At 45.6% G+C, this 103269-nt stretch overlaps 16 protein-coding genes and 1 long non-coding RNA gene across 23 annotated transcripts; 6 read left to right on the forward strand and 11 right to left on the reverse strand.

The window, feature by feature from the left end:
- Nucleotides 1–15944: 15944 nt before the first annotated feature.
- On the reverse strand, nucleotides 15945–18611 carry LOC9649303 (EH domain-containing protein 1). Its single transcript, XM_024659164.1, has 16 exons — nucleotides 18478–18611; nucleotides 18340–18419; nucleotides 18221–18289; nucleotides 18096–18153; nucleotides 17985–18037; nucleotides 17871–17913; nucleotides 17755–17816; nucleotides 17586–17699; nucleotides 17428–17530; nucleotides 17324–17373; nucleotides 17146–17274; nucleotides 16844–17095; nucleotides 16719–16798; nucleotides 16516–16642; nucleotides 16324–16467; nucleotides 15945–16269 (listed from the first exon to the last, which is right to left on the reverse strand). The coding sequence occupies exons 1-16, from the start codon at nucleotides 18560–18562 to the stop codon at nucleotides 16084–16086; spliced, it is 1635 nt and encodes a 544-aa protein (XP_024514932.1). The 5' UTR covers nucleotides 18563–18611; the 3' UTR covers nucleotides 15945–16083.
- A 19-nt stretch (nucleotides 18612–18630) lies between these two features.
- On the reverse strand, nucleotides 18631–20916 carry LOC9649662 (probable nucleolar protein 5-2). The gene is made up of 9 exons (XM_002985238.2): nucleotides 20769–20916; nucleotides 20667–20708; nucleotides 20435–20614; nucleotides 20212–20376; nucleotides 19955–20155; nucleotides 19607–19903; nucleotides 19355–19555; nucleotides 19165–19299; nucleotides 18631–19115 (listed from the first exon to the last, which is right to left on the reverse strand). Exons 1-9 carry the CDS (start codon nucleotides 20844–20846, stop codon nucleotides 18684–18686), a joined length of 1731 nt encoding a protein of 576 aa, XP_002985284.1. The 5' UTR covers nucleotides 20847–20916; the 3' UTR covers nucleotides 18631–18683.
- Nucleotides 20916–23406, reverse strand: LOC9649663 (asparagine--tRNA ligase, cytoplasmic 1). The gene is made up of 8 exons (XM_024659163.1): nucleotides 23145–23406; nucleotides 22487–22726; nucleotides 21841–22434; nucleotides 21590–21775; nucleotides 21468–21532; nucleotides 21290–21419; nucleotides 21177–21235; nucleotides 20916–21121 (listed from the first exon to the last, which is right to left on the reverse strand). The coding sequence occupies exons 1-8, from the start codon at nucleotides 23388–23390 to the stop codon at nucleotides 20938–20940; spliced, it is 1704 nt and encodes a 567-aa protein (XP_024514931.1). The 5' UTR covers nucleotides 23391–23406; the 3' UTR covers nucleotides 20916–20937.
- A 36-nt stretch (nucleotides 23407–23442) lies between these two features.
- LOC9649664 (transcription initiation factor TFIID subunit 6) lies at nucleotides 23443–25615 on the forward strand. The gene is made up of 11 exons (XM_002985130.2): nucleotides 23443–23582; nucleotides 23658–23744; nucleotides 23793–23894; nucleotides 23955–24063; nucleotides 24114–24226; nucleotides 24288–24425; nucleotides 24489–24584; nucleotides 24647–24771; nucleotides 24833–24965; nucleotides 25019–25144; nucleotides 25199–25615. Exons 1-11 carry the CDS (start codon nucleotides 23457–23459, stop codon nucleotides 25496–25498), a joined length of 1455 nt encoding a protein of 484 aa, XP_002985176.1. The 5' UTR covers nucleotides 23443–23456; the 3' UTR covers nucleotides 25499–25615.
- On the reverse strand, nucleotides 25112–27638 carry LOC9649304 (golgin candidate 2). The gene is made up of 9 exons (XM_024659112.1): nucleotides 27547–27638; nucleotides 26781–27500; nucleotides 26617–26727; nucleotides 26505–26564; nucleotides 26402–26459; nucleotides 26214–26347; nucleotides 26035–26160; nucleotides 25927–25974; nucleotides 25112–25870 (listed from the first exon to the last, which is right to left on the reverse strand). Exons 1-9 carry the CDS (start codon nucleotides 27598–27600, stop codon nucleotides 25616–25618), a joined length of 1566 nt encoding a protein of 521 aa, XP_024514880.1. The 5' UTR covers nucleotides 27601–27638; the 3' UTR covers nucleotides 25112–25615.
- On the forward strand, nucleotides 27630–29486 carry LOC112340550 (F-box/kelch-repeat protein At1g67480-like). Its single transcript, XM_024659165.1, has 2 exons — nucleotides 27630–29172; nucleotides 29236–29486. Exon 1 carries the CDS (start codon nucleotides 27675–27677, stop codon nucleotides 29019–29021), a length of 1347 nt encoding a protein of 448 aa, XP_024514933.1. The 5' UTR covers nucleotides 27630–27674; the 3' UTR covers nucleotides 29022–29172; nucleotides 29236–29486.
- LOC9649665 (mitotic checkpoint protein BUB3.1) lies at nucleotides 28888–30651 on the reverse strand. Its single transcript, XM_002985241.2, has 9 exons — nucleotides 30504–30651; nucleotides 30301–30431; nucleotides 30161–30243; nucleotides 29828–30088; nucleotides 29659–29734; nucleotides 29513–29593; nucleotides 29366–29444; nucleotides 29215–29315; nucleotides 28888–29150 (listed from the first exon to the last, which is right to left on the reverse strand). Exons 1-9 carry the CDS (start codon nucleotides 30621–30623, stop codon nucleotides 29063–29065), a joined length of 1020 nt encoding a protein of 339 aa, XP_002985287.1. The 5' UTR covers nucleotides 30624–30651; the 3' UTR covers nucleotides 28888–29062.
- A 114-nt stretch (nucleotides 30652–30765) lies between these two features.
- Nucleotides 30766–31942, reverse strand: LOC9649666 (ribosomal protein S12, mitochondrial). 2 transcript variants are annotated; one of them, XM_002985242.2, is made up of 6 exons: nucleotides 31794–31942; nucleotides 31691–31743; nucleotides 31573–31630; nucleotides 31471–31517; nucleotides 30967–31415; nucleotides 30766–30921 (listed from the first exon to the last, which is right to left on the reverse strand). In XM_002985242.2, exons 1-5 carry the CDS (start codon nucleotides 31939–31941, stop codon nucleotides 30993–30995), a joined length of 729 nt encoding a protein of 242 aa, XP_002985288.2. In that variant the 5' UTR covers nucleotide 31942; the 3' UTR covers nucleotides 30766–30921; nucleotides 30967–30992. The 2 variants fall into 2 exon arrangements, with proteins under 2 accessions (XP_002985288.2, XP_024514935.1); XM_024659167.1 differs by having other exon boundaries at nucleotides 30810–31415.
- A 21-nt stretch (nucleotides 31943–31963) lies between these two features.
- Nucleotides 31964–36652, forward strand: LOC9649667 (phospholipid-transporting ATPase 2). 2 transcript variants are annotated; one of them, XM_024659162.1, is made up of 24 exons: nucleotides 31964–32239; nucleotides 32292–32505; nucleotides 32558–32674; nucleotides 32740–32832; nucleotides 32885–33059; nucleotides 33104–33270; nucleotides 33319–33423; nucleotides 33470–33567; nucleotides 33630–33772; nucleotides 33820–33916; nucleotides 33966–34075; nucleotides 34136–34300; nucleotides 34358–34512; nucleotides 34567–34647; nucleotides 34696–34816; nucleotides 34866–34972; nucleotides 35018–35155; nucleotides 35209–35362; nucleotides 35412–35529; nucleotides 35600–35773; nucleotides 35821–35872; nucleotides 35925–36052; nucleotides 36106–36256; nucleotides 36324–36652. In XM_024659162.1, exons 1-24 carry the CDS (start codon nucleotides 32013–32015, stop codon nucleotides 36576–36578), a joined length of 3345 nt encoding a protein of 1114 aa, XP_024514930.1. In that variant the 5' UTR covers nucleotides 31964–32012; the 3' UTR covers nucleotides 36579–36652. The 2 variants fall into 2 exon arrangements, with proteins under 2 accessions (XP_024514930.1, XP_002985177.2); XM_002985131.2 differs by having other exon boundaries at nucleotides 35024–35155.
- Nucleotides 36653–36702: 50 nt separating this feature from the next.
- On the reverse strand, nucleotides 36703–37876 carry LOC9649305. The gene is made up of 2 exons (XM_024659168.1): nucleotides 37031–37876; nucleotides 36703–36968 (listed from the first exon to the last, which is right to left on the reverse strand). Exon 1 carries the CDS (start codon nucleotides 37734–37736, stop codon nucleotides 37221–37223), a length of 516 nt encoding a protein of 171 aa, XP_024514936.1. The 5' UTR covers nucleotides 37737–37876; the 3' UTR covers nucleotides 36703–36968; nucleotides 37031–37220.
- An 869-nt stretch (nucleotides 37877–38745) lies between these two features.
- Nucleotides 38746–40670, forward strand: LOC9649668 (serine/threonine-protein kinase SRK2A). 2 transcript variants are annotated; one of them, XM_002985132.2, is made up of 9 exons: nucleotides 38756–39109; nucleotides 39165–39239; nucleotides 39311–39412; nucleotides 39471–39524; nucleotides 39582–39674; nucleotides 39729–39821; nucleotides 39942–40046; nucleotides 40112–40210; nucleotides 40277–40670. In XM_002985132.2, exons 1-9 carry the CDS (start codon nucleotides 38912–38914, stop codon nucleotides 40538–40540), a joined length of 1083 nt encoding a protein of 360 aa, XP_002985178.1. In that variant the 5' UTR covers nucleotides 38756–38911; the 3' UTR covers nucleotides 40541–40670. The 2 variants fall into 2 exon arrangements, with proteins under 2 accessions (XP_024514820.1, XP_002985178.1); XM_024659052.1 differs by having other exon boundaries at nucleotides 38746–39109; nucleotides 39582–39821.
- On the reverse strand, nucleotides 40564–43833 carry LOC9649306 (SNARE-interacting protein KEULE). Its single transcript, XM_024659051.1, has 21 exons — nucleotides 43684–43833; nucleotides 43569–43627; nucleotides 43441–43522; nucleotides 43294–43372; nucleotides 43188–43238; nucleotides 43034–43130; nucleotides 42954–42986; nucleotides 42783–42899; nucleotides 42532–42729; nucleotides 42396–42479; nucleotides 42244–42339; nucleotides 42110–42186; nucleotides 41962–42055; nucleotides 41785–41910; nucleotides 41621–41716; nucleotides 41460–41567; nucleotides 41323–41400; nucleotides 41064–41266; nucleotides 40916–41009; nucleotides 40769–40858; nucleotides 40564–40692 (listed from the first exon to the last, which is right to left on the reverse strand). Exons 1-21 carry the CDS (start codon nucleotides 43733–43735, stop codon nucleotides 40651–40653), a joined length of 1956 nt encoding a protein of 651 aa, XP_024514819.1. The 5' UTR covers nucleotides 43736–43833; the 3' UTR covers nucleotides 40564–40650.
- A 58-nt stretch (nucleotides 43834–43891) lies between these two features.
- Nucleotides 43892–44909, forward strand: LOC9649669. The gene is made up of 4 exons (XM_002985133.2): nucleotides 43892–44203; nucleotides 44272–44330; nucleotides 44402–44522; nucleotides 44574–44909. The coding sequence occupies exons 1-4, from the start codon at nucleotides 43983–43985 to the stop codon at nucleotides 44650–44652; spliced, it is 480 nt and encodes a 159-aa protein (XP_002985179.2). The 5' UTR covers nucleotides 43892–43982; the 3' UTR covers nucleotides 44653–44909.
- LOC112340522 lies at nucleotides 44110–44451 on the reverse strand. The gene is made up of 3 exons (XR_002990146.1): nucleotides 44382–44451; nucleotides 44243–44322; nucleotides 44110–44188 (listed from the first exon to the last, which is right to left on the reverse strand). It is a non-coding gene; the product is annotated as an uncharacterized LOC112340522 (long non-coding RNA).
- Nucleotides 44782–45903, reverse strand: LOC9649307 (glycolipid transfer protein 1). The gene is made up of 6 exons (XM_002985245.2): nucleotides 45697–45903; nucleotides 45576–45631; nucleotides 45393–45523; nucleotides 45181–45316; nucleotides 44968–45099; nucleotides 44782–44908 (listed from the first exon to the last, which is right to left on the reverse strand). Exons 1-6 carry the CDS (start codon nucleotides 45836–45838, stop codon nucleotides 44873–44875), a joined length of 633 nt encoding a protein of 210 aa, XP_002985291.1. The 5' UTR covers nucleotides 45839–45903; the 3' UTR covers nucleotides 44782–44872.
- Nucleotides 45904–49305: 3402 nt separating this feature from the next.
- On the forward strand, nucleotides 49306–53127 carry LOC112340533. The gene is made up of 4 exons (XM_024659113.1): nucleotides 49306–49466; nucleotides 49642–52294; nucleotides 52481–52565; nucleotides 52922–53127. Exons 1-4 carry the CDS (start codon nucleotides 49306–49308, stop codon nucleotides 53125–53127), a joined length of 3105 nt encoding a protein of 1034 aa, XP_024514881.1.
- Nucleotides 52752–54646, reverse strand: LOC9649308 (tRNA (guanosine(18)-2'-O)-methyltransferase). 4 transcript variants are annotated; one of them, XM_024659053.1, is made up of 7 exons: nucleotides 54535–54646; nucleotides 54172–54490; nucleotides 53966–54104; nucleotides 53841–53902; nucleotides 53624–53762; nucleotides 53362–53561; nucleotides 52752–53314 (listed from the first exon to the last, which is right to left on the reverse strand). In XM_024659053.1, the coding sequence occupies exons 1-6, from the start codon at nucleotides 54623–54625 to the stop codon at nucleotides 53424–53426; spliced, it is 888 nt and encodes a 295-aa protein (XP_024514821.1). In that variant the 5' UTR covers nucleotides 54626–54646; the 3' UTR covers nucleotides 52752–53314; nucleotides 53362–53423. The 4 variants fall into 4 exon arrangements, with proteins under 4 accessions (XP_024514821.1, XP_024514823.1, XP_024514822.1 ...); XM_024659055.1 differs by lacking the exon at nucleotides 52752–53314 and having other exon boundaries at nucleotides 53449–53561; nucleotides 53624–53636; nucleotides 53704–53762; XM_024659056.1 differs by lacking the exon at nucleotides 52752–53314 and having other exon boundaries at nucleotides 53478–53561; nucleotides 53624–53636; nucleotides 53704–53776.
- Nucleotides 54647–103269: the final 48623 nt, after the last annotated feature.

Genomic DNA, 103269 nt, shown 5'->3' on the forward strand with positions numbered 1-103269 from the left:
AGGATGCGGAAGGCACGACAGAGCCTCCAAGGACGGGAAGTAAAGTGTCATGGTTATTGCGTGGGTCCTCATGCCATTTCTTGCAGATCAAGCTCAAACTGACAGTGGTCATAAAAAGCGAAAGCATGTTGGACAGTCGTCGGGATCAGAGGCGTTTGATTCGAAAAGGAAGAAGGGTAACGAAAAGATGATAGGTAATGCCTCGCGGTTATGGCGTGTGTGCTCATGCCATTCATTGCAGATCAAGGGCTGAGTGAAAGCAGCTAGTCACCACCTCCTGACTCAGATTCCTATGGCGGACTCCCCTTCCCCAATCTCAATGAGGAGGTACAATGGATGAGGGATGCTTTTCAAGTCAGGGCCATGTTTTTCTCATCTCGTCGTCTTCGAAGGGTGCAAAAACGTGCAGAAACCATGTTAAGACAGTCGGGTGAGGATATGGTCCTAGGTCACGCACTAAAACAGGCTATGGATGTCTTGTATTTTGAGATGGAGACTCGGCCAGATGATTTTCCCAAGATGGTCCTGGAAGAACAAGCCATCCAGCCTGAGCAGCCTATGGAAGAAATGCAGGAGGGGGATGAGGAGCCAGAGAAAGATAATGAGCAGGAAGAGCAGAAGGACGAAGAGGAGGACAAAGAAGAGGAGGACGAAGAAGAGGAGGACGAAGAGGACTTGGATGGTCCTCATAATGGTGACGATCACAATAACGACGACGACGATGATGACGACGATGGCTAGCCTGAGGTGGCCAAAGAGCAGCGGAGGAAGGTCATACAAGACAAACCATCAGGTAAATAATAGTACATCCATTTCTAACCTTTTACCATTTCTAACATTGTCCATGTAGGTCGCAGAGCAAATGGTAAGTAGAGATTATTCAGTTGAATTAAGATACAAACTCTAGCCTTTAGTGTCGAGGAAGGATAGTGCCAAGCAAGGGTCGAAACGTATGTCCAATCCTTCAGAATCAACAGTGCGCCCAAGTGATATCGGTCCTAGTTCCTCAATAGCAGTTGATGGTAAATACAGTATAGTCGATTCAATGTGCTAATGAGTTTGTTTTTAGTAGCACGGGAGGATACCATCTCAATCGAAGGGAGATATTTGGACATGCATATGGATCTGCCAGTGGACTCTACTTGCCTGCAAGAGTCATCAGAGCTGGTGGAGGCTACTATCCATATCAATGCCAAGCAAGCTGACCACGCTCCACTTGATGCTGCCCATACCACTGAGTCAATCTTGTCCACGTATCCAACTAACGGTGACCAGGCGCCATTGGACCCGCATGAGGCCGCCCCAGCCGCCGAGCCGGTCGAATCCTCATTTCCAACGGACTCAACGTGTGCCCAATCGTCTGACTACGCGCCGTTGGAACCTCCCTACACCGCCCCTGCTGCCTGTTCAGTCATGTCCACTTTGCCAACAGAGGCACCAGCTGAAATGGCGTGTGATCACACGCCATCGGAACCACCCCATGCCACTGTTGAGCCAGTTGTACCAGAGTCTACAGCTGAAATGGCATGTGCCCACACACCATCGGATGCGATTGACCCCACATTGCAGAGGAGAGTATTTCCGCCCTTCACGTTTCCTTGACCAAAACCCTCTCAACGACCATCGGGAGCACCATTCGCTAATATTGTAGATGGTAAAATTGACTTGTACCATTTTTTTTGCTGACGCATTTCATTTCAGAGTCACGGCGAAGGTACTGTATCGTTTTTGATCTGAACGGTGTCCTTTTCTCCCATGAGCGTGGCTCGTCCTCGAATGTCACTGCACCCTCCAAAGCCTGCGGTCGCAAGTTGGTCAAAAGAGACAGATTCACATTAATCACACGGGAGAAACTGCGGGATTTAATAATGACCATGCGACACTTAAAACAGAGGGCCGGGTTCAATTTGCAATTGGGAGTTTGGACATCCATGATGCGCCACAATGCATTAACGTTGCTACAGATGATGCACGATCAGACGCGAGTAATATTACCATTTGACTTTCTTCTAACGCAGGAGGATTGCTTGACTATGGTCCATATGAGGGGTAGCAAGCCCATCTTCATCAAGCCAGAGGCTGTAGTGATGAACCGGACTGCTAGGTCAAGTGAAATCCTCATCATCGATGACTCGCCGATTAAAACTGCAGCGAACACGCACACATATGCAGTGCACCCCATCTCTTGCAGTATGGAAACTAGGGAGAAGAAACCGTATGTTCTGGGGGACCTTGCAAAACGGCTTGGAGCGATGGTGATAGAGAACCGGCCAGTCCAGGAGGTGGCTGCAGAAATCAACCAAATGGCATATGGAACAGTATATCAGAAGCCATTTGATCGGACAGACACCAGTCATCATTTATGGCATGTATATTGTCTAGCCAAGCACTATCCGCATCTCCATAATCTGCTCAACCGGATGGGTCCTTCGACCACTGAACATGAGCGTGGACGTATTAGAGAAGAGATGGCATTACTATTGGGTTTAAATCCTGATAGTGTGGAGAGTGATGAAATTCCAAGATTATTGTATAGGCGTTGGAGGCAAAAAATAACAGTCTGAGATGGCATGTATTTATTTAAAAATGTAACTTATTATGGCATGGGGTTCCATGCCATTGTATTAATATTAAAAGACAATTCTTTGAGAGGATTTGCATTATACTAGAAGTGTTACGGCATGTTATTGGAAGTCTACGAAGTTGTTTTATTAATAAGGGGAAAGTAAAGATTGAATGGGGACTTGGGCTCCACCTAGACTCGAAGCAACTGAGCCAATATTAAAAGGATGGAAAGAAATTGGACGACGATGACAAGGAGAAGAGAGAGGTGAAGCAGTGGCAGGGGGAGGAGAAGTGATTGAGTAGACATTTCCTTGTTTAAAATAAAATGGCATGTGCCTCAATGCAGTTGAATTTTGTTATATTTATATACTATATAAAGGTTTGGAAACTTTATTTTACAAGTGGGATAATGACAATTCCCACTTTAATGAAATAGAGCTTTAAGGGACTTAACCTACCCTAGGGCTCACAGTGGAGCGGCGGCGCAGTGGAGCTTTTGAGGTAGCTCGGGGGTGGTTGGGTGGTGAGGAACCTCAAGAGGTGGCGTAGCATAGTCTAGGGCAACTAGATCTTTGTCTTTTTGCGCCGGATCATAACATTGGTATCAGAGCATTGATTGCGATGGCCGACCAAGCTGAACGCTGGAATCCTATTGTCGATGGTGGTGTCAATGATGGTGCCGACGAAGCTGCGGAGATTTGGACTATTCAAGATGTGGTTCATGAGCTGCGAGCCCTTAATCGAAATCAGCAAGAGATGCAAGACGAGATGCATGGCATGATGGATACCATGCGTGGGCGTGTTGAGGCACTCGAGGCTGGATGGGGTAATGCTCCAAGTAAGCCTTCTTTGGTAGATCGACTCAAGATTCCAACCTTTTCCGGTGATGGTGGTATGGACGAGTGTCTCGCTTGGTTAGCCAATGTGAAGAAGTTCTTGGCTGCTAGAGGAACTCCAGATGCAGAAGCTTTAGTGGCTATTCCGATGGTTTTGCATGATGCGGGTCTTCGATGGTGGAATTGGCTTGAGGAGTCCCGTGTTGCAGATAAGAAACCACCAGTGTCTGAGTTGAAAGAAGCCGAGTGTTGCCGTGTGAGAAGTCAAATGGAGTTGAGTTGAGTGATGTCTGAGGAAAGTGTAGCAAAGTTGGGTTTGAGCCAGTCAAGAAGTCAGTGGTTAATGGCAGTCAGCGTGCCAAGGGTGGCACAAGTATCAGGGTGGTATGGTGTCAATTGTATATACGGTCATATTTTCACACTTGAGGTTGCTTTTGTGAGTACTAATGTATTTCTGAGCTAGAAAAAGGTGAAAAATGAAGAAGCTCACTGAAGAAGCTTCCTGGGAATATTCTGTCTAGAGAGAGGAAAAGTGACAGATTTCATAATTGAGAATTTGAAGAAGTTGTTTTTTATGAAGTTGAAGATCTTATCAAGGGAAGTTCTTTGGTGGTGAAATCAAGTCGATCAAAGCTGTGGATGAAGGGTTATTAGCTGGAAAAGTCTTAGCCATTGGTTGGTGTTTAAATTTTTAGTAGTTTGAAAATTAGGTATAGCCATTCAGTTATTTTAGAGTTCTTGTTTTCTCTCTCTGGTTCTTGAGTTCTTTCTACTTGAAGATGGTGGGACCTCCTATAGGCCGTTGAGATCCCGTCACCGATCGCATCACCAACAACATACAGATAAGGCGTGCAATTGAGGAGTTGAGAGTTCGAGAGGAGCAGAAAATTCCAACTACCTATCCAACCTGTGGTCAAGTGTGGTATCGTTACCTACGTGTGATCATAGAGGAGTTACTGTAGGCCCAACACACTCAGTATGAGTGATTTGTAGTTATTGCTGAAATACAAGCCCTAGGGGAGTTTTTTCAGTCTTTCTTTGTTGTCGTGTATTTTTCCTAACAAGGCTGCAGGGGGTTCCAAAAGTATAGTAGGGATTAGTGAGGTCTAAGAACCAGTCTTAAAGGAACTTTTCAGTGGTGCTTCCAAATTGGCTTGAGGTTAAAATTGGGGTTGAGGGGCATTAAGTGGGAGTGAGCATGAACTTGGGTGGTGTTGGAGGGGCCACCCAAGGAAGTGCTCAAGAGCAACTCCCACTCCCGAAAAGGAAACCGACTGCAATGCTCCTGGCTCATGTGGAGTGGTGCCCCATTTGAGCACCTTGTGGCTCATTGATCTTCGCCTTTCCTAGAGGCTTGGGCCTTCCCTTTGGGATAGAAGTGGGGGAGTAGGGGTACCTATATTGGGCCATTAGGCCATAATGTTTCCCCCGGGTGTCCCGAAGTAAGTGTTGCACCCAAGGCTTGGGATTTAGAGGGTCCTATGATCAAGTCTTGTTATACCAAAGAAAGTTAGAAACCTGGTGGCTTGGTGTGCTTGGCTACTTGTGCTTACAGGGAGTGTAGCCGAACTTTAAGTCTAGTCTAACCCAAAGAGGGGGATTGGGAGAAATTTAGGAATCTGTGGATGGATGGCTAATGCTCCATTGCTCATGCAGTGAGTAGTTAAAACCAAGTGAGACTAAGTAGAAGCTGGTACAATAAGCAGGAACCTTGGCAAGAGAACTTAACTAAAGCCAACGCAATATTGGTCAGATAGACAAGGTAAGTTGGCAAATTAGAAAGGAAAAATTTATGGCTTACACAAATATCCATAGTCTTCAATGAAATCTACAAACAATCATTAGTTACAAAGAAACTAACAATCACTTTTTCAACTTACCTTCACAAGACTCAAACACTAAACTCATACTATTAAGTTATATACTTATCCAATATGAATGTAATACTTTAGGTACGAGATATAGGAACATGAACACACTCGAACTAAATGACCATTCGAATCCAACTCAACCGCAATAAGTTCACTAATGCATTTAGCCAATATAGCTATTTCTTTTTCTACACTAAATCTACCAATTCTTCTATTGTATAGATCAATTATTCCATGTGAGGCAACTAATCATCCACCCATACCATAGTCCCACGGTGGATACCTTCATCTGTGGATGCTCCACCAAAAGGAAAAACATATGCATGGATGCCTAATATGTACAATTTCAAATTTAGGGGTAGAAATATATCTTGTTCAAGGGTATATTATATTTTTAAGTAGCCACAAATTAATGGGAATCAAAGCTGTGCCATTTCCTCTGATACCAAATGTAGTGCACATGGTTTTCACTTTTTATCCTATGGTGATTTACCATAGGATAACCATAAAGTAGAACCTAAACCCTTGACGTGCCACATGTTACATATTATGTGCCATATGCCATGTGTCCCAAGAACAGTAGTATGAAGCCTGAGTTTTAGGGCTTTGAGCCACTAAATAAAGGAACAGAGCTAAACTCCTAAGTATGGAGATAAGGAGTGAAGGAACTAGAGCATGGAGTGACTCTCGAAGGTTCAGCCCAAAGAGCGAAGAGACAAAAACACAGAGTGACTTAGAACAGTCCTAGAGCATTTAGCATCCTAATGCCAAGACTAGCACGCAAAATGGAGCTAAATTAAGTCTGGCACTATTTCAACATACTAATGGCTTAACGCAAGGATATAAGTACTCCACCAACTAGCATGGTATGAAACTTGGGCTTAGACTCAAACCAAATATAGGACAAGGATAGACATGTAAATGGAAGCTAGACTATGCCCTAGGTTGGTTGGCCATACCTAACATACCCATTATCCTTACTATACATTTGGAACCCTCTATATCCCCCACCCTTTTGAGGAACACACGCATTGGGCTTTCACCCCAAGCCTCCCTTAGTATCAGAAGTTAGTCTTTGGGATAAGCTCAAAACTTACTTAATATGGAATGTCCCTAGATTGCAAAATTGGACATGGGATGAAAACCATTATCTTTAGGATAATCTCTACATTCTATAGATATGCCAAATGAGCAAATTTAAACACTTTCTATAAATAGCATTTGGGATCAGAATGAGATTAACACAAAGATGTTTGGTAAATATAGTAAGTTATCATTTGGCAAATATTGAGGGACCAAGCTCAATATCATAGGGGTTTTCAACACTAGCAAGTGCAAGTCAACAAATGAATTTTTCTAACTTTGTCAAGTATGTTTGATTAATGGCACTTAAGGATTTTGTCCTTATGCTCATTTGGTCAAATACACATGCAAAGATCAATTTCTCAATTAGCTTAGGTGGAGACTAATAAAAAGACCAGCAATACCGACCTTTTGCCATCATGGCAGTAAGGAAAGAATATCCAAAAGGAGTAACTGACAAATAACTTTTGATACCCGAAGTCACATTTGCGACTAGGTTTTAGTCCCAACTCACTAGGGCGTGGTGATGGTTTAGAATATTATGACACTCATTTTTCAATAGTTATGGACTCTCAGTAAGGAGGCTAGCTTTAGCGCACCGCCAAACGAGGGATGTATGATGTAAAGTTAAATTGCTTAGTGTGAAAGTTTGGTATATCTAACTTGAATACTTTGGTGCAAGTGGCACCAAAGACATGGTGAATGAACAAGGACACCTAATTTTAATAGCTATAGATCTTTGGTTGGAAGGGTTGACTTGGGCACACCACCAAGTGTGGGGGAAACCCCCAGAGTTGTAATTAACAACTTAGAGATTTGGTGGACTTAGTGTTTATTGGTAAACCCATTAAGCTATCTATGTGGGATTACTAAGTGATTCCATAGCTAATAATCAAGGACAAGCTCCTTGGTGAGTTAAATTCAAAGTAATGATTTGAACAAATAATATGGTATAACTTGGTTAATTTGACCAAGTGGGAAAGACATTTAAGAGAAATGGGCTATGAAATACAATGGTATTAAAAGTCCAAGAAAAATAGTTTTTAAAGAAAGACCTATAGGAGAGTCACAAGGTTGGGTTAAGGATAGAGCCCACAGCAAAAAATGTTTAAAAAACTTACTAGGGATAAACACCCTATAAACTTAGCAAAACAAAACATTTGTTATAGAACTGAAAGGATATTTTAAGGATGGAAGTAGTGATTCTATACTGATTGGTGCAACACTCAAAGAATAAAAGTGAAAGACTAGTGGTTGAGAAAAGGCCTTGGAAATCTAGATTATAAGTTAGACAAGGAACTATTATGTGGTAGATGCTAATGGATTATGGGAAAGGAAATATGTTTCTAAGGATGGATTTCTCAAATGCTCCAATATGGCAAAGATGAAAGCTCCAAAAGATAAAGCAGCGAAATAGCCAAATAATAGAGCCATAGACAGCCCTATTATAATTCATGAATAAGTGGAATTTAATGCCTAGGGTGGCATGGAATAAAAGAAAGGACGATGGTGCCCTCAAGTGAAAAACTTTTAGGATGGGGAAATAAAGTTTGCACAACATATGCAATGCAAGGTGTTGGAGATATTGAGAAAAGTGCCTTGAGAAATCAATATCAAAGTTCCAAAGTATGATAATTATATTGAAAGAGGCTAAGACTACTCCAGAATGAGTAATAAAATTGAGATAGAGAAGGTGTCTTTAATGGGTTTAATTAGAGCTAAACAAACAAAGGAGGAGAAGCGACACAAATGATATTATGAGTCTCTAAGATGGAGAGACTATAGGCAAGGTATAGTGAGCCTTTAAATGTGAACCATCGATGAATATGGGCTTGGTGCTAAAGATGAAAAATAGTATCCCATATGGGGTTATATTATAAAAGGTTTATCATTGATGAAGATATGAACTTCATCTATGGGGGGTGGAGTTGTAAAACAAAAATCCCTAAGCCCAAAAGTGGAGTCGAAAGTATGCTATATGGCAGTGGTCGAAATAAAAGTCTAACAAGTGTAACACGTTGGGACTAAAAGCTTTAATTTGGAAAGTTAGGAGCAGGAGTGGAACTCCAAACAAAAGGCTCGAGGAATGAATATGAAATGATTGATGAATGAGTCTCTAGAAAGGGAGACAAAAAAGATTGATATATAGTAGGTGTCGTGATATGTGGAAGTGTTAGAGTTTGAGAGACTGATTCTGAGTCCAAGTCTGAGTCCAAGTCTGTGTTCAAGTCTGAGTCCAAGTTCATGTCCGAGTCCAAGTCTGAGTCTGAGTCTTAGTCTAAGTCCAAGTCCGAGTTCGAGTCTAAGTCTTTGGTGTAAATAACCAAAGAGAATGATTTAAGAGACAATCCATGGGGTTCAAATATAGAGGGAAAGGGCCCATGAATAAACCTTTTTCCAATCGGTTAAGGGTTTTGGGATACTTAAAGTTAAGTGTTCTTGGGTTTAAATAATCCAAATTTAGAATTAAAGGAGGGATATTGAGGAAGGGTGTTTCCATGTCTCTAAGCTGTAAGTGATTAATTTTTCCATTCTACTTTAGTCACTTAACTACACCTCTAACCACTTGGAGGAGTTTCACTCACAAACCTCCATAAGTTCTATTCCGGACTTGGGCTTGCTAGCCCCAAGAATGGCATCCCCGCCACTCAACCTTTGCACTTGGCCCAAGTGCTTCACGTGTTCAATCCCATGACCGACACCCCAAGGTACCATCGACATATCAGCCTGTTATGCTAAAGCCATGCCCCTTTACCTTGGTCACACCAGTGTTCTAACACCACCTGCATCACAGTCCCGTCTCTCAAAGATTGGGCCATCCATCCATGAGTGATCATCCCAGATCCACTCCTTAGCATCCTTAGGGTGCCTGCAGGCATGGGAAATAGCCTTCCCCAACATCCTTTTTCTAGTCCCCACCAAGTCCCTTCTGTCCATGGCCGTGTTCGCCAACACTACCACTGGATTAAGGCCCATAGGCCTAACCACTAAGTCCCATGGTTCTCTGGGACTTCTTCCTCACATGACCATATCCTTGGTCTTTACACCAGAAGACTGCTCTTCTTCCTTTCCATAGTCTGGGACTTTGGGATAACATTTCAGAACACTGTGGCCCTACGCAGGCTTTATGGGTACTCTCCCTGCCTTCTGCCTTTGGGTGCTCTAGCCATGGGCTTAAAGCAAGGTTTCGTTGAGCCATGCCAGGTATCCAAGTAGGTAGTGCCACCCATGCTTGGACTGAGAGCATCGACCATTTGATCTCCTGGGGGAACTAGAGCTGGCTCTTGAACACTTCACCAAATTACTTCACTTGTCGGTTTGTATTCACTCTAGCCTTAGACTTCCCAGTGGTCAGCTCATCACCCAACACTTGAGTACTCAGCCTTCTTGGGCCAAATTGGCCTGTCTTAGCCAAATTAACTCCACTGGGCTCCAACCCCCATTCTCCCTACTATACTTTTGAAACCCCTACAGTCCCCCCCCCCCCTTTGGGGGATGATCACTTTGGGCTTTTGGGCTTTCACCCAATTGCCTGTATTAGTATTCGGACTCGAACTCGGACTCGAACTCAGACTCAGACTCGGACTCGGTCTCGGTCTTGATCTCAGTCCCAGTTCCATCTCAGACTCCATCTCGAACTCCATCTTGGACTTCATTTCAGGTCCATCTCAGGTCCATTTAAGGCTCCATCTTGAACTCCATCTCGAGTCCATCTCGAGTCCATCTCGAGTCCATCTCGGACTCCATCTCGGGTCCATCTCGTACTCCATCTTGGGTCCATCTCGGACTCCATCTCGGGTCCCTTTTCTAGAGACTCACTTATTGCGTGCTTCATGCTCGTTTCTCAAGCACTTCATTGGGAGTTCCACTCTTGCTCTTGACTTTTCAAGTCGGAGCTTTTGGTCCAAATATATTACTTTCGTTTGGCCTTCGCTTCGGCCACTACCACGTGGCACCCTTTTGGCTCCACTTTGGGGCTTAGGGATTTGTGTCTCACACAAGCATTCTAAGGATGTTAAGGTGTGGTCATAGGATAACCACTCATAAATGGATGGCCCAATCTTTGAGAAACAAGACTATAGTATGGGTGGTTTTAGACTATCTATAAGACAAATGTGAATGGACATAGTCTTAGCATAATGAGCTAATATGTCAGTAGTACCTTTGGGTGTTTATTGGAGGATCGGATATATGGAGCATTTGGACCAAGTGTAAAGGTTGAGGAGTATAGATGCCATTCACATAAGCAGCATATCCCCAAGTCGGAAATAAGACTTATGAAGGTTGTGTGTGAGACTCCTCTAAGTGGTCAAAAGTGTGGTTAAGTGACTAAGTAGAATGGAGAATTTAGTTCGTTACACTTGTATCAACCAATATGAAACAAATAATAGGAGACTTCTTATTATAAAAATGAATTTGGAAAGTAAATACTAGATAAACTAGTGCTGAGTGAACCCCTTGATAATACTCCCAAAAAAAAGATAAAAGGGCTACTAACTTATTTGCACAAGGACCCTTTATTACTCACGTGACTCCTCATTTCCCAAAAACAATTTAGTGTCTAAACCTTCTACTATAGCAACATTAACAGGATATTGTTGATGCCAAGGTCTCCACCCAAAAAATAAAAGTCATTAATATGGAAAACATCAATAATATCGATAAGTGTAATTAACTTCATCACATACCTAGCAGTAGATATCACAACCACAACCACATTCTCACTTTTGTCCTTGAACTCAAATAACAATAACCTTAACCTCTATTGGAACAAGACTATTTCTCACAAGAACTAGAGTTAAAGGACGTGTAGTGAGAAGTGGAAGAAGCGACATCTCATAATATTATACCAAAAAAAGAGCATTGTCAAGGGTGGTTGGAGCAAGTGCATGCACAAGTCTTACAAAATTTTGATGAAGTGTTGCATAACATTCTAAACTTCATCTGCTTTGACATATTTGGCTTTGCAAGAAGCAAGAGGCTTTGGAAATAAATGCCAAATTGCATCACTAACTCAAATGACCATTGACAAATACAATGCAATTATTAGAAGGCATCATCATAATCATCAACATGTCTAAATGTGCATTTGAAAATGTATAAAAGAATGCTTTAATAAGTATGAGTGGCTACTCTCAAACCATTATGCCACTATAACGCTATCCCTTAGAGACATATGGGAAACTCATGCAAATGTCGAGTATCATCCCAAGAATGATATGTGGCAATTATATAAAGTGATCAAATTAATAGTATATATCATCCCTAAGATTCCCACAAAAGAACTTTGGCTGGGAATGCAACTATCAATTGAGTCTAATTGTTCAATTATAACTACATAGCATCAAGCAATTGTACCAACTGCTACTCTAAAGTCAAAGAAGAAAGACATTGCTGCTATACCATGAAGATGAATGAAAAGAAAAAAGCAAAAAAGAAGAAATTAAAAAAGCTATAAGGAAAATAAGATCAAATAGAGCATAATATTTTATTTTGATTATTAGTTGATCCCATCACTTCTGTGAGTTTGTGACTAAAAAGTTATATTGATGTTATAGTAAATAAGCATGCCATTAAATCCTTACCATTTAATGCATCAATTACTTTCTAGAGAATCATCAAAAGTTAAATTTAAACCAAAATCCCAAATCAAAGCACTCCTTAGGGACAATTAAAGCTACCCCTCATCTCACCAATATGAGTGCAAATACATAAATGTTCATATCAATTAATCCAAAAACCTTAGTTTATCTACAAAAGCAAGTGGTCTAGATTGAAACCAATTCAATGGCTATCATATTAGTATACGGCATTATAGCCATATACTTAGACTCACACACACACACACACACATAGATATATATAAACCACTGGTATATTGAAATAGCGCCAAACTCCATTTAACTTCATTTTTACTTGTTAGTCTTGGCATTGGGATGTGCAAAGTTCTAGGATTGTTCCAAATTGCTTTATCAGTGTCCCAAGGCCCTGAAATTTAGATTCTACTCCACTGTCCTTAGACATATGGCATATGGATGGTTTAAGTTGCACTTTTTGGTTATTCTATAGTAAATCACTATAGGATAAAGAGTGAAAACCACGTATACTATATTTGGTATTGGAGGCATAGGTTCAATTCTCATTGATTAGTGACTACTTAAAATATAATATACTCAAAATTTGTAGAGCATCCACAGACGAAAGTATCAACTATGGGACTGCAGTATGGGTGGATGACTAGTTGCTTCACATAAAATAGTTAATTTACATAATAGAAGGATTAGTACATTCAGTGCAGAAATTGAGGTGTTGGTTCCGCTTAGCTCAATAGGGGTTGTTAATTAATAGTCAATGAGCAATGAGGATATTGACATATTTAGGGGGTAAGTGTAGTGCATGTGATCATGGGATGAGATTTGGATATATTATCATTGTAGATCCTTGGAACTTTAGGGGAAAAATGAGGATAAAATAGTCACTAAAAGCTCTCTTATTAAGCAATTGCCCTTTTTTTAGTTAAATTAAGGGGAGAGAGATAAGGTCTGCTACATGTTCTCATTTTCCAAAATTGCAAGTGCTACATCCAATATATGAGCATGAGGGTGAGCACAAAGATGAGGACATTAACCATAAGTGGTATGCATCACCACAATATTGCTCCAAGATTAGAGCTGTTGAATGAGGAATAAGGTTTGATAATGATGCTCTATTTATCGTTCTTGTAGTCAATTATCACAACAAATAGTAAAATCAATGGCAATTGTGAGAGATGTTAGATTTAGATAAGAAAGTATGAAATCTGTAACATTGCTATAAAGGCTAAGGTGGAAATGTTCCTTGAGGGTTATATTGTCCTATGAAATATCAATTGCAATTATCTAAAATTTATAATCAACCAAAAAAAACGATTTGAAAGATGAGTTCCATAGGAATAATGAGGCTAAGGACTTAATCTTAAAGGAATTCTCAAAGAGGCTTCCAAATTATAGGTTGGGGTTGGGGGTTAGTAGTCTTGGGTGGGAATAAGCATAGATATAAAGGATGTCAGGGAAGCCTTTCAAGGAAGTGCTTTAAGTGTAACTTTTACTTTTGAAAAAAACATTAATTATAATGTTTCTGACTCAGATGGAGTGGTGCTTTACTTGAGTACCATACAGCTTATTAATTTTTACTCCTTCCTAAGGGGTTTGAGTCTTCCCTTTAGGGTAGAGGTGGGGGGTTAAAGTACCCATATTGACAATATTTCCCCTTGAGGTCCATTATGGTTAGCATATAGACAGAAAGGGATCAATATCAAAGTGTTCAAACTATTAAGAGCTTGTCATTAAGAGAAGGGGAGATGATGAAACTACTAAAATATTAAATAATGGAAAAGAAAGGATTTATGTTGAACACTCTAAGTCATCAAAACCTTACTTTTATAAGGCTTTAGAAATTAATCTAATTCAACCCTCAGCTAATTCAAAAACCTAGGTCCATAGATGCCCAAGCAGATTTTGAGTTCAAATCCCATAAGTAGAGGTTTTGGGGTTTGATTAATATAATATTTAATGAATACATAGAGATGACAAATATGTGATAGCTAAAGCATTTATCATGTGGTGAGACAACATGGAAAAGGAAAGATAGCCAGAGATGAGTTATTGCAATGATGCAAGTTCATTGTTCCTCTTTATTTAATTTATTGATAATAATTAATAAAGATACCACTAGAGTATATGAGTGTTATATATTTATATATATATCTATGTGTGTGTGTGTGAGAGAGAGAGATTCTGGAATACCATTTAGAAACTCTTGTAAACACATTTAGCATTCCATCATTGTGAAAAGATCAAACCAATAAATAATTCAGATGTAAAAACATCTGGTATAAGGAATTTTTTTATGACTTATAAATATCTTTTTATAGATGTGTGTTGCTATAATAATAAAGATGCAAAACAATTACTGTTGATAACAGACAAAAACACAGAAGTAAAAACAAGAAGCTCAATCCATAAAACAAATATAAAAAATCTTAAACTATTCTGCACAAAATTGACACTAATTTAAGTGAGTGGTTTAGATTGAATTTAATCTGATGGCTTCTTGAATTAATTTATTTTTTAATTTGTTTTACTGGAATTATATATAAAAAGAAATTTAATGCCTAGTATCAATTTTTAATTCATATGCTGTCTGCATTATAAATAATAATATTTTAAAAAAATTAAAATATAAAAATTAGTATATTATTTTTTAATTGATAAAGTATTAAATTTAATACTTTCTAATAACTTATTTTAATTTTAATAGAATTCAATATTTATTATTCATAAATATTTTCCTTAATAGAATAAAAATGAGGATTAAAGTCTTTATAGTTTTAGTTTTAATTTTGATTTACTTAGCTTCATATACTACATGTGTTAAAAAGATTTATGAAGGATATAGAGAAGCAATTACAAAAGAATATAGACAAAATGTTATAATACCAATAATGAAAGAGCTTATTCAAGAAATTGGAAAAAGAAAAGAAATTTTTCTAGGATTTTCATTTTCAAAAGTTATACATGATGAACATCAAAGTCTAATTGTTACAGTAACTGCTTTTGATATACAGCAAAATCATAAATATTATTTGATGCTTTGTAGTGTTATCCCAATTTTTTATATACCTAATTCAGGAAAATTTTTAGAAGATAATTTTAATTTTATACTGATAAATTATATTATAAATGATTTTACAACTTATAGCTCTGTTGAATACACTATCATGCGATATTCGTTATCATATACTTTAGATTATAATTCTGATACTGATAAAAATATTTTACATTACCATATATTTCCTAATTATAAATATTTTGGTTTAGCAGATTGTAATATTTACAAAACTTGCATTAAAAGTGGACCACATTATTCTTTTTTTTCAAGCCTTCAATCTGGTGAATTTCTCCAATCTCCAAATATGGTTTATAGTTTGATTATGCAACTTGATTGCAATTTGGTACTATATTTTAAAAAAAATAAAATTTGGGATACTAAAACTAATGGGAAAGGTATTAATTGTTTTCTTAGGATGCAAAAAGATGGAAATTTAGTTTTATATGATAAGAATTATATGGTTATATGGTCTTATAACTTATATTGGAAAAATATTTGGGTGACATTTTCATTGTGTGTAGTAAATGAGGGTTATATAATTGTTTATGATACAAAAACACAAAAATCTATATGGAAATCTAAGAGGAACTAAATTTTTACCTTTAAATGCTAAAAGTATTGGACAAATGGTTTAACAAACAATTGAGTTCTCTCTTTTCTCATAACTTTTATTTTAAAAAACTTAGTACTTTATATGTTTCCATATATTAAAAAAATTTGAAATCCTGATTGAAATAATTAGATTCCTGGGAAGAAAATACATTTGATCTTTCTCCCATTAAACCGACTAAACAAGAAACGAAAGATCCATCTTGTAATGTAAGAGATTGTTGTATTAAAGAGTCAAGCTCGATGCCACCAGACAAAAGAAAAACATGTTATGAATAAATGAATAATGAACCCTCAATATGTGAAGATTTTAATAATCTTGTAAATGATATGTTAATCTAAAGTTCATATTATCCTTATTGCCTTGGGAATTATTCCATGGTACCTTTTAATCACTCCCTCTTTGCTGTAGGAGTCAAAGTGCAGTTTTGACTTGGTTATGCAGTTATTTTATTAAACAAAAGCCCGGATTAGTCGTACGGATTTCTGAATTTCTTGAGAAGGTTGGGAATGTCGTGGCCCAGCATGTCATCCACCGATTGAATCATCCTTGGCTTGAGCTTCTCAAATTTATCGAAGTTGTAGCCACTCAGCCTCTCTCTAAAGGCATCCACGTCCGGGAAGTCACCCGGAGGCAAGCGCTGTTCTCTTTGTACCTGGATAGAACACAAGTCACATACGTATTCCCAAACGAGACTAAAAACTCGAACCTTTCTAAACTCTTCTTCCAAGTTATCCACCAGCCGCTGCTGAGCTTTAGTTTTTCCCATCATCGCCGGCATTTCCTTCTTCAGGTGGCCTACAATGTACGAGTGTATCTTGACTGCTCTCGCGCGTTTTACAAACTCGTTGATCTGACAATGAAAAGTAAGCATCCGGCCGGATCAATTTGTGTTGTTTACCTTGCGGTCACAGGCTTTCCTTGGAATGTCTTTGAGGTCTGCCAGTAAGTCGTTTTGCTCCTTCTCAAACAGTTCTTTGCCAATAGGACCCAGTGCACGGTCGTTGATGGGCTTATCGTTGAAGGACCTGCAAAGAATCCCTCGTTACATCACAAGAGAAAGGAAGAGGAAAAACAAAAGAAGAAAAAGAAGATCTTGCGTACCCGATATAGACACGCATCACTTCGGGTGTGTTCAGTACTTTCCCGAGCGACCACATCAATGCTCCATACACCCTCATAAGCTGCAAGATGTGAAGTCAATCAAGGGATGAGAACAAATGCCTTACTTGTTGAGTATCGACTTGATCGGCTTTGTTAAGAACAACACGGATCTTATCGTCGTGTCCACGCAGGGATCCAATCACTCGTTTAAACTCGTCACTGATATCAAGCTTGTGGGGGTCGAAGAGCAGTAGTATCAGGTCGCATTTGGCAGCAAACCATTCCGTAACGCCTGTAAAATCGTAGCTGCGTTGTGTTCTTTGCTTTTCTCCCGATAACACTCCGGGAGTATCAACAAAGCTAACGTGCTCCAGTAGCTGACAAGAGAAACCATTTTGACAATTGCAAGACTGATAATTAGACTTACCGGATGTGGCATCTGAGAACACTCAAACTTGGAGAGAAAAGCAGTTCCAAATTTCGTAAGGCCGCTAAATGGCATGTCCGCCTGCACAGCAATCGTGTTTCCTGGAACACTCCGTTCATCTGTTCCATCCTGGAAACATCCACAGTCAATTACGGATGTGGATGTTTTTATTACTCACCATAACAACGACGAAACGATCCGTCGTAGGCTCAGGTCCAATGTGAGCGCCTATTTAAGAGTAAACGTAAGCATCTCCAAAGTGAATACATCAATACCACCGACCTGGATAGCTTGTTCTTAATAGATGCTTAATAAACGTTGTTTTCCCGGTGGAATATTGTCCAAGAAGCATCACCATGGGCTTGCAATCAAAGTCGCTTTCAGTCTGTAGAACGCAGACACTGTCAATCCTTTCATTGATTGAAAAACGTGCCACTTACCAATGTAGGAGACACAAAATCATGGAAGCGATACGTAACCTCCAAAGGTTTCAGCTTTTCCAGGTAAAGTTTCTTTAGACCATCAACCACTGATGTTACTGACGTCGAAGGAATCTAAATTACACACTGGTTAAGTATGTAAAAAGCCTCGTCTTTGAAGAAAAAACACCTTTCTTGGTTGTTTTGTCGCAAACCACTGGGCCGTCTCTGCTTGTAGTTGTGGAGATGTGCCTGCGCAGCGAAGCTGTTATAATAGACAAGATAAAGGCGAAACGAAATATTTACCGTTGGTGAAGACGTCCCCAGTCGGAGGCGCTCTCTTTCTTGCCTACAAACAGTAAAATTCATGTCAGAGAAGGAAAAATCATAAACGAAGATGGAAGAAGATAGAAAACACACCAGTATCATTTGTTCCAAGCCTTCCATGTTGGGCGGACTAATCTCATCGACATCTGTCAAGCTAAAACAAAGATGATTCTGCCAGCGTGCAGGAAGAACAGCAGAAATTACCTCTATCTCTCAGCATGTCCGCGGATATTTCATTCCCGAGCTGTGCTAGTGCTATGATCTGTCCAGTGACACAACAGCGCATAAAACCACCGACCATGACGTACAACTTAAAATTCTCCACTCACTTGCATCGCAGCAACGAATTCCTTGAATCCAAGAAAGCCTTGCCGCTTAGAATCCGCCACTGCCCAGACCTGGAAATAAGAACAAGAGTTTCGACCCAAATCCATGCCGCATTCCATACCTGCTTGAGATGCGACCGCGGCAGCTGCGAGAGCGAAAAGAATTTCACCGCATCGGCGCCGGTGATACGCCCATCCCCATCTGTGGCGAAAATTCCACCAAAATATCGATTACCGTGGGAGGTATCGAGCGAGCTCACCTTCGTCCGCAAAATCAAACCACTGCTTGTACATTTGCTCGTCCTGCTTGGCATAGTGCACTGATCGCACAGACAGAATGTCCATCGCGAGAAAGAGAGAAATAAGAGCCCTAAAGAGCTGAGCTTCTGGTAAACCCTAGATCATATAGCGCGTAAGTTTAAAGCCTTGTCACAGTTAAAATCACAGTTACACCAAAATGAGGTTTTTACTCTTTACGTTGCTTCTTCTTCCTTGAGTCCGGGGCTGGAGCTTCTACTTCTTCGATCATCATCTTTTTCTTCTTCTTCTTTTTTTTCTCGGGCTCTTCTTCCAGAGCTGGATCTTCCTCTTGAGCTTTCCCCTTGGATTTCTTCTCCTTCTTGGAGCTCTTTTTCTCCTTGGCCGGCGCTTCTACTTCTTCTACTAGTGGTGTCGATGCTCCAGCTTCTTCCGATTTATCCTTCTTCGATTTCTTCTTCTTCGGAGTCAGGGTCTCCGGCTCGGCTGAAGCTCCAGCGTCTTGCTCTGCGGTTTGAGTCCTCTTCTTCTTCTTCTTTGGAGGCTCCTCGGTCGCTGGAGCTTCTTCTTCCTGATCTTTTTTCTTTCTCTTTTCTCGTTTGCCCCCGCCAAGTGTTATATCTGCTTGAGTCTCGTACGCCTGCAACAATCCAACACTCGTTAGATGAAGAGCAAAAAGTTCTTCGTACCTTAGCGGCAGTGAGCAAGCCTGGAGTAGCGCCCTTCCGGTCTTTGTCGTACGCCTCGATCTTAGCTTTGCCTTTAGCTGCACCGCTAGCTTTTCCGAGAGCCCTGCCTTCCAATTGTCGCAATCTTGCTTCAACCTGGTTAATAGACCACATCTCAGTAACGTATAACAGAAAGATGACAATTTGAGACCTTTGCGCGGTTCTCAATGCCGATGTTGGCGTCCTGACCCTCCCCAAGAGCATCGTACCGAATAGATAGTGCAGTCTTTGCAGCTAACACCCGAGCGATCTTCCCCTTGAACTTAGCTGGTGCTTGTCCCACCAAAGAGGCATGATAGATCAACCCGTACTTCGGTGTGTTTTGCTTGGTCTTTAAAGCCCTGAAGAGCGCCTGAAAAGCCAGAAGAAGTGTTACTTCACGGCAAACTAAAAAAAATCCCACCTTCTCTGCGCCAAGGATTTGTACCGTGCTTGAAGGCTGCTTGGATAAGTTTATAAGGCTTCCAGCATGAGCTATCAACCGAGCACCAACTAGCTCTCCCACAAGCACCGTCAAGTTAGGAGCGATTGCCTTCATCCTGCTGCGCAAGTAATCATAGAGCTGTGTCCGGTATTCTGCCAAAGAGATGACCTGATCACAAAACTCTTGGATCGTGTCCATGTCTTCTTCAGTTATATCTGTCCCCATGGATATTGGCACAGCTTCCTTGAGTTGAACTTCGATCTCTTCTTCCAAAATCTATGCAAGAAAAAACGTAAATACTAGCATGAAATCACTAAGACAGCATACCTCGGAGAAATCGAGGTCCGGTGCATTGACCCGTTTCTTCATAAGCTTAACGGATTTCGCGTACTGAATGTTGTCCGTGACTATCTTTGCCAGCTCTGGAAAATGCCAGCCATACCACTCCCGAACTCTCATAGCATAAGTGTTCAGCTCTTTATCGAGATCATCCAAGAGACCGATAGCTTGAACGATCATGGTATCAACCTGGAGTAAGAACACATAAGATACCAATGAAAAAAAACCGTTTTTCAAAGCCACACCTTATCAGGACTGAACTTGAGAGTGTATCTGCACAAACTGTGAGAAAGCCCAAGACTCATCGAGGCCAAGTCCTGGTTTGACAGTCCTTCGACAAGATCTGCAAGTTGGGACCTCACGCCCCTCAACAGTTCCATCACTCCATTGCTGTGGATGCAGCTGATTTCCTGGCAACTCTCTCAGTTAGCCCCTACAAAAAAACCAAGTTCGAAACAAAGAACCCACGAGCTTCTCGGTGATGATCCTTCCTAGCTTGGAGTCGGCAATGGCCAAAATCTGGCCTTGGCATTCTGCTTTGAGAAACTTCTTCAGTCCCTTACTAAGCTTGCTCTCGACAATGGCGGTCGCGGCACCGAGCGCTTCGGCAGTGTTCTCAAACTTGTGAAAAGATTTGAGCTTGACAATCTATACCAAAGAAATATCACAGCAATGACAACAGAATGCCAGAGATCCAAACCTGCCTGGCCGCCGCTGGCGTCTCGAATTCCTTCCAGATATCCTGCCAAAGATCAAGAAGAACGGCCGTGAGCAAGATAAATCCAAGCGCGAGCTAGCTCACATCCACTTGGTTGAGCTTCGCTTCGTCCAGGAGCTTGAAGAGCGCGAAGCCCGCCGGCGTCTCGACGAGCACCAGCATCGTCTTCCCTCCCTGGCGGCCTAAAACCCTAAATCCTAAAACCCTATTCCTGTTTAGGGTACTTGCTGGGATAAAACGGGTTTAAATGTTTTTAAAACTCGGCTTTCCCGGGGTAGCGCGGGAAAGGTATTACATCTCTGATGTTCTCGAGGCCAGTGGCAAAAAGAACCATTCTCTCAAAGCCAAGGCCAAAGCCCGAGTGCTTCACGGTGCCATAGCGTCGTAGATCCAAGTACCATTCGTATGGTTCCGTTGGAAGATTGAGCTCTTGGAGCCTGGAGAAAAAAGTTTCACAGTAATTTGACAAGACTCGGATAGAAAAATTCATACCTTTGCACCAGAACTTCGTATCGTTCTTCTCTCTGGCTTCCACCAACGAGTTCTCCAACCTGGAATGGTACAAAGACGATCATATACGTCTTTTAAATCGAAGGGGATTTTACCTTTGGGACGAGGATATCCATGGCTGCCACAGTTTTGCCATCATCGTTCATTCTCATGTAGAACGCTTTGATGTCTTTTGGATAGTTGTACACTATCACTGGCTTCTGGAAGAGCTCCTCAGCAAGATATCTGTCATAGAATGCCCTGTGAGGCAAATTCACGTTAAATGGTTGCTACCTTTCGTGCTCGGAGGCCAGATCGACTCCCCATGAAACAGGGTTCTCGAAGGTTCTATCCTTCACCTGAGTATCTGCAAGTGTAAGTTTCCTTCCAACAAAGAACAAAAAAAACTAACAAACCTCCAATAACTTCTCGATGGCCTGTGTGTACGTGATCCTCGCAAACGGCGTAGAAGCAACTAGTTTCAGTCGATCCAAGGCCGTGTTGTCCCACATCTTGGTCATAAACTCCATGTCGTCGTAGCAGTTGTCCAGAAGCCACTGGCATAGAAACTTCACATAGTCTTCCGCACAGTTCATATCATCCTGGTAAAAGGATATGACCACATATGTCAGAACAGATACAAATTTCTCTGGAGATTTTCAATCACCTGGAGATCCGCGAAAGCAAGTTCCGGCTCGATCATCCAAAACTCCGCCAAATGCCTCGTTGTGTGAGAGTTTTCAGCACGAAACGTCGGGCCAAAGGTGTAAACGTTGCTTAGGCTGCATGCGTACGTTTCCACCTGGAGCTGGCCGGAGACAGTCAGGAAGGCCTGACGTCCAAAAAAATCACCAGTGTAATCAAATCCTCCTTTGTCCTTCTTAGGAATTCCACCTGTAAGCTTCATCCGCTCGACCACCTTCGCAAGCTCGTCTTTAGCGGTCTGAAGCTTCAACACTGCCGCAGCAATTTCATCTTTGCTCTTCTTCTCGGCTTTCAGCGCTTTCACTGTTTCTCCGCATTTCGTAACCTCTGCCTTTGCCTGCTCAAGGTCCGCTTCAGTCGGAGCCGGGGTACTTGCGAGCTCCTTCTCTCGCTTCTCAGCTTCCGAGAACATTGTTGTAACTTGGAACATCTCGCCAGCACCTTCGCAATCGCTGGTGGTGATGATCGGAGTGTGGACGTACACGAATCGATTCTGTTGGAAAAATGTGTGGGTGGCGAATGCAAGAGCGTTGCGAATCCTTGCAACCGAAGAAATCTGGAGTTCCAACATTACGTCAAAACGAGCAACAAAAAGAAATAAAACTCACCGTATTTGTTCGAGACCTGAGATGCATCAAGTTCCTCAAAAACTCCAGAGTATGCCGGCCCTTGGCGATCGGATACTTGGAAGCATCGACAGGTCCAACTTCCAGCACCTTCTGAGCTCTCAGCTCCACCTTTTGTTTCTTTGCAGTCTCAGGAGGCTGCGTCAATTCCCCCTCGACCACGAGGCATGTTCCAGTGTAGATAAGTTGCGCATCCGGCGTCACTGTATCCTCGACAATCACCTGAAGGCAAACAGAAAAAAGGAAATTATCTTTCAATCGTACTGCAAAGAAAGAAGAGAAAAAAGTCACACACTAACGCACACATCATGGCTTTCCACTCACAAACTAGCAATCTTTCCCACAACTTAAACGAAGACAAGCAAGACAAAAAAAAGATTACAAGCTTTACACAGAACAGGCTCTCCGAAAACACAAATCGCAAGAAAATCTTTCGGATCGAGCTCCAAGCGACAAAGACTGCAAATGGCTTTCCACTCACGATAAGGAAAACTGACAACCTTTCTCACAATTTAAAACGAAGAACAAGCAACAGTAGAAAAGAAACCAGCTTTTCACAGAACAAGCTCTCAACACTAACAAATCGCGGACGAACAGTAAATCTCTCGGATCGAGCTCCAAGCGACAAAGAGAAGATTACCTGCAAATTCGCGGGGCAGGAGCCATCGTTGAGCTCCAGAAATGTGAGCCGCCCCTTCTCGTGGCTCCGCCCGGTCTTGACCCATCCCCCAACCCTTACATTGTGGCCCAGGAGTCCCGCGCCTCCATCCGGGCGACCTAGGATGCTCTTGATGAAGACGCGATGGGAGTACTTCGCCCACTCGATGCCGCTCTTGGTGGCCAGCGTGAGCGCCTCCATTTGGGCCTGGACGGCTCCTTCACCCATTCCCAATCGCCTGTGGTTTTAGGGTTTATGTGATTTTAGGGCTTTAGCTCTCGACGAGCGCGCGCGATGAGCATCGTCCCTAAGGAGACGATTCACGTCATCGCGCAGAGCATTGGCATCAGCAATCTCCACGATGATGTCGCCGCGGCGCTTGCGCCGGATGTCGAGTATCGGATGCGCGAGATCATGCAGGTTTGGCCTCTTTCTCCCTCGATCTACCGATTTCGCCGATTTTGAGCTGAGATCGTCGGTAATTTGCGCTGCCAGGAGGCGATCAAGTGCATGCGCCACTCGAAGAGGAGCGTTCTCACCACCGACGATGTCAATACGGCCTTGAGCTTGAGAAATGTAGAGGTGAGTTGCGAATTTCTCGTGAGTTCGTTGCTTAGCATTTTTATGTAGCCACTCTATGGATTTGCCTCTGGAGATCCATTGCGCTTCCGGAGAGCTGTTGGTCACTCTGATCTGTTCTTCATAGATGATAGGGAGCTCGACTGTAAAGAGGTACTTTTTCGTTTTCGTTTTCGTTTTCCTTTTCTTCTGATCTAACAAACTTTTCTCTAGATCACCGAGGCTCCTTTGACGAAAGCACCTCTAGACACGGCCGTCATGGCTCACTGGCTAGCAATAGAGGGAATACAACCCGCCATCCCCGAGAACGTTCCCATTGATCGTGAGTGGTTTGCTTTCCTCGTGAATGCAATTTGATAACTCCTGTTGCAGCTCTTTCAGCTCCGCCGGAAGTGAAGAAATCCGACATTCCTGGATTGAAGCCTGATCAGATGACAGTGGACCTAAAGCTTCCTGTCAAACATGTTCTTTCTAGAGAACTTCAGGTACGATGGAAATTGCACCGGTCGTTCTTTTGCTAAATTTTTCATTTTTTCCTCTGGGCAGCTATACTTTGAGAAAATCACGGAGCTTATTGTCACTGGCGCCGACGATGTGCTACTAAAAGACGTCTTTGCAAGTTTGGCGACTGATTCCGGTTTACACCCTTTGGTACCATACTTCACGCAATTTATTGCAGACGAGGTATTCACATGATCACGAAAGTGCTGAATTTTCAGTTCTATTTTTCGTTTTTGTCCAATGTAGGTAACACGGGGGCTTAATGACTTGCCGCTCCTTTTCTCTCTGATGCGCGTTGCTCGCAGCCTGCTACTGAATCCACACATCCATATCGAGCCTTATGTAAGCACTTGTTTTGCTCTGATGATGGTGCGAGTGATAAGTCTAGGCTTGCTGAATGGCAGCTCCATCAGTTGATGCCATCTGTGGTGACGTGCCTCGTTGCAAAGCGCCTGGGTGGTAAGAATTTCGTCAACCATTGGGAGCTCCGGGACTTCACAGCCACACTTATTGCCTTCATATGCAAACGGTTTGTAAACTCATCTCTTTTTGTTTTTCTCTGGAGTGGCTGAAACTTTTGTTACTTGCAGCTTCGGTCATGCGTATTATAACTTGCAAACGCGCGTGACCAAAACTTTACTCCACGCCTTCTTGGATCCGAAACGGGCAATGACACAACATTATGGTGCTGTGAAAGGAATCGCAGCTCTTGGCTCAAAACTGGTGTGCTTTTATGCGACAATGAAACGGTGACTGAACTAATAGTCTTCTTACAGGTGCGGCTATTGATTCTTCCCAACCTGGAAGTATACATCAACTTGCTCTTGCCAGAAATGTCTTCCCAAGATCAAGCAAACGAGCTAAAAAGATACGAAGCCATCAGAGTCTACGGAGCTCTTCAGGTAGATTTATTTTTCCAAGCCTGAACTGGAAACTCACTTTCACGTATGGCACAGGCGGCGGCTGGAAACTGTATATATGAAATGCTCCAGTCCGCTCCTCCCTCAAAGAAGAAACCAGCTAACAACAAGTCTCAATCAACAACACGCAAAGATGTCGACGGGGACGCATCAATGCACGAGGAAGACGGGGCCGACGACAAGGACGAAGGCGTGAAGAGGCGGAGGAGAGCTTTGTCGGAGGCGTGGAAGGAGGATGTGGAGGTGGGCGATCTCATTAACTCACTGGTTGATCTGTTTGGCGAAGGAATGCTACCGTTCATACCGATGCGAGAGATGAGTAAATGCATCTTGTGACAGTACGAGAGGTAAAGGAGGAGGATTGACTAGGAAGGAAATTCTTTCGTAGCGTTGGTTTTAACTCTTGTCAGGGAAAGAAGTTGATGGTAGCAAGAAAGAGAATTCTTTTCCTTCTCATCTGTGCAAGAATCGAGCATGCTTGACAATGATGAACACGACCCAGAGATGCAGCAGGAAGAAGTATGCTGCGGCTAGAGATCTCACAGTTCTGTTCATGCCCAACACTCTGGTACCTTGAATGAAGAGGGAGTCGAGATTACTGGAAATCTCGCTCCAGCTTATAAGCTCGTCACCGCTTGCAGTTGGTCCAAACTCGATGTCGGAGCTCTCGTTTCTCGTTTTCGAGGCCCTCTCCTGAGACGAGTATGCCTGTGAAAGAGAAAGAAAAGCTGTAAGAATTTGGTGTGCTTTTAGTGCTGCTCTACCTCGAGACGAAAGATCAGCGTGGCTTTCTCAGTTGATAGCGCTTCAACCTGGAAAGCGTACCACCGCGTTTTGTAATCAATGAAGTGGAATCACAAGCCTTGTCTTACTTGAGTTTGCGTGTGAATGAGATGATCGGTCCGTGCTATCAAACGGGACTCTAGTTCTCTTTCCTTGTCACTCTGCATTTGCCGGGACATTCTTGACGCATGTATTTCTGCCTGGAGGTTTTCTACCTGAAATCTGGAAAATGAGTGCCTACAGCATGAAGTTATACAAGAATGAAAACCTGAGCTTTATAGTAATCGATGTCGTCAGCAACCTTTTGCTTCTCTTTAAAGACGTCACTGCTGATTTGAGGAAGAAAAGAACTAGAAGGATTTGCCAAGGTCGACCGAAGTCGTGAAGCCTTCCTCTCAAGCTCTGAAAGTGAGACCTTTAGTGCGAAGTTCTCAAGAGGCAATATCTCCTACTCACCAAACACGGAAACTCTCTTGAGCTCCAGCTTAGTACGAGCATCCGTAAGTCCTGCAAGCTGAGGCTAAAATTTATATGAGCTACTCTTGAAGGAAAACCAAACCTCTGCGTCAAATTTTCTCTGTGCGGCAGCCAGGCATTTAGCAAGCTCAACACTCTCGTTCTGCACAAAACGGATTCACGAGAGTGACAAAGCTCGAGTTAAAGCATCACACCTGAAGTAGGGACTCTCTCTCCAGCGCTTCCATCCTCGTATGACTATGGCGTCGCTTTTCCAAATCCGCTGCTTGGATCAGCTCCACCATGCTCGTCCTCAGCTCTGCAGCCTGGTAATGACTTACTCATTCTCAAAGAAAAGAAAAACAAAGAAAAGCCATACCTCCTTCTTTTGCTGTTCTTCTCGCTCGTCCAGCAAAGCTTCCAAAGCTTGCTTCTCTGCCTCGAGCTTCTCGACAAACAATGCACGCTCATCGATTGCAGCCTTGCAAGCCGAGAGTTCTTCCTCGGTTTGCTCCAGTGACGTCGGCGGATCAATCGCATCCTCGTCCTCTTTCGTGCTGGTATCGTTAACAGTCCCAACTAAATCTTCTTTAGTGTCCACCACCTCCTTCGTCACGCTTTCCCCTTCTTTGTTTTCTTCTTTCCTCTCGAGTTTATCGCCTGACACTAACTCCAGGCCATTAGAGTTAGGCTCCTGTGTTGCCACCGCCTTTTTGGAGGCATTGATTCTCTTCGCTGGCGCTGCGAGGAGCTTTCTCGGCCTTCTACTGTTACTCTCACTCCTTTGAATCTTCTCTCTCGATGCCGGCCTCTTCCAATCCCCGGAATTCCCAGCCGCGGACAGTATCTCCGTCCAATCGTCCTTCTCCGGATGAGTAGAGCTCCCTTGGATCGAGGATGAGGAGCGAGCAGCGCCAGAGGGAGCGAAATCTGGAGAGCGATATGTGATCTTGTTGCTCGGGACGAGAGGATCGCCAAATATTTTCGGATGCGGTGCGCTGCCGAGGATTTCGTGCTGGATCGGGGCCTGGAAGAGAGGATCTGGCTCCTGTGAATCCCTGTCTGGCTTCTTGAGCGAGTCCGCGGCTTGCTGATCGATCTGAGAGAAGGAAGAAGTGAATTTCTACACGGGATCTAGATCTAACCTGGTTGAGGAGCTGCTCGGCGGCCTTGAGCTTGGATGATAACCACGACGCCATCGCTGGAGATCAGGAGAAGAATCGTCCTCGCATTTCTAGGGCTTTTGTGAGGTTAGGGTTCTTGAGGGGGAGATATGGGATGTAGAGCGAGCAGGCCGATCAGGAGTGGCAGCCACAGGGAAAGGAAGGAGGATCTTGCTCCATGCAACACCAAATGGATCGGCTACGTCTCCAACAGCCCGAATTTCTCCTGCGCGGAGCAAGAACGAAGGCTGCGGCGAGCAAATCTCGAGCCAGTGAGAGATGAGGAAGACGAGGAAGATTGCGATGGATTCCAGTTTGCGATTGCCGGAGGAGAATCTCCTTGCTCCTCCTCGTCACTCATTCCAGGATTGCCCGACGACGTTGCCCGCCTCTGCCTCATGCGCTTGCCGTGCGTGAAATATTCCTTCTCCTACAGGCTCGTGAGCAAATCCTGGCGATCACTCCTCTCCTCGCCAGATTTCTACTCGGAGCGCCAGCATTTGCCAAGAATCCAGCACCAAGCCAGCGTCTGCGTCGTGATCCACGGCAATCGCGTCAGGGTTTTCGACACCGTCACTTGCCAGTGGTTCTCCCTCCCACCGCTGCCTCACAGCATCGACGACGAAGATCCAGACCTTGGAATCCGCATCGATCCATACGACTGGTGGCGGATCGACACGGTCGCCGTGGCCGATGGAAATCTCTTCGTCATCGGCGGGGAGGAGAGCCGGATCCCATCCAGCCGCGTCCACAGGTATGATTTCTGCCACTGCCGCTGGGAGGAGATGGCGCCCATGGGAATCGCTCGATCCCACTCCGCTGCGGTGACAGTAGGGGGCCGCGTCTACGTCGCTGGCGGCACGTCCGCCGAGGTGTTCGTCCCCAGCGAGAACTCCTGGACAACCATCTCTGGGCTCAAGCGCGCCATGAGATCATGCGTGGGGATCGAGCACCAAGGCAAGGTGTTCGTCAAGGGAGAGAATTGCCAAGGAGCTGGATCGCCCATCGAGGCACAGGTCTATGATCCCAGCGGCGACGAGTGGAACCGGATGGTGCCAAAGCTCAAGGCCGGATTGACGCGAGGCCCGGTTGCTTCGTCCGGGGCGGCGATCTTCGTGGCGGACTGGAAGGATCTCCAGCTCAAGGCTTTCAATCCGGAGCTCGAGAGCTGGGACGTGGTCGGGCAGCTCCCGGCAAGGCTTAGCCGGCTCGTCGGCCATGGAGCACAGCTCTATGGATTCACTGGGAAGATCAAGGTAGACTCTGTGAATCACCGCGTTATCTCTGGAGCTCCCACCGAGGTCTGGAAGCTCGACATTGGAAGAAGAGGGATTAGAAACCATCACCCACTGGTGCTCCAGTGGGAATGCATTTGGCGAGGCGCCAAAAACAGCACGAAAGTTGGCGGTCTTACTTGGGCGCCTTCCAGTGCTCACTGTGCTCTTCTCGAGGACTAAGACGAAGCAAGGAAAAAAGAATCACTCTGGTGGTGGTGCTACTATGACGCCGCTGGGTTGATCACTTTGGGCTTGGGCTTCACCTCAGCTTCGTTGATACTGCGCACAAAGATTGCATCTGGTTCGTGCCTGCGAGGGGAGATTCACGATTGTAAGTACCAGAGGTTAGACTGGACGAACGTAAGTTTCTTACGGTTTTTCTCCCTCTTCAAAGGTGTAGCTCGACGCAATCGCCAAGAGCCTTCCATCGCGGCTAAACGAGAGCGCGGCTATGCTTGTTGGGTATCGCGAGTACTACAAAGACGGATTTTTATCAAAGGACGACTGGAAAGGAAGAGACGAACCTGATAAAGCCTCTTCTTATTGTTCCCGTCCCATACGTTTACGTATCCATCGCAGCCTCCAGTTGCAAAGGTCCCATATCTAGCAATTCAATGGAAGAACGAACGAGCTTAGAAAACAAAACAAACCAAAGCTCTAGACTCACGCACATTGGATGGAAAGCGATGGCATTAACGGGATAGACTGTGTCACGGCCAGCCTCGGAATTTCTGTGGCACTTGAAAGCATACCTGACAGTACAATTGTCAATGAAAACTGCGTGATAGAAGTTCGAAGAAAAAAAAAAAGAACTTACTTTTTAGCTTGCCCAGCCTCAGACATGTCAAAAAACTCCATAGCAACTCGGCCTTCAACGGAGCTTAGCGCATAGCCTGCAGTGAAAAGTTAGTCCAGAAACGTTTGGTACGTCTGGTAAGAATCTCCAAGACTCTCGGATTTTTTTTTTTTTCCTCGGCTCTTCTTACCCGTTCCATTGGGATAGCAACGAACACATCGCGTTTGATACTTGAGAGACGACTCTCGTTCTTGCTCGGGGCGAGACATGTTTCTCAAATCGTAAACGTTGATGTGCCTGCCCGCGGTGGCCACCACCAGGTGCGGGAACACGAGAGACATGGAGTAGACGCGCTCTGGCTGCTGGTATGTTCCAACTGGTGGCTTGTTTCCCAAAACTCTGGCGTCCCAACATCTGAGAGTTTTATCCCAGCTACCTGTGATAACTTGGCCTGGAAAGATAAAGAACCAAAACAAAGAAACACTTTTGAGACAATGGAAACGACTAGCAAGATCTAGAGTACCTGTGTGATGGGAGTATTCTACACAGCGAACAGACGCCTCGTGAGAACCCAAGATGTCCTCTCTGCCTGTGTTGAAATCGTACCTGTGAGCCAAGTATCAGAATACGAGATAGCTAGCTACTCAAGAAAGATATCTTTACCTTCGTACAGTGTAGTCGGCACTGGCACTAAAACCCGAGGCATCGTCGTGAAAGCAGCAATCTAGAACTGGTCCCCTATGCTCAAACTGGCCCTTCAAGGTATTGGCGCTGGCATCGTAGAGCCTGACTTTCTGCCCAAGAGAAAGATCCACATTGTAGCAAAAAGAAAGAGAAAAGAATGTAGGGAGAGAGGAAGAACTTACGGAATCCCAGGAAGAAACAAGGAGATGATCGCTGTGATTGGAGAAGCGCAAGTTGGAAATGCCGTCGGGCGGAGGCGATGTGAGCTCCCGACCAGCGCCAGCGCCAACAGCTCCCATCATCGCTCTCCACCAAAACCCTAAATAACCCCTGATCTAGGGCTCCTACGCTCTTCCTCGAGGGAATTTCAAAATTCCAAGCTTTCCCGCCAGATCAGTTAAACCCATCTAGAAGAAGGCCTTGAAACTCCTGTGATCGATCGAGTTCCAAAACGATCCCTTGAGGATCCAAGTTTATAGTGGACATGGAGCTCTAAACACCAGCAGTCTTGGATAAATAGAAAGAACACCTGAGAGTGAATCGAAAGAACACCTGGGTAGCAGTCTTAGAAACACATGAGAGGAGTCTTGGGTAGAACACCTGTGATTTGATAAGTTCTTAAAGAGAAGAGAAGAAACTACGAACCTCCTCGTCCATCTCTTGCTAAGTTACTAGCTCTTGTCCACGGGCTTGGGCTTCTTGGTTCCATACTTCGATCGCCCTTTCCTCCGGTTTGCGACGCCCTGGAGATCTTTCGCGCCCCTGATGCAGTGGTACTTGACACCGGGAAGATCTTTCACTCGGCCTCCCCGGACGAGCACCACCGAGTGCTCTTGGAGGTTGTGGCCCTCGCCTGGGATGTAGGCGATGACAACGTTGCGATTGGAGAGACGAACCTTGGCGACTTTCCGAAGAGCCGAGTTGGGCTTCTTTGGAGTCCTGGTGGAGACGCGGAGGCACACTCCCTGCTTCTGTGGTGCTCCTCCCAGAGCTGGGGATTTGGAGAGCTTCTTCTTTTTCTTTCGTGCGCCTCTGACGAGCTGGTTCAGAGTCGGCTTGAGTTCCAGAGTTTTGTTCGTTTCAGCTTGCGGAATCTAAAGGAAAACTGTGAATTCGAGCTTTCTGAGCAAACAGAAGATAGACTTTTACTTGATCGAGAGTTTCCACTTGCTGGCTGGAAAGATCGGCCATCAACACTGCCAGAAAGAAAGAAGGAAAATGGGCATGATCATCATCACTCAGAAATCTTACCAGGATTTAGCAAGCCGGTAGTGTCGAAGAGAGATCCCGCCGAGAAACCATACGTGACCTACAATATAAAACATAGACGCTAAGCATCGATGACTTGGCTTCCAATCCACGCACTTACCTGCTGGTTTCGCAGCAAAGAAGTCCACTCGAACGCATCGATACGAGAATGTCCTGAAAGAATCACAAAATACAACGAGCAGCACGCTTCCAATCGATCAAACCTGGCTCCTTCACAGCCGGCAGCAATGCAGGATGCAGCGCCCGGCCATCCAGCGGCGAGCTCGAAATTCTCGCCTGCGTCGAGAAGATCCTCGCTCGGCCGGAGAATGCGAAGCCTAGCGCTCTCCTGCGCGCTTGCCACGACCCCATAGCATCTATAAACCCTAAATATTTTACTAAGTCCACTCAATGCGCGTGGGAGGAGGAGCTAGGTCTGGTGGATGTCCGTGGAGCTCCTGAGGCGCATGGCGGAGATCAAGGAGGACGAGGAGGATGCGCGGCCTCCCCAGATCTCCAGGGATTCCAGCAACAAAGAGAAGAACAGCGGCCGCTGCGTCTACATCAACGAAGGGGATCGCTATCCCGATCTCTATTGCAACAACAGGGTATCCAACACCAAGTATAATCTCTGGAATTTCCTTCCCAAGAATCTATGGGAGCAATTCGGGTAAGCTTCACGCTATCGGACCGGCATTCTATGATTCTTTTGTTTGATTCAGGCGATTCATGAACAAGTACTTCCTTCTCATTGCGATCCTCCAGCTCTGGCCTCTCATCACTCCCGTCAATCCAGCCAGCACTTGGGGGCCTTTGCTACTTATCTTCTCGGTCTCGGCGTGTAAGGAAGCTTGGGACGATTATAACCGATATAAGCTGGACAAGCAAGCAAATGAGAGGATGGTTTGGGTCGTCAAGAAAGGCGTCAAGACACGGGTGAGAAACTACACTGTTTTGTAAAGTTTTTGCTCTAACTATTTTTTGATAGATCCAAGCGCAAGATATTCATGTCGGTGACATCGTCTGGTTGCGGGAAAAGGATGAAGTTCCGTGCGATATGATCTTACTGGGATCGTCAGATCCTCAAGGTGTTTGCTACATTGAGGTACATTGGCTGTTTTTATTTTTCTTGGATCTCTTGGATCTCTTCTGTTTCTTCTCTCTTTTCAGACGTCAACCATTGATGGAGAAACTGATTTGAAGACCCGAGTTGTCCCGTCTCCTTGCATTGGGCTTAACTCCGAGCTCCTTCACAAAATCAAGGTAGAACTTTCTTCTTAGTCTTTTTAGGAACTTACATATGTTTGATCTTAAGGGTATTATTGAATGCGGATATCCGGACAGAGATATTCGAAGACTTGATGCCAACCTCAGGTTGTTTCCTCCTTTTATCGACACGGACTACTTCCCAATCACTGTCAACAACACGTTGTTGCAATCCTGTTTCATTAGAAACACTGAGTGGGCATGCGGAGTGGCTGTGTATACAGGTATTTTTTTTAATCTGCTTAAGGAAAACAAACCTTCTTTACAGGCAATGAGACTAAGCTTGGGATGAGCAGAGGTTTGCCATCGCCAAAACTTACAGCAGTCGATGCGATGATTGATAAGCTAACCGGAGCCATTTTTGTATTTCAAGTGGTTGTGGTTATCATTCTTGGTTTCGCCGGAAACGCGTGGAAGTCCACTGAGGCGGACAAGGTTGGCACAATTTTTTCTTTCGTGGGCTCTAAATTGTCAGCTTTGCAGCTGTGGTACGTCCATTATCCGAAAGCTGCCCCTTGGTACGAGTTTATTGTCATTCCCCTAAGGTTTGAGCTTTTATGCTCGATTATGATACCCATTTCAATTAAGGTATGTTTTCGCTGTATAATGTTGATATCCTTATGTATCGTGTCAGGTCTCCTTGGATTTGGCAAAAAGCATGTACGCCAAGTTTATTGATTGGGATCTTCATATGTACGATGAGAAAACGGATACTCCAGCCGTTGCTACAAAGTATGAAAGCTGTCTTGCATACTCTTTTTCTAGAATTAAAATCTAACGTTTCAATGCTGCAGTACGGCCATCAGTGAAGATCTTGGTCAAATTGAATATATTCTCACTGATAAAACGGGTACATTGACCGAAAATTTGATGTTGTTCAAGAAATGCTGCATAAAAGGCTCCTGTTACGGTGATTCAACCCGTGATGCTGTCAAAGGTATTTTCATTCTTTTATACAAAATTTTAAACAAGAATCTTGTGTAGATCCTGCTCTTCTTCGTGCGCTAAACGAAAATGATCCAGAAGTACTCAAGTTTCTTACAGTTATGGCAGTTTGTAACACGGTGGTGCCAAGTCGAAGGTACGCAAAAAATATAGGAATTAATCTAAACCTTGTCGTTCACTTTCAGTCCAAACGGTTCGATCTCATACAAAGCTCAATCTCAAGACGAAGAAGCTCTTGTTTCAGCTGCTTCTCATCTTCGCGTCGTGCTGCTTAACAAGGCTGCTAACTGTGTAGGTAACTGATATTTAGATGATATTCTCATAGTTATTTTAACACCATTGAGGTTTGTTATAGAGGTCAGTGTACTCGGAGCGGTATTGGAGTTCGACATTCTTGACGTGCTAGAATTCACGTCCGACCGTAAGAAGATGTCAGTAATTGTAAGAGAGAGGCAGACTGGCGAGCTGAAGCTATTAACAAAGGGAGCTGACGAAGCAATTTTTTCTTCAGTCCATAACGGTGAGCTCTTGTATTCGACCTCGACGCATCTATTTACTAAGATTAATTTTTTGATAGACCAACAAGTAAGGCGTGTCGCGGAGATTGTCGATCAGTATTCACAGATGGGATTAAGGACGCTATGTCTGGCTTGGCGAGATATCCGAGAGGAGGAATATCATGACTGGTCGAGGAAGTTTAAAGAAGCGAGCAGCAGCATCGTGGATCGAGAGGTCTGTATTTGACCTTTAACAACTTTGTGATCTTATTTTATTTGTCTTGTTCAGTGGAAGATTGCGGAAGTGTGCGTGCTTATGGAACGTAATCTAGAGCTTTTAGGTGCAACAGCTATTGAGGACAAGTTACAAGTGAGCACTGTCTGATTATATATTTTCTCTACATAAGGCGTGTTTCAGGACGGTGTTGCGGAGACCATTGAAAGCCTTCGAGATGCAGGAATCAATTTCTGGATGCTGACGGGAGATAAGCAGTTGACAGCAGCTCAGATTGCACTTTCGTGCAACTTCGTGCTTCCGGGTAGGATGGGTGTTTTTGTGGAGTATCTAATGCTAATTCTACTTAACAGAACCTCAGGGACAATTACTGTATGTGCAAGGAGCGACCCAGAGTGACGTTGGAGCGAGTCTGGAGAGGGTCTTGCGAACTATGCAGATATCTAGCACTGAACATAAGGTGACTCGTCTACTTTTATGAGCATCGCTCTTAATGTTCTCTTAGTATCAGGATGTAGCCTTTGTTATCGATGGACTGGCACTGGAATTTGCATTGAAGTACTACAGACAACTTTTCGCTGAGGTGGCTTCACTATGCAGAACTGCTATTTGTTGCCGTGTAACACCATCACAAAAGGCTCAGGTACTCGAAATCAAAATATTCTTATGCTTTTTTGAGTGACATGTCTCTGGCAGCTTGTACATTTAGTAAAAAGCTGGGAGTTCAGAACTCTCGCTATAGGAGATGGAGGAAACGATGTCCGCATGATACAAGAAGCTCATGTTGGTGTAGGGATAAGCGGGCGTGAAGGCCTTCAGGCAGCTAGAGCAGCAGATTACAGTCTCGCCAGTAAGTAGTTTGGATACAGCTGCAATATTTCTAACATCTTATGTCGCAGAATTTCGATTTTTGAAGCGGTTGATACTTGTACATGGGAGATACTCATATAATAGGAGCGCATTTTTGTCACAGTACTCAATCTACAAATCACTGGTCTTATGCTTCATTCAGATCTTGTAAGCTTTTTTCTTTTTGCATATCGGATTTCGCTGATGCTTTTCCTTTTTTGGTTGTTTTCTCCTCTAGTTTCTCGTTCGTGTCAGGAATATCTGGGACGAGTTTGTTCAACTCTTTCAGTTTGATGGCCTACAATGTTTTGTACACTAGTGTCCCTGTGATGGCTAGCGTCCTCGACAAGGACATCGACGAGAAGACGGTCCTTCAACATCCCCAGATATTGAAATACTGTCAAGCCGGGAGGTAAGGCAGTGGCAGTGGCTCTCATTGTCAATAACTTGTAGTTTCAGGCTTTTAAATCCCAGCACATTTGCTGGCTGGTTTGGCCGGGCACTTTTTCACGTAAGGCTCGTCTTTAACCACATAAACCGTGATCGTTGCTCTCGTTTTGCAGGGCGCCGTGGTTTTTCTCATCACCATGCACGTCTACGTGAATGAAAAGAGCGAAATGGAGGAGGTCTCTCTTGTCGCGCTATCAGGCTGCATCTGGCTCCAAGCATTCGTCGTCGCGTTGGAAACAAGGTAATCAGCATTCCATCAAATTCCTGGCAACGATCTCGTCGCGCCTTTTGCAGTTCCTTCACGACCATTCAGCACATAGCCATCGGCGGCAACCTCGTCGCTTTCTACATCTTCAACCTGGTCGCGAGCACCGTGAAATGGGGAGGCATGTACACTATCATGTTTCGCATTTGCAGCCAGCGTGCATACTGGCTCACGATGTTGGTAAGCGTTTGTTCTCACGTTCTTTTGCTTCCACGCTTATAAATCTCTTTTTCTTGTGCTTGTTTAGCTGATTGTTGGTGCCGGGATTGGACCCATCGCGGCTCTCAAGTTCTTCCGGTTCTTCTATCGCCCCAGCTTGATCAACATCCTCCAGTACCGGGAGAGACGAGCAAGGGTCACAGAAGCAAATGCTACGTCTAGCTCCAGTGCTACGAGCAGTGGGAGCACTTCTAGCAGCCAACGCGCCGCGCAAGACGAAGAATCATCGTCAGTGTATCAGCCTCTCTTGTTGTCCACCAAGGATAGAACAAAGCGCCAGTGATTCATGCGCTAAAATCAAAGTGCTTGACATTTTGTCAATTGGAAGCAAAAGCATAACTAGGAGTATGATCATAGAAGCCACTGGATTAAACTATCACGAATGAGATGCTGCAAAAACTTTTGGAGTTTTTCATCTCACTTGTCGGCAAAGGAGATGCAACCTGGATAGAACACCATCAAGTCGAAAAGAACGCTCTGCCACTCTTCAGGAATTTCTCTGTTGAATTCGCAGAAAGAACTCCACGAGATCATATCAGAGCAATGGACCACAAGTTCACGGGCTCCCTGGTGCTTGAACAAGCCCCTCAAGAAAGAGATATCACCAATATAATCGACAGCATTCAACCAAAGGTGGAAATCAAGTGCATGTAAGTCACGAGGATTCGAGCGCCTACAAGAAGAAGATTAGGAGAGGGTAGAAAATATAGAAGACCGCAAAGGTGCTTCACGCACCTGTAACCAGCCGGTGACGAAATGGACGATTCGCAAGTTGACGAGGGGCTCCAGAAGAAGGGAAACGCTCTTCTGGTGCTTCCATTCCAGATGTTCAAAGGTAATCTCTGTGATTGTGGGCATGAGCTCGAAGAGCCTCACCAATTCATCCAGCTCCCAGTATCCCCCGATTTTCAAGCTCCGGAGCTTGTCAAATTTCCTGTTGAGTTTGCAGTGAGCGTACATCGTCAGGACTTCTAGGCTCTCCGATTGGAAACTGAGGCAGATGAAGCTGCCAACCTTGAAGGTGGGGAGTGTCGAGGAAAATACCGTAAGAGCTCAAGATGCCGTCCAGCCATCTCCCCATCAAGGTGAACCTCTTGAGGCTGGCGCTCGACACCGTGAGACGGGCCCTGGAGAGACCGTCAAGACACCTGACGTGGAGCTCCTCAAGTAGCGGGCAAGCTGCGAGGAGCTCCTCGAGCAACCTCGCGTTGACTCTGGAGAGCGACGATCTCCGCAGGCGCCGGCGAGGTGCCATGCGCGCAAGATCGCTGCTGTAGCATCCCCCGCTAATCTGGAGGCTCTCGAGCGCACCCATGCAGGACACCAAGTCCAGAACAGCGCGCCCCAAGCGGAGAAACATAGACGGAACATGGAGCCTCAGCGCTGCGACCGAATCCGCACAAGCAAGCCACCGCGGAGACGAAGTATTTGCTGCTTCCATGGTTCCACTGCGGCTCAGGGACACACTCCAGAGCTCGTTCACCTTTCCAGAAAACGGTCAACGTCGAGAGCATCCATGAAGTGCTGGCTGCAGCCCCACATCCAGATCAGGTCCATTGCAGTTTCTTCGTCCATTCTGACCAGGCTCGACGCTCAAGCCTTAAGAACTGCAGATGTAAGAGATATGAGCAAAGTCATCACTTCTTTCTTGACTTGTTCTTTTCTATGTAATGAGATTTCAATCTCTCAATTATAATTCGTGAGTGGACTTTGGCGAGCTCCATGATTGATTTGTATTTACGTTGATTTGATTCTATTGGACCCTCATACGTCTCCTACCACACTTTTCAGTGGTGACTATCTCACGAGAAACGGAGAAATGAACTTATGTAATCGTTGAAGCGAAACAAACGTCCAGTGACTTCGCAAAAGAAATGCTCCTGAAGCTGCTGAAGCTCTGGAGTTTTACTGCCACTTCTCCTGTTAGCAAATGCCATGTCGGCCTTCAAAAGAATTCAGGAAGAATTTCTGGGCGGACATCTGTGAGCACGCCATTTCCTTCTTCTACCGCCCCACCTTGATCACCATCCTCCAGTGCCGTGAAAGACGAGCCATGGTCACAGAAGCAAATGCTACCACTAGCTCCACTCGAGGAATCCTCGTCAGTGTATCAGCCACTCTTGTTGTCCACCAAGGATAGAACAAAGCGCCAGTGATTCATGTGCCATACATATCCTTTCTTCCGATTTGATGAGCTTTGTAAAATCAAAAGTGCTTGACACTTCGTCACTAGAACTGTACTAAAATGGACACTTTTAAAGTCACCCCAGCGGACGTTAAGGCATGTTATAGCACCGACAAGATTGAGAATTAAGCTTGTCATTTAGCATAACTATAACTATAATCTTGTCATTTAGCATCACTTTAAACTATAATAAGTATTTAAAATATAAGCACTAAATACGTATTTTATAAAAAGTATATCTATAAGTAGGAATACAAAAACGTTTCACCCGTTTTACCGGTAGTTATCCACAATCCACGAGCTGTTGCTTGGGAGAAAGGGAAAAAGGAAAACCAAAAAATAATAGATACACTAAATACACTGGCAAAGTGCGCTGCGGTAGTGCTTTTGCTCCTGCTAGGGCTTTTGGATTGGCTCGCAGATCCGGCGCCATGGACGACAGCGGAGTGGAGGGCGAGGCCGCGGGCGCCACCGCCGCCGCTGGTCCGGATTATCCGCTCCTCCACGACACGGAGCGCTTCGAGCTGGTGCGGGACATAGGGTCGGGAAATTTCGCTGTGGCGAGGCTCGTCCGCGATCGCGTCACACAGGAATTGTTCGCGGTCAAGTACATTGAGCGCGGGGACAAGGTGAGCTCGCGGCGCATATGTGATCTGGGCTCCAATTCTTGTGCCTGTGATCCAGATTGATGAGAAAGTCCAGAGGGAGATTATCAACCACCGCTCAATGCGACATCCCAATATCGTGCGCTTCAAGGAGGTGGGGAATTTCTCGCCATAGCGATCATTTTGTTCCTTCTTTCCTCCCGGACTTATCTCGCCTCTTACCAGGTCATGCTGACGCCTACTCATCTCGCCATTGTCATGGAATACGCTGCCGGCGGTGAGCTCTTCGAGAGGATTTGCAACGCGACCAGATTTGGCGAAGACGAGGTGATTGCTGGCTTTTTACCTTGGTCTTTTTTTATGTCAAAATCCCGTTTTCTCGTAGGCAAGGTTCTTCTTTCAGCAGCTAATTTCCGGTGTGAGTTACTGCCACAACATGGTAACATTTCCACTTCTTTTCTCCAAACTTTTCTCCTTAACGTGTAGCGTACTCTAGGAAGTCTGCCACCGGGATCTAAAGCTGGAGAACACGCTACTCGACGGCAGCCCGGCTCCACGTCTCAAAATTTGTGACTTCGGCTACTCAAAGGTATCGAGCATTCCGGAAGAGGAGCTAATCCAATCCTGTTTGTGCTCCTTCCAGTCGTCCGTTTTTGATTCGCAGCCAAAGTCAACAGTGGGAACCCCGGCATACATTGCACCGGAGGTGCTGTCCACCAAGAACTACGATGGGAAGGTAAGACCCCACCGCGTTGCTACATAGTCTCAGCACTATCAACTCTCTAGAAGCACAGAGCAGAGTGTCCTTCCTCTGATGATGATGCAGGTGGGTCAGTGATTCAATCATCCCTTTCAGATTGCAGATGTATGGTCCTGCGGCGTCACCCTGTATGTCATGCTCGTCGGTGCCTACCCCTTCGAGGACCCGGAGGATCCCAAAAACTTTCGCAAGACGATTGGAGTGAGCACAAGCTTTGCAAGTTTGATTTCTTCTCATCGAGTTAGTACTCCTTCCTCTTCTTGCAGAGAATACTTAGCGTCCAGTACTCCATCCCGCAATCGGTGGACATCTCTCCAGAGGCGCACGATCTCTTGTCCCGCATTTTTGTTGGGAATCCCAACCAGGTAACTTTGGGTTAAGCCACATCTCCGGTTTTTACAGCGCTTTCTTTTTCTTCTTGTTCTCTCCAGAGGATCAACATTGCCGGTATAAAGAACCACCCTTGGTTCCTCAAGAACTTACCAGCGGAGCTGAGCGATGCTGGAACGAGCACCGTGGACGATCCAAGCCATCCTCAGAGCATCGAGGATATAATGCGGATCATAACCGAGGCAAGGATTCCCGGCGTTCGGGAGTACCTGGACAACGGGGGCCTGGATTTTGACGACATGGATTTGGAGAACGACTTAGACCCAGACTTGGACAGCAGTGGAGAATTCGTGTGTGCCTTGTAGTAAGAAAAAGGCGATGAAGGAAGTGTTAAAAGAAGAAAGAATCATATCGGCCCTGTTTATTTCTACAACGCGGGATGTAAAAAAAACTAGTCATACCTATGTTAAGTATATCAGAAATCCATTATATCCATATCGTTAAGAGTCTTCACCTTCTGTAAGTTGGATTCGAGGTTAGCTAAGTGAGAAAATAGTGTCGTAGGAGAGGCTAAAAGGACTGAAACATCTTACCGCGACAAATTGATGAGGATCATCAATGCAAGTCGATCCCAAAACCACCTCTCGTTTCAATTGACTGGATAACTTGTGAGCAGCACGTAACTAAGTAACAAAACCCAAAGTTAAGAGACAGAAGGAACGTAAACAACGAAATCCAACCTCGGAGTGTGTTATACCGCCCACCACGAACACAAAAATGCGCTTCCCAGTTATCATCTTGGGGTCACTCAGGGCGCTTTTCAACACAGAGTCACTGCGAGAATAGGAAAAACAAGTGAGTGCCATAGGAAAATTAGCTCCCTTTTACCTTGAGTAACCGTCATCAGAGGCTCGCGGTCTCGAGGCCCACGTAGAGCCTGGCTTGGAAGTTCTCATGGACTGCGGTGGTGCTGTCGGCAATCTAGACGACCCCGTGCTGCTAGACTTTCCAGAAGTGCCTTCGCTTGGCCCTTTCACATAGGGATAGTCTTCCAGTGAGAGCTTGCCTTTCTCCATATCTTCCACCAGCTCCTGCAAAACACAACGCGTTACAGGGAACTTGTCGTAAGCGACCAAAGGTGACAAACCTGGAGTAGAGGCGTAAAACGGGAATGCTTCCATTCTTCCTCGTCCTGGTTCCTCTCCTTTCTGTACAGGTTCTTGTTCTTAAAGAGCAAAAGGACGAATCGGCTTCAGTACAAGAAGAACAAAGAGGCGTTTGTACCTTCGAAAACTTTAAAGCAAATCCCCCTGACTGCTTTTTGGATACAGACAGCCCCAAGTACTCAAGATTGGACACCGCAGCCATGTCGCCATCACTTAATCTAGCTAGCTGCAAAACGCTTCAATCACATCCGTCTCTGATGGATAAGTTAACACATTTACCTTCATCCATTGTTGTTTCTTCGATTCATCGAGTTTCTCCGGATGAGTGGCAGCGTAAATCATCAATAAGCGCAACTTGCAATCTGCACTTATATTCTGCCACACCACTGATTTGAATCATATAAAACAAGCCATGGTAGTAAAAAGAAATTCTTATTTTGCACCTCTGTCGTGCTGAGAAAGTTGATGAGCTCTTTGCTTGAAGCATCTCCATATACTAGATTTTGTTCTAACTCTGCGACATCACTGAGACAATGCGTCCTTATTTTACTGTTCAAGGCTGTAGCAATCTGCAATTGCCTAGTGTTATCGCAAAAAATTAAAAGAAGGCATATACTGACATCAATGTGAAGGCTGAGCTTTTCAATTTGATCCCGGTACTGTGGAAGTGCCTGAACAACCTTCTGCATATCTCTTGTTGTCATGTTTTGACCACTGGAAAATGAAGACGTTAATAAAACTCAGAAATAAAAGAACTAGAGAGACTACCTTCCTCCAAGTTTGATTTCAGCAGCTTTGTTCTTATTCGCGAACATTTTCATTTTCTCGTCCAGCTTCACGCTTACCTGTGCGAAGATGAAACACTTAACATAACAAAAAGCTTGAATGCAAGAAAACCTTGCCTCCGCAATATGAAGATCCCGCAGTTCAACCCAGATAGGGTCATGTTCTTCGAGGAGAACTTCCTTCTGTTCTCTTTTACCAGAGCTAGTTGTAATCTATATAAAAAAAAAAAAACGCTAGTGTCATAAACCATGAACTTTGGTACATCTACCTCGTATGTATACTTGCTCCCCTCCAGACTTAATAAATCATGACACATGGCCTCGTATGTCCACTCGTGTATCACGGGAGCAATCTGTGCTTCAAACGTCAGGTTTGTAGGTAGAACTGACAAGCACCATACTTACCGGATCTACGGCACGATCCAGTATGAGGAGGTCACACGTCTCATTTTGAGGAAAATCAGGAAGCGACGACTTGTACTTCATAAGACGATCCCAAACACATGCAGCCAGTTTTGTAGGCAGTAAGTCAGAATTGGTAGTTGCAGCGGTACTATTAGCTGCTGCCGATCTTGCTGCACGGTAGCGAATATAAGGAAACTCCTGTGACAAAGAAAAAGTGAGCACACAGTGATTTGAAATAACAACAGCAATACTCTGAAAGAGGCAAATACTGTGGTCAGACGCCGCGCAACTGTATCAAGGACAAAGTCGAGCTCCTTCTGCTCGCCAAACAATTGCTGTAGTGCTCTGTCATTGTCTGTAACAAAGCCCTGCCCTCAAGATGTTTCAATTACGTGATTGAATAACTCGAGAACATTACTAACCTGCATATCGATTGCCAAGTACTCGAGATTGACCTGTGAGAGAAGTATCAGCAGCAATTCAGCCAAGTATCAAGCTGTACCTCTCTAAGAGCAGAAATCCGTGACATCAAAGCTCTGTCCTCTTTAATTGCCTTGAGAAGATCCCGTGGCAACGTGGAGCTGAAGTACACATAAGCTCTAAAAGCAGAAATAAATCCCGGGTGAGTATCCAGCAGGAGACACTAGCTACCTTACTTCTTGTAGAGAGGAGACTTTCCTGACATATCCGAGACAAATTTCTTCACACTGCATTACCAAATCCAACAATCTAGAAACGAAGCAACAAAGACCAAATGCGAACCTTTCCCTCGAAGGCTGGATGAAGTAGACAGCGTCTAGAGCAGGCAATGGTTGCCTGCGCCTGTTAAGATCTTCGACCACTGGACGGAACAAAAGCAAAAGGAAATGAGAGAAAAACGATCAAGAAAATCAACCACGAGAAACTAACGTGAGACTCCCTCGTCTGTGATGTCCGCCATTTTGCAAGAACTCGACATCACTTTCACGGTGAGCTCATCCATGATCAAAACCTGTCAACAATACATCTCTGCCACTGAAAGTTTCGCAAAGATTTACCTTCCAAGGCGATGCGCTCTTGGTGCTCTTGGCAGATCTAAGCATCTCGTGTAGAAGACCTGCGCAAGACAACTGACGATCAAACCTAGATCCCGGAATTCATCACAGAACTCACGCTCGCGGGTGTTTTGCCGGAACGATCGATAGGCGCCATCGCCGTCGGCCATGAGGAGAATGAAGCTTTGGCGCGTGGATCAGACCGAGCTAGGAGAGAAGCACTAGCCACGAATCACCCCGGAGCGCATCGAAAGACTTGACGTTTTCGCCCTAAACCCTGCTCTACGATCTATAGTTCGAATCCCATGAAAAATAATAAGTAAAACAAGGTCGCGAGTTCGATTCCAGGTGGGGTGAAGTATGCCAGCCACACACACTACACACGCTTCTTCGTCTCTTTTCTAGATCGTTCTCGTCATGGCGCTCGAGCAGCCATCCCTCACATCGCTCTCTCAGGTTCTTCCTCGCAAATCTCACAGCACTTGTACCTCCATTAGATTGCGAGGCACCGATCGATGGGCTCTCAAGAGCAGCTTCTTCAATGCTGGTTCTCGATTAGCTCCAGCTCAAACCATGGCAGCGTCCAGGATTTCAATGCGAGTTGCCACGAACAAGGCGTATATCTGCTCAGATTGCGGGTAAAAAGCCAACATCTAGATAGAAATGAAAGAAGGAACCTTATGCTTCGTGGATTTTTTTCTTGAAGGTACATCTATAACGATCGAACGCCATTCTCAAAGCTTCCAAACGACTACTCCTGTCCAGGTAGCGATTTGTTAGGACGAACTTCAAGTTTTTTTCCGTGCTTCTTCTTACATCCTGCTTGCTGGTTAAAGTCTGTCTTGCTCCAAAGAGACGCTTCAAACCATACGGCGAACCTGTTGCACGTAATGCAAACAGCACCGACGTGCGCAAAGCTCGAAAGGAGCAACTCAAAAAAGCAAATTCCAACCTCGGGTACGAGCTTATCGACTCGTCTTCACTTTCCTGTAAACTTTTTTGTCTCAGATCTGCGCTTCCAGTTGCCATTGCTGTCGGCCTTGCGATACTGGCTGGAACGTATTTCTACCTGAACATTCAATACTAGAAGTCAGTCGGCCAAAACGAACAAAAGAAGGAAAACGAACTACATACCACAGATTGTTCTGTCCAAATATGAAGCTGGTGTTTTGAGCAGACGGTGAAATGCGAGAATGCAATGCAGGACAAACAAACGTAGAAAACCTTGTACTGTTATTGCGCCAAAATTTTCGTCTACCAAAAAAGTTTCACGGCGTCAAATAAAAAGAATTTGCTCGATTTCCATATTAGGCCGCCTTCATGTCATCGAGGCCAACGCTTTTCTGCAAAGCACCAGATTGCCACTGTCACAAACAGAAACTCTCTAGCCAATCAACCATACCAAAAACTGATGATTCTCCAGGAGAAGCGGCGAGAACGATGACAAAAACTTCTCTATGTCGGAGCTCAGGCTTTCGCCACCACCGAGCATTTCCATAAACTTCTTCCTTTCCGGCGTCAGCTTCATCGCCATCTGCACAGAATTTCATGGAGGATGACGAAACGAAAACTCATAAACCAAACCAGGCTACATCTGTGCAGCAGCTATACTCACCGTGAAGGCTCCACTTGCAATCCATCCGTGGTACTTCTTAAGCGTGGCGGCGTACGCCTCAGTCGAGGCTTGTGTCATGGTCCAGTCGGGATGACGCAAGAGGTTGTCGAACAAGTTCATCAAAAAATCCATGGCCCTGAATTCTCCCAAGGAGTTAATCTAAGTACCATGCCCAGGCCTAGCTACCAGAGAGAACTCAAAAAGAAGAGTACCTCGTTAACCACAGCAAGCCATTGCTACAGCTTTTGGACCCCTTCGCGGTTTTCTCGTCGACCTCCCTCCTTACGATGTCGTACAGAAGGTACAAGCCCGACGTATCTTCGTTATAGCGCGTCTCTAGCCGCTGGTTGCAAGCGAATCAGCACCTACATTCTACCAAATTCGCGAAATCTCACCGCGATGTTGCCGCCGATGTCCGATTTCACCATCGCCATCGCAGATCCAAACTTGTCTACACAAGAAATTCCCAGAAAAGGAGCATCAGATCCGCGGAAATTCGCAAGCGCGGGCACTGACCTATCACCGGAAGGACAAGGCGGCAAACGTCCAGGAACTGCTTAGTGAGAATGTCGCCGGACGGAGATCTCACCATGGGGATCGCATCGATCGCCTCGCGGAACGCGCTGGCGCTCTCCACCGTCGCCGTGCTGCTCGCCATTGCTCTCTCTCTCTCTCTCTCTCTCCCTTCGAGCGCGTTCTTGGAGCCCTAAAATCCTGGGCTGTGATGACGTGGCAATGCGATGTGCCACGAGCGCGCCAATGGTCAAAAAAAATGATATTTAAAAGTACGACGCCAGTGAGTGGGAAGGCACCACGTAAAGTAAGAAAAGAAGAGAATGGTGGAAAGAATTGACAATGTAGTACTTGATACGTATGGATGTGCTCCAAATTGGTTTTCATCGTTTTTCATTTATACTAATCCAAGCTTACAAAAGTTTCTTATGTTACTAAAATTCAAGCTTAGCAAACACACACAAACTCGCACAGGAATCATGCACTCCACCCCGCTCTTATTAATTGGCGCCACAAGGCCTTCATGATTGTGTGGAGTTGCAAATTTCCCCATCCAAATTGTGTCTCCAGTGTCGCCACTCCGTATGATGGAACCGCATTGTATAGTATCATTGCCTAAGAAAATACTGTATGATTACATTAGCGATACATAATACTCCGCCTTCGATTTCCACAGAGCATGATTTTCTCTCAATAAACCACTACCTAAACAAGAACGTGGTCAAGAAGCACCCAAGAGTGTCCATACAAGCTTTCGCTCTCATACATACGTTCTTCCGGCTGGTTTACACCCCGAAGCAGATTTGGGGAAATCGGTTCATCATTATAAGTACTTAAATACCAGTCCGAATCGGGTCAACGTTGCGGGTAAAAAAACAAGGAGATAAAAAGAAAATAAAACCATGTACTGCACGGTAACTAGGTCTAAGAAGGATGTACACTGCGAATTCAATGGCCCTGATCGGTTTTGTCCCCGACGGTTATCATGCCTAGCTACCATCACAAACTAAGATGCAAAGACCCCCAAGTTACGTCTAAACCTCACTAAACCCCACTAAACCCCGTTAAACCCTTCTGAAACCCACCTTTTGGGAGCCCTAAAAAACTGTACTCTGACCTAACAGAACTTCTACTGATTTCTGGAACTAGAAGCGAGCGGGAATTGAAGCCCACAGCTTGCCTAGTTTGGACACAGAGCATGATGAGATGCCATGAATGAGCGCAAAGGCAGGCAAAGAAAGTTTGGAGAGAGAGGCGAAAGAAGTATTGATGCAGCACGAGGGGATTGTGTTGTGTGTTGTTATGGGTTGTCTTTGGAGTAGCTACTGCTACTACGACAATGTAGTTTTTTATATACATAGGGCAGCGCTATCATCCATCCGGCGGCCCAGAATGCGAGACAAGTTAAGGGAAGAAGTTAACACACCCGTTGATTTCCCATGATAGTCTCAGTGTCCTGCTCCCGTTCCGTGCTGCTTGGAGCTGCGCCTCTTCTGTTGGATCTATACGAGCTTTCTTAGGGTTTCCGTAGCTGCCGTCCTTGTGAGTCAGTCCTCTAATCTTTAGATACATTGGAACCAAATGCTTAATTGGTTTGCGTTGATTGGGGTTGTTTTGGTAGTTGTGGCTGGCTTGCTGGCGTCTTCTCGTCTGGTTTCGTTCCTTCGCGCCCTAAGTGGGAAAAGGTGGTACGGGTTCGACGCCATGCCAGTTGCATGGGCCTGGAACGCATATGATGAGAGTTCCTTCTTTCCTTCGCCACCTCCAGCCAGTTGATCCGAGGCCGCCCGTACGCGGCCTCAAAATTTTCAAGATCCAGCTTGAAAAAGTCCGGATTGTGTATAAAAAGTGGAGAGGAGTTGAATCCGAGCGAGTTAGCGGCCTCCAGCGAGTCGTGGATGTGGTTTTGCGGTCATCCCTGTTACCCAACGGTCGGAAGCAAGCTAATTTTGATGATCTCGTCACAGCACAAGCCAACACGCCACTGAATCTGAGTATATACTCCATCTACTACAAAGCCATTTTAAAATTAGAAAAATAACATTTTTTTTCTCTATTTAATTCTTTTTTTCGCTTTGGGTTGGTGGCTGGCTCTCTCCCTGATTAAGGAAGATTCCCGGGCTCGGTTTCAAGCAAGCCGCCAGCCCGGCCAGTATAACGTTCATGCTAGTAGAAGACGCATGGTCCTTTTTATATAGCAAAAGCTAAACAAGACTAAACAATACGAGGCCCGATTTTCTTGGCCCCTAAAACAAATCTTCGTCTCTGTTTTTGCAGTATGTGGAATCCGCTTGAATCATAAATTTATATACCCCACTGTCCAATGTGTACAAGATTTTCAACAAAGCCCGATCTTGGGCTTGATACTCTCGCAGGAAAAAAGGTGGTCTCTATAAGTAGAATGTGAATCGACGCATCGCACTACTAATCCTTTTTTTACCACCACCGAAGGGAGCGAATATTCCCGGGCCGGAGTCAAGCGACAAACGGAAAGGGCGTATTAGGAAGATGGCGCGGATTAGGCGGCGTTAATGCGAGCTTAAGCTAATTGGCGAACGTTCTAGCAGACTGACAAGGGGATTCATGAAAGCAACTGCCTTCTGCTCGATTAAAAGCTCGCCATGGATTGATTTGCTTTATTAAGCTGGCCGCTAACAATAAGCATTAAATGCAGTCGTCGTCGTTCGTCGCCCACATGAGAAAAAGAAATACATTTCTTTTTATTTCTGTTTGCGAGAAAAGTAAAAAGTAAAACCAAAAACACCCATCAATAAAATATACCAATATACCTTTTACTTTTCACCGGCCAGTCAACCGCGTACCGTGGCCACCACGAGGGTGGTGGACGCAAGCAGCTTTTCTATTGCGGGACGGGACCTTTGTGTTGCATGCGTACCGCGTAGGTTAAGTGGCACACTAATTACCGCAATAATACGAGAGTTTTCGGCGATTAAAATACCAACCCCCGGAATTGCTTTTTTGCAAAACCTTTTGAAAAATGAGTATTTTAAAATGAAAATGGTTATCATGGGTTTACCACCCACCCCATCTCGAAATGTATATATTCTCTGTTTCCGTGTACAAGTTGTCAGTATATGTGCGTGCGTGCGTGCGTGCGTGCGTTTTCTAGGCCGTCTTCTTGGCTGGTCTTTTTTGTAACATTTTTTTTCCCTTAATTCTAATTTTTAAAAGTACCTACAGACGTAGCGCCCAAAAATACCCCCTTCTTTTTGCGGTTCCTTTATTATTTAATTTGGTATAAGAAAAAAGAGAGGAAATTTTCTCTCAGTGTTGTGTTGTGTGTGTGTTTTTTTTTTCGGTATAGGGGGGGGTTGTTGATGTCGCTGGCTGCGGTGGTGGTGTGTGCCCTGTGGGTTTTGTCTTCCAAGTCACTCCACCAGAGAAGAACACACAGTTAGGTATAGGTGGTAGTAGTATAGTTCTAGTTGTAGAGTTGGTTCCAAGGGAATTGGGTGCTAATCGCGACTGCTCAATCTCTCAAGCAAAGAAAGCTTGGACAGCTCTCTACAATCTAAAAGCCCAGGAACAAGGAAGAAGCAAAGAGTTAGAACAAGAAAAAGAGGAGGGGAGAGAAAGAGGGGGAGAGAGGCGATGGCGATGGCGATGATCTCGGACTCCTCTCCCCAGCTCGGGCCCCCGGCGACGCTCGATCTCGGGCTGGCCACACCGGCATTGATGGGAGAATGCTCCGCCGCCGCGGGGGCGGAGCAAGGGGTCCAATTGAGGAGGAAGGGAACGCTGGAGCAGCAGCTGTGAGTTCTAGTTCTTCTTTCTTCGTCTTCTTCTTCTTCTTCCTCTTCCGGGAGTGATTCCAATTTCCTGCTGGGTCGAGCTCCTCGATACGATCCAGCAACGAAAAAAAAAAGCCCAGGAGGAGGAGAAAAAAAAGCGCACATACGAGAAAAGAAAGGAAAAAAAAATACACAGGAGAAAAGCCGCGGACGAGGAGCGTAACATGGCAGCCACAACGACGACAGGGGGGGGCACGGTGGCGGCGGGGGCGGGGTCGGCGGCGGGGGCAGCAGGGGGGAGTGGATCGATTGGGGGCGGAGGGGGTAGCGGCGCTGGCGGGGCTGGCGGCGGCGCTGGCGGAGACGAGGATCTCACCGTCAAGACAATGCGTAAGCGCTACGAGGGACTGCTGCTAGTGAGGAGCAAGGCCGTCAAGGGCAAGGGCGCGTGGTACTGGTCACACCTGGAGCCGATCCTCGTCCACAATCCCGACACTGGCACGCCCAAGGCCGTGAAGCTGCGATGCGGCCTCTGCAACGCCATGTTCTCCGCCTCCAACCCCTCGCGCACCGCCAGCGAGCACCTCAAGCGCGGCACTTGCCCTAATTTCAGCGGCGCCTACCGCCCCCTCGGATCGTCCCCGCCTCCGCCAGCGGCGGGCGTGGCGGCCGCCGCTGCCGCGATCGCCACCGCCACCACCCCGAAATCCTCCTCCGGCCGCAAGCGCGCCGCGGCATTGTCCTCGCAGAATCAACAGCAGCAGCAGCAGCAGCAGCAGCAAAGCCTCGCGATCGTGCCAGCGGCGCCACCGGCTCCCGGATCGTCGGTTCCAGCGGGATCGGGCGCGGCGGCGGCACCGGCGGCGCTGGATGAGAGGCTGCCGCTCCACCTCTCGGGCGGCAAGGAGGATCTGGGCGCGCTGGCGCTGCTCGAGGACAACGTGAAGCGGATCAAGAGCCCCGGACTGAAGCCTGGTTCTAGCGGCGGTGGCCTCACCAAGGAGCAAGGGGAGGCCGCCATCGCGCTCCTCGCGGACTGGCTCTACGAGTCCCACGCCACCGTGCCCCTGGCGGTGGTAGAGCATCCCAAATTCCGGGCCTTCCTCGCGCAGATCGGGCTCCAGGGCGCGGCCAGCCGGCGGCTCCTGGCGGGGCCGCGGCTGGACGCGCGATTCGAGGAGGTGAAGAGGCAATCCGAGGCTCGGCTGGGCGACGCGCTCTTCTTCCAGATCTCCACCGATGGCTGGAAGCGCCGCTCGATCTTTCCAATCTCTCCTTCCTTGGCGCTGTCCTCCCCGGCGGCGATGGCAATGGCGGCGATGGCGATGGATCCTTCTTCCTCCCCTTCCAGCGTCAGCGATCTCGTCTACATCACGATCAATCTCCCCAATGGCAGCAGCCTCTTCTGGCGCGCGCTGCCGATCGGCGGTAGCGGCGGGGCGAAGGCAGTGGAGGCGATCCTCGAGGAGGCGGTGGCGGCGCTGTGCGGCGGATCGCCGGAGCGCTGCGTGGGGATCGTGGCGGACGCGGGCAAGGCGGTGAACAAGGCGCTGCGCGAGGTGGAGTCCCGGCGGTCCTGGATCGTGAGCGTCCCCTGCCAGGCACAGGCCTTCGCCAGCCTCCTCCGCGACTTCGCCAAGCGATCCCCGCTCTTTCGATCCGTCGCAACCGACTGCCTCAAGCTCGTCGCCTTCTTCTCGGGCAATCACCCCGCACGGACGCTCCTCCAGCGCTTCCAGCGCGACGCCTACGCGAGGATCCGCGCCCTGGCGGAGCTCGCCGAGGCGGCGGCGACCGCAGCAGCATCAGCGAGCTCCTCCTCCGCCAGCGCGGCCGATCGCGACACGGTGGATCCCGCGCTGGCGCTGCTCCTCCCGGACGGGATCGCCGCCAGCGCGCGCGCGCTCCACGCCATCGTCGCGGACGCGTCCTTCAAGATGGTGTACGCTGGCGGGGACGACCCGGCGGCGCGCGAGGCATCGGAGATCGTCCTCTCGCAGGGGTTCTGGAAGGATTTGGAGGCGGTCCAGGCGATCTCGCGGGTGGTGGCGGTGATGATCCGCGACATGGAGGCCGAGCGCCCGCTCGTCAGCCAGTGCCTGCCAATGTGGGAGGAGCTCCGGGACAAGCTCATGGATTGCTGCGCGCGGCATGGAAAGGATCAAGCGTCGATCATGCGGCTGATCCAGGCGCGATTCACGACGAACTACCACCCGGCGTGGTCGGCTGCGCTGGTACTCGACCCGCTCTACCTCGTCAAGGACGCAAACAACCGCTACCTCCCGCCATACAAGATCCTGAGCTCCGAGCAGGAGAAGGACGTGGATCGGCTCATCACGCGGCTGGTTTCGCGCGAGGAGGCGCACATCGTGCTCATGGAGCTCATGAAGTGGCGGTCCGAGGGGCTGGATCCGCTGTACGCGCAGGCGGTGCAGGTGAAGGAGACGGATCCGGCGACGGGGAGGGTGAAATGTATGAGCGGGCAGAGCCGGAGGCTGGTGTGGGAGACGTGCTTGAACGAGTTCCGGCTGCTGGGAAAGGTGGCGGCGAGGTTGATCTTCTTGCATGCGACGTCCGGGGGGGTGAAGAGCTGGGCGCTCAAGGTGGCGGGGAAAGGTGGCGGAGGGTTTGGAGGCGGATTTGGGGGCCTTGGGAGGGTGGCGGCGGAGCGGGCGGGGAAGATGATGTACGTAGCGGCGCACGCGAAGCTGGAGCGGCATGATTTCGTGACTGACGAGGAGCGGGAGTTTTTGGCGGCGGCGGTGGAGGAGGAGGAGGAGATGGGTGGCGGCAGCTTGGCACGGACGAGTAGTGGGACTAACAGGGAGGGTGCCGACGGTGGGAATGGTGTTGGTGCCGGGGATCATCACCACCACCACCATCACCAGCAGCAGCAGCAGCAGCACGAGGGGTTTCTAGGACCTGGAGGAGGAGGAGGATCGACTCACTTGTAAAACTTTCTACGGAGTTCTTAGAACTTTGGGATGGTGAACATCTTGACTCTCACTCACACAACTCGGCTGGATCGTTTCTAGGAAGATTGGGGGGAGGAGTCGATCGAAATAACGAGAGAGGCGAGGCGACTGAGGAAGAAATTGGGACTCTTGGAGGAGGATCAAGGTTTCATTTTTGATGATTGATGGCTTTCTTGCTTTGCATGCTTTGCTCGACAAAGTTAGCGAGCGAGCTTGCCTTGTTTGATTCGAGCATAGGCATCTGGCCAAGTTGGCGAACCCCCCCTTTTGTAAATTTCTTTTGTTTCTCATCTTTGATACACAGATAGACAATAGATCTCTCCGATCTCTCTTGGAGAATAAGAATCCGGAGTTTCTTTGGATTCGCGTCATTTAAAAAAAAAGAAAGAAAATCGATGGCAATACCATATTCTCTTTCTTCTCTCTCTCTTTTTCAGGTGTGAAAGGTGAATGTATTGGAGAATGGGGACGGACGAGTATTAATTGCTGGCTTGCTTGCAGATTTGCTTGGCACCGGTTTTGATGGGACAGTGTCTGGTTTTGGTTCGAGGAACTTAAGGAACGGTTCAAATCAATCAAGCAAACGGGATAAGGAGACGACGACGATATCTGGATCTGCGGCGGCGATCGTCTTAACGTTAAGCCTCTTGCTTTTCTGCGTAGTTTTGGCTTTCGCTGAATTCAATCAAGAGAAGAACGGGCTTTGATGATGTGAAACTGAAGATCCAAATCCCTGGAGGGCAAATGCATCTATCAATCAGGCACTGAGTTTGGTGTAAGCGTGCACGATCCATCAAGCCAAGGGAGGCCCTTGGAGTTTACAACGTCATTGCCAGGATCTTGTTGGAAATTGGAATGGAAGAAAAATGAGTTCCTTTGAGTTGAGATGGAACACTGTAGGAGAAACGTTTAACAGGGGAAAAAAAACCAAGAAGACTTACCTGGTTGGCTGCCACGAAGAACGTCAATAAAGATCGATCTCTTCCTGAAGAACTGGATGGTTTTAAAAGTTCCTGTATTGATCGAGTTGGCGCTTCTTGGCCAGATCGCTGAAAATGTCTGCCGAGTTGCGCTTGTACCGGAGGAAAAACTCCGCCATCAAGATCTCTTGCTGCTCCGGCTCTAGATCTCCATGAAACCCCTGGCCGGATCATCACAAACGCTGTGAGAAACTCCTCACGCTTCCAGTGACTTTAAACTTACGTTCCTAGCGATCCTGTCACAAACGGCATGACGCATGAGAATTCCAGCCGCGACCGACACGTTGAGAGAATCCACCATACCAAACATTGGAATCCCGCAAAGTATGTCCGCCTGGGACGTGGAGTAGTCACTGGCACCCCTGCGTGTAAGAAACTACAAACGTAAGAAAGCTTCTTTTCTATAGCTGAAAAGAAAGATCCAATGACAACTAACTTACTCGTGCTCGTTACCGAAAATCACTGCAGTTGGAATCGTCCAGTCCATATCACAGATAGAAACCTGGCAAGGACGAAGAACTCATAAACAAAAAAAAAAAGAAGAGGAAAATAGAGGCTTTAGTACCGTGTCATGACTTGTGCTTGTCACTGCTATCCGGTAACCCCGAGATCTCAATGCTTGGATACAATCTTTTGCGCAGTTCCATACCTCAACATCTAGCCACCGTTCTGTCCCTCTATGTGCTCTCCTCACACCTTTGTACCTGAAGATCACACACAAAAACAACAAATGATATAGACGAAAGCTCGATCATCATTCCAAAAACTCACCCTTTAACAGTGAGAGACGTGATCACATGAACGGACTGGAAGCCAAACGCTTCCGCGGATCTAAAGATGGCGGCGATGTTGCCCGCGTTGTCCAGAGCCTCGGCCACGAAACACGCCGAGTAGCTCCTGCTGCGCACAACCCGCTCAAAGCGCTCCTTCATTTGCTTTTCCACGAACTCGGCCAGGGAAGCAATCACCACTTTGCTGCTGGATGATTGCTTCTCCTGTCTATCCAGATGGAACTCGTCCTTATAGGGGAACCAGGGGCGATTGGATGCCGGGGCAGCATCGATCAAGCATGCCTCGTGGTTGAAAATCTCTATATAGAGTGGTCTGGAATCACAACGTTTTGGACAATCTTACCTGGGACAATGGCGGGAGGACTCGTTGAAGGTATTTGCTGCCGCTGGAACGAAAACCGCACGGGGGAAATCGCACTAAGGCAGAGCAACATCAGGAAACCCTAGCATTCTCCAAAATGGAAAAAGGTAAATATAAAAACACTAAGGGTTACAAAGAAAAGAAGCTAGATAAATAGATCAACTAGGAGTAACTTGGTTTCTTAGTATGTAAAAGAAATAAAGAGAACTAGAACAGAATAAAAAGAGGAAAATTAAATTGGTGCTAAACTCATTTATATTTGTGCTTTTGGGCTTTTATTTTACATGTTATTTATTTAAATAAATATCTTATAATTATAGTAAATTATAATAAAAATAGCTCAAATATAATTTAAAAGAGTTGTTAAATATATATATATATATATACATGTATTATCCTACCTAGATAATTAGTACTAGGATCATCCATTTAAGACTTAATATGGTCCATTTATTCTTGTATATAAAGAGTAGTCTAAACCCTAATTAACATACTTATTTAAGCACTCACATTTATGGAAGTGAAGAGCATTGCTATTTATTCCTGAAGGGTAAAGCTTTTTGGCAGTACTTTACTTTAGTGTTTGGGTTTGTGTTTCTTGTTTTTATTACTTTATTATTTTTTAGATTTAGATTTATATTAGCTTTTTGCAAGATTTAGAATTCTAGCTTTCTTTGTGCTTAGATCTGCTGTTTTTTTTAATCTTCATTGCATTTTCTTTTTCTTCCATGCAATATCATCATCAATCAAGAGGTATATCACTTGAGGTTGTTAATATCATTTTGTTGGACTTAATTTTTGGTGTTGTGGGGTGTAATTGTATTAGTGCTACACCCATCTTTGGTGTGTTATCATCTCTATCTTTTATAGGATGTGATTATTTAACTTATCATGTTTTCGGTGTTTTGCCATCTCCTATTTATATGGAGTGTGAACATGATATTGATTGGTAAATTATAGATGATGCAATCTAGCTTTTGGAAAATGTTTGAACATCAAGTTTATAGGAGGATAATGTTTACAAACTTGAATGGATTCTAAATTGTGATAATGATTTTGATTATTATAGAGATAGCTTTGGAGATGAGTTAGAGATTTCGCAAGGTAAGTATCAATTTGTAAGCCACTAAATTTCTATTTTACTTTAGTCATTTAACCACACCTTTAACCATTTGCAAGAGTTTTGCTCACGACCTCCATAAATCCTATTCTTGACTTGGGATATGCTACCCTCATAAATGGTATCTATGCCACCTAACCTTTGCACTTGGTCTAAGTGTTCCACGTGTCCAATCCCATAACCGACACTCAAAGGCACCACTAACATATCATTCTACTACGCTAAAGCCATGCTCATTCACCTTTGTCACATTAGTAGTCCAAAACCACTTGCATCACAATCTTATCTCTCAAGAACTAGACCATCTACCTATGAGTGGTTATTTCTTGACCACACTTTAGTACCTTTAGAATGCCTAGAGACATGGGGAACACCTTTCTTTAATGCCCCTTCTTCCATCTTCACCAAATCTCTCTTCATTGACAGCTGTGCTTGCCCACACTACCACTGGGTTAAGGCCCAAAGACCCGACTACTAAGTCCCACTGTCCTTTGAGACTTCCTCACCATGTAACAGTATTTTTGGTCATTATACTAGAGGACTACCCTTCTTTCTTTCCACAATCTAAGACTTTAGGATGACATTTCGAAACACCATAGCTTTATGCGAGCCTTATAAGTACTTTCCCCACCTTTCGCCTTTAGGTGCCCTAGCCATGTGGCTAGAACAAGGTTCCAATGAGCCACGCTAGGTATCTAAGTAAGTAGTGCCACCCACACTTGGATTGGGAGCATCGACAATTTAATCTCTCAGAGGAGTTAAAGCTAGCTCTTGAACATTTCACCAAGCTACCCCACTTGTCAATTTATATTCACTTTAGCTTTGAACTCCTCAATGGTTTTATTATCACCCACCATGTGGGTATAACCTTCCTTGGTCACATTGGCTTTTCTTGACCAAACTGGCTCCATTGGAGCCCTCTGCTTATTATACTTTTGGAGCTCACTAAACCCCCTAGAGTCTGAGAGATGAACACTTTGGGCTTTCACCCTCAAACTCAGACTCGAACTCAGACTTAGACCCGAATTTAGACTTGGACTCAAACATAGTCCTAGTCTCAGTCTTAGTCTCAGTTTTGGCCTCGGTCTCAGTCTCGATCTCGGTCTCGGTCTTAGTCTTGACCTCGAACTCCATCTCAAGTTCATCTCAGACTCCATCTTGGGTCCATCTTAAACTCCATCTTAGGTCCTTCTCAAACTCTATCTCAAACTCCATCACGGGTCCATCTCAAACTCTATCTTGGATTCCATTTTAGACTCAATCTCGGACTCCATCTCAAGTCCATTTCGGACTCCATCTCGGACTCTATCTCGGGTCCATCTTAGGTCCATCTCGGATTCCATCTGGTGTCCATTTCGGATCTATCTCAAACTCGATCTCAACATTTCCACATGTCATATGTTGATCTTCTCATATCCCTTTTTTAGAGACTCACTTATTACTTGCTTCTCGAGCTTTTTGTTGGGAGTTCCAATCCCACTCTCAACTTTCTAAGTCGGAGCTTTCAATCCAAATGTGTTACACTTGTTTGGCTTTTGCTTCGGCTCCTACCACGTGGCACCCTTTTGGCTCCACTTTGGAGCTTAGGAATTTATGTCTCACACAATCCTTTAATCTACCATTTAATTGATTTGAATAATTGTCTCAAAGGATTATTGATGCGCAAACTTAAAGGCAATTGCTACAATGGCATTTCATGAACTATAATGGTTCTTGAAGCCCCTTGTTTTGGTTCAAAGTTATGGCTTCAAGGTTAGTTTAAGCATTTAACAATTGCCAACTAGTTCATTGAGATTCCACAGTTAACTATTATTTATGCCATGGGTTTAGATTCTATTTCAATCATGCTTATCAACTACTATATTAATGGTTATATGGAAGTTTCAAGTTTTTGTAATAGTTTATAATCACCTAATAGAAGCTCCAGATGTTCCATTTAACTTATTATCATTACCCTTTCATCTTCTTGAGGAGAGGATGGTGTAAGATTTGTAAACACATATATATGTATTACCCTACTCAGGTAATATACTAATTATAGTACTTTAGCATATGGATCATCCATTTAGACTTAATTTGGTCCATCTATTCTTATATATAAAGTAGGGGTCTAAACCCCAATTACCTATTCCTATATCTCAAGTACTCACATAGTTAAAAGTTATTATATCAAACTTTCTTCTATTTTTTTTAGCATTAAATATATTTTTGAAAAAACTCATAAAAGTTTCTTAATTGCACTTAAAATTTTCAATATAAATTCTTCACAATGTGAGTGCATGGAATATGGAAATAGAATACATAAATGTGTATATCAATTACCCCAAAAACCCTAGCTTATATACAGGAACGAGTTGTCTGGATTGAAACTAATTCGACAGTTCAAAATCCAACTACCTTTAGTAGATGAGCCGGGATTTAGAGGAACATCAGGAGGAGCCATCGGTGGATCTATAGGTAATGCTAGCTGTTCCTGATCACTTTATATGAATTGTTTTAGTCATTGTACATGCACAATTTCTGGAGGATCGACCTATTGAACATTATGCCAAACCTAAAAAATTTGTGGTCCAACTTGCTACAACACCTAATATAGTCCCTTCCATTGAGCAAGAAGCCCTTTAAATAAACCACATAGCATAAGATTAGGAAAATGGACTAATACTAAGTCATCCATTTTATACTCTACAAATGAACAATGATAAGAGTTTTAGCATTGTTGTTGTCTCACTTGAATGCAATCTAGGTGTTTGGCAAACTCTACTTGGACTAAGGACTCATCAAATATTAATCCCAAGATCTATCATCAATAGCTCGTGGCAATCACGAAGATAAACTCAATTCCGTTGGTAATATTGGATCATGACCACATCATATCTTCAACCAATAGAAAGATTTATGTAGTTTCTCAATCACACAATAATGTCCCATATGCCACATAGAATAGAAGAATCATAAAGATATGTATAAAGTTTCTTGAAACCTCAAACTACTGTTAAACACTCTTTCTCTATTGTGGAATAGTTCACCTTTGTTAGTTGTAATGTATGGCTAATGTATGCAATGGGATGGTATTGATCAGGCACACTCAGGCATTAATACACCTCCAATACCAATTGCATCAACACATCTCCAAGACCAATATTAAAAGCATCCAAGTGCAAAATGAAAAGTTAAGTGTAGTTAGAATATGCCAAAACTACAAGAGTTATTAATAACTCTTTGAGATCCATAAATGCTTGCTCACAATTAATAGACAACATGAAAGACATTATTGACAATTTCAATAATGCTTGCAATGGTGTAGTAAAATAAAAAAAAATGATCAATAAAACAGCCAAGATATTGCACCTTGCCTAAGAAGTGTTGCACATCATTTACACACTTTAGAGTAAGGAACTTAAAAACAACCTTAAATTTGTTAAAATTAACTTTCAAACCTTCACGAGGAATACTATACCTAAAATAAGTGATATTCTTGGACTTAAATCACACTTTGATTACTTCAACTTTAAACCAACTTCTCACAACCAATCCAACACTTTATGAATATCACGGATGTGTTCCTCCCAAATCAATCAAGATATCATCAATGAAGTTAGTAGTCATTTTTGGCATATTGTAAAGAACCTTGTCCATCATCCATTAAAATGTCACTAGAGCATTGTGCAAATGAAACACCATCACCAAAAACTTGTATAAACCAAATGATGTATGAAAAATAATTTTGGGAATATTTTCATCAGCCATTGGTACTTATCCATATCTAGAGCAAGATCTAACTTGGTGAACCAACAACTTCTCCCTAAACGATCGAGGAGATAAGTAGTGTGAAGCAGAGGGTACATATATGGGATTGTCACTTCATTTAACATATAATAGTTAATGCTAAAATAAATACTTCCATCAGACTTCGTCATAAAATGAGGTTCACATGCCCAAGGACTATACAACTTTAAAATAACACGATTGTCTAAGATCTCCTTGACATTTACATATAAAATTGTGATCTCTTTTAGTGACTGATGACAAATATGAACCTTAACTGGATGAGCATCCCAGTTGGAATAGGATGATATGTTACAACCTTGGCCCCAGACAACAAGTCAAATTCAAAGATAGCAACATACTCTTTCATAAGTCAATCAATTGCTAAGTATAGAAGAATAAAATGAAAACATAGAAGAAAGTTGTGAGACACAAAATCCCTAGACCCCAAAGTGGAGCCGGAAAGGGTGCCACATGGTAGTGGCCGAAGCGAAAGCCAAACAAGCATAACACGTTTGGACTAAAAACTCTGACTTGGAAGGTCGAGGGCGGGAGTGGAGCTCCCAACAAAGTTCTCGAGGAGCGAGCATGAGGCAACCAAAGCAAGGCTCCAAAAAAGGACCTAAAAAGGACCAACACATGAGACGTGGAAGAGTCCGAGATGGACCCGAGTTGGAGTCCGAGGTGGAGTCCGAGATGGAGTCCGAGGTGGACCCGAGTTGGAGTCCGAGGTGGAGTCCGAGATGGAGTCCGAGATGGACCCGAGATGGAGTCTGAGATGGAGTCTGAGGTGGACCTGAGATGGACCCGAGGTGGAGTCCGAGATGGAATCCGAGATGGACCCGAGTTGGAGTCTGAGGTGGAGTCCGAGATGGAGTCTAAAATGGACCTGAGTTGGAGTTCGAGGTGGAGTCCGAGATGGAGTCCAAAATGGACCCAAGATGGACCCGAGATGGAGTCCGAGATGGACCCGAGATGGACCCGAGATGGACCCGAGATGGAGTCCGAGATGGACCTGAGATGGACCTGAGATGGAGTCCGAGATGGAACCGAGACCAAGACCGAGTCCGAGTCCGAGTCCGAAACCGGGACCGAGACCAAGTCCGAGTCCGAGTATGAATACTAATACAGGTAGTTGGGTGAAAGCCCAAAGCGATCATCCCCCAGGGGGGGGGGGGGGGGGGGGCTGCGGGGGGTTCCAAAAGTATAGTAGGGAGAGTGTGGGGGTTGGAGCCCAGTGGAGCCAGTTTGGCCAGGAAAGGCCAGTTTGGGCCAGGAAAGGCCAGTTTGGCCCGGGAAGGCCATACCCAGTGTTGGGTGATGAACTGACCACTGGGAAGTCCAAGACTAGAGTGAATACGGACCGACAAGTGGGGTAGCTTGGTGAAGTGTTCAAGAGCCGGCTCTAGTTCCCCCAGGAGATCGACTAGCCGATGCTCCCAGTCCAAGTGTGGGTGGCACTACCTACTTGGATACCAGGCGTGGCTCAATGGAACCTCGCTCTAAGCCCATGGCTAGAGCACCCAAATGCGGAAGGCAGGGAGAGTACCCATGAGGCCCGCGTAGGGCCACGGTGTTCCGAAATGTTGTCCCAAAGGCCCAGACTGTGGAAAGGAAGAGGAGTAGTCCTCCGGTGTAGTGACCAAGGATACAGTCGAGTGGTGAGGAAGTCCCAGAGGACCGTGGGACTTAGTGGTCGGCCTATGGGCCTCGATCCAGTGGCAGTGTTGGCGAACATGGCCATGGGCAGAACGGGACTTGGTGAAGACCGGAAAAGGGGTATTAAGCTCTATTTCGTTAAAGTGGGATTTATTCAGTAAAATGGGACTAGGTACAAATTTTCAAGTATTTGAAAATGACGTGAAATTATATGTTTTTTGTCCAGGGGCTAGACATATCTGGGGCATGGTGACTAGCGCGGTGACTTTATGTCCAAACTGTGTCCATCTGGTTGTATAATAAATCTCATTGTCAAGGTGAACAAGCCGAATCTGAAGCTAAAGAAGAGTGATGGCATGCGCGCACACACTATTTGTTTGTTCATTGAGCGTGTGGTGAGCTTTCCAAGATGAACGTCATTCCTATTAGCCAGACATATAACTTAATGGTGAGAACATTTAGATATTATTCAATGTTATCTTTTTCTAACGAATCTAATTGTGAAGGTGTAGCAAGAGGCATTGCTAGTCTGGAGAAGTCATTTAACTCATTTGACCCTTAGTGTATTTTCATGAAACTAAATAACATTCATATTATTAAGGAATTTCTCTAGTACCTTTTTTTTACGACATAGAGGCTTGCATTTCTTTCAAAGGTGATTTAGTAAAAGGCCTGAGGGCACATGCCATTCTATTTCTTAGACCGGTATTAAGATATACTAGTGCAAAGGGAAAAAGGTATTTGGTGATCAAGTAAATGGCATGAGGGCACACGCCATTATAAGCCTAAGCGCTAGTGGACACCTCCTTTTTGGTACTCTCAGCGGTACTATCATCCTTCTCCGGGTCAGTTGTTTTGCTTTGGATTGTTGTCTCTGACGTTACTGGGGCGTTCTCGATAGTTGTTAATGTTGCCGTTTGTTCAGAAAAATGATCACCTGGAGTATAGTACGGGGAGTTTGGAAGACTTATATATTCTACATCTTCACCTATCTCCTTCTCCGTCTCCTTTTCTGCCTCACTTACAGATTTTGTGCTTGCCATGAGAACGCTCTTCACCCTAAAATATGGAGTTCATTGTGTTATAAAAGGAAACCAACACACACGCTGCAAGGGAATGATGGTACATAAAGCACGTAAGCCCACAATATGGATTTATGTGCCATTAATATGGGCCACACGCCATATTATTAGATTTATGCACGTGTGATTGGTAAATGCATATGTCACATCATCTTTGTTTTACCTCACACACTATATCAGGCCTAATGAACCATATCACATGTGCGCACATGCTATATATATGGAGAAGTATTATGCAAGGATAGAAAAATTCAATGCATGATTGTGGAGAGCAATGGCATGAAGCCACATGCTAAATAACATTTTAGAGAAAGAATTAAAATAAAAACATGCAAACAGTACTGAGTGGACCAAGACTTAGAAGTGCACAATTGAATGAGGTATTTCTAATAAATATTTCACTCACCTCATATAGGAATGGCTACCACTCTCAAATGGCGTATCGCCTCATGCCATCACCTCGCAATTTGTTATAACAATCCGATGAATTCATATTCGGCTTGTTCACCTTAAACTTTAAGTAAGATTTGCTAGAACAACTAAGAATTTATACTTGTTATTTGTATCATCTCACCTAGGAATGGCGTAAGGCCACATGCCATCACGCCTCCTCTGATTCAGATTCGGATTGTTCACCTTGAAATAAAATACATTAGAAACTTAGTAAAGGAATATTAATGAATCTCACCTTGAACCCGGGTTATGAATGCTCTTGCTGCATCTCTTGCATGGTCTAGCAAGGTGATGGTGGCACTCTGCTTCCGCATCCAACCATGCACAACATTATCCACCGATATGCTCATGCTGAGATCCCTTGGATTCAGCACCTATCTCTTTTCTAGGCAATCCTTCGTATATCCGGAACTTGGCCTGAACCACTCCACAGTTACATTGAAGGAGTTAGTTTCTGCGTCCTCCTCTGCATCAGTGATGCAGCGCCCCACCCATATCATTTGTTTTTTATTACTGGGTCTGACAAGCACGACCATTCCTTTGCAGACCTGTACTGGATTGAATGCTGAATCCGGCTTCTTGTTCCTCGGCCCACAATAGTGATCCTCAACATCGTTATCTGTCACTACATTTCCAGAGGACATTGTTCCGCTACTATCTGGTGCTCTGGGTTCTGGCCAAAAGGACTCTTCCAATTCTTCATATACAACCGGCCCATTTTGGATAGCAGATATAATCTTCTCCCAGTATTCGAGCAAAGGCTTGCACCTCTGAAAATAGGATTCTCCACCAAACACCAACCCCCTCTTCCAGAAGGCAATATGCTGTCTAATCCCAGCCACTATACTTTCCTGGTCTTTGAGTCCATCCGGGTGCATCGGCCGTGGGGAACCCTGAGGAATCATAGGTTCCCCAGTTATGGGATCTCTCTTGAAGAGTTCAATGCCGTCCACTGGCAGCCACACTGTGTCCCATTCTTTCATCTTGTACCTCATCACTGGAGCACCGTCACACATGTTGAAATGAAACTGAAGAGGCTTGGAGTGGCCAATCAGCGTTTCGGATCCGTCCCTGATGTAGCCTCTTACAAACCCCTTAAAGTCTGGAACCTCTGTCAGAAGTGCAGCTTCAACAGTGTCTTTGATGCAATTTTGGAATTCATCGTAGAGTTGTGGGAGGGTGAGGACATTGGATCGCCGGAGGGACTCTGCCAGGTGACTGAACATGGCATCGACGTCTTCATGAGTGTGCCCAACCATGAGAAAGCCAAGTGTAACCGTTTCAAATATGCCTTTGGCAACAAGCATCGCCAAGTACGCGAAGATGTACATGTTTTTGTTCTCACTGCCAGCATTGTCTGTTTGGAGCAGAAGATGGGGTGGAAGGCCACATCGGCCGCAAGAACTTCCTTGAGATTCTGTTTCGTTTGGATGAGGCTGTGCATTCACCGGGCGACCAGCCTCGTCGGAATGGCATGAGGCCTCACGTGATAACCCTACAATCTGATGGCCAACATATTCACTGGGATGGCATGGGGCCCCACGCGATACTGCAAGCCTTTGCTCCTCCTCCAGCTGAACCCTGTATGGGGTTCGATCGACAAGGGCCTTATGCAAGGGTTGGCCGTTCAACCCAGTCTGCGCACTTTGCAGAGACCTTAAGTGTTTTGCTAGGGACGCAATCATCATGTTTGCACCCCCGCCACCCCATAGAGGTACAAAGAAGTTCCCATAGTTCTGGGCACCATGCCCATGAGCGATTATGCCAAATAGAGACACAAGCAGCTGCATGGATGAAGAGATTGCCTTAGGGGCAGGATTGAGTCGAGGTAAGCACGTCTTTTTCTGGTCCATTTTGTCGTGGATGATGCAAAGGTAAGAGTCAGGTCTCTCCATGGAGAGAATCCTGTTATGATAATATGCAGTCCTGCAGCTTCTCTGCTCGATGTTGTGGTCGAGCCGCCTTCTAACCAACGTCTCTCGCTCTTGAGCGCTGTAAGAATTCTTCGACAAAGCCATTTTGATAGCAGTGCACTCGTCACACTTTGAAAAGCTAGAGTACTTTCCTATACTCACATCCCTGAACCTGTTGCTCCACAATCTACTAAATCTAGATTGGCTCAGCTTCCTGTAGCCATTACTCTGGAGTTCCCGATTCACATCTTTCAATATGGCCCCCTTGGTATACATGGAAGGGAGAACTCGTTGGGTGTCTCGTGTTTCATCTTCCAAGAGGCGGGTTTTATGTGGTTGCTGCTCGCTACATGTCTCGACAAACCTCTTGAAGATTGCCTCTCCATATACAACATGACCCCTGGTTTTGTGCATACCGTCGTTCCCATGGACTGCCTGTTGAACCCTTTGTTCCTCGAACTCAGTTTTGATTCTGTAGAATGTGGTTCGAGGGACTCCATAAATGATTCTCCATGCCTTCATGCAGACCAAACCCCTCTGGAAGACCATGCCCCCCACCTGATGTTCTGAAGCATCAACAGATGACCGTAATGCCTCATACACAAAATTGCGAGCTGCCTTCCAGGACAATGTCTTGTATCTTGCTCTCTCCTCTTCAATAGCATCCCAATCAGCATGTTGACAGCACCTCCTCTTGCAACAAGCAACTGTCGAGACCATTCGAACCTCCATCGCCATTTTCTGCCTTTTCGGTTCGTTGCTCAGATCCCTTTGGCTGCGCTTTAGGAAGGTGTACTTTCTTTTCCCATGAAGAGATGTTCTGTCATCAGTTGTAGTGGTGTTTGATTGTGAATCCTTCACATTCTCAAACACTAAGTGCCTCAATTTCCACCGCACAATGCTTCCAATAGTCAGACTGTTTTCTTCTGTGTCAACAACCTCTAAAATCGCTACTCCAATATCATCCCAGCCCAATTCTTGATTAGCAACCGCATCTCTTGGATCGACAACTGTGGCTAAGCCCTCAGCTACCACCTCCCCCTCGGGGTTGTTTAGAAACACCTTTGCCTGAATCCATGTAGCACGGTTCTTAAGATCCACGGAGGGAACATGCGTCGCACTTGCGCTGTCCCCAACATCTGCTTTCTTCTGAAGATTTTTCAAGGCAGCAACAACATTTACCCCGACGACCATCTCTCCTCGTTCAATAGCGACCACATTCCCATCAAAGACAGTCTCTACTGATACAGCAGCATTGCCTTCCCCAAGCCTTTGACAGTGTATAACAAAGTTCTGATCCATAGACACAAGGGTCCCTTTTGCAACTCTCTTCCCACCATTCAAAATGTAAACCTTTTCCCCAACCCTGAAGGCCATTCTGAAAGTGCAGAAAATAAGTTAAAACCATACAAAAAATGATTGGAGAATGGCCTAAATCATAACATACCAAACAACCTCAATAGCATGAGGCCACATGCCATTATTCAAACATGCTATTGACACCCACGTGAAATTTCGCATTCACAAAATTGGCATGAGCCCTCATGCCATTAGTGGTACCACTAATGGCATGAGGCCTCACGCTATCTTTGGCCCCTACTAGCCTGTTGCTATATTCCTTTTGCCTTGCTGCAACTGTATATATTTTTGTGTGCGTGACTAGTCACCCATACAAAAATATATACAGTTCAAAAGGAATATGGCAATAGGCTAGCAGGGGCCAAAGATGGCATGAGGCCTCATGCCATCTTGATATACACACAGCTGCAGGCAAGTAAAAACATACATGACAATACGCTAGCCATGAAATTGCAAGGGCCCAAGATGGCATGTGGCCTCATGCCATTTCTAAATGTGGTCCTAAGCCATTCCATGGTGAACATACCAGGAAGCACAAGTGCCGAATATCAAGAGGAAGCGGTAGCCACACCAAAGACAGTGCCGCTCGCAACACCGCAACTACTCGTAGCGCCGCTCGCAACACCGCAACTGCTCGTAGCGCCGCTCGCACAAACTGCCACTCGCAATGGCACTCGTAATGCCGCAACCGCTCGTAGACGCATAAACCACAGCTCACAACGCCGCTTACACAAGCAGCGCTCATTGCGCTCAGTGGAACCAAGAACACGGCACACAAAAATGATAGACCTAGGAATGAGTTCGAGAATTCAAAAATAACACACGCTTGAACGTCACATCAAATCCTCTGACAAACCAGATCTTATGACTCCTCTGACAAATTTCAAACTGAGTAGCTTCTAGACTTTGCTGTCGGAGGTTGAACTTTGTCACATCATGTCCTTGCCTCGATCCAGCTGTGCCATGTCAGTGATTCGAACTTTGCCATGCCATGTCAGCGATCCGCGCCAAGATTATTCGCCGTGTAAAGGAATAATTATGCTGTGTGTGTACGTCCATTTATGGCAATATAAGGCCACACACCATTCAAAGAATAATGCTAGTCGAGCATTTTTTGGTGCATTTTTGGGTTCAAAATTGCATGAGCCCACACGCTATAAAGTTTACCTGTACCAAAAATAGAAACAGCTTTATTTACTTGGGAATTTAAGTGGTTGAGGCATTTTTAAACTTACAAACACATGCCCTACTTACATTCCTTTGGTTGCTTAAAATTCAAAAATATTATAAACCTTTCTTTTTGCATTTTCAATGTTTTCAATTATGGTTTTTGATTTTTGCAGGACCAGCCTAGTAATCTATTTGCATCCCGTCATGTTTATAGCTAGCTTTCGTTTGTCCCCTTCGCTAGCCTGAGATACATTTGCTCGGCATCTGCCTCTTACTGCCTGCCAGAAAGGGCATCTTTCTTCACGCAGCATTTGCCACATGTTTAGGGTTTAGCAATTCAGTAGCTTGATAAACATGCAAATACAGAACTTGATGCAAAATCCTTTGATATGTCACAATACCCCTAGGACCATAAACACATTTCAATAGAGAGGGTCCTTTCATTTCATAACTCCTTACGTAGATCTTGGTGAAACCAGAGTTAGTGAAGTTAGTTTCTTGTGATCCTGCATCTGATTGTGATGTCCCTTTGCAGTGTCGATGGAAAGGTCAATGCACACCAAACTGTAAAATCTTGGAGCAAAATAATGGTCGGATCTATGGCAAATGCCCCTGAAACATTGTAAGGCTCGTGTGGTCTCATGTGGTGTCCGATCGAGATGCTTCTTTGCAGGGTCATCAAGAAAGACATTGTATACCATTCTGTAAAATCTAGTTGCGATCTAACGGTTGGATCTCCAGAAAACTCAAAAAAATCTCGCGCGTGTCAGAATATCTTAGGAATATACTCCTATGTGACCCTGAAAATGGCATGCGGCCCCACGCCATTCAAGAGATAACGCCAGATGACGCCGAGAATTTTTTGGTGCATTTTTTGGGTTCAAAATTGCATGAGCCCACACGCTATAAAGTTTATCTTTGCCAAATAGAGAAAAGTTTATCTGTGTCATGTGAGGTAGTTACAGTCCTTTGTGTTTGGCATCTGCCTCTTGCAGCATTTGCACTGAAAGGGAATTTTTCTCCATTCAGCATTTGGCCCTGAAAATGGCATGCGCCCATACGCCATTCAAGGAATAACGCCACAGGACACCTGGATTTTTGGGTTTAAAATGTTTAGGGTTTTTTGGGTTTTTTCAAAATATTTTGGGTCCAACGTTTTTTGGGTTTCTTTGGTTCAAAATTGCATGAGCCCACACGCTATAATATTGATTTGAGAGAAAAATAGAAACAGATAGAATTTCTTTATTTAGCTGAACATCTGCCATTTTTGGAAATACAAGATGCTTTGGAATATCCAATCATGCATGGTATAAATATAGCGAGGGTATTAAATGATATCCCAATCATGATCTTTCTTTTGGATTTCGCGTGCATGCAGTCCGAGGAATGATAACGTTGCGGATTTCTTTTGGATTTTGCGTGCTTGCATGCGCGCAGCAATCCAGAAATTAATGGTGGTGCCCAAGTCCGAGGAATGATGACATGGCGGGATTACCAACCGTTGTGACATTTCGCGCATGTGAGGTTAGGTTTTGCATTTTGCTTTATACTCGCGCTTGCACACTCGCGCTCGCGCTCGCATCACACTCGCGCTCGCGCTCGCATCACACTTGCGCTCGCATTGCGCTCCCACTCGCGATCACGCTCACATTCGCGCTCATCTACCTTCTCTACAGGTTTCTCGTGTGCATCGGCGTCCACTCGCGCTTGCATCACACTCGCGCTCGCATCGCGCTCGTGTGCATCGGCGTCCACTTCAAGACACACCCAGTTTGTAACTTCGCCGCCAACTCCGCCGCCCACTCCGCCACCCACACGCAGCCCACTTGGCGTCCCGGGAGATTTCAGCGCCACTCTCCAACTGTAAGTGGCAGAGTAGCCTTGCTGCTACGATCCGCTGCACACACAGTGCATATTCGCCAGCGAGTCCGGCCTCGATTGTCACGCCTCCATTCGGCTTCAAATGGTAAGTCTTTTAGGCCAAGTAGAAAATGGCATGAGGCCACATGCCATTCAGTAGCAACATTGGCATGCACCGATTGGGCTCTCGAGTGCAATCCGGTTACAGATGGCGTGTAGCCTCACGCCATCTTAGGATGCAGCCTCAAGACATCTGATGCAGTGGTGAATGGCGTGTGGCCTCACATTATTTCCAGATGCTAGCTTTTCATCTGTCAGCTCTAATTGTTGTGCATTTCTGAACAGGCGAGGAATTGCGTTCTTCTTCCAGCCACTGTCAATGTGGATGCAGAGAAGGGGGAGGAGCTCACCAGTTGGACTTTCGGGATGGAAGGCGAGGATCTGAGGCTGTACAACACAGATGGTGGGAGAAAAGAATGCATGGGGATCCTCATCCAAGTGACAGACACTCCATGCAGTTCCATGCAAGAATATGGACTGGCACTTGTGGTAGAGACAGCGTCCGCCTTCAAGATCCACCTTGCACATCCTAGCGGCTTCCTGGAGGGGGGCAGCGGCTATGAGGAATTCCTAGAGGGAGCTAGGGAGAGGTTGTCCAGGAGGCCCACAATTTCAAAGACGCTGTGGGTCTATGAAAATCACATGGAATCCACGGACCTCACCTACGGCGATGTTCAAAAACTATATTCCAACATTGAGCCGTTGAGAGTGCCTCCAGTTCGCGAAGCGAAGGGGAAGGGGGTCGATCTAGAAACTACCCCGAAGCAAAAAAGGGTGGTCAAGCTCAAGCCGACGTCCGACTCTCTTGCAGCTCCAAAAAAGAAGCTACTCGGTGATGCCATTGCCTCGGGTTCGAACACTACACCCACCAAAAAGAAGAGCCGCAAAGAGCAGAAAGAGCAAGAAGAGGCAGCAAAAATCGTCGCAGATAATAGTACTTGTTACTATTCCAACAAAGTATATACAATCAACGTGAGCCGTATCGACATCCAAAGCAAATACAACCACAGGCTAGTATCTGATGAGTGGGTGGAGAAACTGAAGCAGAAGATGCTGGCAAGTCCAGTAACACCCGACATCGCAGACGTGATCCCCTACTACCGAACAATGAAGGGCGAGACGAGGTTTCCAGACTTGATCAATAGGAAGGTGTTGGACGATCAGAACATCCGGTTCTATGCCGTCTCCGGGCAGCATTCTAGCTTGGCGATGCAACAGATAGTTGTGGATATTATGGTGGGCGAGGAGGTGAAGAAAGTCTTCAAGACAAGAGTTGTCCGCCTGATAAAAGGCAACTCGCCCCTCCGATCTATCATATCCATCTCCCACGCGCAGAATATCAAGCAAGAAACGTGCTACAAATCGGGTCTGCACGAGACATTGGCACGAACACGGAAGCTCTGGGTTCAACTGAAGAAGCCACAAAAACCAGGACAAGGACGTGCACTAGCAACTAGCGCTTGGTAGGTAAGCCTCGTTGCATGTGGCATAGCATGTGGCCTCACGCCATTTCCATTGCAGGAATTCTCGAGTCTTCTCTCGAAAACACTGGGGGTCAATGACACACTCAGCATCCATAACATTCTACTCGCGACAAAAGTTGTTTTTGACAAATGGGTAGATGTGCTGAGGAGGTACCATGACGGGGAGTTGCTAAACTCAATGGGTGTGGAGGACGGCCGGAAGCCCAATGATTTGAAGCTCAACGCCTTGCGTTTCTCGCGGTCTCTAGACGACGACGACCTTCTGACAGTGGCTAATGTTCTTCTACGTGGTGAGGTAGTCTTCAACAAGACCAAAATGACTCCCAGCCATATTATGACATACGAGGACTTGTGCACGACTCTGAGAGCTCGTGCGCTATTGAAGGATTGGATCTTCGAGTAAGTGGCCGTGGAGAGGGTGAGCATCGACACCACGCAAGAGATGATGGAAGAGCTGGAGTTGTCAAATGAAGACATCGACGACTACGTGAAGGGGGCCCCCAAGTTCATCGATCTGCTGTGGGATGCCACGAAAAGTAAAGCTGAGAAGTTGGATCAGTATCCAAATTTCATTAAAAGGGATGTCGACCGCCGGCTTCAGAAACAGCTCGACCCCGCAGCAGAGGCCTATCGAGAACCTTACCGGGTATACGTGAATTCGGATGAGGATCAAAGGTGGAGGAGCATCGTTTCCCGCGGAGATGAGCAGGTCAAGAACATCTTTTGTGTGATGGACTTCACAAACGAGGAGATCACTCATGCAGACGAAGTCAGCTCCATCATTGACTTAATGGTGGGACTTGCGGAGGTGGAATCTTCAGTCCACTATATGATCTACGACTCCGAATCCTATCACAAGTTCTGGAAGGCCTTGAACGAGGTGAAGGCTCGGTTGAAAGGCAAGGAGATGCAGGAGATCCATGGGATAATGGCTAAGAAGAAGATACCGACGAATGTCCGCATCTTCACACTCGCCCTTGTTATTGGTCCTGCAGCAGAGTGGGACTGGAGTGACTTCCCAGCTTCGTTCGATAAGGCCGATCGAATTGATCTGAGGGAGGTCAATTTACCCGTGCCTGAGGAACTGAAGACGGCTATGGAGCTTTCGAATCCAGAGAAAGCTCCAGGTGCAGCATGGGAAATGCTCAGCTGGGTCTTCAACGCAATAGTACCTGCTTCCGACTCCAAGGGCAAATGCGTTGTCGAGTACAACTGCGGCGGACTATTCTTTCGAGCCGCACTACTCAAGGGTGTCCCGTGTGTTGCGGTGACAAACTCCATTGAAGAGGTGACTTCAATGAAGCATATAATTACAGTTGCCAAAGAAAAACAGTATCTTCTCTGCGAACGGCTTGGAGCAATGGTGATAGAGAACCGGCCAGTCCAGGAGGTGGCTGCAGAAATCAACCAAATGGCAGATGGAACGGTATATCAGAAGCCATTTGATCGGACAGACACCAGTCATCATTTATGGCATGTATATTGTCTAGCCAAGCACTATCCGCATCTCCATAATCTGCTCAACCGGATGGGTTCTTCGACCACTGAACATGAGCGTGGACGTATTAGAGAAGAGATGGCATTACTATTGGGTTTAAATCCTGATAGTGTGGAGAGTGATGAAATTCCAAGATTATTGTATAGGCGTTGGAGGCAAAAAATAACAGTCTGAGATGGCATGTATTTATTTAAAAATGTAACTTATTATGGCATGGGGTTCCATGCCATTGTATTAATATTAAAAGACAATTCTTTGAGAGGATTTGCATTATACTAGAAGTGTTACAGCGTGTTACAGCATGTTATTGGAAGTCTACGAAGTTGTTTTATTAATAAGGGGAAAGTAAAGATTGAATGGGGACTTGGGCTCCACCTAGACTCGGAACAACTGAGTCAATATTAAAAGGATGGAAAGAAATTGGACGACGATGACAAGGAGAAGAGAGAGGTGAAGCAGTGGCAGGGGGAGGAGAAGTGATTGAGTAGACATTTCCTTGTTTAAAATAAAATGGCATGTGCCTCAATGCAGTTGAATTTTGTTATATTTATATATTATATAAAGGTTTGGAAACCTTATTTTACAAGTGGGATAATGACAATTCCCACTTTAACGAAATAGAGCTTTATTGGGGAAGGCTATTCCCCATGTCTGTGGGCATCCTAAGGATGCTAAGGAGTGGATCTGGAATGATCACTCATGGACGGATGACTCAGTCCTTGAGAAATGGGACTGTAATGCAGGTGGTGTTAGACCACCAGTGTGACCAAGGTAAAGGGGTATGGCCTTAGCGTAACGGGCTGATATGTCGGTGGTACCTTGGGGTGTTGGTCATGGGATCGGACACATGGAGCACTTGGATCAAGTGCAAAGGTTGAGTGGCGGGAATGCCATTCTCGGGGCTAACAAGCCCAAGTCTGAAATAGGACTTATGGAGGTTGTGAGTGAGATTCCTCCAAGTGGTTGAAAGTGTGGTTAAGTGACTAAAGTAGAATGAAAAATTTAGTCGCTTACAACTTGGTATCAGAGCTGTTCCTTAGTCCGACTCTTATTAGTGGCCAAGTATATCACCGCTTGTATTGGAATCGGAAGGTCCTAGATATGGACCTATCCTTGAGGAGTAGCATGTCGAAAGGACATGGCTCTCCACTCAAGTTCATGCATGAACTTGTGCACGGTATGATGGATGGAAAAGGGCCAGTAAGGGAACGACTTTGGGATCTTGGGAACAGTATAAGGGTTTCCTCAGAGAGCTGAGGATGTGATCCAGATGAGCGTTTGACGCAACAAACGAGCTAATGTAGTTGTGGTAAACAACTATAGTTGGGATCACGGGAAAGATGCAGACTCCAAAACAATAAAGGAGTCACAAGATTACCCTTATATGGTTGAGGCTGGTACTCATAAATTTGAGACCGGAGTTGTTGACCGTGGGAGGTCAAATACAAAAGAGGACACCAGTCCTTGAAATGGTAGTCGGGGCTACCTCTAATAAATGTTGGAACAACCCAAGGAGTTAGGGGTGTACTTAAAGATGAGTTGCTATTCTCATCACATGGACAAGTAGTCCTAAGGGGGCAAAGGTTAACCCCAAGAAAATCATCAAGTATCGGAGTAACGCTTGCAAAGATTGTCCTTGTAAGTAGGACATGAATACAAGAAGTTGTATTCCAGTGAATTGGCACCTCTAAGACTGAGACCTCGCAGGTTGTTGGATTAGCAAAGTCCAAAATGCTGGATGACTCAAGCGGAGTCAGAGAATGGTCTTAAGGGATTGGTTGGAGCATTTGGACTGAGGTGTATGGTGCCCCATGAGGTATGGGGAGGATCATAAGATCCAAGTATGAGAACAGTAGGTATCTCATTGATGGCAGAATGTGCCATACTAAAGTTGTGGGAAAGATGTTCCCAGAAGAAAATAACTTTGGCCCAGAGTTGGGTGCAAACACTATGGTGCAGTGTTAACAGATAGTTAGTATGAGGAACAACTATATTGGTCTTGGCAAAGACCTAGACATTAATAAGTAGTGTCATAAATGTAGGCTCGTGGGGCCAATGGTGTGGAGACACCAAATGTGCCAAAGTGTGATACCTTGAGGTTATGATGGTGGGTTCATAAAAACCCCTTGCCAAGGGAATCCCAACGAAAGCGGGAATGGCATGGCCTAAGCTGGAAGGCATGCGGTTGGAGTGTGGTGACCCAGATAATGATAGAGGTGTGGAAGCATCAAGTAATGAGTTGTAGGACTTGACAACTATGGGGCAACTAAGCAAGAGGTGCAAGATAATTGGTTAAATGGGTAGAAGGTAGACTTCTTAATGGCATAAGAAAGTTAGATATACCCTTACGGGGGATAAATTGCTTATGTTGCGAGACAGTAAGTCAATGTCGTAAAAGGAAATGCTTATTGTCAGAAGGCCATTATTGGGACACCCAAACACTCTAGAACACCAGAAGGTGGTGTTTCGTGTTGCAAGGGCAATAGATAAGGCCCAAGGGACTAAGTCCTTAGTGAATGATGGATAGTAGGTGCTATCCAAATATCCAAGGTTGTGGAGACAGGAGAAGACTATCTACCCGAATTGGACAAAGCCAAAAATGGAATTTTGGCAAGGCTAGTGATGGGCATATAAAGGCCCATAAGCAGCAACGTTAATCCTGATGTGTGGGATTATAAGGTGAGCATGCCCAAGATTGAGGAACCACTCCCTAGGCTATCGGGTAGGTTCATCCTTAAGAATACTTGCTAAAGCATAGTAAAATGTGCAAAGCTATCCTCTTAGTCTGAAGGAGAATAACCAAAGGAAATATAGGGGGCCAAAAGGCAAGTAGTATTGGGATGGAACTGAACCATAGAAATCGAAAGGCATATCCAACGGTGGTTATTCGAGTTGGGAGTGGAGAATCAAGAGGGTGCTCGAGGATGTTGTTGCTAGCAACCGTGATGCCATGGGGAGTCTAAAATATGGAATTGTCCATGTTAGACTATATAGCAACTATAAAGCTTGCGAAAAGGGAGGCCTTAGCAAGCTAAGGGACAGAGTTTCTTCAAGGTTCCCAAAGACGATTCTAGGTAGCTTAGTACCTAGAAATGCCAAGTGTAAATGGTTCATGGAACGCACGAAATCAGAGTGGCGTAGCAGAAGCATGGTCTTGAAGCTTGCCATGAGGCAAGGCTATCAAGGTTAGGGAAGTAGTTCCCGAGTGTTCAAAGAGAGAGCTTTGAACGAAAGTTTATGGTCAAGGACTTTCACGCTTATGCAGGAACCATGTTACAGTGGTTGGAGGACTTGCCAAGCGAGATTGGCAAATCGGGGGAACAAATGCCCTAGTTGAAGGTGATAACTTCAAAAAGGGTGGGCCATGGGGCCAAGCATGGAGGAGTCCATGCATGATCACAGACTTGTCAAGTGAGAGGACTTGGCAGTGTGGAGGAACTATGTTCCTATGCTGTGATCTGTAGCGCGCTTTAAGTATAAATTGGTGCACCGGCGTGATGAGTCACGCCAGGCATCCTGGGTGATGCCATCCGTAGATGCATATACGGAGGTTGGGTTCGAGTCCTGACCCTCTAGTGCTTGGGTTCGAGTCCCAAATCACTAGGGCGTGGTGATGGTTTGAAATATGAGGACACTCATATTTCGGTGGTCATGGACTCTCATTGAGGAGACTGGCTTGGGCACACTGAAAGTAGTTTCTAGAAAGGACCTATGGGAGGGTCACAATGTTGGGCCGTGGAAGGGGCCCATAGCTGAAGTTGCTAAAGAGACCTACTAGGGGTGAGCACTCTCTGGATTTGGCAAAGTGGAGCTTTGCCATGGAACCAAAAGAATACCTCAAGGAAGGAGGTAGTGATCCTTTGTTGCTTGATGCAACAATCAATGGATAGGAGCAAAAGACTAGTGGCCAAGTTTGGGCCATGGAATTTAATGGGAGGAATCCAAATGGCGAGGTTAGCCAAGGAACACTAATGTGTTTGATGCTAACGGATTGTGGGAAAGGAAATGGACTTCCAAGGTTAAATTCCCAAGTGCTCCACTTTGGCAAAGTGAAAGCTCCAAATGAGGAGCGGCAAAGTAGCCAAAGGATAGGGCTGTGGACAGCCCTGGCACAAATGATGATAATTGGAACGTAGTGCCAAGGGTGGCACAAAATAGAAAAGAGCATGATGGTGCCCTCAAGTAGAGAACTTCCTAGGATAGGGAAGTGGACTTGCACAATATGTGCAATGCAAGGTGTCGAAGACACCTAGGAAATTGACTTCAAGAAGTCAAAAGTAAATGTTCCAAAGTGCAAAGGTTATGTCGATAGAATTTGAGACTACTCGAGAAGGAGTAGTGGAATTGAGTTAGAGATGATGTCTCTAACGGGTTTAGCGAGAACTGAACCAATAAAAGGGAGCAAACCACCCCAGGTGGCCGAATGAGTCTCTATATTAGAGAGACTATGCTCCTTAGAGGATGGACAAGGCATGGTGAGCCTTTGGTGTCAAACCATAGACAAATATTGGCTGGGTGCCAAGGATGGAACTGGTAATACATGCGGGTGTTACTTTATGAGAGGGTTTACCGTTCGATGAGGACATCGAACTTCGTCTATGGGTGGTGGAGTTGTGAGACACAAAATCCCTAGGCCCCAAAGTGGAGCCGGAAAGGGTGCCACATGGTAGTGGCCGAAGTGAAAGCCAAACGAGCATAACACGTTTGGACTAAAAGCTTCGACTTGGAAGGTCGAGAGCGGGAGTGGAGCTCCCAACAAAGTGCTCGAGGAGCGGGCACGAGGCAACCAAAGCAAGGCTCCAAAAAGGGACCCAAAAAGGACCAACACATGAGACATGGAAGAGTCCGAGATGGACCCGAGTTGGAGTCCGAAGTGGAGTCCGAGATGGAGTCCGAGGTGGACCCGAGTTGGAGTCCAAGGTGGAGTCCGAGATGGAGTCTGAGATGGACCCGAGATGGAGTCCGAGATGGAGTCTGAGGTGGATCTGAGATGGACCCGAGGTGGAGTCCGAGATGGAGTCCGAGATGGACCCGAGTTGGAGTTTGAGGTGGAGTCCGAGATGGAGTCCGAGATGGACCTGAGTTGGAGTCCGAGGTGGAGTCCAAGATGGAGTCCGAGATGGACCCGAGATGGAGTCCGAGATGGACCCGAGATGGACCCGAGATGGAGTCCGAGATGGACCCGAGATGGACCCGAGATGGAGTCCGAGATGGACCCGAGATGGAGTCTGAGATGGACCCGAGATGGAGTCCAAGATGGAACCGAGACCGAGACCGAAACCAAGGCCGAGGCCGAGACCAAGACCGAGACCGAGTTCGAGTCCGAAATCGGGACCGAGACCGAATTCGAGTCCGAGTCCGAGTCCGAATACTAATACAGGCAGTTGGGTGAAAGCCCAAAGCGATCGTCCCCCAGGGGGGGGGCTGCGGGGGGTTCCAAAAGTATAGTAGGGAGAGTGTGGGGGTTGGAGCCCAGTGGAGCCAGTTTGGCCAGGAAAGGCCAGTTTGGGCTAGGAAAGGCCAGTTTGGCCCGGGAAGGCCATACCCAGTGTTGGGTGATGAACTGACCACTGGGAAGTCCAAGACTAGAGTGAATACAGACCGACAAGTGGGGTAGCTTGGTGAAGTGTTCAAGAGCTGGCTCTAGTTCCCCCGGGAGATCAACTGGCCGATGCTCCCAGTCCAAGTGTGGGTGGCACTACCTACTTGGATACCAGGCGTGGCTCAACGGAACCTCGCTCTAAGCCCATGGCTAGAGCACCCAAAGGCGGAAGGCGGGGAGAGTACCCATGAGGCCCGCGTAGGGCCACGGTGTTCCGAAATGTTGTCCCAAAGGCTCAGACTGTGGAAAGGAAGAGGAGTAGTCCTCCACCAAGGATACAGTCGAGTGGTGAGGAAGTCCCAGAGGACCGTGGGACTTAGTGGTCGGGCTTGTGGGCCTTGATCTAGTGGTAGTGTTGGCGAACACGGCCATGGGCAGAATGGGACTTGGTGAAGACCGGAAAAGGGGTATTGGGGAAGGCTATTCCCCATGTCTGTGGGCATCTTAAGGATGCTAAGGAGTGGATCTGGAATGATCACTCATGGACGGATGGCTCAGTCCTTGAGAAATGGGATTGTGATGCAGGTGGTGTTAGACCACCAGTGTGACCAAGGTAAAGGGGTATGGCCTTAGTGTAATGGGCTGATATGTCAGTGGTACCTTGGGGTGTCGGTCATGGGATCGGACACGTGGAGCACTTGGATCAAGTGCAAAGGTTGAGTGGCGGGGATGCCATTCTCGGGGCTAACAAGCTCAAATCTGAAATAGGACTTATGGAGGTTGTGAGTGAGACTCCTCCAAGTGGTTGGAGGTGTGGTTAAGTGACTAAAGTAGAATGGAATATTTAGTCGCTTACAAAAGCAATAGGGGGACAAAAGTGATAGAAGTAGAGGTAAAAGCAAAGAGATGAAAAAGAACATAAATGAGAAGAATAAAAGAAATATAAAAAAGTATGAAACAAAGGGGAAAAACCTTAAAGTTATATTTGGCATGATTGTGCCACAATCAATCCATACCAAGGATGAAGTCAAAAGTGTAACTTGGCACCACCCATAATGATTGGTAGTTTAAGCTCAAGATTGCCCACATGCACAACTAAGGTCTGCCGTATCTTATACACATACGTGTGTACGACCATTGCTATAAAAAATAAAAATTAGTTTTACTGCATGAAGCAAATGCAGATGGCAATAGGCGGTAGTAACCCAAATAATAAAAGATAAACTCAAACTTATATCAACTAACATGGAGAGAATAATAGGAAACCTTTTGTTATAAAAACAAGCTTAAACACTAAATGAACTAATGCTGCCTTGGTAATACTTATGAAAGAAATATTGGAAAGGTCATTTACTTATTTATGTAAGGACCCTTTGCTACTCGTGCGAATCCTCATCTCTTGGAAATATAGTGTCCAAACCTTCCACTACAACAGCACCAACAAAATGTTATTGACGTTAAGATCTCCATCCAGAAAATAAAGGTTGCCAATCTGGAAAATGCCGACAACTCTAATAAGTGTGATCAATTTCATCACACTCCTAGCAGCGGACATCACGTTGATAACTATGTTGTCGCTTTTGTCCTTGAACTCGGGCACCAGCAATATCAACCTTTATTGGAACAAGACCATCTCTCAGATGAAGTGGAGTTGAAGGATATCTAGTGAAAAGTGGAAGAGAAAACATCTCATAACGTTGTACCAAACAAAGAGCATTGTCAAGAGTTACTAAAGCAAGTGTATGTATAAGTCTTATAAGATATTGATAAAGTGTTAGCCACAACATTCCTAATTTGATTTGTTTTAACATATTTGGCTCTGCATGAAGCAAGAGGTTTTGGAAATGAACGCTAAATTGCACTATTAACTCAAATGGCCTTGATGAAGATAATGCAATTCTTGGAAGGTATTATCACAATTGTCTATATATATAAATATGCATTGGAAAACATTTGGGAGAATGCTTTAATTTGCACAGATAGTTGCGCTTAAACCATTGTACCACTATAGCACTATCTCTTGGGAAACTCATGCGAATGTCAAGTATCATCCTAGAAATGATATGTGATAATCATTATAAAGTGCCCAAACCAATGGTACACATCATCTTTAGGATTCCCATAGAAAAATTTTGGTCGGATGCAAGGATTAGCATTAAGAGTAGGAAGAGATGTACCATGTGCTATGAATGTTGCCATCAATTAAATTTGATTGTTCAATTCTAAACACATAGCATGGAGCAATTGCACCAACTACTACTCAAAAGTCAAAGAAGAGGAGGCTACTACTCTATTATGAGGATGAATGAAAAGGAAAAAGCAAAAAAGAAGAAATTGAAAAAATTATAAAATAAGGGAAATTTAGATGATACAAAAGTTAGATTTAAACCAAAATACCAAAGCTGAATTTTTTTTGTGATATGTTTTATCTGATGTATCCCAGTGATAGCTTCTTCATCAATATTTAGTATAATATCATATTAAAAATTTTATTTAAACTTTAATTTGTTTTTGAAAAAATTGAATTTGTGAGGGCCAAGTGTATGGCTACAATGCCGTATACTAATATTAGCATAGTAGGATTTTGGTAGCCGTCGGATTAGTTTCAATCTGGACCACTCGCTCTTGTATATAAGCTAGGGTTTTTGGGCTAATTGATATGCACATTTCTGTATTCCCTTTCATATTCCATACACTAACATTGGTGGAGGTGAGGGGCACTTTTAGTTGTCCCCGGGGAGTGCTTGGATTTGGGATTTCGATTTAAATCTAGCTTTTGCATCGTCTAGATCTAGCTTTTTCTATTTCCTTTCATTTGTTCTTTCCTTTCAGGATTTTGGTTTAGATCTAGCTTTTTGCATTGTCTAGATCTACTATTTCCTTCCAGCTTTTTGTCATTTCTCTTCTTTTGCTCTTTCTTTTTCGTTCATATTCATAGCAGATCAGCAATCTCCTCCTTTGACTTTAGAGCAGTAGTTGATTCAATTGCTTGATGCTATGCACTTGCAATTAACCAACCAAACTCAATTGATGGTGGCATTCACGGCATATGGTCTAACTTCTCCTGCTCTTGGTGCCAATCCTCGCGTTCGGCTGGAGTTCTTTCGTGGGAATCCTGGGAATGATGTGTACCATTGGTTTGATCACTTCACAGTGATTGCTATATATCATTATTGGGATGATGCTCGATGTTTGCATGAGTTCCCCATGTGTCTCCAAGGGACGGCATTGCAGTGGTACAACGGATTGAGCACAGCCACTTGTGGGGATTGGAGTGTTCTTCTAGATGTCTTCAAATGCGTCTTCGAACATGCTGACGATTGTGATGATGCCTTCCAACAATTGCATTATCTTCGCCAAGGGCTATCTGAGTCAGTGATGCAATTTGGCATTCATTTCCAAAGTTTTTTGCTTCGTGCGGAGCCCAATATGTCAGAGCGGATCAAGCTAGGAATGTTGTGGCTAGCACTTCATCAAGATTTTGTCGGACTCGTGCATGCACTTGCTCTTACCACCCTTGACGATGCTCTTTGCTTGGCACAACGTTATGAGACGTTGCCCCTTCCACTTCTCGTTGCACGTCCTTCAGCTCCACTTCCTATAAGTGATGGTCCTGTTCCAATGGAGGTTGATGCTGCTGCTACTCAAGTCCAAGGCCAAGGACAAGGACGTGGTCGTGGCCGTGATATTTGTTGTTAGGCATGTGATGAAATTGGTTATACTTATCGGCGTTGTTGGCGCTTTCCGGATTGGCAACCTCCATTTCCTGGGTGAAGACCTTGGCATCAGCAACATCCCATTGGTGCTGCTGTGGTGGAAGGTTTGGACACCGAGGTGCATCTGGAAAACAAGGAGTCACGGGAGTAACAGAGGGACCTTGCGCGAATAAGTTAATGACCCCTCTATCTTTCTTTCGGGAGTATCATTAAGGGGTTCACTCAGCACCGATTCATCCAGTGTTTACTTTCCAAGCTCGTTTTTATAACAAGAGGTCTCCTATTATTCTCTCTGTGTTGGTTGATACAGGTTTGAATTTATCTTCAATTGCTCGACCTGTTGCCACACGTTGTCGTCTACACTTGCATCGTGCGGCGGATCCAGTTTTCATTCTTTATGGCAATGGCCGTACACATGCATGTGCACGGGATGAGGCGGACCTGGTTGTGCATGTGGGTGATCTCGAGCTTAAGTTGTAGTCATTGCGGGTGGTGCCGAGTCAAGCTTTTGACCTCATTCTTGGTATGGATTGATTGCAGCGCCATCATGCTAAGTGTGACTTTGAGGCTTCTCCCCCTTGTCTCATACTTTCTTATGTTTCATCCATTCGTCTCACTTTCGTACCTCTTCGTCCCTCTACTTTTACCTCTGCTTCCATTACTTTTGTTCCCCCACTATTTCCTCCTGTGTTTCCATCTTGTTCTGCTCTTCCCTTTTCCGATCACTCCGATGATCTTTGTGTTGCAACTGTTGACCGGCTCATCAAGGAGTATTCTAATCTCTTTGAATTTGACCTATCATCTGGGGCCAAGATTGCCACACATCATCCGATTCCCACCAGGGATGCTCGTCCAATCAAGGTTCCTGTTTGTCGTCAGTCACCCAAGGAAATCAAAATTTTACATGCAAACGTCAAGGAGATGTTGGAGAAGGGTGTTATTTGGAAGTCGCGGAGTCCTTGGGCATGTGAACCTCATCTTATGACAAAACTGTGAGATACAAAATCCCTAAGCCCCAAAGTGGAGCCGGAAGGGTGCCATATGGTGGTGGCCGAAGCGAAAACCAAACGAGCATAACACATTTGGACTAAAAAGCTCCGACTCGAAAAAGGTCGAGAGTGGGAGTGGAACTCCTAACGAGGTGCTCGAGGAACAAGCACGAAGTGAGCAATAAGCAAGGCTCCAAAAAGGGACCCAAAAAGGACCAACACATGACACGTGGAAGTGTCCGAGATGGACCCGAGATGGACCCGAGATGGAGTCCGAGATGGACCTGAGATGGACCCGAGATGGAGTCCGAGATGGAGTCCGAGATGGACCCGAGATGGAGTCCGAGATGGACCTGAGATGGAGTCCGAGATGGAGTCCAAGATGGACCCGAGATGGAGTCTGAGATGGACCCAAAATGGAGTCCGAGATGGAGTCCGAAATGGACCCGAGATGGAGTCTAAGATGAAGTCCGAGATGGACCCGAGATGGAATTCGAGATGGACACGACATGGACCCGAGATGGAGTTCGAGATGGAACCGAGACCAAGACCGAGGCCGAGACCGAGACCGAGACCGAGACCGAGTCCGAGTCCGAAACCGGGACCGAGACCGAGTCCGAGTCTAAGTTCGAGCCTGAGTCCGAGTTCGAATACTAATACAGGTAGTTGGGTGAAAGCCCAAAGCAATCGTCCCCTAGGGGGGGGGGGGGGGGGGGGGGGGGGGGGGGCTACGGGGGGTTCCAAAAGTATAGTAGGGAGAGTGTGGGGGTTGGAGCCCAGTGGAGCCAGTTTGGCCAGGAAGAGCCAGTTTGGCCCAGGAAAGGCCAGTTTGGCCTAAGAAAGGCCAATTTGGCCCAGGAAGGCCATTCCTAGTGTTGGGTGATGAACTGACTACTAGGAAGTCCAAGACTAGAGTGAATACGGACCGACAAACAGGGTAGCTTGGTGAAGTGTTCAAGAGCTGGCTCTAGTTCCCCCAAGAGATCGAATGGTCGATGCTCCCAGTCCAAGTGTGGGTGGCACTACCCACTTGGATACTTGGTGTGGCTCAATGGAACCTCGCTTTAAGCCCATGGTTAGAGCACCCAAAGGCGAAAGGCGGGGAGAGTACCCATGAGGCCCGCGTAGGGCCACAATGTTCCGAAATGTTGTCCCAAAGGCCCAGACTGTGGAAAGGAAGAGGAGTAGTCCTCTGGTGTAGTGACCAAGGATACAGTTGAGTGGTGAGAAAGCCCCAGAGGACCGTGGGACTTAGTGGTCGGGCCTATGGGCCTCGATCCAATGGCAGTGTTGGCGAACACGGCCATGGGCAGAAAGGGACTTAGTGAAGACCGGAAAAGGGACATTGGGGAAGGTTATTCCCCATGTCTATGGGCATCCTAAGGATGCTAAGAAGTGGATCTGGAATGATCACTCATGGACGGATGGCCCAGTCCTTGAGAGATGGGACTATGATGCAGGTGGTGTTAGACCACTGGTGTGACCAAGGTAAAGGGGCATGGCCTTAGCATAACAGGCTGATAGGTCAGTGGTACCTTGGGGTGTCGATCATGGGATCGGACACGTGGAGCACTTGGATCAAGTGCAAAGGTTGAGTGGCGGGGATGCCATTCTCGGGGCTAGCAAGCCCAAGTCTGAAATAGGACTTATGGAGGTCGTGAGTGAGACTCCTCCAAGTGGTTGGAGGTGTGGTTAAGTAAATAAAGTAAAATGGAAAATTTAATCGTTTATAGAAACCTGATGGGAGTATTCATTTTTGCATCAACTATCGTCTGTTAAACGAAGTGACAATCCCGGATGTATACCCTCTTCCTCACACTGCTGATCTCTTGGATCATCTGGGGCGAAGTCGTTGGTTCACCAAACTAGATCTTGCTTCTGGGTATTGGCAAGTACCGATGGCTGAAGAAGATATTCCTAAGAAAGCTCTATTTCGTTAAAGTGGGATTTATTCAGTAAAATGGGACTAGGTACAAATTTTCAAGTATTTGAAAATGACGTGAAATTATATGTTTTTTGTCCAGGGGCTAGACATATCTGGGGCATGGTGACTAGTGCGGTGACCTTATGTCCAGACTGAGTCCATCTAGTTGTATAATAAATCTCATTGTCAAGGTGAACAAGCCGAATCTGAAGCTAAAGAAGAGCGATGGCATGCGCGCACACACTATTTGTTTGTTCATTGAGCGTGTGGTGAGCTTTCCAAGATGAACATCATTCCTATTAGCCAGACATATAACTTAATGGTGAGAACATTTAGATATTATTCAATGTTATCTTTTTCTAACGAATCTAATTGTGAAGGTGTAGCAAGAGGCATTGCTAGTCTGGAGAAGTCATTTAACTCATTTGACCCTTAGTGTATTTTCATGAAACTAAATAACATTCATATTATTAAGGAATTTCTCTAGTACCTTTTTTTTACGACATAGAGGCTTGCATTTCTTTCAAAGGTGATTTAGTAAAAGGCCTGAGGGCACATGCCATTCTATTTCTCAGACCGGTATTAAGATATACTAGTGCAAAGGGAAAAAGGTATTTGGTGATCAAGTAAATGGCATGAGGGCACACGCCATTATAAGCCTAAGCGCTAGTGGACACCTCCTTTTTGGTACTCTCAGCGGTACTATCATCCTTCTCCGGGTCAGTTGTTTTGCTTTGGATTGTTGTCTCTGACGTTACTGGGGCGTTCTCGATAGTTGTTAATGTTGCCGTTTGTTCAGAAAAATGATCACCTGGAGTATAGTACGGGGAGTTTGGAAGACTTATATATTCTACATCTTCACCTATCTCCTTCTCCGTCTCCTTTTCTACCTCACTTACAGATTTTGTGCTTGCCATGAGAACGCTCTTCACCCTAAAATATGGAGTTCGTTGTGTTATAAAAGGAAACCAACACACACACTGCAAGGGAATGATGGTACATAAAGCACGTAAGCCCACAATATGGGTTTATGTGCCATTAATATGGGCCACATGCCATATTATTAGATTTATGCACGTGTGATTGGTAAATGCATATGTCACATCATCTTTGTTTTACCTCACACACTATATCAAGCCTCCTCTGATTCAGATTCGGATTGTTCACCTTGAAATAAAATACATTAGAAACTTAGTAAAGGAATATTAATGAATCTCACCTTGAACCCGGGTTATGAATGCTCTTGCTGCATCTCTTGCATGGTCTGGCAAGGTGATGGTGGTACTCTGCTTCCGCATCCAACCATGCACAACATTATCCACCGATATGCTCATGCTGGGATCCCTTGGATTCAGCACCCATCTCTTTTCTAGGCAATCCTTCGTATATCCGGAACTTGGCTTGAACCACTCCACAGTTACATTGAAGGAGTTAGTTTCCGCGTCCTCCTCTGCATCAGTGATGCAGCGCCCCACCCATATCATTTGTTTTTTATTACTGGGTCTGACAAGCACGACCATTCCTTTGCAGACCTGTACTGGATTGAATGCTGAATCCGGCTTCTTGTTCCTCGGCCCACAATAGTGATCCTCAACATCGTTATCTGTCACTGCATTTCCAGAGGACATTGTTCCGCTACTATCTGGTGCTCTGGGTTCTGGCCAAAAGGACTCTTCCAATTCTTCATATACAACCGGCCCATTTTGGATAGCAGATATAATCTTCTCCCAGTATTCGAGCAAAGGCTTGCACCTCTGAAAATAGGATTCTCCACCAAACACCAACCCCCTCTTCCAGAAGGCAATATGCTGTCTAATCCCGGCCACTATACTTTCCTGGTCTTTGAGTCCATCCGGGTGCATCGGCCGTGGGGAACCCTGAGGAATCATAGGTTCCCTAGTTATGGGATCTCTCTTGAAGAGTTCAATGCCGTCCACTGGCAGCCACACTGTGTCCCATTCTCTCATCTTGTACCTCATCACTGGAGCACCGTCACACATGCTGAAATGAAACTGAAGAGGCTTGGAGTGGCCAATCAGCGTTTCGGATCCATCCCTGATGTAGCCTCTTACAAACCCCTTAAAGTCTGGAACCTCTGTCAGAAGTGCAGCTTCAACAGTGCCTTTGATGCAATTTTGGAATTCATCGTAGAGTTGTGGGAGGGTGAGGACATTGGATCGCCGGAGGGACTCTGCCAGGTGACTGAACATGGCATCGACGTCTTCATGAGTGTGCCCAACCATGAGAAAGCCAAGTGTAACCGTTTCAAATATGCCTTTGGCAACAAGCATCGCCAAGTACGCGAAGACGTACATGTTTTTGTTCTCACTGCCAGCATTGTCTGTTTGGAGCAGAAGATGGGGTGGAAGGCCACATCGGCCGCAAGAACTTCCTTGAGATTCTGTTTTGTTTGGATGAGGCTGTGCATTCACCGGGCGACCAGCCTCGTCGGAATGGCATGAGGCCGCACGTGATAACCCTACAATCTGACGGCCAACATATTCACTGGGATGGCATGGGGCCCCATGCGATACTGCAAGCCTTTGCTCCTCCTCCAGCTGAACCCTGTATGGGGTTCGATCGACAAGGGCCTTATGCAAGGGTTGGCCGTTCAGCTCAGTCTGCGCACTTTGCAGAGACCTTAAGTGTTTTGCTAGGGACGCAATCATCATGTTTGCACCCCCGCCACCCCATAGAGGTACAAAGAAGTTCCCATAGTTCTGGGCACCATGCCCATGAGCGATTATGCCAAACAGAGACACAGGCAGCTGCATGGATGAAGAGATTGCCTTGGGGGCAGGATTGAGTCGAGGTAAGCACGTCTTTTTCTGGTCCATTTTGTCGTGGATGATGCAGAGGTAAGAGTCAGGTCTCTCCATGGAGAGAATCCTGTTATGATAATATGCAGTCCTGCAGCTTCTCTGCTCGATGTTGTGGTCGAGCCGCCTTCTAACCAACGTCTCTCGCTCTTGAGCGCTGCAAGAATTCTTCGACAAAGCCATTTTGATAGCAGTGCACTCGTCACACTTTGAAAAGCTGGAGTACTTTCCTATACTCACATCCCTGAACCTGTTGCTCCACAATCTACTAAATCTAGATTGGCTCAGCTTCCTGTAGCCATTACTCTGGAGTTCCCGATTCACATCTTCCAATATGGCCCCCTTGGTATACATGGAAGGGAGAACTCGTTGGGTGTCTCGTGTTCCATCTTCCAAGAGGCGGGTTTTATGTGGTTGCTGCTCGCTACATGTCTCGACAAACCTCTTGAAGATTGCCTCTCCATATACAACATGACCCCTGGTTTTGTGCGTACCGTCGTTCCCATGGACTGCCTGTTGAACCCTTTGTTCCTCGAACTCAGTTTTGATTCTGTAGAATGTGGTTCGAGGGACTCCATAAATGATTCTCCATGCCTTCATGCAGACCAAACCCCTCTAGAAGACCATGCCCCCCACCTGATGTTCTGAAGCATCAATAGATGACCGTAATGCCTCATACACAAAATTGCGAGCTGCCTTCCAGGACAATGTCTTGTATCTTGCTCTCTCCTCTTCAATAGCATCCCAATCAGCATGTTGACAGCACCTCCTCTTGCAACAAGCAACTGTCGAGACCATTCGAACCTCCATCGCCATTTTCTGCCTTTTCGGTTCGTTGCTCAGATCCCTTTGGCTGCGCTTTAGGAAGGTGTACTTTCTTTTCCCATGAAGAGATGTTCTGTCATCAGTTGTAGTGGTGTTTGATTGTGAATCCTTCACATTCTCAAACACTAAGTGCCTCAATTTCCACCGCACAATGCTTCCAATAGTCAGACTGTTTTCTTCTGTGTCAACAACCTCTAAAATCGCAACTCCAATATCATCCCAGCCCAATTCTTGATTAGCAACCGCATCTCTTGGATCGACAACTGTGGCTAAGCCCTCAGCTACCACCTCCCCCTCGGGGTTGTTTAGAAACACTTTTGCCTGAATCCATGTAGCACGGTTCTTAAGATCCACGGAGGGAACATGCGTCGCACTTGCGCTGTCCCCAACATCTGCTTTCTTCTGAAGATTTTTCAAGGCAACAACAACATTTACCCCGACGACCATCTCTCCTCGTTCAATAGCGACCACATTCCCATCGAAGACAGTCTCTACTGATACAGCAGCATTGCCTTCCCCAAGCCTTTCACAGTGTATAACAAAGTTCCGATCTATAGACACAAGGGTCCCTTTTGCAACTCTCTTCCCACCATTCAAAATGTAAACCTTTTCCCCAACCCTGAAGGCCATTCTGAAAGTGCAGAAAAGAAGTTAAGACCATACAAAAAATGATTGGAGAATGGCCTAAATCATAACATACCAAACAACCTCAATAGCATGAGGCCACATACCATTATTCAAACATGCTATTGACACCCACGTGAAATTTCGCATTCACAAAATTGGCATGAGGCCTCATGCCATCTTGATATACACACAGCTGCAGGCAAGTAAAAACATACATGACAATACGCTAGCCATGAAATTGCAAGGGCCCAAGATGGCATGTGGCCTCATGCCATTTCTAAATGTGGTCCTAAGCCATTCCATGGTGAACATACCAGGAAGCACAAGTGCCGAATATCAAGAGGAAGCGGTAGCCACACCAAAGACAGTGCCGCTCGCAACACCGCAACTACTCGTAGCGCCGCTCGCAACACCGCAACTGCTCGTAGCGCCGCTCGCACAAACTGCCACTCACATAAACTGCCGCTCGCAATGGCGCTCGCAATGCCGCAACCGCTCGTAGACGCATAAACCACAGCCCACAACGCCGCTTACACAAGCAGCGCTCACTGCGCTCAGCGGAACCAAGAACACGGCGCACAAAAATGATAGACCTAGGAATGAGTTCGAGAATTCAAAAATAACACACGCTTGAACGTCACATCAAATCCTCTGACAAACCAGATCTTATGACTCCTCTGACAAATTTCAAACTGAGTAGCTTCTAGACTTTGCTGTCGAAGGTTGAACTTTGTCACATCATGTCCTTGCCTCGATCCAGCTGTGCCATGTCAGTGATTCGAACTTTGCCATGCCATGTCAGCGATCCGCGCCAAGATTATTCGCCGTGTAAAGGAATAATTATGCTGTGTGTGTACGTCCATTTATGGCAATATAAGGCCACACGCCATTCAAAGAATAATGCTCGACATAAGGCCACACGCCATTCAAAGAATAATGCTAGTCGAGCATTTTTTGGTGCATTTTTGGGTTCAAAATTGCATGAGCCCACACGCTATAAAGTTTACCTGTACCAAAAATAGAAACAGCTTTATTTACTTGGGAATTTAAGTGGTTGAGGCATTTTTAAACTTACAAACACATGCCCTACTTACATTCCTTTGGTTGCCTAAAATTCAAAAATATTATAAACCTTTCTTTTTGCATTTTCAATGTTTTCAATTATGGTTTTTGATTTTCGTAGGACCAGCCTAGTAATCTATTTGCATCCCGTCATGTTTATAGCTAGCTTTCGTTCGTCCCCTTCGCTAGCCTGAGATACATCTGCTCGGCATCTGCCTCTTACAGCATTTGCCCAGAAAAGGCATCTTTCTTCACGCAGCATTTGCCACATGTTTAGGGTTTAGGGTTTAGGGTTTAGGGTTTAGCAATTCAGTAGCTTGATAAACATGCAAATACAGAACTTGATGCAAAATCCTTTGATATGTCACAATGCCCCTAGGACCATAAACACATTTCAATAGAGAGGGTCCTTTCATTTCATAACTCCTTACGTAGATCTTGGTGAAACCAGAGTTAGTGAAGTTGGTTTCTTGTGATTCCGCATCTGATTGTGATGTCCCTTTGCAGTTTCGATGGAAAGGTCAATGCACACCAAACTGTAGAATCTTGGAGCAAAATAACGGTCGGATCTATGGCAAATGCCCCTGAAACATTGTAAGGCTCGTGTGGTCTCATGTGGTGTCCGATTGAGATGCTTCTTTGCAGGGTCATCAAGAAAGACATTGTATACCATTCTGTAAAATCTAGTTGCGATCTAACGGTTGGATCTCCAGAAAACTCAAAAAAATCTCGCGCGTGTCAGAATATCCTAGGAATATACTCCTATGTGCCCCTGAAAATGGCATGCGGCCCCACGCCATTCAAGAGATAATGCCAGATGACGCCGAGAATTTTTTGGTGCATTTTTTGGGTTCAAAATTGCATGAGCCCACACGCTATAAAGTTTATCTTTGCCAAATAGAGAAAAGTTTATCTGTGTCATGTGAGGTAGTTACAGTCCTTTGTGCTCGGCATCTGCCTCTTGCAGCATTTGCACTGAAAGGGAATTTTTCTCCATTCAGCATTTGGCCCTGAAAATGGCATGCGCCCACACGCCATTCAAGGAATAACGCCACAGGACGCCTGGATTTTTGGGTTTAAAATGTTTAGGGTTTTTTGGGTTTTTTCAAAATATTTTGGGTCCAACGTTTTTTGGGTTTCTTTGGTTCAAAATTGCATGAGCCCACACGCTATAATATTGATTTGAGAGAAAAATAGAAATAGATAGAATTTCTTTATTTAGCTGAACATCTGCCATTTTTGGAAATACAAGATGCTTTGGAATATCCAATCATGCATGGTATAAATATAGCAAGGGTATTAAATGATATCCCAATCATGATCTTTCTTTTGGATTTCGCGTGCATGCAGTCCGAGGAATGATGACGTTACGGATTTCTTTTGGATTTTGCGTGCTTGCATGCGCGCGGCAATCCAGAAATTAATGGTCGCGCCCAAGTCCGAGGAATGATGACGTGGCGGGATTACCAACCGTTGTGACATTTCGCGCGTGTGAGGTTAGGTTTTGCATTTTGCTTTGTACTCGCGCTCGCACACTCGCGCTCGCGCTCGCATCACACTCGCGCTCCCGCTCGCATCGCGCTCCCACTCGCGATCACGCTCACTTCTCTACAGGTTTCTCGTGTGCATCGGCGTCCACTCGCGCTTGCATCACACTCGCGCTCGCATCGCGCTCGTGTGCATCGTCGTCCACTTCAAGACACACCCAGTTTGTAACTTCGCCGCCAACTCCGCCGCCCACTCCACCACCCACACGCAGCCCACTTGGCGTCCCGGGAGATTTCAGCACCACTCTCCAACTGTAAGTGGCAGAGTAGCCTTGCTGCTACGATCCGCTGCACACACAGTGCACATTCGCCAGCGAGTCCGGCCTCGATTGTCACGGCCTCCATTCGGCTTCAAATGGTAAGTCTTTTAGACGAAGTAGAAAATGGCATGAGGCCACATGCCATTCAGTAGCAACATTGGCATGCACCGATTGGGCTCTCGAGTGCAGTCCGGTTACAGATGGCGTGTAGCCTCACGCCATCTTAGGATGCAGCCTCAAGACATCTGATGCAGTGGTGAATGGCGTGTGGCCTCACGTTATTTCCAGCTGCTAGCTTTTCATCTGTCAGCTCTAATAGTTGTGCATTTTTGAACAGGCGAGGAATTGCGTTCTTCTTCCAGCCACTGTCAATGTGGATGCAGAGAAGGGGGAGGAGCTCACCAGTTGGACTTTCGGGATGGAAGGCGAGGATCTGATGCTGTACAACACAGATGGTGGGAGAAAAGAATGCATGGGGATCCTCATCCAAGTGACAGACACTCCATGCAGTTCCATGCAAGAATATGGACTGGCACTTGTGGTAGAGACAACGTCCGCCTTCAAGATCCACCTTGCACATCCTAGCGGCTTCCCGGAGGGGGGCAGCGGCTATGAGGAATTCCTAGAGGGAGCTAGGGAGAGGTTGTCCAGGAGGCCCACAATTTCAAAGACGCTGTGGGTCTATGAAAATCACATGGAATCCACGGACCTCACCTACGGCGATGTTCAAAAACTATATTCCAACATTGAGCCGTTGAGAGTGCCTCCAGTTCGCGAAGCGAAGGGGAAGGGGGTCGATCTAGAAACTACCCCGAAGCAAAAAAGGGTGGTCAAGCTCAAGCCGACGTCCGACTCTCTTGCAGCTCCAAAAAAGAAGCTACTCGGTGATGCCATTGCCTCGGGTTCGAACACTACACCCACCAAAAAGAAGAGCCGCAAAGAGCAGAAAGAGCAAGAAGAGGCAGCAAAAATCGTCGCAGATAATAGTACTTGTTACTATTCCAACAAAGTATATACAATCGACGTGAGCCGTATCGAGATCCAAAGCAAATACAACCACAGGCTAGTATCTGATGAGTGGGTGGAGAAACTGAAGCAGAAGATGCTGGCAAGTCCAGTAACACCCGACATCGCAGACGTGATCCCCTACTACCGAACAATGAAGGGCGAGACGAGGTTTCCAGACTTGATCAATAGGAAGGTGTTGGACGATCAGAACATCCGGTTCTATGCCGTCTCCGGGCAGCATTCTAGCTTGGCGATGCAACAGATAGTTGTGGATATTATGGTGGGCGAGGAGGTGAAGAAAGTCTTCAAGACAAGAGTTGTCCGCCTGATAAAAGGCAACTCGCCCCTCCGATCTATCATATACATCTCCCACGCGCAGAATGTCAAGCAAAAAACGTGCTACAAATCGGGTCTGCACGAGACATTGGCACGAACACGGAAGCTCTGGGTTCAACTGAAGAAGCCACAAAAACCAGGACAAGGACGTGCACTAGCAACTAGCGCCTGGCAGGTAAGCCTCGTTGCATGTGGCATAGCATGTGGCCTCACGCCATTTCCATTGCAGGAATTCTCGAGTCTTCTCTCGAAAACACTGGGGGTCAATGACACACTCAGCATCCATAACATTCTACTCGCGACAAAAGTTATTTTTGACAAATGGGTAGATGTGCTAAGGAGGTACCATGACGGGGAGTTGTTAAACTCAATGGGTGTGGAGGACGGCCGGAAGCCCAATGATTTGAAGCTCAACGCCTTGCGTTTCTCGCGGTCTCTAGACGACGACGACCTTCTGACAGTGGCTAATGCTCTTCTACTTGGTGAGGTAGTCTTCAACAAGACCAAAATGACTCCCGGCCATATTGTGACATACGAGGACTTGTGCACGACTCTGAGAGCTCGTGCGCTATTGAAGGATTGGATCTTCGAGCAAGTGGCCGTGGCGAGGGTGAGCATCGACACCACGCAAGAGATGATGGAAGAGCTGGACTTGTCAAATGAAGACATCGACGAGTACGTGAAGGGGGCCCCCAAGTTCATCGATCTGCTGCGGGATGCCACGAAAAGTAAAGCTGAGAAGTTGGATCAGTATCCAAATTTCATTAAAAGGGATGTCGACCGCCGGCTTCAGAAACAGCTCGACCCCGCAGCAGAGGCCTATCGAGAACCTTACCGGGTATACGTGAATTCGGATGAGGATCAAAGGTGGAGGAGCATCGTTTCCCGCGGAGATGAGCAAGTCAAGAACATCTTTTGTGTGATGGACTTCACAAACGAGGAGATCACTCATGCAGACAAAGTCAGCTCCATCATTGACTTAATGGTGGGACTTGCGGAGGTGGAATCTTCAGTCCACTATATGATCTACGACTCCGAATCCTATCACAAGTTCTGGAAGGCCTTGAACGAGGTGAAGGCTCGGTTGAAAGGCAAGGAGATGCGGGAGATCCATGGGATAATGGCTAAGAAGAAGATACCGACGAATGTCCGCATCTTCACAGTCGCCCTTGTTATTGGTCCTGCAGCAGAGTGGGACTGGAGTGACTTCCCAGCTTCGTTCAACAAAGCCGATCGAATTGATCTGAGGGAGGTCAATTTACCCGTGCCTGAGGAACTGAAGACGGCTATGGAGCTTTCGAATCCAAAGAAAGCTCCAGGTGCAGCATGGGAAATGCTCAGCTGGGTCTTCAACGCAATAGCGGGTGACTCCAAGGGCAAATGCGTTGTCGAGTACAACTGCGGCGGACTATTCTTTCGAGCCGCACTACTCAAGGGTGTCCCGTGTGTTGCGGTGACAAACTCCATTGAAGAGGTGACTTCAATGGAGCATATAATTACAGTTGCCAAAGAAAAACAGTATCTTCTCTACGAACCTGGTGAGTACGCACTTTAAGTTTAAATGTTATCTCACAAGTTCTGTATGCAGGAGCGTGGCCACCCCCAGATGCTGAAACGGCGTTAACAGCTACTGATGTTAGGCCGAGGTCACAACCTGCACAAGGTAAGGTCACGTGAGGCCTCACGCCATTTTGATTATAGATCGTTGTGAATATTCAGACACGAGGACTGAAAAGCGCACTGGTGGCGCGTCGAAGAAGGACAAACAGACAAGCAATAGGAAAAAAGGAGGTACAAATTATATTTGCAATGGCGTGTGGTCTCATGCCATTCCTTGCAGGAGACACTTCTTCAAAGGCAAAATAGGCAAGCACCAGCCAAGCTCAAACTGACAGTGGTCATAAAAAGCGAAAGCACGTTGGACAGTCGTCGGGATCAGAGGCGTTTGATTCGAAAAGGAAGAAGGGCAACGAAAAGATGATAGGTAATGCCTCGCGGTTATGGCGTGTGTGCTCATGCCATTCATTGCAGATCAAGGGCTGAGTGAAAGGAGCCAGTCACCACCTTCTGACTCAGATTCCTATGGCGGACTCCCCTTCCCCAATCTCAATGGAGAGGTACAATGGATGAGGGATGCTTTTCAAGTCAGGGCCACGTTTTTCTCATCTCGTCGTCTTCGAAGGGTGCAAGAACGTGCAGAAACCATGTTAAGACAGTCGGGTGAGGATACGGTCCTAGGTCACGCACTAAAACAGGCTATGGATGTCTTGTATTTTGAGATGGAGACTCGGCCAGATGATTTTTCCAAGATGGTCCTGGAAAAACAAGCAATCCAGCCTGAGCAGCCTATGGAAGAAATGCAAGAGGGGGATGAGGAGCCAGAGAAAGATAATGAGCAGGAAGAGCAGAAGGACGAAGAGGAGGACGAAGAAGAGGAGGACGAAGAAGACTTGGATGGTCCTCACAATGGTGACGATCACAATAACGACGATGACGATGATGACGATGATGGCCAGCCTGAGGTGGCCAAAGAGCAGCGGAGGAAGGTCATACAAGACAAACCATCAGATAAATAATAGTACATCCATTCCTAACCTTTTACCATTTCTAACATTGTCCATGTAGGTCGCAGAAGAAATGGTAAGTAGAGATTATTCAGTTGAATTAAGATACAAACTCTAGCCTTTAGTGTCGAGGAAGGATAGTGCCAAGCAAGGGTCGAAACGTATGTCCAATCCTTCAGAATCAGCAGTGCGCCCAAGTGATATCGGTCCTAGTTCCTCAATAGCAGTTGATGGTAAATACAGTATAGTCGATTCAATGTGCTAATGAGTTTGTTTTTAGTAGCACGGGAGGATACCATCTCAATCGAAGGGAGATATTTGGACATGCATATGGATCCGCCAGTGGACTCTACTTGCCTGCAAGAGTCATCAGAGCTGGTGGAGGCTACTATCCATATCAACGCCAAGCAAGCTGACCACGCTCCACTTGATGCTGCCCATACCACTGAGTCAATCTTGTCCACGTATCCAACTGACGGTGACCAGGCGCCATTGGACCCGCATGAGGCCGCCCCAGCCGCCGAGCCGGTCGTATCCTCATTTCCAACGTGTGCCCAATCGTCTGACTACGCGCCGTTGGAACCTCCCTACACTGCCCCTGCTGCCTGTTCGGTCATGTCCACTTTGCCAACGGAGGCACCAGCTGAAATGGCGTGTGATCACACGCCATCGGAACCACCCCATGCCACTGTTGAGCCAGTTGTACCAGAGTCTACAGCTGAAATGGCATGTGCCCACACGCCATCGGATGCGATTGACCCCACATTGCAGAGGAGAGTATTTCCGCCCTTCACGTTTCCTCGACCAAAACCCTCTGAACGACCATCGGGAGCACCATTCGCTAATATTGTAGATGGTAAAATTGACTTGTACCATTTTTTATGCTAACGCATTTCATTTCAGAGTCACGGCGAAAGTACTGTATCGTTTTTGATCTGAACGGTGTCCTTTTCTCCCATGAGCGTGGCTCGTCCTCGAATGTCACTGCACCCTCCAAAGCCTGCGGTCGCAAGTTGGTCAAAAGAGACAGATTCACATTAATCACACGGGAGAAACTGCGGGATCTAATAATGACCATGCGACACTTAAAACAGAGGGCCGGGTTCAATTTGCAATTGGGAGTTTGGACATCCATGATGCGCCACAATGCATTAACGTTGCTACAGATGATGCACGATCAGACGCGAGTAATATTACCATTTGACTTTCTCCTAACGCAGGAGGATTGCTTGACTATGGTCCATGTGAGGGGTAGCAAGCCCATCTTCGTCAAGGCAGAGGCTGTAGTGATGAACCGGACTGCTAGGTCAAGTGAAATCCTCATCATCGATGACTCGCCGATTAAAACTGCAGCGAACACGCACACATATGCAGTGCACCCCATCTCTTGCAGTATGGAAACTAGGGAGAAGAAACCGTATGTTCTGGGGGACCTTGCAAAACGGCTTGAAGCGATGGTGATAGAAAACCGGCCAGTCCAGGAGGTGGCTGCAGAAATCAACCAAATGGCAGATGGAACGGTATATCAGAAGCCATTTGATCGGACAGACACCAGTCATCATTTATGGCATGTATATTGTCTAGCCAAGCACTATCCGCATCTCCATAATCTGCTCAACCGGATGGGTTCTTCGACCACTGAACATGAGCGTGGACGTATTAGAGAAGAGATGGCATTACTATTGGGTTTAAATCCTGATAGTGTGGAGAGTGATGAAATTCCAAGATTATTGTATAGGCGTTGGAGGCAAAAAATAACAGTCTGAGATGGCATGTATTTATTTAAAAATGTAATTTATTATGGCATGGGGTTCCATGCCATTGTATTAATATTAAAAGACAATTCTTTGAGAGGATTTGCATTATACTAGAAGTGTTACAGCATGTTATTGGAAGTCTACGAAGTTGTTTTATTAATAAGGGGAAAGTAAAGATTGAATGGGGACTTGGGCTCCACCTAGACTCGGAGCAACTGAGCCAATATTAAAAGGATGGAAAGAAATTGGACGACGATGACAAGGAGAAGAGAGAGGTGAAGCAGTGAGAAGTGATTGAGTAGACATTTCCTTGTTTAAAATAAAATGGCATGTGCCTCAATGCAGTTGAATTTTGTTATATTTATATACTATATAAAGGTTTGGAAACTTTATTTTACAAGTGGGATAATGACAATTCCCACTTTAACGAAATAGAGCTTAAGACTGCTTTTCGTATACCGTTTGGTTTGTACGAGTTCTTGGTAATGCCGTTTGGTTTGAACAATGTTTCAGAAACATTCCAGCGGATGATGGATGAAGTTCTTTGTGATATGCCAGAGGTGACTGTTGACTTCATTGATGATGTCTTGATTCACTCAGAGGGGACGTGGGAGGAGCACATTCATGATGTGTGTAAATGTGAGACACAAAATCCCTAGGCCCCAAAGTGGAGCCGGAAGGGCACCACATGGTAGTGGCCGAAGCGAGAGCCAAACGAGCGTAACACGTTTGGACCAAAAGCTCCGACTTGAAAAGTCAAGAGCGGGAGTGGAACTCCCAACGAAGTGCTCAAGGAACGAGCACGAAGCGAGCAAAAGGCGAGGCTCCAAAAAGGGACCCAAAAGGACCAACACATGACACGTGGGAGTGTCCGAGATGGACTCGAGCTGGAGTCCGAAGTGGAGTCCAAGATGGACCCGAGTTGGAGTCCGAAGTGGAGTCCGAGATGGACCCGAGTTGGAGTCCGAAGTGGAGTCCGAGATGGACGCGAGATGGAGTCCGAGATGGAGTCCGAAGTGGAGTCCGAGGTGGACCCGAGATGGACCCGAGTTGGAGTCCGAAGTGGAGTCCGAGATGGACCCGAGATGGAGTCCGAGATGGAGTCCGAGATGGAGTCCGAGGTGGACCCGAGATGGACCCGAAATGGAGTCCGAGATGGAGTCCGAGATGGACCCGAGATGGAGTCCGAGATGGAGTCCGAGATGGACCCGAGATGGACCCGAGATGGAGTCCGAGATGGAGTCCGAGATGGACCCGAGATGGAGTCCGAGATGGAGTCCGAGATGGACCCGAGATGGACCCAAGATGGAGTCCGAGATGGAGTCCGAGATGGAGTCCGAGATGGAGTCCGAAATCGAGACCGAGACCGAGACCGGGACCGAGACCGAGACCGAGACCGAGACCGAGATCGGGACCGAGACCGAGACCGAGGCCGAGGCCGAGACCGAGCCCGAGCCCGAGTCCGAGTCCGAATCCGAGTCCGAGTCCGAGTCCGAGTCCGAGTCCGAGTCCGGAGCCTGAGAGGGTGAAAGCCCAAAGCGTTCGTCTCCTAGACCCTGGGGGGTTTGGTGAGCTCCAAACGTATAGTAGGGGGAGGACTGCAGTGGAGCCAGTTTGGCCAGGAAAGGCCAGTTTGGCCCAGGAAGGCCGGACCCAGTGTTGGGTGATGAGCTGCCCACTGGGAAGTCCAAGACTAGAGTGAACACAGACCGACAAGCGGGGTAGCTTGGTGAAGTGTTCAAGAGCCGGCTCTAGTTCCCCCGGGAGATCGACTGGCCGATGCTCCCAGTCCAAGTGTGGGTGGCACTACCTACTTGGATACCTGGTGTGGCTCAATGGAACCCGCTCTAAGCCCATGGCTAGAGCACCCAAGGGCAGAAGGCGAGGAGAGTACCCAGGTGGCTCGCGTAAGGCCACGGTGTTCCGAAATGTTGTCCCAAAGGCCCAGACTGTGGAAAGGAAGAGGAGCAGTCCTCTAGGGTAGTGACCAAGGACACAGTCGTGTGGTGAGGAAGTCCCAGAGGACCGTGGGACTTAGTGGTCGGGCCTGTGGGTCTCGATCCAGTGGCAGTGTTGGCAAACACGGCCAGGGGCAGAAAGGGACTTAGTGGGGACTGACAGAGGGATATTGGGGAAGGCTATTCCCCTTGTCGGTGGGCATCCTAAGGATGCTAAGGAGTGGATCTGAGATGACCACTCACGGATGGTTTGCCTAGTCTTGGAGAGCCAAGACGGTGATGCAAGTGGTATTGGACTACCAGTGTGGCAAAGGTGATTGGGCATGGCCTTAGCGTAACGGGCTGCTATGTCGGTGGTACCTTTGAGTGTCAGTCATGGGATCGGACACGTGGAGCACTTGGACCAAGTGCAAATGTTGAGTGGCATGGATGCCATTCTCGGGGCTAGCAAGTCCCAAGTCCTAGATTGGATTTATGGAGGTTGTGAATGAGACTCCTCCAAGTGGTCAGAGGTGTGGTTAAGTGACTAAAGTAGAATGGAAAATTTAGTCGCTTACAGTAAAGTGTTAGATCGGCGTTGGTTTAAAGCTGAAGCGGTTGAAGTGCATGTTTGGGTCCAAGGATACAACTTATCTTGGGTACCGTATTTCTCATGAGGGTTTGCAAGTTGATTCTGACAAAGTTGTGGCTGTTCTAAAGTTCCCTACTCCGAAGTGTGTGAATGATGTGCAGCGCTTCTTGGGTAAGGTGCAATATCTTGGTTGTTTTGTGGATCATCTTTCTGATCGCACTGCACCATTGTGAGTGTTGTTGAAGTCATCAACATCATCTTTCATCTGGTCTCCGGATTGTGAGCGGGCGTTCGGGGATCTTAAAGAGTTGTTGACGACTCCTCCGGTTTTGGCATATCCTGACTAAACTCAACCTTTTATTTTGCGCGTGGATGTTTCTGACATTGGTCTTGGAGGTGTGTTGATGCAAGAGAGCTCAAATGTGCCTGGTCAATGCCATCCCATTGTGTATATAAGCCGTACATTACAACCAGCGGAAATGAACTACTCCACGACAGAGAAGAAGTGTTTAGCAGTAGTTTAGGGTTTCAAAAAACTTCATGCATATCTACATGGTTCTCAAACGTTACTTGAAGGTGATCATGCTGCTACTACTTCATTATTGAAGCGGAAGAACTTGGTTGGTCGTTCTGCTTGATGGGCTTTGAAGTTTCAGATATATGATTTTGATATTGTTCATCGCTCAGTGAGTTCTATGGCTTATGCTGATGCCCTTTCTCGAGCTCCTCTTCCTTCTTCATTCTCTTCTCATGTTTCTGATGAACCTGTTGTTCCAGCCTCTGTGGATTTTTTAGACGAGGATTCTGTGCCATCTGCGGTTGCTGTACTTGACGTTTAGTGTCCACAAGGCAGATTTACTTTCTCTTGATGAGGTTCGCGAGGCTCAAAAGATTGAGCCATGGATTCGAAAGCTTCGAGATGGGTTTGAGAATCTTGCATCACTTGCTGATGACTTGCCTTTCCGGCATTTACATTCTCAATATCGCCTTGAAGACGGCCTTCTTTATTTTGTGGGGACGGATCTTGATGATCATTTACGGTTGGTTGTGCCTTCTATCTTTATTCCGCGGTTTCTCCATGCCTACTATGATTCTCCTGTTCTAGGTGGGCATATGGGACATTGTCGTGTAATCGAGAAGTTGCGCAGGTCTTTCTATTGGTCGGAGATGTGACGTGATATTATTTGGTATATGCGTAGTTGCGTTTGGTGCCAAACTCGTAATACTCCCCCTCGGGCTGCGGAAGAACAGTTGGAGTCAATTGCAGTCTGTTTGAGTTGGTGGCGTTTGATCTTATGGGACCTTTTCCATGGTCAACTGCTAGCAATAAGTATGTTATTATTGCTTCTGACTACTTAACTCGTTGGGTGGAAGTTGGTGCTCTTGCTAGTGCCTTTGCAACTGCTGTTGGATACTTCTTCCTCAATCGAGTGGTGTTCCAGCATTCTTGTCCAAAGCAGATTCTTTCAGATAATGGTCTTGCAATTATGGCTGAGGCATTTCATATTTTGACGTCTCGGTTGGGGATACGCCACACTTTCATGAGTGCTTATCATCCACAATCAGACGGTCTGGTGGAACGGCTCGTTCGGACATTCAAGGGGATGATTGCGAAGTATGTGAACTTTCAGCATTCGGATTGGGATGGTTATTTGCTGTCTCTTCGGTATGCATATGTTACAGGGGTGCAGAGTTCTGTTGGTGCTTCACCATATAAACACCTATATGGTTATGATCCAATATTACCAACGGAGCTGGGTTTACCTTCGCAATTGCCACAAGCTGCGGATGCTAGGTCATGGGATCAGTATTTGATGAGCATTCTTCCACTTATCCGGGCGAAGTCTGCCGAACACTTAGGCCGCATACAAGTGGGACAACAACGGCAATACAACTCCCATCATCGTCCACCTACGAAGTACAATATGGATGATTTGGTATTAGTCCGTTTTCCTCATCTTACGGTACGTGGTTTATCTAAAGGGCTTCTTGCACAGTGGAAAGGACCGTATCGGGTGTTGCGACAAGTTGGACCACAAGTTTATGAGGTTCGGCAAGACATCCAGCAGGCCGATCCTCCAGAGATTGTGCATGTGCAGCGGTTGAAATGTTTCATGTAAAGGGATCAGGAGCAGTTAATACCACCTACAAATCCACCGATGCCTCCTCCTGACATTCCTCCAGATCCCAGCCCATCTACAAGAGAACCTTGATTGTCTTCCATTATTCCGAGAGGAGGGGATGATGTGAGGGCCAAGTGTACAACTACAATGCTGTATACTAATATTAGTATAGTGAGATTTTGGTAGCTGTCGGATTGGTTTCAATCTGGACCACTTGCTCCTGTATATAAACTAGGGTTTTTGGGCTAATTGATATGCACATTTCTGTATTCCTTTTCCATATTCCATGCACTCACAAATTCAATATCAATTAAGTTATGAATTTACAATATAATTATTTACAAATCAGAAAATAAAACACAATAAGCAAAATATATATAGTTAATTAAGTCTTACCTTTGACTTCTATAATAGCAAATTTTATACCATTTGTTTTTTGTATTATAAGTTATTTCTTCCAAAATAAGTAGTTAAACTAGAATTTAATACATGTATATTTAAGTTTTATATGAATGAAATTTATGTATAGATTAGATATAAGGCAAATGGTAAAACAACAATATCAATAGTGATAACTATGGGATTGAAAAATTCTTTATTCTTACCACAAAGTGATAGAGAATAAAAATATTAAAATGTGATATGGTTAAAGCTTCATATTTTTTATCTAGTTTTAAAAATATTTTAAAAAACTTAAGTTTTAATAGAAGATGATAAAGTTATATGAATATAAAATAATAATTATTAATAACTTTAAAGGTATCAAGGTAATTAAAAATATTTTATCATTTTCTCTAATAAATTCCTAGGCAGATGAGATGTTGATGGATATTGAAAACAAATAGAGAATAAATTATATAACATATGTACTATGCTAGAAGAAAGGATAACATTTTGTTCCTTAACTACTCAAAACTACATGTAAAAGAGTATAACAAACCATTAGTTAAACATAAAAATACAACTAAAGGATATTTATCCTCAATGTGTTTTCATTCAGAAGGATTAACAACAAAATTATATTGAATTCCTTAATACAACATAATGAAAAAGGGATTATCTTTAGAAAATTATAAATCTCTATTTTTAAATTTAACATGTTTATAAAGAAATGCAGTCATAAAAGAATATAAGGTTTATGAGAATAAGTATGAATGGTGTGAAATGCTTAAAAAATGTGCTATAAAAAGATTCTCAAGGTTTAGGTTGTATGATATCACTCACAAATCTATACAAATGAAACTCAAGTGGTTAATCGATTGTAGCATGCTCTACATTAGCTATTTGTATTACAGGTAGATGGTGGATACTTTTGTCTGTGGATGCCCTACAAGATAAAAAGTACACTTATAATATACTTTTATCCTTTGTATCGAGCAACTCACAAATGGTATCATCCACTCATTCTTTGGCAACTTAGAAAGAATATCAACTTCCATTTTACTCAAAATGGTTGATGTAATTGGAGGGATTTTCTATTATTATTGAGGTGACTCAGAAGATGTTCCTTGAGGAGCATCCAATGGCTGAGTATCCAAAGGAAGGCGATTTAAATTGTCAATCATGTCACTATCCATACAAATGTGCTAGTTGGATTTTGAGTCGAGATAACTATAACCCTAAGGATCTCATTTGCCTTGTTAAAAAGATTATAACTTCTTGT

This window comes from Selaginella moellendorffii, unplaced genomic scaffold (genome assembly GCF_000143415.4).
Source record: "Selaginella moellendorffii unplaced genomic scaffold, v1.0 SELMOscaffold_66, whole genome shotgun sequence".
Lineage (NCBI taxonomy): Eukaryota > Viridiplantae > Streptophyta > Lycopodiopsida > Selaginellales > Selaginellaceae > Selaginella > Selaginella moellendorffii.

Excerpts from the sequence above, each read along its gene's own strand:
- LOC9649303 (XM_024659164.1), bottom strand. The coding sequence starts at position 18,562 with ATGGACATTCTGTCTGTGCGATCAGTGCACTATGCCAAGCAGGACGAG. Across the intron at positions 17,096-17,145 it reads GTTCTCAGATGCCACATCCG|CTACTGGAGCACGTTAGCTT; the intron begins GTAAGTCTAATT and ends TTCTCTTGTCAG. Across the intron at positions 16,799-16,843 it reads ATCAAGTCGATACTCAACAA|CTTATGAGGGTGTATGGAGC; the intron begins GTAAGGCATTTG and ends CACATCTTGCAG.
- LOC9649662 (XM_002985238.2), bottom strand. The coding sequence starts at position 20,846 with ATGCTGGTGCTCGTCGAGACGCCGGCGGGCTTCGCGCTCTTCAAGCTC. Across the intron at positions 20,615-20,666 it reads CGCCAGCGGCGGCCAGGCAG|ATTGTCAAGCTCAAATCTTT; the intron begins GTTTGGATCTCT and ends TCTTTGGTATAG. Across the intron at positions 19,556-19,606 it reads AAATCCTTGGCGCAGAGAAG|GCGCTCTTCAGGGCTTTAAA; the intron begins GTGGGATTTTTT and ends CTGGCTTTTCAG.
- LOC9649663 (XM_024659163.1), bottom strand. The coding sequence starts at position 23,390 with ATGGGTGAAGGAGCCGTCCAGGCCCAAATGGAGGCGCTCACGCTGGCC. Across the intron at positions 21,776-21,840 it reads TTGCTTTCGCGGATCTCCAG|GATGATATGAACTGTGCGGA; the intron begins GTGATTGAAAAT and ends TCCTTTTACCAG. Across the intron at positions 21,236-21,289 it reads TGGATATCCTCGTCCCAAAG|GTTGGAGAACTCGTTGGTGG; the intron begins GTAAAATCCCCT and ends GTACCATTCCAG.
- LOC9649664 (XM_002985130.2), top strand. The coding sequence starts at position 23,457 with ATGAGCATCGTCCCTAAGGAGACGATTCACGTCATCGCGCAGAGCATT. Across the intron at positions 24,227-24,287 it reads TTCTTTCTAGAGAACTTCAG|CTATACTTTGAGAAAATCAC; the intron begins GTACGATGGAAA and ends TCCTCTGGGCAG. Across the intron at positions 24,585-24,646 it reads ACATCCATATCGAGCCTTAT|CTCCATCAGTTGATGCCATC; the intron begins GTAAGCACTTGT and ends GCTGAATGGCAG.
- LOC9649304 (XM_024659112.1), bottom strand. The coding sequence starts at position 27,600 with ATGGCGTCGTGGTTATCATCCAAGCTCAAGGCCGCCGAGCAGCTCCTC. Across the intron at positions 26,460-26,504 it reads AGAGAAAATTTGACGCAGAG|CTTGCAGGACTTACGGATGC; the intron begins GTTTGGTTTTCC and ends TTTTAGCCTCAG. Across the intron at positions 25,975-26,034 it reads TCATTCACACGCAAACTCAA|GTTGAAGCGCTATCAACTGA; the intron begins GTAAGACAAGGC and ends TACGCTTTCCAG.
- LOC112340550 (XM_024659165.1), top strand. The coding sequence starts at position 27,675 with ATGGGATGTAGAGCGAGCAGGCCGATCAGGAGTGGCAGCCACAGGGAA.
- LOC9649665 (XM_002985241.2), bottom strand. The coding sequence starts at position 30,623 with ATGATGGGAGCTGTTGGCGCTGGCGCTGGTCGGGAGCTCACATCGCCT. Across the intron at positions 30,244-30,300 it reads GCCGACTACACTGTACGAAG|GTACGATTTCAACACAGGCA; the intron begins GTAAAGATATCT and ends CTTGGCTCACAG. Across the intron at positions 29,594-29,658 it reads GAGGCTGGGCAAGCTAAAAA|GTATGCTTTCAAGTGCCACA; the intron begins GTAAGTTCTTTT and ends TTGTACTGTCAG.
- LOC9649666 (XM_002985242.2), bottom strand. The coding sequence starts at position 31,941 with ATGGGGTCGTGGCAAGCGCGCAGGAGAGCGCTAGGCTTCGCATTCTCC. Across the intron at positions 31,744-31,793 it reads GCCGGCTGTGAAGGAGCCAG|GACATTCTCGTATCGATGCG; the intron begins GTTTGATCGATT and ends TGATTCTTTCAG. Across the intron at positions 31,416-31,470 it reads AAGTGGAAACTCTCGATCAA|ATTCCGCAAGCTGAAACGAA; the intron begins GTAAAAGTCTAT and ends GTTTTCCTTTAG.
- LOC9649667 (XM_024659162.1), top strand. The coding sequence starts at position 32,013 with ATGTCCGTGGAGCTCCTGAGGCGCATGGCGGAGATCAAGGAGGACGAG. Across the intron at positions 33,917-33,965 it reads ACGGTGGTGCCAAGTCGAAG|TCCAAACGGTTCGATCTCAT; the intron begins GTACGCAAAAAA and ends GTTCACTTTCAG. Across the intron at positions 35,873-35,924 it reads TTGGCCGGGCACTTTTTCAC|GGCGCCGTGGTTTTTCTCAT; the intron begins GTAAGGCTCGTC and ends CTCGTTTTGCAG.
- LOC9649305 (XM_024659168.1), bottom strand. The coding sequence starts at position 37,736 with ATGGAAGCAGCAAATACTTCGTCTCCGCGGTGGCTTGCTTGTGCGGAT.
- LOC9649668 (XM_024659052.1), top strand. The coding sequence starts at position 38,912 with ATGGACGACAGCGGAGTGGAGGGCGAGGCCGCGGGCGCCACCGCCGCC. Across the intron at positions 39,110-39,164 it reads ACATTGAGCGCGGGGACAAG|ATTGATGAGAAAGTCCAGAG; the intron begins GTGAGCTCGCGG and ends CCTGTGATCCAG. Across the intron at positions 39,822-39,941 it reads CCAAGAACTACGATGGGAAG|ATTGCAGATGTATGGTCCTG; the intron begins GTAAGACCCCAC and ends CATCCCTTTCAG.
- LOC9649306 (XM_024659051.1), bottom strand. The coding sequence starts at position 43,735 with ATGGCCGACGGCGATGGCGCCTATCGATCGTTCCGGCAAAACACCCGC. Across the intron at positions 43,523-43,568 it reads AGAGCGCATCGCCTTGGAAG|GTTTTGATCATGGATGAGCT; the intron begins GTAAATCTTTGC and ends TATTGTTGACAG. Across the intron at positions 43,373-43,440 it reads CACAGACGAGGGAGTCTCAC|TGGTCGAAGATCTTAACAGG; the intron begins GTTAGTTTCTCG and ends TGTTCCGTCCAG.
- LOC9649669 (XM_002985133.2), top strand. The coding sequence starts at position 43,983 with ATGGCGCTCGAGCAGCCATCCCTCACATCGCTCTCTCAGGTTCTTCCT. Across the intron at positions 44,204-44,271 it reads TATATCTGCTCAGATTGCGG|GTACATCTATAACGATCGAA; the intron begins GTAAAAAGCCAA and ends TTTTTCTTGAAG. Across the intron at positions 44,523-44,573 it reads AAAGCAAATTCCAACCTCGG|ATCTGCGCTTCCAGTTGCCA; the intron begins GTACGAGCTTAT and ends TTTTTGTCTCAG.
- LOC9649307 (XM_002985245.2), bottom strand. The coding sequence starts at position 45,838 with ATGGCGAGCAGCACGGCGACGGTGGAGAGCGCCAGCGCGTTCCGCGAG. Across the intron at positions 45,524-45,575 it reads ACATCGGCGGCAACATCGCG|CGGCTAGAGACGCGCTATAA; the intron begins GTGAGATTTCGC and ends GCTTGCAACCAG. Across the intron at positions 45,317-45,392 it reads GGCTTGCTGTGGTTAACGAG|GGCCATGGATTTTTTGATGA; the intron begins GTACTCTTCTTT and ends GGGAGAATTCAG.
- LOC112340533 (XM_024659113.1), top strand. The coding sequence starts at position 49,306 with ATGGCGATGGCGATGATCTCGGACTCCTCTCCCCAGCTCGGGCCCCCG. Across the intron at positions 52,295-52,480 it reads GTGCCGACGGTGGGAATGGT|GAAGATTGGGGGGAGGAGTC; the intron begins GTTGGTGCCGGG and ends GATCGTTTCTAG. Across the intron at positions 52,566-52,921 it reads ACTCTTGGAGGAGGATCAAG|ATTTGCTTGGCACCGGTTTT; the intron begins GTTTCATTTTTG and ends GCTTGCTTGCAG.
- LOC9649308 (XM_024659053.1), bottom strand. The coding sequence starts at position 54,625 with ATGTTGCTCTGCCTTAGTGCGATTTCCCCCGTGCGGTTTTCGTTCCAG. Across the intron at positions 53,903-53,965 it reads CAAGCACAAGTCATGACACG|GTTTCTATCTGTGATATGGA; the intron begins GTACTAAAGCCT and ends CGTCCTTGCCAG. Across the intron at positions 53,562-53,623 it reads GTGACAGGATCGCTAGGAAC|GGGTTTCATGGAGATCTAGA; the intron begins GTAAGTTTAAAG and ends TGATCCGGCCAG.